The sequence below is a fragment of the Strix aluco genome, chromosome 6 (genome assembly GCF_031877795.1).
Source record: "Strix aluco isolate bStrAlu1 chromosome 6, bStrAlu1.hap1, whole genome shotgun sequence".
NCBI classification, from domain to species: Eukaryota; Metazoa; Chordata; class Aves; order Strigiformes; family Strigidae; genus Strix; species Strix aluco.
In genome coordinates, this window is record NC_133936.1 from 10,510,681 (window position 1) to 10,654,859 (window position 144,179).

The 144,179-nt window shown below is 39.8% G+C and overlaps 4 protein-coding genes and 1 long non-coding RNA gene across 8 annotated transcripts; 3 read left to right on the forward strand and 2 right to left on the reverse strand.

Moving 5' to 3' along the window:
* The first annotated feature begins 1,039 nt into the window (after positions 1–1,039).
* On the forward strand, positions 1,040–12,462 carry DDX18 (DEAD-box helicase 18). Its single transcript, XM_074828631.1, has 14 exons — positions 1,040–1,222; positions 1,349–1,528; positions 2,537–2,680; positions 3,195–3,330; positions 3,810–3,910; positions 4,028–4,227; positions 4,316–4,430; positions 5,584–5,723; positions 6,579–6,740; positions 7,725–7,877; positions 8,579–8,692; positions 9,362–9,418; positions 10,732–10,909; positions 11,540–12,462. The coding sequence occupies exons 1-14, from the start codon at positions 1,105–1,107 to the stop codon at positions 11,680–11,682; spliced, it is 1,941 nt and encodes a 646-aa protein (XP_074684732.1). The 5' UTR covers positions 1,040–1,104; the 3' UTR covers positions 11,683–12,462.
* Positions 12,463–21,721: 9,259 nt separating this feature from the next.
* LOC141924917 (5-hydroxytryptamine receptor 5A-like) lies at positions 21,722–32,328 on the forward strand. The gene is made up of 2 exons (XM_074828229.1): positions 21,722–22,504; positions 31,500–32,328. Exons 1-2 carry the CDS (start codon positions 21,722–21,724, stop codon positions 31,830–31,832), a joined length of 1,116 nt encoding a protein of 371 aa, XP_074684330.1. The 3' UTR covers positions 31,833–32,328.
* Positions 32,329–39,553: 7,225 nt separating this feature from the next.
* Positions 39,554–89,900, reverse strand: CCDC93 (CCC complex scaffolding subunit CCDC93). The gene is made up of 23 exons (XM_074828633.1): positions 89,371–89,900; positions 88,103–88,216; positions 86,293–86,387; positions 83,627–83,738; positions 79,446–79,544; positions 78,113–78,169; positions 73,289–73,389; positions 71,573–71,612; positions 70,054–70,146; positions 69,526–69,576; positions 68,373–68,459; positions 63,663–63,779; positions 59,226–59,288; positions 58,949–59,022; positions 58,311–58,392; positions 56,905–56,976; positions 55,733–55,804; positions 55,363–55,471; positions 52,015–52,097; positions 47,305–47,342; positions 45,828–45,912; positions 41,929–42,042; positions 39,554–40,721 (listed from the first exon to the last, which is right to left on the reverse strand). Exons 1-23 carry the CDS (start codon positions 89,410–89,412, stop codon positions 40,668–40,670), a joined length of 1,854 nt encoding a protein of 617 aa, XP_074684734.1. The 5' UTR covers positions 89,413–89,900; the 3' UTR covers positions 39,554–40,667.
* Positions 89,901–92,998: 3,098 nt separating this feature from the next.
* On the reverse strand, positions 92,999–127,945 carry LOC141924918 (uncharacterized). 2 transcript variants are annotated; one of them, XR_012623703.1, is made up of 5 exons: positions 127,469–127,945; positions 114,108–114,202; positions 94,272–94,460; positions 93,706–93,775; positions 92,999–93,405 (listed from the first exon to the last, which is right to left on the reverse strand). It is a non-coding gene; the product is annotated as an uncharacterized LOC141924918 (long non-coding RNA). The 2 variants fall into 2 exon arrangements; XR_012623702.1 differs by lacking the exons at positions 114,108–114,202; positions 127,469–127,945 and adding an exon at positions 99,860–100,025.
* A 29-nt stretch (positions 127,946–127,974) lies between these two features.
* Positions 127,975–143,510, forward strand: INSIG2 (insulin induced gene 2). Of its 3 annotated transcripts, none has more exons than XM_074828634.1 (6): positions 127,975–128,053; positions 132,330–132,671; positions 135,556–135,680; positions 137,960–138,126; positions 138,545–138,644; positions 139,111–143,510. In XM_074828634.1, the coding sequence occupies exons 2-6, from the start codon at positions 132,428–132,430 to the stop codon at positions 139,150–139,152; spliced, it is 678 nt and encodes a 225-aa protein (XP_074684735.1). In that variant the 5' UTR covers positions 127,975–128,053; positions 132,330–132,427; the 3' UTR covers positions 139,153–143,510. The 3 variants fall into 3 exon arrangements, with proteins under 3 accessions (XP_074684735.1, XP_074684736.1, XP_074684737.1); XM_074828635.1 differs by lacking the exon at positions 127,975–128,053 and adding an exon at positions 128,776–128,847; XM_074828636.1 differs by lacking the exon at positions 127,975–128,053 and having other exon boundaries at positions 132,331–132,511.
* The last annotated feature ends 669 nt before the right edge of the window (positions 143,511–144,179 follow it).

A 144,179-nucleotide genomic window follows, 5' to 3' on the forward strand; every position in this document is an offset into this window, starting at 1 on the left:
AGATACATCCTGTCAGAAATGCACAAAGAAAAAAGTGGCTAAGAAAGAACAGCTTGGCCGGACAAGAGTTGGGAAACATCCAAGGAGAAGAAATTGTCCTCAAAAGACTCGTGACCATAAAAGGGAAAAAGGAGCAGGGGGCTAACTCCCCAAACTACCACCAACGACCACCCGACACCCCCACACAAGCGTAGTGCAGTTTTCCAACACGAGCATTATGTAAACATAATAGATAGGCAGAAAGGTGGAGACTTCTTGGAAAATGTATGAATATTCGTGTCTTTAAGGTATATAAAGGATGAAATTTTTAGTGTATGCACGTTAGGTGGAATGATCCCCCGTGCATCCCGCACTGCAATAAAGAACGCTTGCTTTCTAAAACTCCAAAAGGAGTCTTAAAAGTTCCTCTACCGGCTTTTACGGGAACAGTTTCACCAGCTTTAGTGCTGGAAGTCGGCACGAAAGCCTGCACGGCCGCGCGGTGCCTGCCCCGGGGGTGCCCTCGGAGCGCACAGCCGGCGGGAAGCCCCAGTTTCGGCCGCTGCTGGGGGGCACCCAGCCGTGCCTCTCGCCCCCCGGCCTGCAACGAGAGGAGGGCACGCAGGGTGTCCCCAGAGCCACCTCTCCCGCAGGTGCTAAATTTGAACCACACGGGTGGATGCCCGGGATCGTTCCTTCCTCCCGTTGGAGTTAGAACACCTGTGACCGTGAGGGGAGGCACCACCACCGGGCAAACGGGCGCTGTGGGGCAGCGGGTGTCTGTGGTGGAGATAGCGGCTCCCTTCCTCAGGGCAAAAGGGGGCGTTTTCCACCCGCGCTGGCTGAGCTACAGGGGCCGGGCGGGGGGGACAACGTCCCACGGCAGGACAGGCGGTGCGGGCCCCCCGCCGTGTCCGGGGTCCCCGCCATGAGGGACGAGGAGACCCCACCGCTGCCGCCAAGGCGCCGCTCCCGCCCGAGCGCGCGGCGCTGCCTCCGCCGGGCCGCCAGGGGCCGCTGCGGGCCTCCCGTCAGGCCTTGCGGCGGCGAGGGGGCCCGGTGGTGCCCGGATGTGCCGCTCCTGTTCCCCACGTGTGGCGGCGAGAGCGGAGCCGGGCGGCGGAGATGTCGGTGTCGGTGGCCGCGGGCAACTTGCCTATGCGGCTGCTCCGCAGGAAGATCCACAAGCGCAACCTGAAGCTGCGGGAGCGCAACCTGAAGCTGCGGGCGGCCGAGGCGGCAGGTACGGCCGGACCGGGAGGGAGGGCCTGCGGAGCGTCTCCTCGGCTGGGCGGTTGCGGAGCTGTCGCTGACTTTGTGGGGTTTTTTCCTTCTCTCTCTCTCCGAAACGTGGCTCCGCGCCGTGCAGTGCCTGCGCCCGACGAGGCGGCGTCGCAGGGTCCCCCGGAGGAGGAGGCGGCGGAGGCGGCGGCGGCCCCCGAGGTAGACGCGGCCTCGGAGGGCGCGAATGGTGCCGGCCCCCGCGGCGGGGAGGTGAAGAGGAGGAAGAAGAAGAAGAAGAGGAAAGCGGCGGCTGATGCGGGAGGTGGTACGTTGTCTTAACAAATACAGCCTGTCTCCCGGGGCTGAGTTGTTATTGGAGACCCCAAAAAGCGCCTACTTTCGGTTTGCGCCCTGTCGGCGGGAATTTGTGGGCTGGACTCAGAGAAGTAGCAGGGGTTGGCCTGGGGTACGTTTTAACGCCCTGGAGGTTTTCAGTCTTACCCGTTTTCTTATTCCAGCGGTAACATTTGAATTCTAATATGTACTAAACCTCTAGCAACCAATTTAATTGTTACATAGGATACTGCTTTGTAACATTGTTTAGATGTTTTGCTTGTTCTTTGTGCAGATTATATCTACTATTTTTCAAAGTAGAGCTTTGACAGATGGATGGTTTCTGTCCCTGCATGTCCAGGCAGTGTGTCTTGTTAGTAACACATCCAGCCTTTAGCAACATCTGTATATTATGAAACAAAAGTATACTGGGAAACTACCTCCGAAAATTGCATCCTGCAAATATTGCTGGATTTTTGTATATTTTCATACATTATATATACACACGCATATATATTTCTATGTATTTGAAACTTCTACCTCTTACATGTTTGATCTCTGTGACTTATCGCATGGTTATGCAAAAAACCACATGTTTTCATGCAGTTCTCTGAGGATTCAGGTACTTGGAACAGAACAAACGTTACATTTCACATGACCTGAGTGCAAACCATGTTGGAAACTTGATGTCTACATTAGAGATAGGAAAGAATTTTGTAAATTCTTCCTCATTTCAACAGAAAATCTCATATCCTGTACATTAAGCTTCATTGTTCTACTGTGCAAAGTGGATGGTGTACAAGGAACTTCAGAGTTTTTTGCTCCCTGCCTCAGAAAGTTCCATAGAAACCTTGCCTGCCCTTCTTTCACCCCATGAAAAAAGCATGACATTTGTGAGTGGTTTACAGAGTAAAGGAATTCACTCTCTGCAACAGCTTTTAGTGGTGAACATGTCCTTCATGTCCCTAACTGACTTGTCTTCTGTAAAATAACACTCTAGATACAGAAACTAAAAAAGCAAAAACTGAAGAAGATGAATCTGTGGAGGTAGAAGATGAAGCAAAGCAGGATTCTGGAGAGAAAGAAGTAGAAGAGGAGGAGGGGGAGGAGGATGAAGTGCCCAGTTTACCACTAGGTGTAACAGGTACCTCGTGTTCTCTTTCTCATATGTGTGCAAAAATCCAAGGTCTAACGCTTTCTTCCAGAGCAAGTTGCAGTTTTCAAATTAGCTTTATAACTCAGGTGTGTGAATATAGGTGGCATGAAGCTGGCAGCTGTACAGCTATTACTGAGTTACTGTTCTCTGAAATTGTCATTATGTACATGGTCCTACTAGTCTTAAAATTACTAGTGAAAATCCGTTTTAAAATATATACACACACGTTTATCTGTAGAGGAAGAAGCCAACGAAGAGCAAGATGGAGGTATATGACTAGTAAATTTGGCAGGAGAAGCAGTGCATTTTTAACAGCTCTGTGTAGAACTGTTAGGAACACATTAATAGAGAATATTTTGTTGGTGTCTTCAGATTTTATGGTAGCAAGGAATAAGAAAAAGTTCTTTGATTATTTTTTCATCTAGGTCTGGGTAATCTCAGAGAACAGATGGAATTGAAGACATAAGTTTCAATATTTTTTTATTTTCCCCCCTCACTTCAGGTGCTTTTGAAGACAATTCATTTACTTCCCTGGCTGGTCTTGTCAGTGAGAATACACTGAAAGGCATAAATGACATGGGTTTTACACACATGACCGAAATTCAGCATAAAAGTATTAAGCCGCTTCTGGAAGGCAGGTAAGAAATACATCTTTTTAATCCCTATATTGACCCCAAATGTAAATTTTGCTAGCAAGCTAAATACATGAGATGTGACTTTGTGCAGCTAAATGGGTTTTTTTAAAATTGTTCTTATATATGTTTTATATATTTTGTTTATAGGCATTAATACAAGTTAATAAAGTATATCTGTGTTGCATGCAAACAGATGCTTAGGGTAAGCTCATGGAAGCTGTTTTGCATTTGGCTATGAAAGCAGGGAAGTCTGTTTTCACTGATCTTGTCAGTGTGTCTCAAAGACAGTGTCTCACAGTCACTGGAGACACAGTGACCGATTGCTGTGGACCCCATCTGCCACCGAGCTCTTAATACCGACTCTAGTGTTTTCCTTTAAGCCGTGTTAATGTTTTTACATTGTTGATGTTGTTCAAAATAGGATTGCTCTTTTCTCCATATGATCAACTAAATCCTCCTTTTTCTAACTTTGCTGCATACAGGGATATTTTAGCAGCTGCAAAAACAGGCAGTGGCAAAACACTTGCGTTTCTTATTCCTGCAGTAGAGCTCATCTACAAGCTGAAATTCATGCCTAGAAATGGTAAGGCTCTTCATTTCACAGTTGAATTTTACTGTGGTGCAGCCATTTAGGGATCTGGCTAGGAGGGGGATTGGATGCGTTGTAACTTACTCCTGTCTGATTGATGTATTTTTTTAGGAACGGGTGTTATTATTCTTTCTCCTACTCGAGAGCTTGCTATGCAAACCTATGGAGTTCTGAAAGAACTTATGAATCATCATGTTCACACCTATGGGCTGATAATGGGAGGCAGTAACAGATCAGCAGAAGCACAGAAACTTGGAAATGGAATCAACATTATTGTAGCCACACCAGGAAGACTGCTGGATCATATGCAGGTAGATAAAATATTGATGTCTAATCTGCATTATTAAAACATAATAAAACTCCTGTCCCTGTCTGACTCTGAATTTGTTAATCTTCTAGAACACTCCAGGTTTCATGTATAAGAACTTGCAGTGTTTGGTAATTGATGAGGCGGATCGTATCTTGGAGGTTGGATTTGAAGAAGAAATGAAACAGATCATAAAACTTCTACCAAGTAAGAAAAAAAAAAAAGTCTTTTCTGGAAATCACTTGACTAACATTATGTCTTCTTTATGACTCAATTATTATAAGAGAAGTCATTAATTTTTATAGTTCTGTAAATGCACTTCAGAGGGATTGTCTTACTCTGTCCTTTTTTGTGATAGCTAGTATATATTACTTTATTTAACATCATTTATCTGAAAGACAGGGTTTTCATATGCACTTTCGGAATATAATTCGGTTCATATAAGATCCTTCTAGTTTAACATCTGTGTTCTCTCATTCATCTTCCTCTGCTCGTTTATTTCCTACAATTCATTATTTCCTAATAAGGCTTAAATATAAAGGAAAAAGTCTTCTGACTTACAGTTCGAATTTTCTTCATACCTCCAAGAACAGTATCTTAAGGAATTTTAAGTATTTACCTTAAAATTTTCTTTTCCTAGTTTTTCATTTAGTTATTCCTTGTAATTGATGTATTAAACACATTCTCAGAGTCAGTGAGGCTCTGCCTTTAACTTCCAACATGCAGAAACCTCTCCTCCATGGAAATAGTATGTAAAAACTCAGTGATAAATATTTTGAGGTTCCCCATCTTAAATATTCAGATCTGCATGTTTAGATTTGTATATTTGCATTTTAATAAATGACATCCTGTGAAGAGTGTTAATGACCAGTGCTAAAACCTGAAGGGGAAGGAAGAGTGGGAAAATGACATGTTCATTGTGAAGTGGAAAATTATAGATAAAAGAAATTTTTGCACAATCTCTAGCATGATTCTTTTTTTTTCTAAACAAAAACATTTTAATATTCATGGGATTGAAATCAATTTATAGTTAGAATTACAAGGTCAGTCTCTATTTAAATCATTGTTTTGTGTCTAAATTGGAGTGCAAATGATTACTAACATTTTCCCAGGGAGAAAGAATACTGTGTTTTGATAGCTGCAAGGACTTTGTGGGTGGAGGCAGCCTAAATAAACATCCTGTACAATCCCTAATACAAATACACCTGTCTTTGTCAGTAGCAGTATGTTTGAATTAGAATTTAATTGAAAACAGTAGAAGACTTGCTCAGGGAAGTTTGCAGCTAGAGATTTTATGGACTTGCTATTTGAATTCCCCTTTAAAAGAAGAGGTGGTCTTTCAAAATAAATACTTTTTCAGAGCGCAGACAGACGATGCTTTTTTCTGCTACACAAACCAGAAAGGTTGAAGATCTGGCAAAGATCTCTCTGAAGAAAGAGCCACTATACGTTGGGGTTGATGATAACAAGGAGACAGCAACAGTAGACGGTCTTGAACAGGTAAAACGCAAATGTTATTGGAAGGACACACCAAGTCCTATGTGTTTTTAACTGGGTTGTACAAACACTGTCTTAAAGGGTGTCTACCATCCTAATGGACAAAAGCTATCAGTTGCTTAAAGGGCTTTTTTCAGTCTGCTAACTACAGTAAGTTACAAGCATCTACTCAATGTTTGCTGGACAGATGAAATAAAAGCTTATTAAATAGTAATATAGTTACTTACAGTTGTCTATTTCTACCTGTATTACATACCTAAGCTCCAATCTATACTACATACGTAAGCTCCAGTTGTCTTTCTAACTGTATTCTCCACATTACTGACTAGGTATATACTTCAGATAGATTTCATTGTTGCTGCTTCAGACAATAGCTAAATCAGTTTCCGTGTTTGTACAGTTGACATGATGAGTCTTGTTTCAAAATTACTAGTAGCTGTATATTACCTAAAAAGAGTAAACCAGTAGCAAGATCTGCATAAAGTTCTTGAAATCATAAAAAATTTTAAGAACCCTATGCAGTTTTTTTCATGACTAATGTCAGTAATTCAGAGTTCTTGAAATGAATTTTTACTGTATAAACTAATCACTTTTCACTGAACATAAAGTAGTTTGGAGACTTAAAAATTGCTTCTTCGGGTTAGTATAAGTTTCTTGCTAAGATCATAATCTTTAGGAGTTTCATATACCAAGGTGAGGTACAGATGATAAATCAAATAGTTAATTTTTCCAGCCGTATTGGGCCAAACCATCTGGCATATTTGTTTCACAACATAACACTTCCCTGATTTAATTGTATTGCTGAAAGAAAAGTTGATTCCATACTACTCTATTTAACATTATTTAAAAATTTTCCAGGGGTATGTAGTGTGTCCGTCTGAAAAAAGATTCCTGTTGCTCTTCACATTCCTCAAGAAGAACCGGAAGAAGAAACTAATGGTATTTTTTTCTTCGTGTATGTCAGTGAAGTACCACTATGAATTACTCAACTATATTGATCTGCCTGTTTTGGCCATTCATGTAAGTATTTTATTCATTGATTTATTTTTAATTAATCCGATAGTACCTGTAAGTTGTTACCGACCTTACATTTGCTGTGTTTATTTAAGTCCAGTTTCTAATAAACAGACACCCTACTCACAAATTGATGGTGATCTTGATTAGTCTGTAGAGGAAGGAGACAAAGCAAAGAGCTAATAACAACACTTCAGTATTGTTAATCTTGGTAGTTTCCAAACCAGGGCAGAACACTGATATTAGTTTATGTTCTGTGTGTAGAAAACTTTCTGTTTTCTTCCAAGGGGTTGCCTTTCACAAGCAAAAAAACTCGAGTTGTGGATCAAATATTGCCAGAGGAATCCAAGCACTCTGATTCCTGAAGTGGTGGGTGCTTTTTCTAAGGCCAGGGTGATCTTTGGTTTTATGCCAATTCTTAACCATTCAGATGAGTATTTTAATTTTTTTGTCAAAACCACAAAATGCATAGTTTAAGAGAAAAAATTGACTGAAAAATGTATAAAAGAGAACTGACTGCAAATGTCCTTTTTTGTTTTATTCTTTGGGGAATTTTTTTGCTATATTTTGATAGAACTGTTACAAGTGTGGTGTTGATTGTATTTTTTTAACTTGTAATCTATCTAACATATTGCTAGACTCGCAAATGTCCTTTTTCTGAATGTCAGGCATTTTTGCAGCCCTCCTGAAAATAATGCTTATGCAACCAAATTTTTAATGCTTTGGAAAGTACAGCATAACCTCTGAGAGATCCCACTTCAGGTAGCCCTGTGCTGTTGACTGTGGTGGCATTGTTTCTTCACTGCAGAATGGTCCTGCTTGGTCTGTACAAGTCTATGATATGGAAAGATGCCCCAAATTATTTTGTATTTTTGGCAGTGATATAATATGTGAAATGGGAAATTAGATTTAAGCTTACAAATTGGCAGATTTTTTAAAGTGGGGTTTTTTTTAGTTATTTCATTCTTAATGTGTTTGTTTTCCTTTTAGGGCAAACAGAAACAAACCAAACGTACTACAACATTTTTTCAGTTCTGTAATGCAGAATCTGGAATACTCTTGTGCACTGATGTAGCTGCCAGAGGATTGGATATTCCTGAAGTTGACTGGATTGTCCAGTATGACCCTCCAGATGATCCAAAAGTAAGTTAGGAAAATAAAGAAACTTCACAGCAACAAATCGAATCCTATCTATAAACATAGTTGCAAAGAAAAGCTGAAGCTGCTGCTTGACAGCAGTCAGGATTCAGCCATGTTCATATCTAGCCACTGATTTCTTCCACTTCTCTTCACCAGCTCCTAGGACTTGCTGCACATAGCTGAGACCTTCTGCTTTTTAAAATGTTACTCTTTGTGCTGTTAATTTAAAATCTAATCAGCTAACCAACAAAACACTTCTCGGGAGGAGTATGAGTTTATATATGCATCCCTGTGTCTCCTAACACCTTTTCCAGTGGAAGTTTGATTTTTATTTAAAACACGGTATTCTTATTTGAATAAGTGTCCAGTGTAAACAATCGAAACTCAAAAAACTCAGAAATATGCACAGCAAATATACCAAAAGCAAAGTTTAATTTTCAGTTACAGCAGACTAGGAATATTTTCCTTCAGTAGAAGATAAAATACTTTTAGTCAGGGGTTCTGTCTCATCTAATTATCCATTGCATCTTCAGCACTTGGCTTCCCTCATCTATTTGTCAGTGCTAAGAAAAAGTCTTAAAAAATCATGGATGATGCATTACACTACATTAATGTTAGATTTGGGGGGGGAGGGTGTGGAGCTGTTTGATTATTACATGTTTGAAAGACTGATTGGACTTGCTGTTTCTTATTCTTCTGAAAAGGAATATATTCATCGTGTTGGTAGAACTGCCAGAGGCATAAATGGTAGAGGACATGCTCTGCTCATTTTACGACCAGAAGAATTGGGCTTTCTTCGTTACCTAAAACAAGCCAGGGTAAACTTACATTTAGATACTTTTTTTTTTTTTTTTACTGTGCAACAGGTTTATAGACACAAAAACTGTACTCATTAATCACTTGTAATTTTTTAGCAAAACTGAACATCTGACTTTAAAGTCAGCATCACGAAAGTAAATATTGAGTGTAATTACAATTGTTCTGCAACTGTGCAACTTGTGTTACTGAAAAATAAATAATTTCCTGTGACCTCCCTGTGGAAGGATACTGAGAGTTTGACCATCCAGAGAAAATTAAAACCTGTTGCTTGTGCAGTTTTTATTTTTTCTGTGCAAAGAGTCAATTGCATTTTGTTCAATTCCAAAAGAAGGGTACATTCTGCTAAATGTAATCATTTTAATATGATAGGACTGCACATAGTTTCTTGGTTGCTTTCCTTATGGGCTTGTTCACGCTCCAGAGTTTTGTCACTTGTAACTAAAGTGGGGTAGCTTCTAAAGCAAAAGCTAAAGTGGTGTCATATTGAGCATCTTTATTACTCAAGCTTACTGACGTATTGATTTAAAGGCACTTTACAGATACACCTGCGGTATTAAAACAAAAAAACCTGTTATCTAGCAGGTCTTTTTCTATTTGTCTTAGGAAACACATTCACTATTTACACAGTGTAAACAATTTTGGTATTTTCTTTCTTTTTTTTTTTTAAGGTTCCATTAAGTGAATTTGAATTTTCTTGGTCAAAAATTTCAGACATCCAGTCTCAGGTATGAAATGACTACATACTACAGCTACTCAGAATATCCATATAATAATTTACATGGAGAATGTGAGTCTATAACAACTGCAGTTTAAAAATATATATGCTTGTTTGGGAAAGTTCCTGTAGATCAGTACTGTGCAGTAAATTCTCCTGTCATGTTGTTCCTTGATGACAGTAAATCGATAAAATGTTTAGAAGCTAAAGATTAATTTTAATATCTAGTACTAAGTTGTCATCATTATATGATACAAATTTGCTTGTAAGAATTTTTTGGCATTGCATCGCAAAACCACACTGGTGTAAACCTGCTCTCAGCTTTTGAACAGAATGTTCTGTCTGGCATAGTAAGCGGAGTTTCAGTAGCTTTTAATGAATAGTTACGTACGTTCAGATTCATTGTGAGTAACATATGTCTTGTAAGGTGATTTACTTAGACTTCAGTGTGCAGAAAGAGATGTTAGTCCAGGTGTATTTTTAACTAGCTGGTGTTAATAAAGCCCAGAATTGGCTAAACCTGTTTTGTGCTCGAGTGCTACAAAAATAGCCATGGAGCACAAAGTTGAACAGAATAGCACAGGTAGTTCTGTAAATGTGAATTTCTGTTACTTAGTTCTGTGAATCATTCTTTTGATAAGAGCTCTATAAAGCTTCTTTGCAGTAACAAATTTGAAGTAGCAAGTACAAGAAGCAATGAAGACAGTCTTTACAGAAAGAGATTCCTAGTTAAGAATAATTCGGAAGTAATGATACCTAATGTAACTTACCTTTAGTATGCTGATGTTAAACATCAAATGAGACACTTGGATCTAAAGAGCATTGGAAAGTTAGCCCACAACACATAAAATGTGCATCTGCATTTTTGTCTTAGAATTAGTACTGTTTATTTTACAATGCATTTGCACCATAATAGATAAGACTATGTATAGAATTACATGGAATAGTACAGTTTAGATGTCTGACTTTAAAAGTATAAGGTCATTGTCCATTAATTTTCAATGCACGTAGTTTCAGGGTGTGGCTGCAGTTGTATACTCCTTCTTGATTAACTTGTTTGGGACAACCCAATTTAATAGTTTTGTAAATTTTCGTATTGCTGAGGATTTGTACTGTAATTCAGCTTCAGGCTCTTTTTGTCCCCCTGTTTATAAAAGCACTCCGATATATGTATGTGCACTCTACTGTCACGGGGCAATTTTGCTGAAATTAATAGTGAATGTCACTGCAACTCACACGTAAATAATCTGCTTCAATATAATTTATACACTTGTTCCAGCTATAATTGTTTTGTGTTTTTTTTATTTTATATTCCTTCACCAGCTGGAAAAACTGATTGAGAAGAACTACTTCCTTCACAAGTCGGCCCAGGAAGCATACAAAGCTTACATTAGAGCTTATGACTCCCATTCTCTGAAGCAGATCTATAATGTCAATAACTTGGATCTTCCCAAAGTCAGCCTTTCCTTTGGTTTTAAAGTTCCTCCATTTGTTGACCTCAGTATCCTTTTACTGCAGTGTTTCAAAGCTGAATTTCTGTGTTACAAATGTTAAATGAAGCTTACTGAAACTCCTATGCTACTTCAAATTCTGATTTTTTTTTTTTTTGGCTATTAGTCACATAAATACATCATGCTCCAACAATAGTTTATCAAAGAAAATGTTAAAAGTAAATATTAAAACTGCAGAAATTGCCTGCAAACAGCTATGTTTTAGTGCCCGTACATGCTGTATGTGGTTCTGTTGCTGGAATGCATATATGCATACATGTTCTAGAGTACTGTTCTCCATGCAAAATTATTTTCATTGAAAGGTACGTGCTTAAGTTAATAATCATGGAATACTGAAATAGAGGGGCAAGAGATGAAACAGAAGACTACCTAGATTACTGCCAAACCTGCCAGTGGATGGAATTTGAAGCGGTAGTACTTTGGCCACCTTAGTTGGACAACTGCAGGAATAAAAGCATTATTTAGAACCACAGGCACAAAGTTCTAGTTTTGTCTGTAGTTAGCAACTCAACTTTTTGTATAATGCTGCTATTTTTTCTCACATTCATAACCCTTACAACACTTAAAAAGCAACATTTCATATTATTCTTTTTTGAGTTCTTTAACCAATAAAATTTCAGATGTGAACAGCAACCATGGCAGAAGACTACAGAAAAGAGGTGGAGGTGGGGGATTTGGTTACCAGAAATCAAAGAACGTCCACAAAGCTAAAATCTTCAAACATATTAGCAAGAAATCGGACAGTCGGCAGTTTTCTCGTTAATCATACATTCATTAAAATGGCTTGTGGCATTGGAATAGACTACCTTGATCAAAGCCATCTGGCAGTTACTTCCAATTTAAACTGCTCTATTCACATTTTTTCAGGGTCTTTATGGTTTTGTTTCTAGGAGCATCTTTTATCTTTCAATTCAGGAAGACTCTGGAAGGGAGACTGAAGATAGAAAAGGAGAATATGGCCAGCTAGTTTTACCATACTTGTAAGGAAGAAGATAGTTGAATATCTTAAGTCAATACTATGGAGCTTTTTATTAAAGACAAAATACTTACTGGTTTTATAGGATAATTTGCTTTACATTTACCCTATTTTTCTATGCACACCTCTGCAGACTGTAGGAGTAGACAACGCAAGGACAGATTACAGTGTGAGATAAAAAAAATTCTGCTCACATGAATCATTGCAAGGGTCTTTAGTGCTGCAGAACTCTGGTTTGTCCATCAGATATGCTGAAGAACATAGGAAGATTTCTTTAGAACAGAACGTATCTGTGAATAATTAAGGCTGTATGAGCTTGTGATTAATTTCAGTCATGGTATCTGTATAACAAGTACAGTGTCCAAGATTAAAAAAAATCTCTTATGCCACATCTGGGATATATTTAATACTGTTTCTTGTAATGTGATAAAATGGTAACATGCTAGTGAAATGTTTGGGTTTTCTTCATGTTCTCTTTGAATTTATCCATCTGGTAATGTCTAGTGTACCGTTATGAATATGTAAAGAAAATTAACAAAAGCAGATTACATAAATTGAAGCACTCAGCCCAGATAATGTTTTTTAAAATATTCCATAACCTCAATGCCGTGAGAATTTTTGCAGTTGTATCTTGTAAATTACAGAAGTGAATTGCTTTTTAGTCTTAATTTATCAGATCAGTGATGGGCAAAGTCAAAAATACTACCACAGGATTGAGGGGGTGGAGAGACTTGATAAGTGAAAAAGTAAAATGGGATATAAATATACTAGAAGGATATTTTAAGGGAGAAATATAAAAGCCCGAAATAGAAGAGGGTGGAATACATATAGCAAACAGAACAAACACAGAGACTAAGTACGAAAAGAATACACAAGTTGGGAAAAGTAGAATAACTATGTATATTAGTTTCATATCTCTACCATTGTAGCAGGTAACTATTCTTATGAGGCAACAATGGTGGTGGGCAATAGTATTTCAAAAATGTACATCCATCAATGCAGGGAAAGACTAAAATGTCACAGAATCCAGAAATCTGGGCCCTGTGTGATTACAGTTAGACAGCTTTTAATTTACATCTGAAACGTAACCCAGGACCAACTATGAATCCAAAAGCATATGTAGTTATTCCGATATAAAATGGACTGTTATTCCTTAGGTCCTTTGAAGTGACATGTCAGATTTAAAACTATGATACCTGCACTGAAGTATTGCAGAAAAACATTAGCAAACTTCCTTTTCACCCTTAGAGAAACAAGATCAGTTTTTTGGGAAAATAGTATGACCATTCTGTTGCTAATGCTTCCACCATTCAGAACTGAGAGTTGCCTTTTTTCTCCTTTTTTGTGAAACAGCTGACTTTGAGCCCTAATGGGCTCTTCAAGATTCTTAATTAACATTGGTCAGATATTAAGAACTATTGATATGTCAAAATATTTAGGTAGATTAATTTTGTTACTAGGATTTGAATGTCTCATGCTTCCAGGGTTGCAATGAAAAAGCAAAATCTTCTCTGAAGGGTAAGCAGTGCTAAGTACGTGATGCCTGGCTCATTGAGTTCTAATCTTTGATTCTGGGTTTGTCTATATATTTATAAATAATGGATATCAAAATAGTTCTCATGTCCATTAATAGCACATTTTAAGAATTCTGAGATAACAGCATCATATAGTTGAAGGGTTCTGTCTACACCTGCAGGCTGTGCAGTTACTTAAACAGGAATTAACTTACATTATAGTGACATTAACTCTGAGACTCATTAGATGAACTGCAAATGTGATTACTTGTAAAGAGATGTAAGCAAAGCTGCAGTAAACCACTGTAAAGATTAGAGCATGGTTATGTGGGCACAAGCAGCGTGAATGAAGTAGTGTGGAGTATTTGTTTGGAACAGGACAAAAGCCAAGGTGATGGGCGCAGTCAGTCAGCACAGGTCTGACCGTGTGCTGTGTAGCCAGAACCGGTTGGGCTTAAAAGTGCCTCAGAATTCCTGCCACTTCTCGAGGTAGGCAAAAATATGCTTCACAGAGAACTGCTTTTTCTGTTGCCCCTCCTCGTGGGACCAGGCGGCTGACTGATTTCCAGGCAGCTAGACAACCTCCAGCTCCACACAGTTTTTTTCTTTGGAAGAGGTGAGGCACTGTCCATTTCTGAAGTCTGATATGAGGACAACTGAAAAATGGGTTTGGCACAAGGCTGCACAGGTCCTTCCTGGTGTATTTGGTTTGCATTTTCTTATGTACACTAATACAAAGAAATCTTTGAACTATCATCTATGAAAGATTAAAAGACCAGATGGTATTGCTCTAGAGTAGTACTAGGTTACCATAAAAAAAAGAGTTAACACTGTTACTTAAACGTTCTAGATGTATAATGGCTGCACAATCTGTAATAATTACAGAGTCTGCTATTGCGCAGTAATTTCCTGATTAAGCAGAAGAGAAATTCCTAAGATGAGACTAAGTGGGAATTGAAAGAGAAGGGCTTCAGCTTCCTGGCTTGTTCAGATGCAGTTACCTTTCTGTTTATGGAATCATAAATGAAAAATAGTTTCTGATGAAATACCTGTGTGTATTGGGCAGCATCTATTCTACTATGGTATTGCAAGAAGTTTAAAAGATTGTCAGACTGATTGGAAATCTAACGTTTCCTTTGCAACTTACCCTGCTATCAATCTTGTGAGCAGTTAATAGACCTCAGCCATCAGACTCTCAAGGCTTGTCTCATAACAGTGACTGATAGGTTGGGGACCAATATTGTGTGCCTTGAGAAATTGCCTTCTTTCTCTGAGAACCTTGACAAAGAAATTGGACTCTTTAAACCACTTAAGGGGGTGATCAAAACTGTCCTGCTTGAACTGGAAGATTTTTTTGACAGTTCTTGGAACAGACCCATAAAGGAGAATTCCATTGCTGAGCTACTGCTCATAATCATGAAAAATCTTGTCATGAGTTTCCTGTGCCATAACGCTCCCGAGTTATAGACAAGCACAAGACTAGTCAGAAAGTGTTGCCATCAAATTTTTCAGGGTGAATGTCACAGATAGAGGGCTTGTTTATTGACAGTGTAGAGCAGGAATACTGTCTACTTAGGTCTGCTGTAAGGAAGCATGTTTGTATTTGACAGTAATTAGACTTTTTGTCTCACATATGAGTTGACTCAAAGTAAGCTACCAACGCTTTAGATAACGCTAATGATTTGCTTTCAAGCCAGTAATCTAAGGCTCAGGGGAAGCAAGCTCTCACAGGAAGCATGAAAAGGACTATATGATTAAAAATAAATAACATTTTAGTAGAGGCCTCCAATTTCTTCCCCCTGTGAAAGAAGGCAGAGTACTGACAGGATACAGCACAGGTCTCTTTGTTTTTAGTTCTACCACTGTTCTGTTAAGAAGATAGTTCTCCAGTTACTTCAACCTGCCAAAAGTTAGAAGGGACTTTACAGAGATCTAAAAACCTAACAACTAAAAAAGCCAGTTATTAGCCCTTAAAAGGTAGGTTTTTTCAGGGTGGGGTTTTTTTTTTCAAACTAAAATAGTGATGCTGAAAGAAGCCTAGAATCAACTGGCCAAGCATGCAGAATAAAATGTCTCTGCTCTTGACTTTTGCTCTACTAGCTTGATTTCCCCTCAGGATTTTAGCTGCTTGGTTTGACAGGAGAATTCATGCCACTGTTTCCGATGCTTTTGTTTGCTCTAGATTTATAGAAGATGTTGAGCTGTGAAAATAAGAATCCAGCCTCTTGAACTGGAATGCTCTTTACTTCTAAAAAATTTGCTGGCTTGCATCAAAGTCATAAATACTATAATGCTGCTTGTGTCAAATCTCTTTATTGCACAGCCACGTGGGGAAGAAATTACATTTTTTTTCCTCCTCTAAGCCACCACAATAAACTTTTGATACGGAATTGTGAGGAGAGGTAGAGGAAGGATGCCGTTAAGAGACTGGAAGACAAATGGAAAATTGGGGTGCTGTCTAGACACACATTCACTTTGTTATATTGGTGTCATCCAGCTTAAGAACTGCATTCACCTTTCAAAAAAATATCTGAGCATACTCTACAATAGCAGTCCATCTTCCCAAACACTTCTGTAAACTACAACACTGAAAAACATAACCACCTACTATTTTTTCCCAGTTGGTCAGAATTAAAAAGGAGAAAATCATAGGCTCTGCAAAGTCTTGTATAACAGTTCCAAAACTACTTACGATGCTCCTCTATATTGGCTGTCATCTGAAGATATTTAGCCACTCAGGGCTTTCTGAACTCCTCACCTATGAATGTTGAGAATTAGAAGAATATTAAATGTGTTACTCTACATAACTAAACCTAGATGTTTGCTCATAGGGGTTGACAGACCATGTGAATTTGTAGGAGCTATTGAGTCTTCCTTACAAGCTCTGGATAAGTGTTCCTGATATATTGTCACTTCTAATCAATAAAACTCTCTCTGTATGGGAAGAGAAAACAGACTTGAGTAGGACGTAAGTTCTGCCCAGCACCTTTCTCTAATTGTTATTCAGAGACCTGAGAATGAATTTATGAAGGACATAGTAACACTAATACCTACAAAATGTAACTTGAGAGCATAAATGTAACCCTAAAATGACATTGCTTTAAAAAAAAAAAAAAAAGGCCAAACAAAAAAAGTAAAGCAACTTCATCTTTCCACAGAAATTGTATTCACTGATACCTTTACATTCCTCTCTTAATTGTGGTAGAAGAAAAGCCAGCCAAATGGCTTGTAGTAGTAAAAGAGGTTCTTTCATACTAGGAAAAGAATCCTTGACCTGTACTAAGCCCTAGCTGCAGATGGCCTGTAGCAAAACTATGTGAAGTGCTAAATGGGTATTTGAGTATTGTATTTTGCACTTCATTTCAAAATTTCATGAATCTTTTTCTGGTGCTTTGCAAGTACATGCTACTGTAACTTTATGTAAATTCTCCATAATTTTTTGTCCCACTTTCTACATAAATTCATCGGGGGATTATTTGTAAATAGGGATACTTAATAGCACCAATGCTATTGCAGATGCAAACAAATCAATAAGGTATACAGGTTTTAATTAATGTTAATCTCATTCAAAGAATTCTTTCTATGAGTATGAAACTTGTCTATTCAAAAGTATTGCACAGAGAAATAAACCACACACATACACATTCCAAACTTGTACTCATGGTAAATTCATACAAAGGCCTTGCTTTATGTTAGTAGTAATAGGTGGCCCATATAGGGAAGGTTTTTTGAACACTGTCCAAGGAAAGAAGGATGTTTCTACCAAACTTAAGTGTAAAAACAGTTGCTGCACAGGTTTGAAGTGAGCTGGAACAAGAGTCGGAGGCATTTGGGCACCGCAACTTTCTTGGACACCAATCAATGGATGTGGATTCCTAAATAACTTTAAATCTGACACTTTAAAATATTAAAATCCACAAGTGGAAAACCCATGTCTTGTCAAGATAATAATTAAAAAAAAAATAAAATCTGACTCCTCCTCAACATCATTGGCGGTAGCAGAAGCCAATAGTCAAGATCAAACAAATCAGATTTACTCAATTATACACTATTAGTTGAGGGATTTTTTTATGTGGCCACTCTAACAGGAGGAAAGCCTAATGTTAGCAAATCTGCTGCTGTATAATTCATTTTGTATTCATGTGTTGGCCTTAGCTGTACTAGGACTCATTATCTGTTAACATACATGCACACGCCCCTGTGGCAAACCTAATTCATGCAGGTATACTGATCTCTGCTGACTTCCCCTTGTGTTTGAAAACCTTGCGCTTAGTGGCTCACATCCTCATAGGTTACATAAAACTGATACTTGAATGGAAATTATCCTGTCAAAGATTTGCTCATTAATAAAATCAGTACTAGCTAGTATTTATGTGACATCTAGATGCTCCATCACATTTTCAATCATAAAAATATGGAACCAGCTGACAAAGGGCTTTTGAGGGCTTGTTCTTCCCTTGAGCTGAATTTTTTTTTAGATATTTATCAAATTGCAGGATTTTTATAACTGATTTTTATGAAAAATACTTTATAGAGGAGGCTGATGTTCTATTAAAGAGCTAGCAGAGATGAGAGGATGGAATAAAACTGCAGCCACTAGAAGCTCTCATAGGACTTTTGTATCTAAAAAACTGGAAAATGAGTCAAAACAGTCAAGTTCAGTGTAGTTCCTTTATAACGGTCTGAAAATAATCTGTCTCTATCTCCAACAGATAAAAGCAAACTTTTGAAAAACGTAAACTATATTTAAATGTTATATATTTGCTATAAAAAATACAGCATCACTTCACATAATGAGCTGAAATTCTGTTATCTGGATGAATCATCATGCTCCAAAGCTGTTCCTAAGCAGCATACTGTCCTTGAAAGTGCTTGAAAACAGAGAGCTCTAATGAAGCTGGCCTGGGTAGCTGCTGTCTGGTGAAGACAGTCACTTCTTTAGCACAGCTGTACAAAGGGGAGCTTGGACAGGAATTGTAAGGATGTGGGGAGGGTTAAGCTAAGATAAGAACTTTCAGACTGACAGAAAAAATTAAAATTATGACAAGACTGAGTCTGAGGAGATTCATTTCAACGTCTGCAGCCAGAAGAGTGAGTTTTGCAGGTGGTATTTGGAAAGGTGGTAAGGACTAGGAAAAACGTTTTGCAGTTCCTCCCCTCTGTCACAAGTCCTTTTCTTAGCAATTCGCAGGTCACGAGGGAGAAGTGAGAACAGGTGCAAGGGAAGATGTAAAGTATTTCTACTCTTAGACTTATAAGCAGATTACTATTTTCCAACCTTTTGTGTTTTGCATCCCTCAGACTTCTCAGCCCACAAAGCTCCAAACATCCAGATGGAAAGATGATATTTTGTACTTACTGTTAATCCTATCATCTAGCTCCAAGTCCTTAGTCACATATTTATTTACCTATTTTAAGAGCAATGAAGCAGTTGGTGATATCAGTTATCTTTTGAGGATACACGCTGCCATACCTCGTTGAAAAAAGAAACTATGAAGATGCAGACTGGAGTTTCTGAAGTCATTGAAAAGTATCAGTGAATGAAACAAAGGATTTTCAGTGTTTTCATTGCACTTTGACATGAGAGCAATTTGTAATACTCTAACTGTACTTAAAGTAAACTAGGTCCTCCTTTAGTTTCAGTAGAAGAAGAAAAGTGTGTTTTAGTTTTGTCTTTTTTTTTTTTTTATCATTTCATGCAATATTTATTTGCTTTTATGTTATTTAGAATATGTGAATATATGCAAGTCTCCTCATTTTTTAAAATTCCCTCTTCTCTTTTTCAAAGTGTACCCTGGTTTCTGAGACATTGTAATCTGTTGCCATAGCAATCTTTGAGGAGCACTAAGCCTTTGCATTCACAGGACAAGACAGCAGTGGGGTAATTATCAAGAAAAAATAAATCCCTTTGAGACTTTATTCATGCTTCTGTACTATAGGACTAGTTTATTTCAGCCAAGCAGGAAGAAAAAGTGGGAGATTTCAATGCATTTGATGTGTGAACTGCAATGTAACTATCCAGATGTGGGACATAATGTACACATAATAAATAGCGGGAGTAGAGGGATGGCACATACGGCTTCCAGGAAAGGAGGATTTTGAGATCATCTGGGCTGCTTTAATGGTGGCCTACGCATAGTCTGCAACCCACAAATGAAGTACCCTCACACAAGAAAAAGAAAATTTCCTGCAGGAGCAGGAACAAATGGATCATATCCTGGCCCATTTGGGCCCCTAAACATGAAACTTTTGCAGTTAGTCTGAGTTGTGTCTGTTGTTTGCAGTCTTTAATACCTGAGTTATTCAAATAGTGACAAGATTACTTTATTCCTTTATTAAGTTCACAGAATTGGACTGACAATTGTTGAAACATGTAGAAGTGAAAGGGCTTTTTTATCTCTTTCCCTTACTGCTTTTAGGTCCGGGTGCCTTTTAAAGGAATAAAGTGTTGTTCAGTAATTCTTTAGCTGGCATTTAGAAGTGGCATTAACTAACAAAATGAACCACAAATTAGAAAGGAGCAATATGAAGACAAGCATGCGAAGCTGCTTGTGAAGCAGTCACATGCTATCTGCCAACACTGACAAATTTTTACCAATGTGTAATTGTTTCAGATGCTGCTTTAGGTTTAACCTGCAGCAGTATAATGAATATATTTATTTGCTTTATTGTACATCTGGTGAGTGAGGCGGCATCCAAAAGTTAACCGTAAAGCAGCCTGGTTATTCTGATTGCAGCCACTGTCTTTAATTTCAGTAATATTGTTCCAGCATTTGAAGTTGGGTTCCCTGAGTAAGGCAAGCTGGACCCTGCTTGCTGTGGGTAACAGTGGTGCTGTAAGAAGTTTGTGTTTTGTCAGATAGTGCTGTTTCTTCAGTGAATGTGAATGCAAGTGGAGAACATTGATTTGAGCAGTATTCATTTAGACAGGAGTATTCTGGCCCAGAAAATACTCCTTCTATACCTCAAAAATGAGCAACAAACCTCCTGTCCCCAAACTCTGCCCCATTACATTCTGTGACTGTACGTGTGCTATTTGCAGGGAAACAAACTTCACTGACCTTCTTTGATCTTATTTGATGACCCTCAACAACTTCAAACCCCTTTGGAGGTTTCTCAGCAGCAGCATATGACCTGGTAAGGTAAAAGAGCCTGTGTTTTGTCCAGTAACTCCCACTGAAATAGTACTGGTAATGGACTAAAAGGAAAAAAATGGGGTGGAAATGCTGGGGTAAACGCGTTGTAAAGGACCCCAGGAATGAAAGCAGGCTGGGATAAAGGATACCTCCCAAAGACCTTAAATAGAATAACTTAAACAAACCTTAAATATAATACCCAGCTTGCTATATGATCCTGTCACCCTTTATCACTCAGGAAGTGAAAAAGCTCATTGCTGTGTCTCCTTTATGTGTACCACCCTGTTAACATCTATTACAGATTTAAAAGATGTTGTGTAACAGGTTTAAAATCATTTTTGAAACATCTTGATTTTGAGAGTAGTTACTGGAAAGGGCCAGGAGAAAGGCGCGTTTTCAGAGGCTGGGCACATGCCCTTAAGTAAAGAAATTGTGCCATAAACCGACCTAAAGTTGGAGATGTTCCCGGCCACTTAAAAATTAAAGAGAATTACAGAGATTTTTGTTGTTGTTGTTTAACTGGAAAAATTCCCATTTGAACGCTGCAGCCTAGAAATAACTTGTGCTCAGCACTAAAGTCGTCACCGACCTTTGCAGGCTGCGCCCGGCGGCGGCGGGAAGGGGCCGCTTGCTCGAGGTGAGGCGACGCTCTGGCAGGAGCGCTGAGGGGATATGGCGGGAGGGGCCGTGGGGAGAGGGGGTGTCCCGCCGCCTCACGGGGGCCGTGAGGTGAAAGGGGCGTCCCGTCCCCTCAGCGGGGCTGTGGGGAGAAGCCGGCGGAGGCGGCGCCTCCCGCCACACCGGAGCGGGCCGCCTGCCGCGGAGGGGCTCCGCCACCGCCCCCGAGGCGGCCGCTGGGGCGGGGCGGGAGCGGCGGTGCCGCCCTCCCCGTGCCGGCCCCTCGCCGCGGTCCCGGCGAGCCTCCTCGCCGGCGCCGCAGCCGCCCGGTATGGGCGTGAGGAGCGGCGGGCGCGGGCGGCAGCGGGTGCCCGGCGGCGCCGCGGGGGGATGCGCGGGCTGCGTTGAGGCGGCGGCACATGGCGGGCGGCCGCTGAGGGGAGGCCCGGTGTGGGCGCCCGCTCGCCGGCAGCAACGGTGCCGGGGCTGCAGGCGGCCTGGGAAGGGGGAGAGTGTTCGTGTGCGGGAGTAGTGAGAGGCTGAGCCCCAGTCCCGGGCATGGCGGAGACCGTGAGCCCCTGCACCCCACGGGGCCAGTGTCAGGCCAACATGGGCGCCAACACCTCGTCGGGCAGTGTGGATGCCAACGGCTCCTTGGCTGCCTCCGCGCTGGTGGGTGGCAGCGCGTGGAAAGGCCGGGAGCCCTTCTCCATCTTCACCATCCTCATCCTGACCCTGCTGGTGCTCCTGACCGTGGCCACCTTCCTCTGGAACCTGCTGGTGCTGGCAACCATCCTGCGAGTGAAGGCTTTCCACCGGGTGCCCCACAACCTCGTGGCCTCCACAGCAGTGTCGGATGTGCTGGTGGCGGCCCTGGTGATGCCGCTGAGCTTGGTGAAGGAGCTGTCGGCTGGGCGGCGGTGGCGGCTGGGCCGGGAGCTGTGCCTCGTGTGGGTCTGCTTCGATGTACTGTGCTGCACAGCCAGCATCTGGAACGTGACCGCCATCGCCCTGGACCGCTACTGGTCCATCACCCGCCACCTGGAGTACACGCTGCTCACCCGCCGCCGCATCTCCAACGTCATGATCGCTCTCACCTGGGCGCTCTCCGCCGCCATCTCCCTCGCCCCCCTCTTCGGTTGGGGGGAGACCTACAGCCCCGAGCAGGAGCGCTGCCAGGTCAGCCAGGAGCCTTCCTACACCATCGTCTCCACTGGCGGGGCTTTCTACCTGCCCCTCTGCGTGGTGCTCTTTGTCTACTGGAAGATCTACAAGGCGGCCAAGTTCCGCATGGGGGGCCGCAGGAGGAACGCCGTGGTGCCCCTGCCCGAGGCTCCCCAGGTAAGGAGAACCCCCACTGCCTCCCCCAGGCACCTGCGCTCCTGCTTCTCATCTGCTCCCAGCCATCACCCCTGTGTCGGTGGTTTCGGCACAGCAAGAAGATTGAGATGTACCCTTGGGCTCTTGTGTGAATTTGGCTCTGGTACAGACTGGATGGGAGTGGTAATTAGCCAGTCAAAAAGCACCACTCTTGGACAATAGTTTTATTCACATTTGTTTCTTAGGTGTGCCATAAGAGCAAGTGACAGGTGCATTCACTGCCAGTCTGGAGAGCCATTTAAAAATGTCTCTTTAGCCTGAATTTGCCATTCCTTGGGTTTTTTTCCTCTTTATTTTTTTACAGTGTTGATGGGGTAAACAGACAGAAGCAGACCCTAGGTCATGTACAGAGTAAATGCATGCACACTCATCTACCAGCACGGACTTCGTGTGGGATCTATCAGTGTCTAAATAGATTTTAATAAGCAAATTATACACTTTATTTATGTGCTTGGGCTATTTTATCTTGACCTTACTGGGAACATACTGCTCACTGGATAGTATTGAAGCAATGAACAATTCATTGTTTCTATTTTAAAATTACCAGCTGTCTTAAAAACCACATCCTCCTCCTTCTTTACCCCAAATATTGCCTGTAATCCTGCAAAGCCCTAGTCATGTGGGAGCTCTCATTCATTTTGGGGATACGCCTAGCTGACAGGAAAGCTGTGTCCCTGCGGATGGGTTGGGGTTGGCCCCTTGTGTCCCATTAAGTCAGGCTCTTTGCATAACAATGCTGTCACCCATGCCATGTCACCAGGGTGTTTGGTAGTGCTCTCTGTAAACTCTCTCCACTTTCTGTCACATACTCTTACTCTCACACCTACCCGTGGAAATGATTCATTACTGTACATTGTTGTGATTGCATGTTGTACTTGGTGAAGTCCAGTCCTTCCCCAATAACAAAAGATGAGCTGTATGGATGTTAGAGATACCTGAAGAGACATGGAATATTTCTGTTCAACTGGGGCTAATCCTGCAGAGCCTCACTCCTCTGCTAAATCCCTCTAACTTTGATTTGGAGTCACAGTAGCAAACATGTTATTTTGGTCACAGATAGGATGTGTCCCCTGATTCTAGGAAGAGGTGACAGCACTGGCAATTATATGCAGTCAGACTTGCAGGTTTGGATCATAATGTCTTGAAGATGTTTTTAATATCAATTGATTTAGGAAGCTGTCTTCTATGCAAAAGCATAAAATATGTTAGAAAAGATGAGAATGTTTTCTCTACTGGCTTTCTTGTTTTTTTCTCCTATGGCCTTCATCCCTGGTTTGCACCAAATTTCTTTCCAAGCTGTTCTAAGTATGATGAATGTGTTGCTGGGAGTTAATGTATAATCATTCCAAGCACACAAGCTAACAATATTTGGAGTGGTTTTGCATGCTTTATCTTTTACATACACACATACAGGACTAGTTGTTTGAAATCTAAAATTCTGGGATGCTAAATGAGCTGAGGCATTGCTGCTTAAGTTTTAGCTTATACAGAGACACATTGTTGATATGTCAGTTTTAACATGAAGAAAGTCTGGCTCCTAATTGTCACAGTTCTGTCTGCAAAAGCCCTTGCGTGGGCACAGCTAGGCTGGCAGGTAAGTGCTTTTTGCTGATGCAGTGTCTGGGAGATGGTCTAGGCTATACTGACAAAAGAGCTCCTGTCAGTGTGAGCTGAATACCCATTTTGGAGGGGTTGCCAGTATAGCTGTTATTGGAATAGCAGCAAATCCTCAAGCCAGCCATTCTTCATCTTTCTTATATTTGCAGTGATTGACATATTGCCTTCTCCTTTTATAACAGTGATTCTTGATCTGCAGTTGATATATAGTGGCAACCATTGTCCCAGCAGCTTTGTTTGCTGGCTTAAAAAAAAAGACTTTTGTGACTTTGCACGTGCAAACCCTTTACTCATCATCTAAAGGAAGAGCTGATGCCCAGCTGCACATGTGTATGTTAAATGAACCTGTGGATCAAGGAAGCTGGCATTTGGGATGTGTTTCTCCTTAGTTTTCTTTCTAAGTTAAGAGACTGAGACTTGCTCATAGAGTTTTAGCCTGATCTCATTTAAGCTTATAGGAGCAACACCTCTAACCAGTATAAACCATGACATTGGTCCATCATGTCCCCAGGAACAGTAGCAGTTCCCCAGTGAATTCTGGAGAGGAATCTTCAAACACATCATTACTGTTCCTTTGGCAAAACCTATTTTTCTTTTAACATGCAAACACAAAGATAATGTTACCAGGGTATGTGGCAAACCTGGTGAGGTGATCCAGCTTTGCTTCTCCATATCCAGGAGTAATTAAGGTGTCAGTGTCATCACTGTCCTCTTTGATGGGGCAAATTCTGTTCCACTTACCTTGTTCTGCTCATCTACTTGCTCTAATTCTCCATTTCTTTCTCATCTAATGTCTCTCCTACCTTTACTTTCTTTCAGCCCTTCCTTCTCTGAGAATGTCCACCTGTCAGTCTCACCCTTGCAACATTTTTCTTTTGTCACTGTTACTCTGGGTGTGAAGTGCATCCTGCATCTCTGTCAGTTCTCACCGCGGGTGCCCTGCACCGGTTGTTCTGAGTAACGTTAGAGGGGCTTTTGGCAGCCGATGTCAAAGGCTGGCAGTGCTTCCCAGGCTGGAGGTGGGTAGTCACAGCAGTGATCCCTGCTGGGAGAGACGTCCGTGTTGTGCTCGGGAATTAGCTGTCAGGTAGCGCTGGATTGGAACTGCGTGCCAAGGCTGCAGTGTATAGCCTGAGGTATACCCAGCGGTGCAGCTGGTTAATTCTAGCAAGTTAATTTAAGGAGAAAAACTTTTGAGGTCATAGTACTCATATGCCAGTAGAAATGCCTTGAAGAAACCGATGCACCAAGTGGAACAATTATGATGGTACCTTGATGTTTTTGTACAGTGCTTTTCAGGCAACAGAGCCAGGTGCCAAAGTGCTTTGCAGGTTGTCACTGTGTATATATATATATGTATACACATACACACTGTGTATATATATGTGTCTGTGTATATATATATACACACACACACACACAGAGAAAGGGCAGTTGTTTCCAAGCTGAGAGTTGGCATACATATGTTATGTTTCTATACTCTTAAAGAGGTGTAGAATAGAATAGTTACAAAATAACTATTCTGAGTCATTTTTGGTTAAAATTTTATTTGTGTTTTTGAAAAACACTTTTTGAAGTGTTCAGGTGAGGGAGATGGACATGAAACATCTGAGGTGCTTCTAGTTTCAATAAGAGTTTGTTTCTTACTTTCCCTTGAAACAAAAAAATTGCAGAATTGGGACCCTAAATTAGGCCGGTGCTTTTATAATTATTTGTTTCCTAATAATGAAACTCCTTAAAACATGGATTCTCCAGTCAATACTGATGTGAGTGGCCTTCGTAAAAAAACTAGTGACATACCATCACTGACAGAGCGCTAGACTCTGTCACACCTTGTTGACAGTAAGTAATAATTCTCTCTGTAAATAATCCAATTGAAATAAATGGGGCTGCTTGGAAAATGGCAGATACTGCTGGATAGTGCCCTTTTAAATCAATGAAGTCACTTGTAGCATAGGCTTTGCCCAGCAAAACCAAGCATGGCAGAATCTGAATGTCAGGATTACTTACATGTAGCAATTGCAGAGTTGGGATTAAATTTCCATGTAAGGAGTTAAAAATCAAGTTCTGTTGATGGTTGGGTTTTTTTTTCCTTCTCCCCTCTCAAAGTACCTTGTATAGTGTATGAGTAATTAGGTCTGATCCAAACCTTATCAGTTTTGTGAGAGTCCTTCCCGCTTTAGATCGTATCAGGCCCCAGAGCTCCAACAGTGCAGTGTTGTTCTGCACCTTGGCCTGTTCAGCCTCTGCAACCCACGTAACCAGTCAGGACAATATGGGAGAGAAAACAGATTCTCCTTCTCTGAAGGAGACACAGGCTTTTTATTTCTTATTTCTGCCTCTGACTCCACAAGTAGAAGAGATGGGTCAGGAAGCAAAGTGCAACTGTCCAAAAGAGTGGCAGCAGATGTCAGATAGGAGAAAGGTGAGGCAGGAAACAAAGCGGAGTGGCTAGTGATTTCCTAGGAGAAATGCAGAGCTATTCCTGCTCACAGCAGAAGAAAATCCTGTGAGAGAAAGCAGCTGTTCTTTTCCCTATCAAATGTACTGTTTGTCATATTGGTGGAGCATCCCAGAAAGTCTAGACATTCCCATGTTTTGATCCTTCATTGTGCTTTTCAGTTTCTTGTGTTCTTGTTCAAAGAGCAAGAAGTATGCCAGAGCTGCGCTGGGGCAGTAATGATCTGTGCTGAACCACACTGTAATAGACGAAACTCTGAATTTGTGGTAGTAAGCCAGATTTGATTAATATTTATCATCTTTACTGTTGTTTTGTTATCGCAGACCCTGGAGGTACAGTACAAACACATACACAGTACCTGCCATGAAGGACCAGTAATAACAATCATTAAAACTATAAGGAACATTTTAAATCAAGTGATTTCATCAGAAGCTCCTTGGGGGCTTGTTTTTTATAACACTGCTAGGAGCACAGGAATTGGGAACATACAGCTCTAGGAATGTACAGCCATTCAGTAGAAGTAATTTACTGGGGACAGACAAACAACAGAAGTGGCATTGAACTGTAACTGCTGATCAAGAAGATCAGAAGAATGAATTCTGAAACTAAAACCAAACTCCTTTCTGTCTGTAGAAGAATTTGTACTTGAGAGCTCTTTTACTTCATTTAACTCTCTTTATAATATTCTTTGGAAAGCAGTCATGTCTGCACTTCTCAGAGCCTGTTGTCCTGGAAAGAGCTGATTTCATGAATTCAGAACCTAATTCTGGCCTCAGAGTAGCAGTCCTTTCATATCAGCTTTTTTCCCCACTGCTCCTAATGTGCAGGTCCTGGAGCAGAGCCTGGGCAAAGGGAAGGAAATCTGTGCCTGGGGCGTAGTGTGCTGCTAGCCACCGAGTGAGACAGTGTGCAGAGATGCTCTCATATGAGAGGTGTTCCCAGTATAAACTAAGACATCCTCATGGATTGCTTTAATTTACAGTCTGTGACCACCTTTTTCCCTGTCACAGCCTGCTCACTAGAGCTCATCAGTAGGCCTAAAATGGGAGGAAAGGTTTTATACTGGGCTTGTCCTTTGTTCCATGTGGCACAGGGATAACAGTCAGGTATTGTGACTTACATTAGAAATCAGAGTCATGCAAAGCCTCCAGGATTGGCACCAAAAACTGCAGATTTGGTATGGTCAGAGCTGTGTTTAGTTCAAGAAAATCACAACTGGCAAGGCTGGAAAGCAGCTACATAATCTTTTTGGCCTGTGCTCTTCTTCAGACAACGCCAAATTACGGTGGATTACCCCATGCCTGCGTAAGGGGGAATCCTTTAGCATGGTTCCCCTGCCAGCACTGTGTACCGCAACAGCGTGTGGTACTACTTTGTGTGGGTTGGCTTATAACAAACAGCCTTGACAACATAGTCTTGGGGGCTGATAGTTGTAGCAAGGATAATCTGGCACCAACCAGGCCAGGGAGATGAGTCAGGTCTGCAGCAAATCACAGAGAGAGCAATAGAAATCAAAAAATTTGAAATTATAATGAAAAGTTGGACTTTCTCAGTTTTGAAATCTGTACTGATACATATTTTCTGATATGAATGGCACTTCAGATTACATCTGTGTTTAACTTTAAAAATCTAGTGGGTTTGTCCCCTGATGAATCAGTCCCCACAGCGGGGATGAGGTGCTGGCAGTCCTGTAGTAGGTGTATGTGGTGACCAGGCAGGGAGGGAGCACAGTGCCGCAAAGCTGACGCACGTGCAGGGGCGTTGAGCACAGGGGCGTTGAGCACAGGGCCTCGCTAGAAACCCTCTGTAAAGTCTGGTCCCCTTTGCAACAGTGGGAGCCAGGAGCAGCTGGCCAGTGGCTCGCAGGTCTGCCAAGTGGCAGCGCACGCGCTGGGGGTTGGCACCTGGAATGGTACCCCATGCTGGGAGTGCCCGAGAGGCAGGTGTTGTGGCGGGCGAGCCTGATGGAGAGCCAGCTGAGCGAGTGTCGCTCACAGCGTGTGCGGCTGGTCAGCTGGAACGAGCGTACGAGGTGAGCATTGGACACTGATGATCATGGAAAGCTGAGCTTTCATACAGCTTCCAAGGTTTAAATGCTTCGGGAAGTCCTGCTGAAGGCACAGGCTGAAGGACCTTGCTGAGCAGGGGTACTGGTTACCTTTTCAAGATCGTTTTGTACATCCTTTTCAAAGGATTTCTTATGGAAAATTGAAGCAAAATATCTCCAGTCTGCCAGCGATATTTACACAGTTTACTTAATGGAAGTTTCCATGAGAGATCCCATTATTTTTCCTAAAGCATCAGGCTGCTATTTGCACTTTTATTATTATTATTATTGTTATTACAATATTATACAGAAGTCCCAGGCAGAACTAGTCAAAAAATAATTGAAAAAATACCCGTGACAACAGAGAAAGTAGAAATCATGTAGCTAGGAAAACAACTGCTGTCCTGTAATTTACAAAAAATACCATGATCTATTTTCACTTGCTGTTTAGTATTCAGAGGCCTGATCTAACAACCATTGGAGTTCGTGGAAACTCCTCTGATTTCAGCAGGAGCTTGACCAGGCTGTAAATGCATGCTTCATTAGGGAAAACACCTGAGGACTGTGATATCTTCTATCTAAATAAATTAAATAACTTCTTCTCACAACATGAAATTAAGTGATAAAAGAGTCGCTACTAGTAAGTTCTGTGGTTCAGTCATAAACCTAAAACCTGAAGTACTGAAAACAAAAGGCTCTGATTTGGTGATGGCACACTGGAAGCTCTGCCTTCTGAGTAAGAGTTGAAGGTTAAATACAGTACCCAACTATGCCCGATGCTAGTGACAGAGTCCTTTGTATGACTCTTCCCAAGAGGCATACTTATGTAGCTATTCCTCAGGGCTAAGACGTAATCTTTCAGGGTTGCTTGTCACAAATTTGTCCTTATGTCATACATTCATTCCTTTTTGCAGAGTGTGATTAAGGATGTGCAGAGTAAGTCCTTCTGCAGACAAATGGTGTGATCCTTGCTACGTGAGGGGTGTCCCATTTTAATTGTCAGGACAGATGTGATTTTCATTTTCCTCCATTATTTGCCTGTGCCCATAATCTGCTGCCTTTCCATTCTGCAGCCATGGCTCGTGTCTGAGGATGAAGACAGGGATATCCATCTTGAAGAGTGATTGTCTGGCCATTGCCAGTGCTTCCTTCTCTGAGTTGCTGTGCTCATTGAATAGAGGCCCTCCATCTATTATAAAGCTTGCACAAAGGTGGCACATATATGTGGAATATGTAGCTAATTCAGCAACAAGCCATCTTTGGAGTGGTGTCAAAGTCTTGCAGTGCCTGTGAATTATCGCTTAGGCAAATTTTAGAGCCTCAGGTTGCATCCTCAAACTGTTTATTTTATTCCACTCTCTTCATAACTGTAGTGCCTAGAAGAACTTTACACTCACAGATAACTTTAATCTTCCGATTAAAATTGCAAGGGAGTATGTTCTTCTGATCAGACTCTAAGCACATTAATAGCTTGTGCCCAGAACCTATTTGCCACAGTCTCACTGCCACCCAGAGCACTGTGCTGTTCTCACTGCACAGATGAATGTCTTGCCCTTAGAGAGAGAGGAGGAGACAAGAAGCACCATCTTGCCTGGAGCAGCTGACGTTTTCCACTCTTTTGTGTAACTTCTGCTGAACCCAGAGTTTGAACTGAAGGCTGAATGAAATGGTGTTTTGCTGGCAATGGAGTACTTTTTGTGAGAACAACAAGTAGATCTGAGTGAAATAAGAGACAGGTGACAGAAGAGAGAAAGTGAGGACCAGGAAATGCTGCTTCTCCATCAAAGCTTTTTTTCGATTACTACCAGAGTATTTCATAAGTCAATTCAAACTGGTGGCACAGTGCCTGAGGATACATCATTCAGGTGCATCCTCATGCACCCATTGTCATATAGTGTGTTGGCAGAGTGACCAGGCCGCAGCTGGTGTGATACACTGCTCAGTCCCTCTCCAGCAGGAAGAAGTGCCTGGGGTGAGACAGCCTCTGTCAAGGAGGAGCAGAAGGCACCTGAGTGCTGTCTTTCATAAGGGACTCTTCTTGTTGGGTTTACTTCCCACTGAAATATTTCAAAAGTATTCAATTTTATTTCAGGCATTTATGATTTTTGGTGGTAATGAAATATCAGCATTTTCCAAAGATCAAACGTCTTAAAACTTTCCTTTAATTTAAATCCTGTTATTTCATTAAGATGGAAAATTTTTCCTGCAAATTTAGCTGGTTTTTTTGCAGTATGCTCTGTCCCTTCTGCAGAACAAGTGGTAGTGCCAAGCTCCTGCACCCACCAGAGATGGGATTTTGAGCTCTGTGTTCAGGCAGTTAGGCTGAAGAAAGTAGCTTTATCTCATAGTCGACGAGCAGGTATTTGTTGCAAGTCCCTTCCTAATACCATAGGGAAATCACCCACAGGGCCTGCAATGGAATGAAATTCATTCACGATGCAGGTCTGAAAAACCCTAACGGTCACGTAGCCATGTAGGAGAGTCTGGTTTAGGATAGGCAGTGGGCATGTGCCTTTGTTAGCCTTCCTTAACAACCTGATTTCCCACTAGGTATCAAGGCATCCAGTAAAATAAACTGAAAAAGAATGCCCACAACACACATGGCATCAGTTACTCTTTATTTAGCTTTGTTTGTCAGTCACAGCAGCTTTTCCAACATAATGAGAAGTCTGGTAATTTTGGCACTCTGGGGCATTTTTGTTCTTTTAGCATGGAAGGAATGGAGTTGGGCCTTTTGTGGTAGGTGCACAGATGTCGTGCTGTCATGTAAAAGTAATACTTCACTCAAACAAATTGTCTTGGTAAGAATCCGTGTTTGCTTTTGTTTTGAGGTGAAGGAAGCTTCGCATGAACCACAGATGGTGTTTACAGCTCGTCATGCAGCTATCACTTTCCAGACAGATGGAGAAACATGGAGAGAACAGAAAGAGAAAAAGGCAGCTCTGATGGTTGGCATCTTAATTGGAGTTTTTGTACTGTGCTGGATCCCTTTCTTCATCACAGAATTAATAAGTCCCCTCTGTTCCTGCAACATCCCACCCGTCTGGAAAAGCATCTTTCTTTGGCTTGGCTACTCCAATTCTTTCTTTAATCCTCTCATTTATACAGCATTTAACAAAAATTACAACAATGCCTTCAAGAACCTTTTTGTAAAGCAGAGATAAAAGGGGACACAGAGGAGAAAATGATTCCTTTATTGCATAATACAGAGATTTCTTGAGGGAAACATGCCTGTGATATGTACAGTTTTCATGCACAAGAGCTACTTGAGGGGATTTAGGAACAATGAAAAAGAAGATGGAAGATGTTTGTCTATAAACCTACTGACAATTTATAGTTCCCCCTTGGAAATACATATATGCTACACCAGGGTTAGGCAAAGAAGATTGAAGCAGTGAAAAACTCCCGTCTGCTCTTTGAATCAACATGTGTTAAGGTCTGCAAGTGAAGCACTGTACGTGCATAATACCATGACTCTCAAATCTAACTGGACTGATCTTTAACCAGCTACAGGTGCCATTCTGTAGCACTCTCATCATTAGCAAAGGCACCAGTGGGAACTGCTGATTGAACAACACTGAAATGTTTGTGATATGGGCAGGATGCCAGCTTCATTTTTGAGGTTTATGTGGAAGGGAATAAACATGCTGGATTCAATCAGTTGTTGAATTGATGTGAAATTAAAATGGATGACTAAGCAGCTCAAAAACACGCCCTAGTGTGATTGAAGGGCTGCGTGTTTCCAGCAAGGAGCTAGAGCCTGGTGGGAAGTCTTGGTGAAATACAGGTCAGTTATGTCCCATGGGGTTAAGTGACATTTTAGAGCCAAGTGCAAGATAATTCAGAGCTACTGAGAACATGCTTGCATGCTTGCACAGGGGGAGGATCTAGCATGGAGTTTTCACCTGCATTGTACTCCCTTACTCTGCAGGGCTCAGGCTCTCCCTGTTTTCTGAAACCCAGGTGAGCTCAAGATACCTCCAAGTGCAGGGGGACCGTATGCATTGTTACTTCACGTTACCATAAAACTAAGCATGCATTTGTGTTACAAACACCAAACATGTTGTATTCAATCGCCGGGTTTGCTGGCAGCAGCATGTGGCTGCTTAGCAGTGGTAGGTGAGTATCTGCACTGCGCTCTCTGGGGTCCTCGCTCCATAAATGTTGTGCCCATCACCCTACCTGAGTGAAGCCCACAATCTGCCAGCTTGCATCAACTTCCTCCTACTGTAAGAAGGGTATTGATGCCATCATCTAAGCGACTCCAGAAACTCCAAAGTGACTCAAAACCAGGCCTTAAATTGTTTTTCCAAGATCTATCAAACACCCCTGTCCCAAAAATATATACACACATAAATTAAAAGATAAGTATTTCCATGCATACTGCCAAGTCTCTCTCTCTGTATTTGTTCCTCCACTGGGTTTTATTTCCTCCCCTTCCCTGAGGGGGGATGCTCACAGCATCTCTGAGTATTTCTAGCGTGGCAGCTGTTTACTGACACAGAGTCCCAGCACCCTCTCCCATCTCTTCCTAAAGCTCCTTTAGGTACTGTAAGGGCAAAATGTCATAGCTCTGATGGAGCTGGGCCACATCACAACTCCTTTTGAAGCTGAGGTTTGACCTTCTACACTGCCTTTCTCTGCCAGTTTTGTGTTTTCTGCTGCTTAAGCAACCCTTTGATTCAAAGCGTACCCTCAGGCAAACAGTGCAAAACTGCACAGAATGACTAAAAGTCATGGCTTTCAGCTCCAGCAATATACACCACTGGCATCTTGATTTCACCGCAGCGTATCGCACTCAGCCTCATCTCTGACTGTTACCAAGCTAACGGGCATCGCATCGACGCCAGTGCTGACCACGAAGCTCCTACCAAAGCCCTGGTATCCCGGCAGTCTCTCACAGGCCCTGGCAGCTAGGTGTATTTCTGTCAGGTGGGGACTGATGGACCCAACAGCCGTGTCAGAGGGGTATTATCAAGCTTGTGTATTCTGAAAAACAAATGATGCAGCCTTTACTTGCTTAACTTTAAAGCGGAGTTTAGTGCATAAAGTGATTCATGCACCTGCTGATGTCAAATTGAGCTTAATGCCAGGTGTATGGGCAACTTAGACAGAGGCAAGTTCCAGCTCCTTTCTAAATAAGTGATTTAAACAAATGCCATCAAAGCACATGTTCCTCTAGTTGTTTAAGGGAACCACCTGGCCTCACTTCACTAGCAGTGTATGGTGAGACAGGCGCTGCTGTACTTCACACCCTGCAGTACTGTGACATTCCAGTGTGACCTGCTGTGTCTGCAGCCACTGCCACCGGTGTATCTTAGGTACCTGCAGAGGATGCTTCTCCTCTCAATCTCAGTGGGAATTAAGAAATTTTAATTATCTAGGATTTCAAAGAGCTGTTAGATCGTGGCTCAGACTTTTAAATGCCAACTTAAATAACTTTTTCCCTTGTGAATCTCAATTTGCTCACATATAGAATAGCTGCCAGTTCAAACTAGAGTTTGGAGGCTTAATTAAACCGGAAGGAAGACACATATGTAAGTCTAAAAGTTACTAAAACATGCAGGCCTTATTCAGAACCGTCGATGAATTTTTCAAGTGAGTTGGATTTTTCATGTAAGACAGCCACTGCTCTCAGAACCTTAAAATCTGAACAGATGACATGGAAGGAGAAAATGAAACAGTCATCTTAAGCTGATTGTTTTAAAGCATACAAATCTCCTGTGTGTGGCCACTCCTGAAGTTTCCAATAATCATGTTTTGGCCAAATTTTAGTGCCTGTGCCACATCTGCCTGGTAAGACAAGCCATTACTAGCATGGAATCTAATACCAACCCCGCTGCACTGAAGTTAAGCAGCAGCAGCTGAGATATTTGTGCCAACTGTATGTGCCAGCAGACTGGAGAAACACCAGGCTCCTGTTCTGGTGCAGGAAACCTTCCAAGAAATGACACAGATTTTGGGGTACATTTTACCACGGCTAGGCATCTGAATCTTGAGAAAACACCTTAAAGCCAGAGGAGTACTGTGCAGCTCAGTGTAGCTGTGCCCTGCGCCGGTATTACTGGCAGTGCTGAAGCTGCCCAGGGCTGTCTGCAGCTAGCTTGAGAACTGGGAGCAGGGCTACTGATGTAGCATACAATGTAGCTCTCCACCTCCTCAAAGATGAATTTAGCTTCCTTAGGAGGTGAATCTGAGCCTCTGTAATTTTACTGGGAGAAGTTCTCAAGATAACTAGCTTAGTGCTCTGCCCACCCAAGCATCTGTGACAGCAGTGAGTTGTTACAGAATGACAGGCTTCCACTGAAAGCAGCCTGCCTTCATACTCACCCAGAGGCGACGAGAAACAAGCGGAGCTCTCATTTTGCTACAGTGCAGTTTTAGAAAGCTCTTCACAAAATCGGCTTCCCACACTGGCTCTGTGCATGTCTGCCTTTAGAAGAGCCGCAGCACCTATTCAGGATTTAAAATGCTGGATTTTAATCACATGGAATCTGATCTTACTGTGGGGGAAAGAAATACGTTATCTGGGGTTATGGCCTAACCTGATGGATGCTGCTTCCCCCTTGAAGCCAGAAAAGACATTGCCAAGCCCTGGCCTTCTGCACAGCAAGCAGAGCTTTACCCATGGATTTCTGTGCCAAACCCAGGCACTTGGTGCAGTGGGAGCATAACTATTGGATAGTCATCAACCGTGATTAAAAATAGTTGGAACTGTGGATAATTGTCTACCTCCCTTGGTACTTTATTTCTTTGATTAATTACTCTAATTATTAAAACTTGCAACTTTATTTTAATTGAAAAAAAGAGGAAAGAGTAAAATCAAGCATGCAAGCATTCCTCTTCCTGGCACTTCATGCATTAGAGTTTAGCTCTTACATTATTGCTGTGTTATCCTTGGCTTCAAGACAGACCAAAGAAAATACAGAAAATACAACTCCCATGTGAACTAAGATAAATGATATTGTATCTTCATCTATATAGATGATATAATATCCAAATAGAAAAAAAAATAATCTGCTATTCTAAAGAAACGTCATTTGGCAGTGCTTAGATGTATGGTCATTTATTTCCTCAAATAGAAGTTGCCAGTTTGGATTACACCAGTCACCTCTGCTTGTACACCATGGACTACTAGTTTTAGTTTTATTTCCTGACACTGAATCTGCTCTTAGAAAAACTCACTGGAGACTGTTGCTGAGCAGAAAGGCATTGCTGTATCCTGCAGCAAGGCTCTGAGAAGCCTGCAGCTATATTGAAATTGAAGCCTCAGTTTGTTGTGCTGTTGGAATCCAGATTGTGCAGAAATCAAGGAGCTTTGAAAGATGAATGTGAACAGAAAATGCTAATAGCTTTCTATGCTCCTCTCTCAAAGAGACCCACATCCATGCTACAGCCTCCTCCATGAAAGCTCTTCAGTAATTTATTATTGTACCCAGGAGTTCCTGATCTTTCAACCGTACTTCAGTCTCTCCTTCTAAATAGCTGTTTTTCATGAGAATTCCCAAGCCCTTCCTACATGAAGATTGATGCAAAAAGAGGTGAGGGGTTTGGCCCTGAGAATACACACTTACAATCGATCCCCTGTGAGCAGTACCTCATCAGCTGGCCTACACCACAGTCACCAGGTATGAGGAGCAGCTGATTGCGGGAAGGTGCCACTGGGTGTGACGTGGCCACCAGCGCTGCCTGACGGGGGTGACAATGCAGCGCCTGCTGCCAGCTCCAGGGCCCAGAGCCTCAGCAGCTCGGGCACTGGCTGGCCGAGTTCCCCCAGGCTGCAGCCGTGGCTGTGTAGATACTGCAGGAGTAGACAGGCTTGTGTTCATACATTTTTTTAGATAAAAGACTACCCGAAGAGTCTGTCATCCACCACCCAAACGAGTCAGATTTGCATATCACCTTGCACGTGTGCCCTGCTTACATGCGGAATTTAGCAACACTGGCTCTGAGGAGGTGGGTGTACCAGCAAAGCACAATTCCCCAGCTGTCTGGTTTGCATAAGTACCAGCAGCTATACAACGTGGGACCTAAAGCAAGTAACACCCCTTCTCTCATGCAAGCAATTTTATGCTTCTAAAGAAATTTCAGCAAAGTTTTGCTATGTCCTATATGGCTGGGTATACCTGTACCATAGCGTCTCTGGAGAATAAAGAGTACAACCTGCTACTTTGTCACACAGTAAAATGCTTTTGCACGTCATACGTGAAATACTGTTTGGTTCAGGAACCTACACACTAAAGTCACACTTCAATAAGCAGATTTTTCATGAAATGTAGAGGAAGAAGGGAAGAAACCTTAAAAAAAAACATTGGTCACATTTTAACTTGCCTTCAAAGATTTTCTTTTACTCAAATCAGTAGTGACTTGGTACAGTACTCCATTCGTTTTGATATACTGTAACAAAAAGATTGTCTGGATTTTGTCATGCTTGGATTAAGCGTATGTCACCAATTTCACTCTCAAAAGGTATTTTACAAGTGCACTTGTGGAACTGCATTTAAAAAAAGCTGTCACGGTCTAAAAGGTGTGTGCCTTAGGTTCAGAGACTGTATCAGCTTCTGAAACAAAGAGCAGACTTACTTGACAGCATTGAGTATTCATCAGCATATCAAAATAATTAAATTTATTGAAATGCAAATTAAAGCTCTGAGCAGGCTCTATCAAATAAAAAAAGAAAAGTTTTACTACAAGTCCTGTAAATGTTATTTTACAAACCTGGTAACACCAAATGAATTCAGGGCAAGATTTCTTTAACCAGTCGAAGAAATCCAGCAATGCTGAGGTGAAATTCTGGGAAACTCTTAGCTCCCCTCTTGCAGCCAGCTGAAATAGAGAATTAAAGAGATTCTGCTTGCTATACGTTTGTATAGTCCTTTGCATGCACACATCTACACTCTCAGAATTTAATACCTCAGCTGCATAGCTCCAATCACCAAACTCTGGGCATTAAAAATATTTTTAATTCTGTACATAAAAAATTAATGTAATAATTATGCAAAAAGACCTTAAATCTCCAGCAAAGACATAGCATATATTGAAGCTTATTCACTTAAAGAAAATAACCACTTTAAAGCACTGCCCTCCTTTGAAAACCCTACTTAGAAGTTACCTCCTGACACTGCTCTTCACTTTGACAAACAGCTGTCATCATTTTACTGAAAGCCAAAATTAACTGAGTTGTTTCTGTTTAGCAGGATTGTCATGTTTGTAGTGTCAAAGCATCTTGGGTACAGTTCCCCAAAATCACCTTCCCACGAGTAGCCATAGCATGGTCCTTGTTCCTCCACACTAAACCTGACCGGGGCCAGCCTGATCTAGTGGTTAAGCCTAGCAGTCAGCAAGTTAAGCAGGAGGAGGAAGGAAGTTGGCACTGCAGAAGTGCCTCTTTCATTTTGGTTCCTCCCCAGGTATTAAAAGAAATAGTTCCCCCAACATATACAGCCTGCAACCAAGCAAGGAACAGCTGATGTAACTTTTTTCGTACCTCTCCAGCCTTTTTCCTCTTTTTCACACTGGGATCTGAAAGGAAAGATAGTGTCCGTCTACCCTGGATTTCAATCTAGTGTAGAAAGAAACTGACTCCTTACAGTAAGTTATAATCTGGACTCTAATTTATTTTCTATGAGCAATAACTGGATCTTCACAAACCTCAGTTTTGTATCTTAGTCAAAATCACTAGCTCTAGCCAGAGCAATTGATCTGATGTTTTTATATTCCATGTTGAAGTTTCCAGGTTACTGTGTAACAGGTAAGCATAAAGCTTAATGTTATACTGAACAAATAATCACTTTGTTTATTTTACATTTAAGTTCATTATTTACCCTACCTACGAAATCTTGCTTGTTACTAAAGCAATTTTGATGCAAATTGTAAGTCCCAAATTGAAATGTCCATTCAAGTTATTTTTTTAGAAGTGCATGGTATGCAAATACATCACAGCTTGAATTCACAAACAAGTTATCTTGGTGCCAAAGTTAAATTATTTGATTTACAAATTAGAAAGAGAATTACCGTTTTTATAGAGGGCAAAGTTTTTAGACATAAATAATGCCTCCTAATATCAAAGCTGACTACAGAAAGCCTGCAAGTAGCACTAAGTGCAAATCTCCTTGTTTGAAGGAATTCTGAATGCAATTTTTTCCTTCTTTGAAGGTACTCAGCATGTAGTTCTGCCTTCATTATTTCACTAGCTTTAGGAAAACTGACTTCTTGAATGGGCACAAGAGGAGCAGCCTCTATATATTCAGTCACTAAGTAGTGTGGGGGAGTAAGGTACAAGCTGGCTCAGTAGAAAGGTTTTCTTTCTGTTTGCAGTGAAGGAACAGGAAGAGCATTTCAGGTTGTTACAAGAACAGTCTCATTTATGGGAAGGTACATCACATTGAACCTGGTTTACCACAGTTGTAGCAGTTCACTGCATTTTACCTAGATGGAACGTCAACAATCTCCTCATGGAAGGCTTAACAAATGCCTATGCTTCTCCATTTTCAGTGCTACAGAGTTTGAATAAATTCACATGCTAATAATCAAACCTTCCATTTTAGTAACAAGGAGTGGAATCAGGTATTGTAGCATGATGAACTTGTGCCATCTCCACTGAGAATTCTGTTCCTTCAGAGGATGCTTATGGAAGACAAATACAAGCTTCCATGGACCTCCTCTGCATACACCAGGTGTGATAGTTTATGCCAAATAGCAGAACACCCAAGCTTACCAAAAGCAGCAAGAGAAAACAAAATGTTACCATTTGCTCTGTGACACATGAAAACATCCTTATGAGCGAATAATGACACAATTCATCTTTTAACACACTTGTAATTCAAAAGCATATTAAGGGTTCTAAAGCAAGTTGCACCTTAAAAACACAATCGCAGAAGGTCACTGGATTCCAAACATTCTTTATTTTATATTCGCTGCCATAGAAAGTAATCGAACAGCACTATCATCAGTGTTATTGGGAAAAAAGAACATGGTTTTTCTTCTCCTGAAGATGTGACATACATTAAGAAGTCAGTCCAAAACCCTGATGTTAAGTACAAAAAGCAACTGTTTGAATTATAAAATACTGTATATACAGATATAAAAATGTTTCAGAAAGTGTTCCACAAAGTTTCTAAACTTTCAAGGGCGAATCTTCAGTAGGGTGGATAGGTGGTTGTCTTCAAAGGTGAGCATCAGTTCATTTGAGCAGAATGTCTGAGTATTTATCTTCCTATGTTACAGGTGACACGGACTTTGATTTTCATCCCAGCCAGGGATAACATGATGGTCCTAGTGATTAAGGTGTTTTTTCCTGGAGCTATTAATTTAACAAGCACACTCTCTATATATAAAAATGAAATTTCAAATAAATTTATACAACAGCTAGACTTTATAAAAATATAGATCTATAATTTTACACCAGGAATTATCCAAGGTAAATTTCCATTTTCTTATGTCTTAACCATTAGAAATTAATTTTTATCCTTTGGAATCTTATCTATGGCTAGAGTATAAATGAAAATAATGTGGAGTTATTAGCTGGTGAAGACAGTTTCAAGAATCTCATTCTGTGGGTTTCTTTTTGGCCAAAATTAACAAAGCACTGCATTCTGCAGTGCTCATCTTGTGGTACTGGACATATTACACAGTACATATCTACTTATTCCAGAATCTTGACTTAATTCAGTGTTAAAACCCAAATAAAAAACATCCCCATTGTGTTACTGTGGAAAAAAACCCAAACCCAAATAAATAAAATTAGACAATATTTCTATTTTGCTGTACTGCATTAACTCTTTACTGTGTAGTGGAGGCAATAATGAATAATACAGCCATGTGATGAAGGAATGCAAAACTGAATACATACTGGAAAAAAAACAGACTTTTACAGCTGTGTGTATATATTTTTATATATATATCTCTATATATATCTACATTGCAGTTATAACTGTCACCTCACAAAAGAGATTCAATGGACTGAACAATCATTTATAAACTTCACCAGCTGGAGTTCTTCAGGAAGAACTAGCTTTCAGCTTGGACAGCAGCATTTCATTCTTACGGCATTCCTGTTAACAGAAAGCAAACAGATAAGGAGGTAGTTGCTCTTAACTCTACTAGGTGTATCTTCACATCAGCAAAGCTAAGCCCTTTTAATTTGAAAGATCTCCAAAATCCAAAGCAGTCTGAGTGATGAGCTGAAGATAATTCGGATTCATCCATAATGTTATTCCAGTGGCAATATTTATTAAACTTTATGACATTCGAGCCAAAAGGTATGCTGCTTGAACATTCATCTAAAGTTCTCACAAGTAGCTAAAGCAAATCCACCTTTTTACTTATGAATTGATGTATCTGAAATTGAGATTACTTTTAGGTGATATGGAATTTCACAAGACTGTGCAAAAAAGTCAGTGTTCAGGGAACAACTCTAGGTCAAGAAATATATTTACAGAAGTACATTATCACCTATTTTCAATACCACAAGCATAACTTCATTTATTTTTAAGGATAGCAAGGTTGAGTACAAGTTCCCTCACAAGGCAGTGGAAGAAAAATGGCTTATTTATGCCTCCACAAAAAAAATAAGTTTCCACCTAACTTCTGCAACTAGGATGTAAAATTCCATATGTCAGAAAAGGAGCTGAACAGTGCTTGTCCTTCTCCCAGAGTACATTGTCTGAAACAGGAAGGAACTGTCTCAGAACAAAGCAGGACAGATTACAGGAAGATGTTTTTCCTCAACCATCTGAAGCCAAATGACAATTTTGCCTGGCAGCACTACTTTGTCATTCATTATCATGGAGTCAGTAATTAACAGAAACACATTATGATGAAAAGCTTGGGAAAGGCTAAACCAGTGAAGTGTTAAATAGTGCTTTCACAGTGGTTAGAAAACAAGGCTGGTTCCTAAAGGTATTTATGACTACTAAGACTCTGGATTCCTTCCATTATTCACATATGTTTCCACAACCCTCTTTGCTCCAATACCTAACTGCTCGTAGATCTTCAAGAGATTCCATTTGGAAACCCAAATGTACAGCTTGCTTGATAACAAACAGTCCTTCCTCTGTAACATGGAGGGGCTCTAGTCTATCAGTGAAAAAGGAATTTCCAGAATCAAATTCAGAGTCCAAGAATCACGTGGAGATTGGTGGTTACCAAGGGACATCGCGAACATGGTGTGATAATCATCGTATCAGGAAATCCTGCACATATATTAATGCACAAGTCAAGGCCAAAATGGGTCACTGAACACAGCAAAAATGTTCTTACCTCTTTAAATTCTTTCACTGTTTTAAAGTAAAGCCTCTGTTTCTCTAGAAGCTCTAAGTATTCATCATTCAACTGGTCTCTTCGCATTTTGTTTTCTTGCTTCTTCTTTTCCATCTGTTGGTGTAAGGAAGGATAAGAGATCATACACTGTATGAGGAATACACATGCACACACACATGTATACACTGCATAAGGAACAACTATCTATAATAGACAATGGGAGACAGATGCTTCATAAATGATACCCCTGGCTTGTGCTTTAAATGTAACATTTAGACCAGCTCTTAAAAAAAATTTAAAAGCTAACGCTGAAGCCTCAGGACCAGTGGCACTATAGGTAGCATTCCAAGTTAAAATAAGGCTCACATCTCTGCAAGCCAGGAATCCTGCTCACTGAAAAATCCTACCACAACGATGACACAGTGAAACTAATTAACAAATAAATAAATAAAAGAACAAAGTTTTTTGATGCAACACTGAGATCTTGTTTTGGTTGTTTGCTAGTTGTATCAAATGGAGATGGCAGGAGGCATCTTTGCTTTTTTATGCAATGCTGTAATTGCTCAAGACCCACACATAAGAAATCTCTTTTCTCCTTGTGCCTAAGTTGTGACAAACATAACAAGTCCCTAAATGTGAAGAAGATTGGTTCTTATTATAGAACAGACTTCCTTCCTCTCAGGGGTAGTTTTAATGAAGTTCTTCCATTGCAGCATCACAGAAAGTTTGCTGCTAGTATTGAGAGAAAGTTTCCCCCCCCGCCCCTCTGGTCCTAGGGCACAACCACATAAAAAAAGCCCTGTTGTATTCATCTCCCCCAAAATTATTTTTGCATTCTCTCTGACAGGCTTTTGCCTCCTAAATTCTGACAGGGAAAAAAGCAATTCTAAAAACTGCAAGAATGCCCTAAAGCCCAAACAAAACAGGTAATTCCACGGAAGTAGAACTTGCTCCATTTCTAGATTTACGTATCAACACTGATCTTACTGATTCTTAAGCCCAAAAGAAATGAGCAGATTCCAAACTTTCCCTGAGTATGAACCCTGCTAACAAGGTACATCTCCTTAACAAAGCCAGCTGCTGTCCAAAACATCTGGGAATCTCTCCTAATGTAACTTATCAGGGCCAGTAGGTTTTTAAAGTTATGCCTGAGAAAGAAAAAGCGACAAATGCGTTAATGCAGAAAAAAGCATTATTAAATGTGTCCTATTCCTTTAGGATGAGACTAAAACCAGCATTGCCACAACATCTAGGAACTAGACTCTTGTGAAGAGATAAGGCCCTATTACTGTCCTTTGATAAATTGCTTCCTTTATGACCATGACAAATCTCTCTACATACTCCTCTTAGCAGAAAGTGGCCTGCTCTGCCCTCGGGAAGTCTCATGGATACCTGTTATCACACTGAAATGCTTGTTTGCAAGTTACTCTTTCTTTGTAACAAGTATGTCTGATTTCTCCTTAGGCCTCTTCTACAATGCAGTTACAATATGATGGGCTTTGAAAACTGAAATTTCTCTCAGGTATAACGTCTTCAGAGTAGTACAGAAAACAAAAGTGGATGTACTTTAAGTGTGAATTGTGAAACTGACTGTGAGTCCTTCTAATGCACTGCAGACAGAAGTCGAATAGAAGACTAAACCATCACGGGGATGAATAACCCTTGCAGCATACAACTAGCCTGTCCGTTGAAAAAGTCATCCAACGGACGTTTCCTAGGTGAAGAATAAGAAAACCTTCCCTTTTGCTGCAGAGCTGTTCCCCAAGGAACCTTGTGAATTGTTAAAACTTTCTTAGCATCCATTTGTTGTCAGTATCTTCACTGGCACTGAGAAATCAACTATTAGAAGGTACCAAATGATTATCTACTCCATCACTAACAATCAATTTTTTTCTCTCAGTCGAGATAAGCTTAGCTTTTTCATTCAGAAACTCTTGTTTTTCTCCATTATTTGTAACTGCCACCTCCTGCTGATCCAGACACCTACACCTAGGAATGAAATGTCACTGTGAACTCTGTCACAATATGCCAGTGGCCAAATTGCCAGTGCAGGAATACAGCACAAGTGATGTGAGCTGCCATTGCTTTTGGCAACCATCGGAGATGCTGAAATTGTATTTTCCCCCAAAATAATGAGCCATCTGGCATGATCGCTCCCATTCACTTCCCTCTCCCTTATCTGTAACATGAAGCAGCTGAAACTTTTGATTCCATTTGAGAATATAGTGAGAGAGTCCAGAATGATTTTATGGACTTCAAAGATTTAAGAGTTCAATTGCAAGAACCTGAAGTAAGCCACAGCAGAGCTCTCAGTCTGCTTTCACTCCTTGCATTTGCTGTGCTGTTACCCGTTTCTGTGTGCGTAATGGAGGGCAAGACAGAAAACAAAATGCTGAACTTCTGGACAATTTCAATTTGGGGCAGTTGCCTGCTGCAGCAATTAAAATAATGTCATTCTTCCAAAAGAAAGAAACATAATTATCTTCAAGCTCATCTTCACTAGTTAGAATTGCGCTGTTCTAAAGTATTTGCATAATCTCGCTTTGACGCCAAGTAACTCATTATGTCAACAGCCTTGAAGAGAGAAAGATGATCCATACATACAACCACCAATATTCACTATTCTTTCTGCTGTCATTTTGTCCTCTCTGAAAATAAGAAGTCAAGCAAATAAAAGTAATTCATTGCAAAAAAAGCAATGAACTAGCCACCTCTTCAAAGACAGTGGTCTACAGTAAATGTCATATCTTTTTATAGTAGAGTTTATTAGTGCAAAAAACCTTTATTACAGCTTGAGTTGCATCCTGTTCTGGTTTTTCTATATACCCATGCTTATCATATTTTGTACTTGAAGTTTCTACTTAGCTATCAAGATAAAACAGCTCAATACCTGGACAGACTGCATTTTCAGTACACACTCTAGTATATATTGATCCATAGTCTATCATACTTCCATTTAAACTCAAATAAAGAACAGCTATAATCCACTACCAAGAGCTTCCTGGTTCTATAGAGAAAACAATCTCAGAGCCCCTTCATGGCACATAGGAAAATATGAATATGTTCACATATGAAACGAGTGAAACAACACAATAACTACAAGTTAGTAACTACCATTATCAAGAAGTACTTAAGCCTATCCATTGTATGCAAATACACCTGTGGGCAGCTTTACTTGGAGCTGCTGCTGCACCTCATGCTTGCATTGCCCCAAGACCACTTAACACAAGTCCACTGAGACTGTGCTTCTGCAAAACAGTCCCTAAACGTTACCAGCAGCAGTTCTTTCTTCTCTGAACGACCACTGGGGCTCTGCTAACCCACAAACCCTTTTCACTTGCTATGTGGACACAACACACCCATCAGCAGTGCTGAGCCTTTTCTAAATCAGGTTGAAAACAGTAAAAACAACAAAAAACCACCAGACTGGATTCAACAAGGTGTGAGGTGAGCGCTGCAACTGGGACAAGAGAAGCTGATGGTTGGGACTCTTGAGGTGCTGCTGCCCCTCTTCAGCAGCTTCACCCAGCTCCAGCGGCCCGAGGAACTGCCTGAGACTCCGGTCTGACTGTGCCCACACAATCCAGATGGAAGAATTCTCATGGACTTCAGTGACATGCAGCTGTTTCAAGCATCTAAATCACCACACTGCCTATAACAAAGTTAAGGGGTATAAGCTTCCTGTCAGGAGAGAGGTGTTATAATACCTCTGTTCTACTCCATTCATTAAACATTTTAGTGGTGAGAAGTCTCTTACGAATGCGAAAAGAAGTAATACTTGTTAGTTGCTTGCTTAATTTGCACCTCGCATAATGGATTTCGCCATGCACAGTTACTATCCAAGAGGCTTTTCTGAAATAATTCCCAGGTTCTAGCAAAGAAAGTGAGAAGTCTCAGACCTTCATTCGATTCTGTTTGATGCCTTCTACAATCTGCTCCATCTGTCGTAAAAACTGCTCACGAGAACCAGAAGATGCCATTGCTCTGGAAAGAAAAAAAAAGATAACAATTGTCAGGGATGTGGGACAACACGTCTCATCTACAGTTGTCTTGCATATTTACCCATGTCCAAGAATTCACATTGCTTAGTGTTCTTTGTAAAAATTAATCCTTTTAATCACTGATTTAAGGTAACAGTGAAGCTCTTCAGCTGGTATAAACTATCAAAGAGAGCTGGGAACAGAGACTATGGAGCTCATCACAAGTGTTCTCCCTGTCAGTTCAAGTCTGTTCCTTTCTCTCATGTGTTGTACAGAAATAAATTGCTATCAACTAACCAAAAGCACAAATTTTTAAAAAAAGCAACTGTTGTGAATATTAAGAAGGCAAGTAGAGGATTAGATCAGGAAACGTTCTAAGAAGTAATTTTACACCTTAATATGGAACGCCCAGAAGTAACTTTAGACTTGTAACATATCTTAAACAGATTAAGAAAAATAAACCAAAGAAAATAGAATCCCCACCCCTGCAACCAACAAAACAAACAATTCCAAACCCAGCTCAATTACAGTATTGGTTTCTACTGACTGGACAGAATCAAAAGGATCTCATCACTGAGCAAAACAGATCTACAATCCCTGCTGCAAAACATCTGAAATAATACTTAATTCCTGGGTTTTGTTGTAAGTAAAAGTTTTGGGTATCACAATAGGAAAAAAAACAAAAAACATAAAGAAAATTTGAAAATTTCTGACCCAACACAGAAGGACACAAGTGTATAGAAGCAAGTAAAGAGATAATTACTTTGAAAAAAAAAAAGGCAACTTAGAATTTCACAACAGAATTATAAAAAGATATAATAAAAAGAATTGTTTAAAACTATTAAATGGCCTTCTCCTCCCCCACGACTCTCTTGAACTGTACTGCTGTGACAAAAATTCACATTTTTCCAAAGTCAAAAACACAGAGAAAAATAAATGCCAGCTGCATCACAGACTGATATTTGACCTCAAACTTCCAAGAGAACCATGATTTTACCTAAAGACTTCATACTACATCAAAACCTTTAAATATAGTTAGTTTATACTCTATATGTATGACATGTCTGAAATATGTCCAAGTCTAATGTTTTGTACATAATGTAATAACCACAACTTCACAAAATAGAGAAAGATATTTAAATTAATGCCAGGAAAATTGTGACTGAATGTTTTCTTTCCACAACTACAACTGAAGAGCCAGATATTAAAAACATATGTTGACTATAAAAGTTAGGTAATTCCAAGTCTGTCATTCCCCAAACATTGGCTTAATTAATAAACTATTTTATAAAACAGTTTATGTTTATAAAAATTTCTAACAAATTTTTAGTCTCTATAATTTATGCCTACTGTACTACTCGTTGCAGCTATAAAGAGAAAAAGGACCATTACTTACTGATGAAAGTTGTCATGAATAGAATTCAGTAAGTTAACCTGTGAATTAGAAAAAGAAGAAAAAAAGAAAAATATACATTTGTCCTTTCTGGTATGAGTTTTCATGGACAATAAAGTGAAATTTAGTTTAAAAAATTGACTCTATAGATATTGCCCTACCAAGCAGCCAGTTGTGTGAAAATCACCATGAACTTTCTTTCAGAAGAGAAACCACGATCCTTTTGTATTAGTGAAATCTATCCCAGTGGAGAACCCACAGAAAGCAGAAGCAAGTCTTGGACCACAATTGAGATTTTTAATTTTACTAACACCCAGTTAATGTGATGACTTTCCAAACTAAAGTGATGAGATAAAATGGTTAAAACATGTGTTGAAACTTGACATACAAGAAACTTACAGGTACTCATTGAGTGTTCAACAGTGACAGCGCACAAGCACATGTTGTGGCTATGTTAGCTTTGTGTAATTAGTCTTACTTGTAGCGATAAAGCAGAACCGTTCCACTTAGGCATATCCCTGACTATACTTACAAGGATAGCAAATGAAGAAATATCTTTAAAAAAACACCCCAAACACAAACAAAACCCCCAAGCAATTAACTCCCCACTACCCAAACAGAAGAGACCCAGATTATATTAACAGTACTGAAGATGCTAGCTTTGAAGCTATTAGCACCATAGCTCTGTCAAGAAGCTGCAACTTAACTCATCAGCCTAAGCAAAGCATTGCATCAGGGGAAAAAAAAAAAAAAAAACAAAACCAAAACCCAGACAAACAGGAAAAAACCCACTATGGCTTCTGAGACTTGAACCAGTATCTCCACACAATACTGTAAAGACTCACCAAGCAGTGCAGGAACAGCAGGTGAATTTCTGCACTGCTTTCATTGTGCAGAGGAGTTTTACAGGTTTCCAAATGGCCATGCATCATTACTCACTTTGCTTACATGTATTTTACAGGCTGTTAAAAGATGAACTTCTAAAAAGTCCAGAATGGCATTTCACATGCATGGCTTCTCTTATAAGATACTAACATTGCACAGAATCAAGACAGAAATAGAAATTTGTAACAGCATCACAGGAATATTTTGTTGCTCTCAGTATAAACTCCTCCAACTAATTAAGTTATATATTGAGTATTTTCTATGTAACCACCCTTGATTTTTTTTTTTTTTTTTTTTTGCTTTCTACATATTGCTGAGAGCACTAAAATTCACCAAGTAGCAATTAACGTGATTCTCTCCTGGCTTTGAATGCTTTGTGCAAGTCTCCTGTGGTTAAATCTTCCAAGCAGTTTCTCCTTTTGATGAATATTTGAAAGTGTTCTCTACTAAACAAACCTAAACGTTGCAGACAGAATCACTTCCCCACTGCTATGGAAAGCTAAACTGATCTCTCTCAAATCTAGTATTTTCTGTCTGAATGAGACAGCGATGAGCACATGCATGGCAGAATCTGCAGTTGTTCCTGACCCTACTTTGAAAAATTCAAACAAATTCCAAACAGACTCCAAAGCAGCTGCTTAAGAATTCCTGTTACTCAGAGGAAAGAAATTATTGCCAAGTCCACATCCCTGCCTCAAGATATTTCCAATAAGCCTGTGTTTAAGATTGTAATTACAGTTTATACTGCAAAACATTCAAGTCATGAAAAGTAACACTGCACAACTATTGCATAGTAAGAGTGCTGACATGTTACATTACAAATAGTACAATCAGTGTATAAACCCCCAAAGTCAAAGACTTTATGAAAAAAATTAGTTTAAAAGCATTTTTAAAAAGAATCTTTCACAAAATATGGTTAAAATATGAACCATATTCACAGAGACCTTTCATGTCAGAACTATAACCTTTATAGCCAAAATTTTACTGTATAACAATTCCTGCTATTGTTATTTTAAAGCAATTATACTCAGTGTATTTTATGAAAGGGTTGGTTTTGGGAGGAGAAAATAAAAGAAAAAAAGAAGGAGGATAAGAAAAAGCACAAGCACATTCCAGAAATCTTTGTGAGGCACAGATGCCAAAGGCATCTTTAGTACATTACTAGACAATATTTACTTGCTGAAACCTTAGTTGTAGTATTAAAAGCAACACAAGGAAACCTCAACTATATTACACATTTAACAAAGTTAAGACTGCACCAGAAGACATTCAGACCTCTCTCTTGTGATTGACATCAAGCTAAAAGAAACTCTTGATCAATTTATTTGTCTTTTGAAATTATATCCATGTAAGTGAAGTTTAGAACTGAAAGAGAAAAAACCTCAAATCAAAAACCAACCAAAAGCCCCCCAAGAGGCATTGAATTATACTGGCAAGAGAGCTACCAATTTGAACAACTATGAGATACATCTGTTCTGTATTCTGCCAGCTGTTTTTTATGTGCCCATTTCAGAAACAATCTCTGTATGCTTTTTGAATTTGCAGGCTTGCCCTCAAAATAATAATAATAAAAAAATATCTGTATTAAATTCTAACCTAGGGGAAAAGTTAAAGTAGAATGAATTCTATAGCTGCTAATTAACATAGTATTTTAGACCTGGTATATTGTTATCTGCAATCTGCTGTATTATACATTATGAATACATTTCACCATTTGGAATAAGAAAACAAAACCAATGAAAGACCACAGAAGAACAATGGATGTGATAATGTTCTTACAGACTTAGATAAGGCATTTGCCAGGACCCCTGAGAGCCACTACACCAGCCACTCTTGTCCAGGGATGCAAGTTTTACAGCGAGGGCTCCTGAACAGTCAGCACATAACTGACATTACATGGTACCATCATTGTTGGTTTGTAAGAAGTTGACGTTTGAAAAACTTTCAAGGAAAATTCTTAATGGTATTTTCAGGAGAGGAAAAGGTAAGTTACACCACTAATTACAAGATAATTTATTTGAGGATCTTAGTGATCATCAGGTAGAATAATTTTTAGCAACAGAATTGTCTCATGCTAAACTGAAACCTCCCCCAGAAATTAGGTCCTTCCAGAGCACATGAGAATAATCACCACAGGTTAAACTTTATTAAGATCCTGTTTTGTACTGATCACTGACCTACTCAAAATATAGATACACATTGAGCCATAAGGCTCAACTCAGTGCAGAACTTGAGATGTTTTTACATATATTATTTACATGTGTTGTTAAACCACCTAGTCACAGAAGTTACTTTTAAATTTATTGTGATGTAGTTTGGATTCTGACAACATTCACAGAGTGGCTAATACTTTTCTGCAAAAGAAAAGGGTTAGATCTACCCTGACACTGCAGTCACACCTTAAAATACTTCTATCGGGGTAAACTGAGGAAAGTTAACGTTTATAATGGTAGTGTGAAAACACTATTCTGGGTTGTGGGGTTTTTTTTCCCATCATCCTGATCTCCAGAAAATCTGTCAGAAGCCCAGTCTTGTATGTTTGCCAAAGGAAAAAGATATCTCTTAAGTATCTCTTAAGTTCTGCCCAGAAGTAGAACATCTGTGAGCTTTCCAGCAGGCTCACATGGAGCACTTTTTAATGTTATCAAAACAAAAGCAAGTAAACTGTACTCAGTTACTGTAGAACTAAGCAGCAAAATCAGGAAAGGATGAAGTCAGTTTTTTCTCCACAGTTAATGTGCTCTTGTACGTGCCTAACATTCTATCCTGACGGGCTGCTGTTTGCCGAAAGTTCCCCCCTGCTCCACTCCCCACGCCCCAACTACTACCTCTCCTCACAGTTTTACCACAGGCACAGTACACGCAGCATAGGTTAATTGTTAAAGAATATTTCTGTATTTAAACCTATTTCTTCAGCAAGCAACTGTCAGGATCACACACCCTCTGAAGAAGCTACACAATGACTTATCTGAATTGAAAACCTGAAAACTATCTAGCACATGTATTAGAATCAGCTGCTTAAGGGAAGGAAATGGTTGCTCATGATCTTCAAAAACAGGAGATAAAATGTCTTTACAGTCAGAAATTTGACTACTGCTTCTCTCACAAACTAAACAAATATATCTAAGTAATGCAGAACTAAGCAGTTCTTATTAGAATAAACAGAGAAGCCTGAAGTACCAAAACATGATATATTTTAAAAGTAATGTCATAATTTTTATCAAGTCTTGACTACTCTTATTTCTCTACCTTTACTGAAGTCACATGCTTGTTATTGCAAAAAAGAAAATGGAAATCATTTGATTAAGTCATCCCCAAGAAGGAAGTGAACTATATATAGTAAGGAGAAAGGGGAGGGGAAAAAAACAAGTTGCTTTCATGAAAACTACTCTTCTGATCCTGATCCAGTAAAATCACCAGGCTCAGACCCTGAGAACTAATGCTGATGCTGCTGAAATCAGCTGGAATTTGCTCTTCAAAGTTACTGACTTAAGCATTGGTTCATAATAAAAGATAATGACCCAGAAGAGAAAAAGAGGGTAATTTGGTCTTGTGATACCAAGACAGAGATATTTGCTAATCAAATGTTATTCATGTTTTGTGAACACAGTGAGTAGTTTAAACATGCTGTACTAACAGCACTTCTTTTACAACACAGACCATTACCCCCCTCAACATCAGAAATATTCTTATGAATCAGCTGTTTCATTTTTACGTACAAAGACTGTTAACTCTGCTGACATGACTGAATATGGAAGGCCACGTAAATCTCTTTATCTCCTTGTCCACAGAATGAATATTTAGAAAACAGTAATAACATTTTCTTACCTCCTTTTCCAAATATACTTTCTTATCATCCAGTGTATTATAAAGAGTAAAGAACTGCTTCGTTTCTTTGTGAGTTGCTGAGACTGCAAACAAAGGGTAGAATAATAAAAGAGCATGAGGTGAAATAGAATCTGTAAAAATACTCCATAGGCTTTATATAATATACTTTCCACTATCAATAACGGAACACACTCTTCAATACATTCTGGAAGAATATTCCCTCTGCATGTAAACCTCCAGCAGGGTTTGCGGCTATCAGATTTTATGAGAACAACACAGCTCAGTGTTTAAATTAAGCCTCAACTGCTGACAGTCCTCTATGTGAACATATGTTGGCACTACCAGCTGTGCTTCCTCACCACTGTCTGTTCATCCTTCCTTCACCAGCTTTACCCTCACACCATGCAGCCTGCTGTGCTGCTAACAGTTGCCCTCGCATAGCTTGCCCACGGCGGCGGAGAGGCACAGGCTCAGCAGAGACAGATAGGAAACATCATCTGATAGTACTCTGTGGGAAAACACTGCATTGTACTATATATTTCAAGCTATCCATGTGCAAGATGCCCAAGAAAGCTTTTACTGTTTTAAAGCCTTTTTTGCAATTTACTCATGCTGACAGAATTAAATAATACTTTCTTTTCAAATAATACTTTCTAGTTTAGGTGATTATAGCAGATGTTGGTCACAGCTCGGTGGGGAAGAAGGCAAGGCTCAGACATGCATTCCCTTTGGGCCTAGAAGATGATGACTGATACTCAAATCTGCTAAGTGTTAACCTATTCTTTAGCCCTTCAATGCCTAACGAAACCTAAGATATTTGTGATTCCCAAGGGAAGAGTTCAACAGAGAAGGACAGCTGGCAAAAATTATTATGGTTAATATATTAAGCACTGTCTAGAACCCTGAACCTGGAAAAAATGTACAGGTTAAAAAAGATAAGCCTGAGTGAAATCATGCTCATTACATGAAACTTACATTAACCTTAACAAGTTGCCATCTTTAAATAAAACCTTTACTGAACTGATAAGCTGGACTAAGCTTTTGAATGGAACCATCTACAGTCAGCATGACCTCCCTCCCACATAACGTCACCACTGAACATGCAAATTTTAAAGAAATTCCAACTTTAGATTTGTACGATTCTGTTCTCCAGCTGAAGCCCAACAGCAACCCACAGCTCAAAGTTGAATGTTCTTGTGCCAGAAAACCAGCAGTGGCTATTCCTGCAGTAGTGAGATGTTTGGGACCAAGGAGCTTTCTCATTGCCACAGTATGACTGTGACACATGTTCTGCACATGCTGCAGTCTCGAGAAACATACTGAGTACTCGGAGCCTGAAAGCACTGAGGAATTCAGGAAAGCCTGGGATAGGTTGACAAATTAGTAGGGCTGTTCAGCATGTTTCACAAAGATTTTCGAAATGCTGAAATCAGGCTGCTTCTTGAAAAACTGCACGAACACAAGGATCATCAACAGGTTTACTTCAGGTGTGCTCTCTCAATTAGTTTGGTTTTTGCAGGACTGCTGCCAAACAGAAGAGGCCTTTCCCAAACCATAGCCTTTGTGCAGCTCTTCCCTTTCTTGCAACAGCTCTGGTCATCACAGATCTTTTATGAATCAATTCCACATACCAACTCAGAAGAAAACTTTTCAGGATTTCTACTGGGTTAGAAGGTTGTACCAGCTTATGAAGACTTACGGGCCCACACAAGAGCCTGTGTAAGGTAAGACAAATAAAGAAGAGGAAGAAGGAGCCAACTGATTCACTGATTCTCTTGAAATCACAGCTTAATGTTTTCAAGGGAAGAGATTCAGTTAGGCCAAAAACAAAGCACAGAATACTGGAATTTAAAAGCATTCTAGTACAGAATCACTGAGGTTGGAAGGCATCACTGGAGTTTATCTTGTCCAACACCCTTTGGATCAAAGTTCAAAAAAACAGGTTTTGGCAATTTTGAAGATCACCTGAATTTGGCTAAATGAAAAGTCTCTAAAAAATACCACAATTCACAGAAAGACTTGCTAGAGATTTTCAGCTCATTTTTCCAAAAGCTTAGCCTGTACCACGTAGGTTCCTGGCCACAACTGAGCTGCATGTTATCCTAAGTTACCACACATATTTTCTACTATAGAAAACAAAGTCCCATAATATTCAAAGCATCTTAAATCTAAACCCAAAGCTGCACAAGTCTCTTTGACCTTAACCTTTCTCTACTTCATATATAAATGAAGATCCATCTTCTGAGCAGGTAGATGCTCTGACCACAGACTATTTATCTGAATTCACTTAGACATGACAGAGAAAACAATCTGCAGAAAACCTGATGCAAGACAACAACGTTGTCTTTATAGCTGGACTTGATTAAATAAGCCGCATGGCACATAAGCAGCAAAGCAGAGGGAAGGAAGCACTGGATTTGCACGCACTAAAGAAGTACATCTATTCCGTGCACCGAGATAGATATCACACATGGAAGGCAGCACATGAATACATCACTAGAGATGCCTCATAAGGGCAACGGATTTGAATCAAAGTTAGATAACAATTTTAGAACTGCTCAACCTTCAAGAGCTTGGTTCACAAACATTCAGTAAGTGCAGAATATCTTTAAAACATTAACTAGTTCTTCTTGGTAGAAACTTATTTTAGCTTATGCTAATACACAAACTACATTAAATATACACCACTAAGTATACTGGTCCGTTACCAGTTTAATGGAACAACTTTAACATTTTATTCAGCTTGCATGTTCCATACCATCCAAGCATAGCAAACACATACCTACCTGAAGAGTCAACACAGCACATTTCCCCATTTTATAACTTCTTATAAAAAAAAAGTTGAAGACAATTTGTATTCTGATCCTACCAAGATATTGCAGGATATTTATAAATCAAAAATAAAAGAAAACAATCCCTTCAAGAAATTGCCTTTACTTTGTAGTTCTTGACATAGTTTGGTTCAGAACCAGGTATCTCACATCAATGAAAACAATGAAAGCAATCTTATGATAAGAACAATTAATTAAACATGACTCAAATTTACAGCAACCTCATTTGTAAATGGTGAATTAAGGACTTTCTGAACACACTGGTCATTAAATGACTGATTCTGTTGCAGACAAAATTTACTCCAGAGATCTTGTGCATCAAGTTTCACCCTCAGAAAGATTCTTATAGCCAGCTTATAAAACCTTGAAAATAGGGTGTATAACATGAATACCAAAAGACCCTTAAAATACCACAAAATTAGCAAGTGCTGTTGTTACACACCATATGCTTAAAATGCGATTGCCCTTCTTTCAGGGCTTTAGCCTTCAGCAGGATGTTCCTGCTTGATATACATACCCTGACTGTAAAGTTCAATAAATCTCTTCTGATATTGTGTTAGCTCAGCTCGGCTGGGTACTTCATCAATCTTGCGTTGTAAAATGGCTATTTCTCTGTTTCTTCGTGCCTGAATAGAAAGTTAGGAGGGGAGAAAACAAAGCCTCTTCTTGTTCTCTTCTTAAAATGGATGAAGCCCCCCCCAGTAATATTTTGTTACTAAATAATTAATTTAAAAAGAAAAGCGTTAGCTGAGGCTCAACTTTTTTTTGTGATTGATTTGTGACAGAAAATCTTTTTAAAATTAGAAGAACAAAAAGAAGTATTAGAAGTTACAAGATAAGAAAACGTCAATAATTTTGTACAAGTAAATTTTCAAAGAGTTACTCACCAATAATAGCCGTATCTTTTGAAGCTTATCTTTCTCAGTTTTGTACTGCTGTTCTATAATCTTATTCGGCTCCTAGAATTTGAGAACCCAACACAATTGTGTATTACAGTAGCACATGAGAGCTGCAGAGCAAAAATGTGCAGACTGGGTTTGTTTTCTGCATTTGTCTATCTTCCATTTAATGGCTCCCACAATAACACCACCATCAGCTGTTATTTTTTTAACAATGATTCATAATCTGCATTAAAAAAATGACATCTTTTACTGTAAACAAGTGCATTTTGCTAGCTTTTAAGCCTTTGCTATTTTAGTTAAGATTTGTCAATAGTTCTTCCACTGCTTTACAACAGTCACACTTCATATGAAGATAGGTATCGGAAGATTGTCTGTACTACTTGTCTGAATGTTTATACTTTGATTCAGTGGCGGGGTTCAGGACAGAACATAAGCCCTCTGACACGTATTCTAGATTTCCTGGATTGTGGACTTTAAGATAATTTTTTCTTGTTTAAAAATTTAAAATTTAGGTTTACATTTTAATTTTTTCATGTTGTGTTCAGGACAGCAGCATAATGGAACCTGTAATCTACCTCATTTCAGAGGCATAAATGTATCAAATGTTTACCCACTGAAAATACAAGTCATTCAAGCTTTTCCTTTTCTGTTCATTCATTATTCATTGCCATCAGCCTGGATGCACTTGTGTTAAAGCCTAACTTCTGACAGCTGCTCATGACATGCAATGTACTGAGCCACTGAAAACTTGTGCTTTCATCCTTCAAATAAATCCACTTTTAAGAAAAAAATAACCAAAACAAACATGCTTTCTGAGGAAGTCTTGTTTTTGTCAGAGGTATGCACTGCTCTTAACACAACATCCAGAGATTCTTCTCTGATACTACAAAGAAAGAAGTGAAAGGCACAAAAGATTCTATGAGTTAGCCCCATAGATTCTGCAAGAATAATGAAGAATGCCCCAGCTATTTTCAGTCTACTGTATTCCTATGAACATTAGCCTGAACTGTGCCTTTAACAGTGGGGGAAGAACAGAATTTTTTCAGATATTGCAACAGATACTTTAATGCTTGCAAGAATGTCCCAAAAGTCAGAAGGACCTAAACCAACATCTTAAAACACAAATTGAAAATAAGAACTTAGATATTTGCTATTACCTGTTCCTCCCCATTTTCCACTGCCTCAGCTTTCAAATTCTCAATATTTTGTTGAAGTCTCTCCATTTCTTCCTTTAAAAAAAAAAAAAAAAAAAAAGAAAAATTATGTTGCTTTTAACTGAAACCTATCCTCTTAAGAGGGGAGAGCAGGAAGCTTGACAACATACAACTCCAACAAAATTGTGGGGCTGACCACACACTTTAAATTTAAATTTGCAAGATTAAACAGCATTGCCTGCTTAAGGGTAAGGCATCCATTATTACTCACTACAAAAAACTGTCTGCTTTTCTCAAACACAGGAACAGATTTATTTCTTATTTGCAAATATACTAGAACCAGCTAAGACAACTAATAAGTGACACAGAAAATGAAACTGAGGAAGCAAAGGAATAATACAATGGCAACAGCATGACACAGGACTGCAACATACAGCATTTGTAAAAACGAACAAACCTAAAGTTACTTGCAAGGTAGTTTCCATTACAATCCTTTAGAGCTTTCCAAAGGACTACGTATGGGAAAATGAGGTTCCTATGCTCAGTCTGTGCCTCAGGGCACTATTTCTTTTTACTTCTTTTCATTCTATTAAATCCCATCCACTATTGTTTAAATAGAAGAAAATGAAAACAATTCTCTCCGGTCGTATTTCTAGGCAGTCCATAAACACAGCAGTATACAGGACAGCAAAGCATAGCAATTAAGCAGTAAAACTGAAACATGCTCTGAAAACTGCAGTAGCTTCATCTCAGTCTTGTCTCTTTTGGTGGGTTGCTCCAAAGCTAGGGGCCTTCATGAAGCCCTCCTCTTTGGCCCCGTACCTCTCCTCAGGTGGCTGTTGGCTGCATTATCCGAGAAGAGACAATCCATTTCAGGTTGTGAATACCACAGGTGAGTATCTAGACCAGCCCAATCTCAAAGTTACGTTTTAGTGCTCCCTGTCAACCCACCCCAAGTTGCTCTCAGCAGAGCGGTAATGGGAACGAGAAGAGCACCAGTACTAGGCTGATCTGGCACTGTATGTCTAGGAACTGCCCTTGTATTAGAGAGTCCCAGGCACGACAGAACATGCAAGGCCACACTAATCCAGATGCCTTGGCAGCCTTCCTTACACCTCCCCTCCTCAGGGCAGGGGGCAAGTCCTTCTGGTTAATCCAGTTCCAACCTTCTTGGTCATCAGCCTTGTTGCAGCTATGATACACTGCAGAACTGGGCAACTGTCCAATAATTCTGTCGCAAATCAAGCTGGTGGCAACAGTCAATATAAACCTGGAAAAACCAGTAAATTGGGCAGGGGAGGGGAACAGATGACTGACAGGGACATACAACACAACAACAAATCAGGAAGAAGAATAATGCTTATTTACCAAGTTTTAAATGAATCCTTATAAAAGAAACTAGAACTTACCCTACAGTGTGCTTTGAACTCTTGCTCCTGGCTTTTTAGGTTTTCATTCATGGCCACCAATGCTCGCAGACTCTGTAATATGCTAAATTTGAAGATCCAGCAAACCACATTAGATTTTTAGTTTCTAATTTAAACAGATGGAGAACTAAAAGACATTAGAACAAGCTTAGTTCTAAATAAATTTCCAGTAAAATCTATGGAAATTAAAAACCAAATATCACCACCGATATACTAAGGTCAAAATAAAAACGTCGTGTTACACTCAGTATTTTGATGGTTTTGCTGTGTTCTCACCTCATTATTGTGGAATTTTTGAGAGAGACTCCTATTTAATGTATGTGAGATGAAGGCTTCAAATATGAAGAAAATAAATCAGGAAGGGCTCATCTACTTGTCAAATGTGTCTAGGGTTCTTCTGCTTTAAACACCTACAATTATTTTCAACTACAGATTGACACTTTTCATTTTGACTGAATACTATGGTAATATTTTTCTATCTTTGAAAAGCAAGCTGAAATATTATTTAATTTTAAAAATTTTAGTTATTTGTTTACACTGACAAAGCAAGAGACATTGAATGATTCATTTTAAACCTATCATTTTTCAGAATTTCTAAGGTCACAAAGGAAGAAACTTACCTAGAATCTGCTTGGGATTCTATTGTTTCTAAGGCTGCCAATTCCTTGTCCAGCTTTTCACTGTAACTCTTAACCTAATGGTTGCAATTAATAAAAAACTGAAATATGCTTCTACATATAAATAGAGCCATGGTACTTAGCTTTCCCACCCCATGCGATCAGTGAGTTAAGTTGTCAAACATTTTCACCATTTAATACATCCCTCTACACACAGAACTTCTCAAAAATTATTCAGCTAGAAACACAGCTAGTACACAGAAAAACAAAGAAAGATTACCTCAGTTAACGTCTTTTTTGCTTCGGTACATTTTGCCTGCAGATCAGTACATTTAGCTTGCAACTATTATGAAAGAGAAAGAAAAGAGTTTGATTCTATATTCACACTAATTATACCTGTAATGGAGCATAGCAATATTTAAGCTGTTAGTAATAGTTGTCTATTAAACAATAGGCCAACCATCACAAACACTGTCTTTTCTTGTCATCTACTCTGAGAGCATTTCATTGCAAGAATTCTGATTGAATATTTAATTAATAACAGCAAACATTATCTACCTGACCTTCTAGACGTATTAGGTCCCAGAAGAAACAGCAGCTTTTACAGAACAGACGCCAACAGAATGGCAACTTATTGGATAGAATCTCTGCTAAATTGCTCAAAGTTATTTAGCTTGGTTATACTGACCTAGTTTCACACCAGGTTAAGAAGAGAGTCCCTTTTCATACTTCTCCAAAGAAGTTAGGATGATTCAAGACTTGCATAAAAGTGCCATGGCACCATACCATAGACATGTCCATACCAAATAAGCAAGCTGGTTTATGACTTTCTTTTGTGCAACTATAGAAAATCTAATAAGGCAGTCAGCAAAACACCACTGGGCATTTCACTCGTCAAATAATTTACAGAGGCTAATTTCAGAAGAACATCCTTCTTTAAAATCCTTATGATTTAAGATAACATTGCAAATAGTAACAACAAAAATGGGCCATGGGTTACAAAAGTGGAGCAGTAGTGTTGCAAACAAAGATAGGCACATTTGGCTTCCTGTTCCACTTCTTTTCATGCTAGTTTAGTTTGCTGTTCACAAAACGGAGCTGTGACTCAACACTCCACTCATCCCTTTCCACATCTGAATTTATAAAAATAAAGCTTTTTCATTGGTTTTCATGTTTTTCACCAATAATTCACCAACAGACTGAATTCTAACTAGCTGGAAAAAAAAAAAAAAAAAATTTAAGCCCGCAGTTCACATCTCATGAAAACTGACATAAAGATTCAAGAACTACGTGATGAGAACTCTTGCTGAAACTTACTGCAGTATTGAAGCCAGAACTTCACAAACATTTTTTTAAAAGGGGGGTCTTGACTGTCACTGATTTCAAAAGCTGTCTTTGGCAAGTGGTAAAAAAAAATTCAGCCAGGAATTTTTTACTTTAGTAAAGTGATAAAAGGATTATATTTGGCTTACAGCTGTCAGTACTTTTTTCCCCATATAAAAACATAGCACTGAGACTGTTATGTACTGGAAATAAGCAAAACAGAATTAAAGGGCCCTCAAATCTTAAAATCACAAATAGCACAATAACAGATTTAGAAAATACTCTAAGTCTTCCTGTGGATTATGAAGTTTGTTTGGCAGTTAAAAGTAGATCTGTAATGAAGTACGGCCTCTACCAATTTTGTGTTGTTTACAACCACGTTTCTTCCCCATCCCAAATTGCTTTCTTCATCTCAGCAGTATGTGGAAAGTAAGCAAATCCATTCATTCATATGCCAGGGAAACTGGTAAAGGAAATTACTTGCACTGGGCATGAAAATGTGATCCACTCAACACATACCAAGTTATTCTTCAAGGTATATTCTGCATTGCTAATTCAGTAGCCACACTATGCTACAATTCTCTAGAATGTAAGAGCCATCTGCTACAGAAAAAATGCTTTTGAACATTTCAATCATTGAGACTGCATACAGACATTGGCAGAGCCTTTCTGCTTTCCAGATCATAACGGCACAACACAGAATAGCTGCAAAAGCCACCCACAACTGCTAAGCTCATTTACCAGCCTCTTACTGCTCAACTAGGCAAGAAAGATCAAGGAAACAGCATGGCTGGAGAACTGTGCTAGTGCACATTTTAATTTTTTGAAATCTGAGCTATCTATTGCAGTTTCCTAATGTCACTTTTGCTACACAATCGTACCTAGGTTGACCTCCCCAAAATTAAGCTTGAGTCTACTGCCTCCAAGAACACAAACTGTTCTCACAACGCAGGGGCTGTGGTGCAGTGTTCTAGTACATGCATTCAAACCGAGCAAGCCTCCAGTATGTCTGTGTACTGCCTGCAGAAAAACTGTAGATGGATGTGAGCTGGTGGACACAACCTAAATCTGTTCAAAATCTGTAGAACTGTACTAGAACACTCTTAAACCTGGGCAAACGTGCCCCCTTTTATAACAGGGCAGTGCTAAACCATTGCCAGTCATGAAAACAAAACTTCTTATCTGGAACAGATTTGCAACCCACTAGCTCAGAGTGGATGCTGAGAGAGCCTGCATCGATCTCCATTCTACAACACGCACACAGCACTTCTTCTAAAGCACAAAAGCTGTAAGACAAATACATACAAAGGGAAATACAGAAGAGTTAAAGCGTGACAGAAACATACTGCAGTGACGTAGACACTGAACATCTTTTCCCCCACTTCTGAACTTCCAAAAGATCTCATTCTGTAATTTGTGTTTCTACTTCAGGAAAACAACTGAAAACAACATGGGAGTTCACACAGGATTTAACTGTCTGTAAACCCATATTATGAGTATGAAAGCCTGACACTTCAGCCTGCATTTAAATGGTATGTATTGTCAATATTTTTTTACTAACAGTCATCATCTTGACAGGGCACCAAAGTTACGTTTGACATAAACAGACATGGAAAATTCGTATTACCAAAGTGTTAAAAGAATACAGACTTAAGTAAAAAAAAAAAAAATCTAATTTCAATATATCATAATTATGGTATATCATACTTTATAATATTTCACTCTAGAATGGAGAGGAATTATAACAGACATGGTTTACATTCAACATACAGTACAAATAATAATTGTAGCTGTACTGACTATGAAAAAATGCTATTTTTAACAGAGGGGGCATGCCAGAGGATAACACAAACAGAAATGCATCGGTTTAAGAAGAACAAAACTAGCTCAGCATGTTCCAAAGGACATGCATTCTAATACTCACCAGTTAAACCACTGTCATACTCTACTCTTTGAAAGTCTTTTTTTATGCAAAACAAATTAAGAAAAACCTGCACCGGTTTTTCATAAAGCTTTTTATTAAAGTTGGAAAAAAAGAAGAGGGAAACAAAGAACAGGATAGGCAATTAGTCCTTCCAATTTTTGTGCATGAGTTTTATTTCTATAGCTTTATTTAAACTTAGTATTATTTGAACTTGAACCAAAAAATGGTTCACCGCATATGCTTTACTGAAAGGAGATTTAAGTTTTGAAGGGATAAATATCCTTTAAATAAAAGACTTCATTGCACTGTTAGAGATTATTTTATTCTAATTTTAAAAACAGATTTTAAAACAGTTAGGTCTAGTAAGTGGCTGAGCAGGAAGGTTTAAAATCTAGTGCTCCCATAGTTATACGACAGTAAGGCTTTCAAAGCTACCATTCTTTTATGTCTGTTGTTGTAATACTGAACACGTCACTGTCTCATAAAATGTGCCATACAGACACCTATCTTCTGGGGCCCTTGTACCCCCAACATTTAATAGGTAAAACCAGTTAAGATGTAAGGTGTTAAGAAGTTACTGACAATAGCAGAGCAAAACAAAAAAAAAAAAAAACAGATGAAGGCTGCTGGTGCAGTGCTGTACTTGACAGAGCATCAACCACAGAAGTCATCAGCAACAGTTCTTCCTCGAGTACTATTTGTTTTTTGACAAGCTCTTCCAATTACTGACTCTGATGCAGTATGTTTTCATCAGATTCTGCAAGCTAGAGATGGCATGGTGCCGATTACAGCAGTATGCATAATTAAAAGCAGCATTTCATTAATGGCATAGCTTTTCCACTTATACATTTCTGGGTTTAAATGGTAACAGGTTGAAATACAGGAATGGTGGTTCTTGCTCTTACTTATAGATATGAACAGAACATGAGTCACAAATTGAAGAGCCTTTCTCCCCTAAAACAAATGTGAAGATGTGAACCAAGCAGTGACTTTATAAAAACACCCCCAAACAAACAAAGAAGCAAAAAACCCATCTTAGTCGGTGAGACAAGCTGGCTCATATAAAGGACAGGAAGTGATAAGAAGTTATTTGTAGCATGTTTTAGAGCAACTTCCTAAATTGTTTCTTGAAACTGTGAGAACAGCCCATTCAACACTATAGCTAACAAGTCAAATGGAGATACTCTGTTTTTCTTCAAGAGAGGTATGCAAAAAAAAGAAAAAGCATGTTTAGATTAGCTAGCTCCCTCCTCATGGACAGGGCTATATAATTTTTTAATATAAAACCAGCCACATTGTCTTAGTAATAAATGTGCAAGCAAGACATCCAGAGATGCTGAAATGAATGTTCAGCATGACAAATTGCTGGTACAGAAGATACCTTGCAAATCTTTCCTGGATGGCAAAAACTTCGTGATCGACCACATATATCAATGTTTTCTTCTTTATTATTACACTCACAATACTTACCTCTTCCAGGAGTTTGTTTTTTTGCAAAATCTGCTTATTCAGAGATGCCACCTTCCTTCTATGTTGTTGGGCAGCTCCAAGCCTTTCTGGTCGCTCCTCAGTGGAAAGCTCAGATTGCTAAAATAAACAATAACAGCAGCCTGTCGGACCTCATGCCATTACTTTTTGCTTCTTCAGTAGCTCAGAAAATGCCAAAGTGGGACACACGTGTGATATTCCTTATCAAGAACCATCCAACAGAAAGAATGCTTACTAATTTATCTTGCATCAAGATAAAGAAGCAGCTGAGCAACTGAATTCTATCCCAAAGTTAACACCTAAAAATAAAGTCAGCTGCCCTGGAAGAGATGGAAAATACTATAGTATACTAGAAAAAAAAAAATTTTTTTGTATCATCATTACAGTTAAACCTGGTAGAGTTCTTAAATGGAAAAAATACAAACATGCTAAAAAATACCTTAAGCAGTGGCATTTACTGAACTTGTTGAATCAGCAATGTTCCACACCCCAATAAGTAGATTCAGAACTTTCAAAAGCCTTGAATAGTTGTGTATTTAGATTCTGAAATATTGGGCTTGGATTCATCTTTATCCTGAACAACAATAACATACTCAGTGTGGTAGATACATTTACCACTCTAAACGTTTTTGTGTGTGTGCGTGCGTACTGTGGACACCAGTCTTTGAAGACTACTTAATCCAGCATGCATTGCCAAGAGAGTGACTTATAAATACACAAGACAGCAATCTGGATTAAGTCTCCTGATCTCTCTGAATTGTGAAAGGAAAGCTGCCAGAAACATTCTTTACCAGGAATAACATTTATAACAGAAATTGTATATTTGCAGAATGATTAAGAAGTCAGTGATAGCTAGATGTCTAAGTGATTGTTTGCCTAAACATTATCTGTACCTTTTGAAAGTCCTCACTTTAACACTTACAAGCATCTGTTTTGGTAATTTGCTTCATGCACTCAGACTTCTTTTTCCAGCTAATCCATTTTCCAATATTTTGTTAGAAAAACAGTTGATTTTCAAGTACTTCAGGTGCTAATTTGCAGAGTCTGTCAAAGACTTCAATAAGTGCTTTTTGAATAATTACCAAATGTTGACAACCACTACAATGTATAATCAGCAAAAACGTTACAGGCAGTATGAAATACTCCTCGCTCATATTTGCTCCTGGTAGCCACTCTAGGCAGATGGGTAGGCAGGTCTTCATTAACAGCTTAATTTTAAACGAAAATAAGAGGCAAAACCTGTCTTCCTCTTCTCCATTTTCTACGTTATTCATATTGAAGAGCAGCCTAATGATTTGTTATAATTTTACACCCACAGCAAGAAAAGACCAATTCTGACATCTTAACCCAACAATTCATGTACTTTCTTTCTATTTGTTAGGAAAGGAAAAATGCCTCCAAGCAACACCTGTAACACTAAATTATTCAAATGCACACCCAGATTTACTTTTTCCTCTCCTTATCTAGCCAAATCACATCTCCTCATCATGTCATGCATTCTAAGACCCCATCCTATCTAGTATGCTTAACATGTAAATCAAGAAAAGTAGAAATGCAAGAGAAACATGAGCTAAAGCAGTCTGAGACTGATCTTGCAAAAATAGTACAAATCCATACAGTACAGCTTTAGCACAAAGAAAATGTCATGTGACAAGGACTATTAAAGCTTGCTTTTTGAAAATGGGAAATAACCATCACTATAATACAGAGGTTGCTTCAGAAAAATCCTTCTGGCCTGCAAATAAAAAAGCTATAGCCTTGTGCAGCCAAAGTGGGCTAAGGGTTTGCTCTGCAGCAACACTATAGCTTTAAAGTTACTGAGGAACTGGGTTCCAATTTCTGGGGAAAAATGCATCTTTCATCATAGAAGGAAGAAAGCACAAATTACAGAAGCTACTTTGCTTTTGACACTATTGTTGTTACCTGGTCTCTTACTAGACTGAAACAGCAGTTGCCTTTTGAACATAATTTAAGAAAGCTGTATCTGAGCCCTAGTGTCTCTGACTGTATCAATTTGCTACTCTATCTCAAAACAAGAACTTCAATTATATGTGACAAAAAGGGATACGCGGACACATCTTTCAACTTTTCTGCTAACACACGTTATCTCCACCACTGACAGGTATAGACTCGCTTCTCCATTCTTCCCCATTCCCTACAACTGCTCAATTGCCCTAAAAAGATTTAGCCAGTTCAAATAAACAAGTTAAACAAAAAGTGTTAGTAGTCTCATTTTCTATGACAGAATTTAAGTTAAAACACCGTATTAATCATGCATGAGGATCACTCCTCTATGGCAACTCAGAAACTGCTAGCCAAAATAAATGGCTGATTATAGACTTTAAGAGCCTGACTCCCACTGTTCACATGTAAAAGTTTTAAATGGGAAGGAGGAAGGAAATATATGCCATCAATGTTATTCTTTGTAATGAGATTCTCTCACACACATTAGTGCTATAAACTTAGCCATAATTAAAGATAACTCAATCATTACAGAACTTCACATTCTTAAAAACAGTCTCTGTACAGAACCACAAACTTCATAACAGTAAATCATTTTGTTTATCTCTTCATGTTCAACCATCTCCTGCTGGCAAATAGACTCCAGATGTTTAGATCTGTGACTAACTCCATCATAGCTGCCTCAATTTGAAGTCCACTGTCGTAAGCCCACTGGGAAAAAAAACCCCAAACAACAGTCTCCACCCCATAACAGTTCAAATCTGATTTAATCAGTCAAGTTCCATGTAGATCTTCAGCAGTCATTTCAATCTAATTTGCCATCATTTTTGTGGACACTTTCCCAAGGCTCAGGAACATAAAGATAAAAATCACTGCATCTCACTTTATCTTTGAGTGTTTCCTCAAACCAAAAAATATAAAAACATCCAATTCAGTATCTTCCATGAATGACAACCCCTAACCATAGTAAATAGTTGAAATGCTTATTGTATACTACTTTAACTGACTGTGCAGGGTGCCTAGTAATCACTGACAAAGGATTCTATAAGTCCAAAAATATTATGAGTCAACTTCTCAAGATAAAAGCAACTCGCAAATAGCATTTAAGACTGCTGAAGAGGATCCCCCTTTAGGCATTTTGGAAGGGGGTAGTTTTGAGACAGCATTTCTCTAGTTTTAGTCATTCTCTCATTTTACCAGGGAACAAGCTTTTCCTCCTATTCTACTCCTAGCAAAACCACTTGTTACAAATGACTATATTTGTAAATTGAGTCTCAGAGGAAGAATCCTTCTAACACAGTAAAATCAAAGCTACTTTGAGTAACTGGCCTTAGAAAGCTGGTGATGAATAGACAGATAAAAGCCACATTAATAATTTTCTGCCAGGATTTTTAAAAAGTGAGGAACGACACTAGAATCTTCCTTCCAGTTTACCCAGCAAGTTAGCACAGCAGCAGAAAGGAGGGGCAAATACAGAAAACTCTATGCATTGATCATCCACAAAAATTCCATCTTCTAAGAAAGATCCTGGCGCATGGCAACATCAAATCTAGAATTTTGTTTGCCAGCTACCTTCACCAGGCCTGTGGATTCTATTAAGACTCTGGTAAACAAATAAGCACTTCTGTGTTCTTCAGACTATATATAGATACAAGGGGTTAAAATTATTAGAACTATATCCAAACACTGCTGATGCTTCAGTAAACTGTTTGATAACATCCTTAATTCTCTTTTCCTGGTGCATGCATGCATACACAGAAGTTTTTTTTGGTCACATACCAAAATTTGAGAAGCGATATATTTTTTGTTTGACTTGAATCAGTTCTTACTTTCCAGAGTATTAATCATTGTTCTACTATAATAGTCAAGGTCCTGCTGCCTTCTTTCAGAACAGAAGAAATGTAACATTGAAATATGACCCTTGGGCTTCTGTTCTTGCAATCCTTTATAATAAAGAAAGGGCAAGAATTTACTATAGACTCTGTTGAGTTATAGGATTTATCTCCCAAATGGGAGAGCTCCATACCTCATATGTGTCAACAAAAAGGAAAAAATATGAGAAGACTATTGGACAAATAAGAGCGACCTATAACTCATATCTGGCAGTGATGCATTGTATGTATTAATTGCTTGAAGAGCCAGATTTTCTTTTCACATTACTGTAAAAACAATCACAGTTGAACACAATAAATAGAGCTAATATGCACAATTAATTGCCTTGACTTTTAAAAGCAACAGAGGTTTGGTTTTCATGATAGTAGATTCAAAACTAGAGATCCAGGGCATGACTGAGAATTGGAGACCAGTGCAAGAAGATCCCAGTGTCTGAAAATCTGAGTGGAGGCCACCTAGGTTCTTCTCTGAGCAGGCCCACACAACTGTATTTCTGTGCTTTACACTGAACATTTTAAAATGCATTAAGAGTTTAGGACTCTAGTTTGAGGAGATACCAACTCAGGCCCTTCTTTGTTCATGAAAACATTTAAGCAGGTGCTTAACCCCAAACTACTGGTGAATGCAATTCAGGAATATATACTATCATGCCAAAAGCTTGTGCATGTTTAAATCTCATTAAAATACTTTCTTGGATCCTGACTGTGCTCCTATCCACAGCATATATGAGACAGTGTTGTTTCAAGAGAATCATGGCAATTAAGTTGGAAGCTTAAGGCCTGAATTAATAAGCTATCAAGCACAACTTGGTAAAACACAATTAGGCAACACACTTACCTTTTCAGCATATTCTGACACTATTTGCTTGATCTCAGCTGACTGGAGTCCAACAATCTGGCCAACTGTGCTTGCTGTCAATTTGCCCTGCAATTGTGTCAAGAAAACATTTGGAGTTTTGGAACTGCCTGTGCTTTTTACATGGCAATTTCTCCAAGCTCTAATTTTAGCAGAAATGTGCAAAACCTTTACACTGCGTAAAAACCTCTAATCATAAAAAAAGATCAAGAAATAGTCCACCCCCAAAAAAACTTCGCCACTAGAAATTTCTCACTTAAAACCTTTTAGCAAATTTGAGCTCAGATTTTCAAAAACTTACTTCTAATTGTATTCTGCATACTGAATTTTGCATGCGCAGTAATAAAACTCACTATTAGACCACATTTTGAGCCAAACTATAACAATGCAGATGTGTGAAAGAACGCACCTTTCAAATTGGATGTGTGTACAAAGATGATCTTCAAGTAGAACTGAATTCTACAGTGGATTTCAGTAGAAAGCATGTCAATCAGCTTTGAGACTAGACTGATTACTACCTTCTCTTCTGTGATTTCAGCATAAACAGAAACAATGTTTAACAACTGAATTTCTTACCAGTCCTCTCACCCAGAAATCAAAATGTAAGAATTTTCAAAATTACAACAGCCTACAAGTTCCATTATATCACTAACTGCAACTAATTAAGAGAACAATATACATATCCAGTATTTTCAGTGTCTTAGACTAATGGTGTTGTTTATAAATATTTATCAGTGCTTTGAAAAACATCTTGAAACCCATACAATTTTCCTCCACTCTCACCAGTAAAATAATTACTCCTCTGGATATCTTCACAAGATGAATAAAGTAAGATCATACTGCATCTTGGGTAGCTGCACTGTGATGTCTTTCCCCTGAAATTCTCATTGTAGAAACCATTTGAAAGAGGCACTTATTTATATTGCTTTTATCATTTCAAGGCAAATTATTAAGTCATCAGCCTCATAAAAATTACTGTCTTCCTAATTCAACCATCTTTTCTTGCACTCCCTTCATGAAAATTTAAACACTGTCATTCCAAGAGTTCAGACTCACCATTAACCTAATTTTAGGAATAATTGCCATAATCAACCATAATTTAAACAAAGCTGTATGAGTTTTAAATGCTGCTTACCTCTTCTGTTGCCATTGCAGCCATTCCAGTCATCAGAGTTTTAATGCGAAGCTAGGGCAAAAGATGAGGAATTACACATAACAATTTATCTTTCATTATTTAACTCGGTTCTGCCTAGTGACAGGGACACATCTATACAATTAGTATCATATAATGTATTTTAATGCATGTAATGGGACAGTAAGTCTATGAAAGTTAAAGAAGAGGTGGCTAAAGTTACCAAATTTAAGGAGAATTCCTTGTAACAGTACAGGTTCAATCAGAGTATCCAGCTCCCACTGTCAGTTGAACACCAGCCTTTTAAAAATGCTTGGAGTCCAAAACAAAAGTTGAATTTTTTGATATTAAACATCAACAAATATTTAATTTTGTGCATCAATTTCAGGTACCATATTCTCCTGTGGGAAGCAACTCTCACTTTAGCTATGCATGGAGATTTTCCTTCTCACAGAGAAGGACTGGGCAGAGAAAATGGCTGCCCTCCCCCCCCGGTCAGTAACATCCATGCCTACTACGTATGTGGCACACCTCTTCGGCAGCCTGAAGATCATCTTCATCACAAGGCTCAGCTTTTCCTGCTCCTGCAAGCCCTGGAGGTAGCGCAATTTTTTTATCTTCAGCCTTTTAAAGAAAAATTAATATTATATTTAGTTCCAATATTAAGAAAGACAGCAAGAAGAAAATTGGAATATAGCTGTTCTGTTTCTATGAATACATTTCAGCTACTGGAACTTCCTCACACTCCAGTTCATGCCAACTGAAATGTAATCCTCGCTGATTTCGTAAGTATTCCACCTGTTTAAGACAGTGTCTCCGGCTTTCTACGGACACATGTGGGTCAAAGATCTCTTACTCCACAGCCTTCTGAGAACTACCAACCTCACAGGACAAACTAGCTACCCCAGAATATGATGTCTGCTATATATAAAAAAGCTGAAATTTTTTTAACATCATTTTTTATAACTTAATATTGGTGTAACAAACATACAACAGGAAAAAAAAGTATAAAATTGCCTAGTTCAGTCAGAAGAACACATACCACTAAACTAATGTGAACTGATGACAGACTCACTCAATTTCTAGGTCATTCTATTGAATGGTCATTCTATTGACACTAACCTGACTATTTAATCTTCCACTTTGACCTTACTGGAGACTCAGTTCATACAACAAACATGATGACTGTCTAATATACAATATTCTGAAGTCAGTAATATTTTTGAAGAAACCAAATGAACTCTATAAACATGACCGCAGTCTGGCAGTTACTTTGAGGGAAAAAGAGGTATACCTAGACTGGGAAACATCTCCATTTATAAAATTTAAATGCTAAATTTGTATGCAGAATATTGAGATAATGAAGAGCAGCAACCTTAATATACTCAATGCATTGCTGTGTCCATGACATTGCTTAGTGCATTTCTTCATTATCTTTGTCTGCAGTAAAAACTTGTAGCTAAAGTAACATCTGCACTGAAATAATAAAACTGCAAAACTCCAACAAGGACATTTTATGATTCCATAATCACCAAAAGCACAGCCAGGATGCTACTTTTCAACAGGCATTATGATTTATTTTTGGCACTGTATCATGTTTCTCTATCACATTAAATAACCTGTTATGTAATAAATGCCTACCACATTTGTTACCAAGCTGAATGGTTCTTTAAAAAGAAAAGGAGAACCTCTTTAACAATCACATCATGGAACACTTAGTTAAAAGATTAAACAGACAGGATATGTCATTACCTCACATTAAAAAAACAAAACAAACACCCAAACTCCCCTTTATTCTAAGAGCAAACCCTTTGCAAAATGTGATCTTTGATGAAGGAAACCCTTTAAAAAAGGAGACAGCAATCAATTGCATCTTTCATGGCATGCAGATTTTTAGTTCCAGTTAGCCATTTTTAAGAGATGGTAATAATAGAAGTTGTAGATGTTTATTCTGTTGTATTCCTTTAAGATCTTACAGTAACCAACACTTCAGTAAAAACAACGTAATTCTTCCCACAATTGAAGTATTTAAAATTAGTATATTTTTTACCTGTTCTGTTTTTTCCGCTTGTCTGCTAAATCCATATCTCCTAAAAGAAAACAGTAACATGAAATAAATACATTGTTGTCTACAACTTTCACAAATACATTAAGTTTCTGTCAGTTTTCAACATAACAAATACATTAAAAAGAGAATTGTTTAACAAAGCCAACAGCCAGGTTCCAGTTAGTTTTGGAATGCTTCAAATAAACTAAATAAATAGGAACCGCAGCATATTTACAGACTAATTTCAGCTCCATCTAGTCCTTCCATCATGATTTGCAAATCTAGACTGTTCATAAAATACTGTCGTGTAAAGTTCATGAAAGGAAAAAGCAATGCTCTCTTTCCATTTGGAAGTTAATCCTGAGCCATTAGCTATATACTAGTGAATTCTGGAAAGACCTCAAGAAATTGTCAGTGCAATCTCTACTCCCAGAAAACCATTCATGCTTGTGTGCTTTGATGAATCTGCAATTTCTTTCTGAAGCATGTCGTTCAGAGCTTTAGATACGTGCTCAAATGAACTTTTTTACATCTGTTTTTTGAGGGAGAGGAAAAATTGACATGAGTTATGTTGTTACTTTGGAAATATTATCTTAAAGAAAAAACAGGTAGAAAGAAATTTTAGATATCATCAAGCAATTATCTTCAGTATTATGAAGCACTAAACCCAGCACATACACAGATACAAAGAGAAGTGGTGTTCCTGATTAACTTACAACTACAACTGTTTAATTCCTTAACTACTGCAGAAGCAGGACTATTTATAAGTCTTTTATGGCTAAAAGTGATCCTCAGTAGCAGTATCAATTGTCACCAGTTCTCCATTTATTCAACACTCATACTTAATGAGTAAATTCAGTCATACTTAACTAGAGCATAACTTCAAGTATTGACAAGAGGGAGAACACTTGCTGATTTCAACTGTGTGTCAAGAGAAATGCACAAAAAGGGTAAGAGGAAGGTACTCAAAATACTGAGACCAAAAGAAAAGAAATCTATGGCTTTGGGGAAGAAGCCACCACAGAAGATACAAAAAATGAATTCAAATGTCATTTGTACTCCTTAAGTATTAAGAGCTCAGACAGCAGACAAGCTGTACATATCACTAAACTATGAAAACTGGAAGTAGAAACTAGAAACTCTGTAACCTTATTTTTATGTGTTTGGAGAGGTCTCATTAAACCAGAGGGACTTCCAAAGGTAATGGATAAGTGCAAACCTTGCTAACTTGGTCTCTATATTGAAGTTGGCAGAAAATAAGAAGACAAAGCACTAAAGCATGATTCAGCTTCCTGATGTAGCAACCACATTAGAACTATAGAAAGAAGCAACAACTTCAGCTCCTCTTTGCCCCACTTTCAGGGGACTGATTGCAAAGAGGCAATATTGGTTGACAGACACTACCTAGAAGCATCATGAAATTAAGCCATTTTTATGAAGCAAAGAACAAGTATGTTAAATAAACATACCCTACTAGCAGCATAAAGTCAGAACTTGGGCTCCTATTGTACAAAACATTGTTCACACATGAGGACTATTCAGTCCCCAGAGAATTTACAGGTTAAACAAACAAAATCTGAAACCAAACAAGGGTAAATCTGAAAAAGTTTGATTCTGAAGTAGCAGAAAAAACCCTCTGCAATCCAAATTTTATATAGAATGAATGCTTCTAAATACACACAAACCAAAACCCCCAGACAATTAAATGAAGCCTTTCACCTGCCATATTCCAGAAGTGTAGCATGAACCTTTGATTCCTCGTCTAGCAGTTCTTCAGCTCCCTTCTGACGTTTATATTTTCTCTGGGGTTTGTAAACCTCCTGTAAGACAGTGAATGAATTCAGAGCTTGTAAAAGGCTTTTCTAAAATAAATGATGAATTGTTATCTAGAGTGATATATACCACTGTTTGCTTTCCAACTCAATATGCTTACCCAAATAAATATCCTTCACTTTCTCTTTGGAATTACATGATAAAATCTTACTGAATTTACTTCTAAAAAATTTGCTATAGGACCTGTCTTTCCAGGTTTTAAAAGAATTATAAATGGTCATTTAACAACAAATACGATTTCTTCAACCATCTCCTCTATAACATTTGAAAGAAGAGTCAAAAATAGCACAACCAACATCTATTAAAAAAAACATCCTATGATTTAGCTGATAATGCCAGCGTCTAGAAATGTTACCTCCTTTGCAAGTCCATTCTATTTTTAATCTCTTATTAGATAACTAAATGTAATTATTATCTATTCAATGGTCACAGGTTGCAATGGAATTAAAAGATTTTATTGCAATTTAAAGAACAAAAGTATCTTAAGAAGTTCGGTACTAAAATCATTTGATCTTATGCTATCCCAATGTGATCCTATAGCTGGACAACAGCCCACCAAATAAAACAAGGATTCACAAGTAGTATTTTGTGCTGATAGAGCTACTTCCAATTTAAAAACAAAATGGAAACAAAAGGACAGAGCCACTATCCTGACTGTTAATGCAGGCACAACTGTCACAGCGCTGTAAATATGGCCTATACTAAACTACCTTTTTTCATCCTCCTTCCATATAGATCAACTATACCACTATAAAAGACTATATAGCAAGATTAGAAAAATTATTCTACTTCAACCACAAACAAAATAAAACCAAAAGCCAAACAAAAAAATAATCATGAGATGCTCAGCTTTCCCCAAATTAGAAGCTGGAACCAAGATAACATTTACTGGAATTATTTTTGCTGTTTGGTGAAAGATTAGCACACAGGCAGTCTGTAATGAAATATTGTTGTTGCTGGAATAAAGATTTTGAAGTTAACTGAAGTCTAGTATTTATTGCTATCCTGCTAGTAAGGATACTGAAAAAAACTAACCAAGAACCTGTGATCTCAAAGATTTTTTTTCCTCCAATTGATATTTTTTAAAAGTGTCCCCCTCAATCAATTAGATGACAGTTTTTTGTCTCCTTTTTCTGAAATTAAATTCCAGCCCTCATCCCAGCAGAGAAAAACTTCATCATCACTCCCAAATAATCAGCATCAAAAAGGAACAGCCCCCTCTCTTCTGGTCTGTTTTAAATTCATATATTTTGAATCCTTTGAGGGCCAGGCTCAGAATGCTTAGAACAAATACATTACAAAAAACAAAAGTTGAAATCAAAACTCGGGCTTTCCACATACACATTTAACTTCAGAAAATCCTATTCACATGGGACAAGATTAATGCAAGAAGTTGCAAAGATTCTAAAAGAAAATAAAAAAAGATTTTTTTTGTTTGATCTGACCTTGTACAACACAAACTATTATTTTCAACAACCAATTCCTGCACCATAACATTGCCAATATAGCTTTCAATCTTTTTCAGACATGTAAGCCCAAAGTAGAGATTTCAAACAAGTGAAAATAGACAGTATTCTGGCGAGTTTCTCCTGAATTTGTCAGCTGCCCTTTGCAATTTTTACTTCATTTCTAATCTCAATTTCTGTCATCTTTGTTTCCAGCTATCAAATCTTGCTACATTTTTGACTGTCATATGAAAAAGCTTTTTAAGATCAAGAATCTCCCACAAAATGTACTTTCACACCTACAGAAAAGCAATGTAAGTCATAAAAGTAATTATAGCTCTATATTATACCTGTGCTATATAAAGTAGGCATCATACCATAAACATTAGTCTTGGCATCAGATAATCGAGCAGTTGAACAAAACCACTGCAAGATAATCTCAATTCACTAGACAGTCACCTTTCAGCACCAGTAGTTCCTATTCCAATAACCATTGCTGATATTTAGTATTTCCTTTTCTAACCTTTAGGCCTGATTGTGACCATAAATCTCACTGTATTGTCCCCTTGGGAAGAGAAGGGTAGGTCCTTAGATCAGAATTATAATAATGAATTCAGACAACAGACTAATCTTTCACACTTGCTGGTCCTCTTAGGAAAGTGGATTTCTCTTCCAATTCCAATGCATAACGATTTAAAGGTGACCTGCAAAAGAGCCTTCATTTAACAGCCGCCACCTTCTTCCAGTTCCTATGGATAGATAGGAAAGCTTGTGCACTTTCTCCCCTGAAAATTCACTGTGTGTTCTTCTAGACTGCGCTCGTGCCTTGATGCCTTAAGAGGCACTAATAAACTAATCTTCCATTAAGAAAATCAGGTTCCAGCTGTCGATCATATAATCCTGACATAGCTCATACATTTAAGGAAGAGGTGTTTGTCTAATGATACCCTGAGCAGTGATGAACAAATGTCAAAACTTTATCTACCATGAAGATGCACCTAAAAACTAGAGATTTGTGATCCAGAGAAGACAGAATACACCTTTATCAACCCTGCAGATAGATCCAAACTGGGGAGAGCAGCCAGCACACCTAAAGGCAGGAGAGCTATTCAGAGATATTTAGACAGGCTAGCTGAATGGTGCAAAATGCTATCAAACTTTTAAGACTGTACCTTGTTTTCCTTACTTTCATTCTTGGACCCTGAATACAGATATCTCTTTCATTCTTGGACCCTGAACACAGAACTATTCCCTTAGCTGCAGAAGTAGACACATGCATATCCGATTCCAGGATCATGACCTATGAAGTTTAAAGTAACAGCCCCTAATATACTGGGCAGGTGAAAATCAATTCACTGGCTTCAACCAGCAAAGAAACACCTGATCTGGCCTACATGTACCTGCTCCATCTTCACCATGTCATTCTCTTTGAGCTCTAAAAAGCAATTTCAGAACACATGCAGGTAGATATGTAAAGCACCATGGGACTTTGGACAAGCCACTTGACACATACTAGGATCCCTTCAAAGGGATGCCTTATTCACTGCTAATCAAATATCTTCTGTATTTTTTAAAATGACACTAAAAATTCTAGGTACTAGTGCCTCCTAACAGCATTGTGATTACTTTGTTTCTGTCTCTTCCCTGACAAGGTTGGTATCAGCCACTTGGATACAGAATCTTCAGCACTATTTAAAGACAATGCAGGTAGAAAATGGACACATTTGAAACACTTGAAAAATTAGGACAATTACTCTGAAAATTGAAAATAAGCAGAAGCTCACTGAATATCAAGCACTAACTGATACAACACACATTTGCCATTTGCTTTCTTACACAGGTTTGCATTCTCTCTCAATTTAAAGGGTTATACAGGTGCACAAACAAAACAGTAATACCCATTTACTTGGGGAGCTCACTTGTAAAACAGAAAACAGATCTCACTGGAAAGACAAGTATCACTGGTTGGAGTAAGAGACTCATTGTAAGTCTGCTAATAATTAAAAAAACCCAACCAAACCACTGGGAACAACAGTTAGGGACTGTAATTGAAATTTTCAAAGCAAGAGTAATTATTCAAATAGATTAACAAGAGATTTGCATTGGTCATCACCTGGAGACTTTCACAGCAATGTTTTTCTATAAACTTACACCGTAATTCAACCACATATATTAGGCCCAGCAGCACTTAGGTCATTAATAGGGAAAAACTACTCCAAAACATGACAAAAGAGTAACATGACTTGTCCAGTCCGTTATGCAAGCTATCATATAGCTCATTATGCTGGCACTTAACACCTCTATCCATGGGTGAAGAGTTTAGGGTGTCTGGCTAGAGCTACCTGAAATAGCATTTATTTTCTCCAAAGAGTGGGGTTTCACCATCTATTGAGGAGCCTTGGAAGCATCCCATTCAAAGCATACCCAGATTTCTCATCCCTTCTCAAATGCTGACCTCTGAATTTATCTTATCAAGATGGTCCAAGAAGACAAAAAAAAAAAAAAAAGAAAAAGGTAGCAAACTGTTGGGAGTCAGAAATGGTGAATTGACAGATTGACAGTCACAAGCAAACAGGGAAATTAAAGAGAAAGCAAGGACAGAAACTCAAGTTGCTAGCTAGGCATCTAAATTCAGGTATGAGACAGTGATATAGCCAACGTATTTTACACGTCACTCTTGATAGCATTCATAAACAAGCTTTCAAAAAACATAAACAAACAATTTATTCAAGAGGTAGATGATCTGCATCTGAAGAGGGAGAACACAAGTGATACCACCTTTCCCAACCAACATTTGCTACTTAAAGAAAACGTTTCCCAATTAGGGTGTGTATTTTCACTGCTAATTACAAGAAGTAAACCAGACAAGTTCTGAAATGCAGATATTTAAATTGAGGAGATCATCGCCATTTTGATTAATTTCAAAATAAATAGCCCAGTTGCTGATACCTTCTAACAAAATTAGTGTGCTGAGGGTTTAATAGCCTGCAAGCTACCTTGTGACTTCTGTTTGACAGCGTGGAACTCCACACTCTCTGTGCAGGCAGTTGATATGGTTTATCTACTCATACAGCGCACACCTAAAAGGTTTGCAAGCTGGTATGTTGGTATTTGAGACGTGGTCTAAGAATGAAGCTTGACGTGTGACTTAATTGGGACCTTCTTATAAGAAAATCCAAGATTGGCTGCATTACACAGAATTAACCACCACCATTTCATTACTAAAACCACTTGCTTCCTGATCATAGAAATCTAACATACTTACAAAGATATCAGTAACAGTTTTGATAGCCTTCTCTCTTCTTTGCATGAATTCATCATCCTGCAAGACATTAACAGAGGTGATTAAAAATACCAGGAATGGAGATTAAATCTCAACCATTGCAATAAGTTTAGCAAACAAAGTTGTCAAATAGTTTCTAATTGAGCTGCCCAATTAGCTGGTGAAATGGTAGTGATTTCCTGTAACACATAAAAGTATTTGCTCCTCTCATCAGACAGGTAGGTAGGTCTTTAAAACTGTATCCAGATCAACAGTCTTTCTGCTCTCTGCTTAGACAGTACCTGACACAAATGCAATCCCAGCCCACTACCAGGATCTCCAATCATTAATAATTAAGAAGAAATAAAGTTGGGATGGGCTTAATGTGGAAAAGAGAAGTTTCTAAGCATTAAAAACAATCAAAAAAAAAAATCAAAACAAAATTCAAACCACCCCAAGCTAATAAAATCCAGCTGTCTTTCCTAATAGTAGGGACATCTACCTTTAATGCTGTTACTGAATTAAGAGACAAAACTTGGGTTCTAGGTTTTAAATATGGAATTGCCTTGGGTATGCATGAACAGAACCAATGGCTCTGCACTACAGGCACAAATCCAAGCCCGGTCCAGCTCTCCTCCTACACCAAGGAAACTTTATATCATTACTGCAGAATAGGAAGAAGAGAGGATCACAACACTGTTCTAAGCACGTAGCTTCAAAGTGGGCAGCATTTGACTATTATAAGAAGGAGGAGGCAGGTGATCAAGGTATCTCAAACAGTGCAAAATTATTCTTACCACTACACTTCTGGAGAAAACTGCACCTCTCACTCCTCTGGCAATCATATTTTACAGAAACAAATGTATTTCTTTTTAACCCAAACCTGTCTGTCTCTGTCTTTCCCCAAGTTCAGTTTCTGAATGAAGTTTTTTAGGAATCTAGTTTTCAAGAACAAATTTTGAGGTTTGGATACAGGGAGACAAGAGATGACTCTGAGCACTCTAAAACAAAACCCAGTTACCCTGGATACGCTGCACAGAGCTCTATATCCACTCCACAAGGGACCTACCTGGCAAGCCAGACTGACGGTACCAAATACTGCAGAAAAACTAAGGCAACCAGAAAGCAAAAGTTAACCAGTATCCATGAACTCTCTGTCATCATAACATTTTAATTTTTTTTCCCAGCTGAATTTGTACGTGGATTCCTCTAGGACCACTTAACAAAATGATAGCAAAGGCAATTCTGGTATATTGTGCTAATTTCAGAGCTGTGAAGCTGATACTGCACCTGAGCATTTGACATATAATAGAAATAAGAACTGTCTTGATCTTACCTCTGGTAGTCTATGAGTTTTTTGAAACTGTGATATAGAGTAAGAACGGATATAGTCTCCCATTTCTTCCCTTGTTTCTATTGCACGTTTCACCAGCCACTGAAAAAAACAAAAGTGGAAAGGGGAAGAATAACAGCAGCAAACACCAAACTACTGCATAATTATTTTTAATACATGATAAAAGCTACAAGCACATTTTAAGCACACAAGCACATTTATTTTTAAACATGGTAACTCAGGGACCTACTCCTAACAAAATGATACAGTATTAGCTATTTTATAAACTTCACGTTTGCTCTTCTACATACTAAGAAGCTCAGTAGAGCAATCAGGTAACACATAAGCTAAGAAACCACATGGATCTCCTTAAAATCAAAGTTTTACATATAAAAACCTTAATATTTTTCATCCTGTTCAACTATATTGAACCATACAAACCTCAATGAGCCATACTGTTCATGCTACAGCAGGATTCAATAATTCAAAGATCAAATGGCCTTCCCTTATAAGTTCCTTGGAGCAGAGCCTGGTATACCAAAAAACCACTCTTATGAAGGTTATTTGTAAATACCGTATTGCAAAATTAGTTATTTTGTTGCACGACTTTCCCTTCAGCTTGCACTGTAACTTCTCATGTACTGAATTGCTTGTACATTTGAATTAATTTCTTATAGTAAGTCTGGCAAGAAAATTTTATTGCAAATTTCAACTATTAGGAATTCTTAGTTGACAAATTCATTTATAAACAAAAACATATGAAATTTTCACAAGCATAAGCAAAGCTCATTGGAATTTTCCCAAATGAATTCCTGTAATCCAAATATTTGTATCTTCAATAAAATCGTTCCAAAAAGGAAAATTAAGAGCATCTGTGGAACAGTAATGGATGTGGGCCACTTTGAATATTTTTTTAGCTTGCATCTTTAAGGAATTAAAAAAGAAGAATTACCCCCCCCCCCAAAAAAAAAACCCCAACAAACCCTCCTAAAGCGTCCTTGCAAAAACCTGAGTTACATAAACCCTACATCCTAGCAGAAGAAATCTACTACTTAAGCTAAAAATATGTTTTAACAAAGTACATCTCACCACACTAAGTAGTTATGTAATCTACAGTATTCATTGTTACTACTTGTTAAACACTAATAACATTATGTTATCAAAATACAGAAGAATACATAATACAGAAAAATACACATCAGCAGTTCACAAAACAAAGGAATGTTAATTTTCTGCCTTTTTGTTTTCATCTACAGCATGGAATTGCCAGCACACCTCACAACTCACCAGACCAAGAGCTCAGTTGTACCAGCCTGCACAACATATATCCTGTTCTATCTTCAAAAAACTCAACACTCTACCGTACTCTGAAAGCTATCAAAGTTGTCCTTCTACTGAGCAGGCTATACTGAATAAGTAATAAATCCCTCAGTTCTAGGAAGCATTGATTTACAGCACGGATACAAAAATATACTCTGCATGCATACAGGTTTGTCCCTCTCTACTCCCAAGAAGCCCAGGCAGCATACTTTAAAACAGACAGTCCAGGTGGCTTTTATACAGTCTGTGGGCTATGGTATGGTCATCCTTCTACAAAGCATGCTTGAATTGTTCACAGCACCCATCTCTATCAGTCTGTGTGGGAGGAGATAGGCTGGATCTCTGATGGAATTTGAAGCAATTAGAAGTTGAACAGAAAATGTTCTGGGCTCTCAGTGCCAGGAACCAACCAGCTGAACCTGTCTTGTATCATTAGTCCATTATACTCTGACAGAAGACCACTCGGAACACAACCCAGTTTCATTAATCTTGGCTGTACCTGAGGTAAAAGCCATTACAGCGAGGTTATATGCATTTCTATCAAATTTTCCTACTATAGATCAGTTACTGTTTTCAAAAACTACAGCTCCACTGTGAAAAGACTTATCTTCGAGCCTTCTTCAAGAAGAACCACATGCCCCTATGAGAAAAGAGACTTTCTTCTGACATTTATAAGACCACACAAAAAGCCACAAAAGATTGAAGTACATTTTAAATAACATTGGAGAAGATAAATCCTGTGGGCTGTTGACAGCCCACATAGGAGATCACGTAAGAGATCAGATCAATCCTGGGATCCAAGTTTGAACCAGCAACTGTTTTCTGTGCTATAACCATGAACCCCTGGAAAGTGAGGGTAAGATGATGACAACAAATGCAGACTATTAATTACAAAGCACATCTCAACACAAGATTGTCTACATATTTTTCTCTGTGAACATAAGCAGAATTTACTAGGAACAGCAGCACCATTTCTGCTCACTGGAATCTTTATTTTTTTTTTTATTTATTTTTTTTTAAGGTTCTGCTACAGTCTATGGCAGCAAGCCAACTCAATCTAATTTCTTCCTGCAGGGAGAGACTCATCAAAATTCCTCCCATCGAGTTCACCAGACTAGCCTGCACAGTGCAAGAGCTATTGGGACACAATGCCAGGTGGAGGGAAGAGCTTCTGTATTATTTGGGAACTGATCTGAGATTTACAGACGGCAAGTGAAATCTTGAACTGAATGGGGCATTGAGCAAAGTGTCATTATCAAATACACAATTCCTACATGCTATGGTCTGGTGAGCCTAATATAGCTCTTGCATGGCCTTCTTCAGAACACAATATACTGGTGAGACCAACAGAAATTTTCTTGAAAGCCTGTCTTGGTCGGGATGAAATGAGGAACCAACAGTATCTGGAGCAGGTAGAACTTCACAGGGACCTGAGAGAAAGCCACAATTTCTAAAAAAGATCCTCTACATGCAAAAAAACTAAGCTCATCAGGAAGGACTTCTGCACCAAGTATGGATTAGATATACCACCTACTGGCCAGCTACTAATACTGAGAATCACTGCTCTCAGAGAAATCTAGAAGCTGATTGCCTCCCTGCATAGAATTAATGTTTCTCCTTTCCAGAGGTAATATCCCAAATCAGGACTTTGGATAAAGCAGGACAGAGAAAAGAACACCTAGTGCTATAGTTTTTACAGCAGGAGTTACAGTTCATGTTCTCACTTTAGGAGAGGAATTGCTTTTCCTGTGAGAGAAGTCTTATATTTGATAAATGTAATCATTCATTATCATCATCATTATCATCAAGTGACCCGGGCAAGAAATTAACCTGGGTTGGGATTTTTTTTTTTTTTTTTTGGTAGGAAAATAAAAGTTTAGAAGTAAAAACCTCACATTAACAAGACACAAACTTTACACCTTAGGCAGCATCAGCACAGCTTGAAAGCTGTGTAACAGTAGTACACATCACGTAACTTTTTGTGGGGAGTGCAGTTAAGCGTGGTTTTCTCCGGAGCCTACTAGAAGATAACAAAAAAGAGACAACAAGATGTTTTCCCCACTTCTTACAAACTGGAATTTAGATTAAACTCTTACTTGCTAAATGCTTTCACAGGCAGGAGGTAAGGAGATATTTAATGAAAAGAAGCTTGCTTAACAGTCTTCATTTTCCCTATTTGTCAAAGATACATTTCTGTGTGCAGATGAAAGTAAAATAAAAAAAATGATAACGACACACCAAGGATTCTCAAGATACCACACATAATTGGAACACATCACGTGTTAGCTTAAACCTTAAGAAAATGGAGAACTATGAGCATGCACGTGGTCAGTTAGCGGTGCTCAACAAGTACACAGTAATAGGATCACGTCGGAGCAATTTCTTTTTCCACCCATACAGTTTTTAAGTGATACGAACGAAGGATGAATTACGCTTAAAGAAACAACACCAACTGGTTAAAGCCTTATTCATACCCTTTTGATTGAATGACTGTGTAACTTCTCCATAAACTTAAACATAGACTGTAAGACATCTATTTCCTAGTCTGACAAAGTAGATTATCAGATTCCGAAACAAGCTTAAAACTAGTTTTTTTAAGCAGACATTCCACAAAAGGCAGAATTTGACTCTATTTCAAAGAATTTAAAGAGTTTGTTTTGTGTTTTTCTTAAATGTGGATTAAGAATGTTATCATCTACAATGTCACCCAATTCTTTAAAAACATTCGTTTAAATCACTTCCCTGTGATTATTCATTCCAAAGTTAAATACAGAGCCAAACGATAATACAGATCTTTGTTAAAATTTTTATGCAAGTTTTATGGCCTTTTTCAGCAAAGTATTGATACATCACAAAATTATTACCTGTACAACAGGAAATATATGAATGAAATCCAGTCCCTGGATCTGATGTGGTTCCAAACGATGAGGACACTTCATTTTTGGTAATACTGACACAATTTTTTCAGTTAAGGCACTATTATAAAACAACAAAAACACACATGTATATACGCTACTACAGTTTTCTTTGGTAAATCACAAATTATTTTTGCAAACACAGTTAGTAGTTAGAAAGTTCCCTCTAGTGGCTTCCACTGCATACAGCTGTGAAAAGCAATCAAACTTTCATTTACAAAATAGCTTTTACACTATACTATATATATTATTAGTCTGTGAAGAGGTGGTTAAATCCCTCTTGCAGGCTTCTAGCTTGTGATTTCATCTATAGTATTACACACAAAATTTTAAGATCTGCATGCCTGGTCAGATGAAAACGCCCACGTAAGATATATCTCCAAACACCTCTGCGTATTATAATATATGCACACATGAAGAAACACTAGCTTTAAGAACAGTTCTACTAAGTAAAAGATACACACTCCAAGAAAGTCCAGAATCAAATATAAGGACTTAAAAATTTGTTTTAGCAGAACTCCCAAAATATATCTTGACATTACTACTGAAACTTTATGAGTTTAAATATATATTACACCTAAAAGCTAAATACACAGTATACTCCACATGGTTTTGAAGTGAGTAAAACTGAATTTGCTGGCAATCATCCCATTCTACAGCTCAGGTACAAGCTGGTAAAGTGAATAGATTATCCTCTACAAGAACATCATCCTGCTTCCACTGAATCCGTTCTTCTAGGGCAAGGTATTTTTTGCTGCCAATGTTGTCAAGCACATTTTTAAAGCAGGTGTCAGCACTGAGGATGAACACTGTACAGCAAAAACTAAAACTGTTTTTCCGTGAAGGAAAAAAATTAACTGGTCCAGTACTGACCTCAATGGTATTCATCAGTATTGCCCAAACGGACAACTGATATTCTGGAAGAACAAAAGGGGAGCAAGAGATATGAGACAGAGATCGAAGTCTGGGAACAGAGCCTGGAAAGTTATACTGCCTGAGAGAAGTGAAAACTCTGACATAATTCTTATAAGGCAGTTTCCGCTATGGCACCATGCTAATATTCTACAACATGAAAACAGCAAGTCCCTCTCAGCACAATCAAAGCAAATGCAATTAAAAAAATAAAAAGTTATTTATCCAACAGATGCAGGATCCTCTCCTAATGCACATTTCCATGTTTATTTCAACCCAGCAATTAAATAATAGGACACCACAATACTGAGAAAACACAGCTTAACTTTTCCTTATCTTGAGAGCATCACAGAAGCACAGAGCCACCACTAATATAAACATTACATGGACATCAAAACAGCCTATGCTTGTGTGACTCTAAACACTTTAGTTTTACAAATAATTCATTGTTGCTGTTTTGGGAGAGGAGCCTAGTTTTTGTTTTGCATCCAGTCAGCTGGAAAAATAACAGAACATTTTGAGAACAACTTAACTATTTCCTATCCTGCTGTTCTTAAGGATAACAAAGATGGTAGTGGTAGTTGTTAGAAGTGTTGTCTTCGTTCCTACTCTCTACTTAATTCTGTGCATTTAACAATGCTTTTTGTCATTATATATAACTATATATAACTATCTATGGCGATTTGAGTGTCACCAAGTCTAATGGCAATAACCACAAATCTTTATTTCTAAATGTGTTACAGTCTTGCCAATGCCAAATGACTTTCAAGAAACAGCACAGAAAGATGTTCTTTTCAACCACATTGAACAAACAAATCTCTTCATGCAACTGTTACTTCCTGCAAATTTTAATTACGGCTCTTATCACAGAAATGCATAAAGTAATAATGTAGTTTAGAATGTATTCCCTTTCTCAGCATAAACAATTTTTACAACCTCCTTAATGCAGGAATTAGCTGGCTTGTGAACAAATTCCATGCATAAGAAATGATCACTCCAAAATGGTCTCACTGGGTCACTATCAAGAAGGAACTCCTCCTCCTCAGAATGGGGCAGGTAACTTCCAGCAACAGTGTCACGCTTTAAATTCTGTTTGTTGACACCTACAATTCCAACCCAGAACCATAAAGGAGAATCAGAGGCTATCTACACAGCAAAACTGCAGACATAGAGAACTCAAGGAAGGCCTTCTAACATTGCACTCCACTCTCCAGCAGCGTGGTCCCCCTCTGCCCTTTGTTTTGGCGTCTGCATCATCCTCTTGTGCCAGCACAAGCATCTGTGCAGCTGCATAGAGAACTGGATCCAGGAACTGATTCATGTTAAAACTATTTTCCTTTCTTTTTCTTTTTTTTTTTTTTTTGATAGGTTTTAATCTGGATCAGTTCCCAATCCAGTTTGATGTGGAGCCACATAAATGCTTTCACTGCTTAGTGGGGACGTAAGAACATGGTAGTTCAGAGGGGAATAGCACTGCCTTTTCTGGAATAAGCTTATTTCTGGTTTGAGAGTCTGTGGAACTAGAATCTAAGAAACCCAGAAACCAGTGCAGTGTTTTGCAAACAGGTGGTCTTGAAAAGCAGGAAACCTGGACTAAAAATCTTTCTTATAAACAAGCAAACATCAGGTAACTTCAATCCCCCGCCCACTTCTTCTTTTCTAAGAAGAAGAAAATTTCCACACTTGCCATTTAATCAACTTACATTTTTTGACCAATAGTAGAGTTCTCCTGAAACAATAAATCAACATCGATATCAAAGCTGCAAGTAGTGATACACCACGTCATGCCGCCTACCACCTAGCAAAGGAGCAACAGCATGGTTAGTTCCATTTTAATTTGAAGAGGTAAAACCAAATACATCGTAAAGGCTTTATTTATTTTATTTAGAAACTGCAGCTTAGTATTTTCTCCATCCTCAGTATTCTTATATTAAGACTGAAATACATTTAGCTAGTGTACATATATCAACTTCTACACACAATACACATTCACAAGACAGAAAAAACCCAGCAGTTAGTGACATTCTAAATTTTTCTCTTAGCTTTATTAGAAACAGCTCTCAGATTAAAAAAAAAAATAGATAAAACACAACAGTATGTTAAATGTCATGATCTTTAAAAAGTGACCATATCAAAATTTTATCAAGGATCATAATTTCTGTATTCATATATTTACCTTTATAGGTACCTTTGCTACTATTATTCTTCGCTTGCTGACATATGCAACACCAAGTGCTAGGCACAGCATCAACATAGTAATGAAAACTCCCAGCTCTATAGAAGTCTCTATCTCAGGCCTTATTCCTACAAATACTTAGGCATATTTAAACTCCTGAGCTATTTCATCAACTTTACATAAATTACATTAAATATTTAAAGACAACCTTCCATAAACATATGCAAGATAACCTAAATGTGTGCAAAGGGAAAGAACAGAAAAAGGGATTAAAATGTGGAATAATTTACCAACACCACACAGCAAATTAGGGTGTTCTATACAAGGTCTTCTAGAACACTACCCCTCTCACACTCCCCTCTGAAACAGTTAACCAGTGTCCATCCCTTTTATACTAGCAGCTAGATCATTTTCAATACCAGTGCTCATTTTTGCAAAGGTTGGGCATTGTCATGAAATGGTAACTTTGCAATGGTATTTAGGCAAGTATAAACCTGAAGCATCTATTTCTACACATAAACGCAACAATGTGACATCCTAAGGCGGTCTCCTTGAAACTTACTTTGTGTCTGTGTGCACAGCCTCCTGAGCAGCTAAGGTCAGTAATGCCAAGCAGTTTTAAGAAACTAAAATTGCATTGCAAAGTAAGGCTGTGCTATGATCAAAGAAAGAGCAGAAAACAGAAGAGTCCATTTCAAAGCTGCTGTAGTTGTGTTTTCAAACCGTAGTTTGGGAATTTCTCAAGGAGTCAGCACTAAAACAATTCAGAAGTCTCTTTTCAGCCTGAACTTTGCTCACTGTCAGTATCACATACTTCCTGTCTAGGACAATGAAAGGTTAACATACATGACATTCTAAAGATATGTAAAAACAGGCCCAAAATAATCTCACTAGGGTGTTTCATTCCTATGCAGAGCCTCTCAAGACAAATATTTCCTCATTTCTTATTAATAAATACTTCTTTTTAAAATTACCATGGTATCTCCAAGTATCAAGTCTTCCAGCTATTCTAAGTGCAGCTGGGAGAGTGGAAAAATTTCCCATATATGAGACTATAACTTAGGCCATAACACCCACAAAAAAGCACACCAGCAATTAGCTTGCATCCAATTGTCTCCTTCAGAACAGGCCTTGCTGCACAAAATAATTTTTCAAGACTGACGAGGTCCTACCTGTCTGAAACTGGGTCATTTGCAGAATGATTTACATAGGAAAGCCTCAAGTGTTGCAGGTATCTTATTTTTTTTAAAGTCACCTAGAACTGCAACTAACTAGCAAAAAATATGTAATCCTCATATACTTGAAAAAGGTTTTTAAAAATATTGCATTGGTCTCACCTTGTCAAAGGGTGATAACCCCTTGATTCTTGCTCGAAAATACCCAGCAGCCACCAACAATTCCAAAATTTCAGTCAACTTGATGTTCTGTTCCTCATCTTCTCTTGTTTCAACCTGACAAATGAACATTGCAATGGTAATTCAGTTTTTCTCTTCCATTCTTCAAATTAACATTTTCCAAACTTCGTCTTAACATAGACCACGTATCAGGGAAAACCTTGACTTCCGTTAGCAACTTAGTTCTTAATTTGAAAGTCATTGAGGCAATAGGTAATGCATTTCTACATGGGGTTTTTTTCACCTAAATACTTTAATCTGCTTTTACTGTCCAAACTCCTAGACCACTGCTTGCCTCCAGCTAGACAGATTGCTCCTACTGTTGTAAGACAGTTAATTTAGTCTCCATTTTGCACATTTCTTTCAATTTCAGGGTTCACAAAATCATACACCTCAATTTAACGTTTCTATAATCCTTTTACAAAAAACAGGAGGAGAAATTCACGTGGAATTCCACTGTTTGGATAATGCAATTTTAAGCTAACCCAAAGTATGGCAGTAACAAAAAGTAAACTCTGACGGGCAGCCTGGACAGCTTCAGCGCTCTAAAGCCTCATCAGCACAGCAACCCTGTGCTTTTGTCCCCACGCTGCAGGATGGAACCCCACAGCTCGGGGATATACGTGATGCACTGGAGGCACAGAGCACCCCAACACCTCAGCCCTAGGCCGGCGAGACAGCTAACAGGGCTTCAGGTCTCCCCTCAGGGGCTGCAGGGACCCACCTACCCGCCCTCCCCGCCACCCCTGCCCCAAAATCTTTCCGACAGCCTCCTCCCCTCCCCTCCCTCCCACGGAAACCTGAAAAGCCTCGCAAGCAGAGGGCACAGGGAAACGCAGTGGTGCACAGAAGGTGATCTACACAGGCGCTGCCTGCAGCCCCACAGGGCCTCCCCCCGGAGTGGGGCCCGGCTCCCCACGTCCCGAGGGACTCCCCTCACGGGGCCGCGGGCCGCAGGCGGGGAGGGGCGCAGGGCCGAGCCGCCGTCCAGCGGTGACCCCCGGGCTGCCGGCGCAGCCCCAGCGCGGCGGCGAGGGCCAGTCAGCGCCCCGGCCCGCGGGGAGGGGACGGAGCGGGGAGGGGACGGAGCGGGCAGGGCGCCCGGGGACGCCAGTGCAGCGGGGCCGGGGGAACGGCGGGCGGCCGCGCCTCGCCAACGCCGCTCTGCCCGCGGAGGGGAGGGGGGGCTGACAGAGACGCCGCTACGGTACCTCCTGGGGTGCCTGGTACTCCTGTCCCCTGGGGACGACCATCGCCCTCCGTCTCCGGCAGCCTGCGCTCAGCCTGTCACGTCCTCTCTCTCCCCCCCGCCCCGCCGCAACGCCCGGGCGAAGGGATGTTCCCAGCCGGCGGCTGCCGGGTTCCCCCGCCCCCGCTCAATGGTTCGCCCGCACCCTCCTTGCGTACAAGCGCATCCGGGCCGTGCCATTCACGGCCAAAGGGGTGCGGGGGAAGGAGGGCGGGGGCTGCGCGGCTCCCCGGCGGCTCATGTGACTGACTGCATGGAGCGCAACCGCCGTCCCGCCCCCCCCGCCCGCGGGCGGCGCCCCTCGGGCCCCCCCGGTGCCCCCGTGCCCGCGGGGGCGGCCCCTCACGGCCCCTCCCCGCCTGCTCGCAGCCGCGGGGCGCGGGCACTTCCCCTCCGTTTTACTGGCGTTCGCCCGTCTCTTTCTTTTTTTTTTTTTTTTTTTTCCCCTTTCGCAAGGGGACCGGAGGCCTCTCCCCAGCATGGAGGACAAGTTAGGGAGTGCTGTGTAACCCGAGGGATGCCTCGCGGCCTCTCCTGCCCCACAGGGCGCTGACGCTCCTCGTGAACCACTGGGGTTCATCTAGTGACCTAACAGCAGCGGGGAATTGAACTGTGTTTTTAACGCCCTATTCCCAGGAACCTTTGCACTCCCTTAACCTCTGGCTCCTGGCAGCGGGTGCGTCGTGGGGCCCGGGTGTACGCGCAGCCCTGTCGGGGAGGCTGGCGGGGACCGGGGATGCTGCAGCCTGGCCCCCCATCCCACGTTCGCCAGCACTGGGGCAGGCCCTGCGGCGCGATGGATGTGCGTTGGCAGGGCCCGGGGCTGGAAGGCTGTGCCCAGACACCGGCTGGTCACTAACACGCTTTGGACTCATTAATAAAATTACACCGATGCACAAGGATTTACTGGGCGATAACAGCCTGGTAGTAAACAAACCCACAGCTTGCAGGCAGGGTAGCCTTTCTTGTTGACCACGGCTTCGGAAATACCTGACAGTGATCCCTTTTCAAGTCTACCCCAGGCGTTCAGTTTCTAGGCTCTTCGCCATACGCGAAGCATTATAAAAATGCTAGGCTGTATTAGGCTGTGACTAGAAACATCTCAGGGAGGTGAAGGAGCAAGAAAAGCCACGCGAGCACGTTGCTTCCATCCGTTGGAGGGCAGCAGTGCATACACGAGCCAGTCCGTACCGATTGCTGCACTGACAGAGGGATCAAAACAATCATAATAAACGCAAAAATATGCCAGACTGGCTCAGGCTGCGTATTGGTGTAACCACAGGCCACGTCTTAATTAGAGTTGCAGAAAAGTGTTATGCAGCCCCAGAGGCTAACATGCTCACCAGAGCAATAGTGGCTTTCTGCTTTTTGTCTGCCTTCTGCTCACAGAGAACTGTATACATCTCAGATTTGATTGTCAGGGAGAGGAAGACTGAAACAAACAAAAAACAGGGACAAGAAGGGTTGAAACAGAAGAGTGTTAGGAAGGGATGTATGTGACCTTAAGACACAGTGGCCAGCGCAGGTTTTAAGATAACTACCAAAAAGAAACATCAGCTTGGAAAAAAGCTTCCTGAGCCATGATAAGGCCATAAAATTCCTTTTCAAAGAAACACGTTAAAGAAAAAGGATAAATAAAAAGTCAAGGGTAGTATAAACTTAAGTAGTAACTGGGTATCAGACAAGGGAGGGATCAAACCTACCCTGGAGAACTTAACTATTTCTCTGGCTTTTTAAAACATAGGAAAGGAGGGAGACAGGGCTAATTAACTCCTATGGACTTTAAAACACATGGAACTGGCACCCAGAATGACAAAGCTATCTTGAAATGTTATACTTACACACATGCAGTAGGTTCTTTTAATTTGCTTCATGTCTATGTGACCATAAGGACTGGAAACATTTTTCTCCTTTACAGCGAAGGCTGGAATTTTCCTTCACCTTCACCAAATGAAAAGGAAAGGCATGAAAATACAAAAATGTATCTCTGTTGTCATTACAACTCATCTTTGCTGACTTGAACCTCAATAAAATACTGCACAAAGGCATTGCTTCCCAATACCTAATTGTGATGCAAATTCACCCAGTTATCCAGACAGAGCCGTTCTCCCCTATGACATTCGGATAATCAATCTTCTAAATACCAATTAGGTTTAAAAAAAGTCCCAAGAGGGGTACCATCTAAAAAGAAAAACCTCGCTTCCTTCAGATCTTTAGATTTTCTGCTTGCAAATCTCTAGCAGGTTCAGCTTTAGTCTTCGTTTTCTCTTTCCCTGCTCTATTTTGATCTATGAAGGTAAGCAAGCTCTGGCTCTTGGTGCAGCTGCTTTGAGCAATCCTGTCTTGGTTTTTCAACTTCATTAACCTTGACCCCATGAAGCTGAGCTACAGAGCTTCCTCCCCTTTTTTAACCATGTTATTTATTTCACTGTTCAGCCTAGACTTCTGACATCAGAATTGGTCATCACTGAAAATGTAGCAATAGTTATCTTTTAGCACATATTTGTTTTTTTCTCATAATAAGAATTAGGACATGAGATGGGGTTGTAACAGCAACAGCGAGGGATTCACTCTTTGTTGGGCAGGCACAGTTAGATAAATAAATAGATAGACGTAAGTAATTTTCTATACTAAGGAGGCCTAAAAGATTTACTTCCATAAATTCTGCATGATAGATAAAGTAAGTGTAACTCCCTGTGCAGTGGTCCTTTGTACAGTGTCTTTGTTAGGGTGAAATGTTCTTTTATGTATGCCATAAAACAAAGTGTCGTGGACAGATCTTGGAGTAAAAGGAAAGGATCCCATTGATTGCGTTGGACTATGGACCTCAGTCATGCCATGACTGCATCTGCTGAGTTGTATTCCTAGCTACAGGAGAAGCTGAAGCCATCTGTAGGGGACTGAACCCAAGCCTTCCAAAGTCAGTATCAATTTTTGCATTGTTTTCTGTGGCTCATATCTTGGATGAGCTCTGTTTTCAACCCATTTTGTTGCCTGGCAGCTCCAGCACAGCAATCACTTCCATCCTGTTCCCTAATGAAATAATTCCTGCCGTGAAGGTTTTCATCTAGATTTCTGGAATTAGCAATACTGCCAGGCACAGCAGCAGTATCTTCCTCTGTGCACATTTACTCTTCTTTTTCATTTCTTGTCTTGGAAGTATCCCATGTCTTTATAGTTATTCAGCTCACCTTCATCTATTGCTTGAGATGTAGTAGGCATAAGGAACCATTCAGTAGGCAATTGCAAACTCCCAATTATCATCAGTGGAAGTGAGACTGTGCACTGTGAAATGAAAAAGTAAAAGTAACAGGCGCCTGTTACAGTAGCCATTGTGTTAGAGGCTGCAGCAGACCATTGCATCTCATCAAACAGGCTAGTATGTTTTGCAAGGCATAGTGCCCTTTCAGCAATCACATACAACATTAAATAGTGATGTTTTAAACATGCCCATGATCCCATCCATTGATGACATTTTCAAGGTACAGTCCAGACAAGATCCTATTCAGTCTCTCCTCTGAATGATTCCTATTCTCAGCGTTTAATAGCTTAAAACATAGAGGGAGACAGGAAGACATTTTCCTTGAAAATGATGTTTATGTAATTTTTAATACTGTTTTATTAAGATTGGCATTATTAACACAAACATTTTTAGCTCACTTACCAAGCTGTTAGTTCACCCCAACCAAACCCAAGGCAAACACAGATAAAACAGGTGGGAGTAATAGATGAGAAGAAGCTCCTGTTCATGGCCACCTTCTCAGTGATGTAGTTAGCAAAGGGCCACGCAATAGTTCCTCTGTTAAGCACAAGGAAGAGGAAAGACTTTATGGCCTGTGGAATTTGTAGAGCACAAGACAGTCCAATAGTGAAAATGCTGATGTGCTGGTAAGAAAAAATCACAGCTCCCTTGTGGTCTACATGACAGAAGTTGACAAAATTGGTGGCTGGTCCTCTCTACAATTTCATCCATGCAAGCTCTCCCATAGCAGTCTGTCTGGAGAATAAGAGAATATTATAACTATCTGATTAATACTGAAGTTTTTACCAGACTTCTCTTTTGTGGTGTCATGATTTTGGTCACATCACTCAAAGACTATGGTCGGAATATTCAGGTAACTAGCCATTGTGGGTACTTTGATTTTTGAGAAACTTTATGAGAGGCTTGATTTTCAGAGTGCCTACTGTGCCCTCTTTGAAAATCAGGCTACTAAGGAGTTTCTTAGTTTCTACATGGGTACACATTGCAAAGTTCAGGCAAGGACAGGCACAGTACACCCTGACACAGAGTAATTACCCATAGTGAAGTTTGTTCGGGCCAGTGCCATTACACATCTTCTCTTCGGAAAGTCTCTGGGCATCTGTGGCTGTTACAGTAAAGAGAAATTAATCAATGGGAGAATGAAGTGGGCTTTTCTGACTCACATATCATCCATGGAACAACTAATTAAGTCTGAGTCATTGAGCCTTTACCTGAGAAGGTACAAAGAAAATGAGAACAATTGCACTGTAAGTGTGTCACCCAGTCCTCGATTTGGACCAGGATATTAAGTTTCAGATCGTGGCTGTGTCTGTGATGCTAGCACCAGGAAGAAAGGTTTTGTTTCATTTTTGTATTTAGACTGAGCAAATCTGATTTGGAATTGTTGGAAAACAAACAGCCCAGGAATATATAATATACTTTTAAAAGGTAAAACTTTTCCAAAGAGAATCACACTTTAAGATGTTTTTGATGTTCAAAGAACAAAAGAATATAGGTTGTTGGATTACTGGCTGTTTTGGAACAGATCCTTACAAAGGGGCAGAGAGGTATCTATTTTCAGTGCGTCTTTTTTAGGCAACATATATGGATTTAGACTTTACCTTCTACATGTCATAATAGTGTGGCACATCCTTCACTTAAAATAGTTGTAAGAATGAACAGTTAAGTTCTCCGATGGAGTCAGATAATCTGAAACAGTAATAGAGTTCTCACAGGTACACCTCACTCCCAAGAGAAAGACGATCTAAGGCGGAGGAGTTTCTTTGGCTTTTCTTCTTCCATGTCAATTTCTGTGAAAGAGAATTGAAAAGGCAGAGAAGGAGTAAGAGGATCAAGAGAAAATAGCAGTGATGTAGAGGCAGAAAAGACAGAAAGGGAGAGCTACAAGGTGAGCACTTGAAGTGTAACCTTGAACAGAGCTAAGCAAAAAGGAAGATAGGCTGACGACTGAGTGGAAAGGCATGTGAAGTACTGAACAAAGACATTCCCACTTATCTGATGCCTATTTTATTCAAGTAAATAGGACTTTGCCTTTTCTGTGAATGACAAACACTGCATCAACAATTATTTAATTTCATTAGCTTTAAAATAATCTACAGCCTTCTTCAATGAAAAAATCTGGATGAAAAATGTTAACTTTTATAAATCCTCCATCTTCTTATACTAATGTCTCATCATGATGCTAATAACACACCTTTAAGATATCCAGCACCACTTACAAGCTGCTTTACATTGCAGTTTGCCTGCAGAAAAAAATTAGCTGTATACTGTCTGGGTAGACATCAAGTTTAACTTGAGTAATTTATACATGTATGTGTTCTGAAATGAGACAGTCCCACAGAGCAATATTTTTTAGGAATTTTAGCCTGACCGCAACGTAACCCTAAATGAAAAGCAAACTTTGCTACTGTTCACTCTACTCCCTCAATCTTCAGACTACTCGTAAGCATTGGATTCCGGCATAATCCAAAACTGCCATTAGAACAACATAATCTTTTTAAGAATCAAATCTTGCTTACACGAAGGCAAACACTTTGACAAATGGTAGAAGAGCACCATCTGGTGACACCAGGCACATCACTATATTCTGCTGCCATTAGAAAATATATTCATGGTGTACAGCCTGTATTTTGGAAAGCCTGTCTCAATGTGTTTTAATTCATTATTCAGTTATGCATAAGGAATACAAGAGTGAACTTCCTGAAAACAAATCTGAGCTAACAGTGACCCTATCTCTACTGTCCCTTAAATCACTGAGAAGTTCTTGTAATACAAATCAAACATTTTCCAAATTGTTCTGAGCCATTTTTTTAGGAGGCTTTGGAGCAGATTTTATGGGCACCATGAAATGCAGCCCCAAGTTTTATTGCTCTGGACATTTCAAGGTTTTTCTGTGTGTGATCCAAGTATTTTCTTACAGTGTTCGAGAAACTTGGCTTAGCTGTCTTTTCAAAGATTTTCTTTTTCCACAGAAGCAATTATTAAGAAAAATGAATTACCTTTTGCCATTCTAGCTATTCAGAGGTAAGGAAAAAGCATGGATCTTAACCTGACTATTATTTGCAAATCATAGCTAATTTCAGCACAAATTGAACCTGAATATGCTAACAAATAAAATACTTGATTTTTCTGAATAGGTTCTTTTTCACAATGATGATGGCACCCATTTCATTAAAGTTTAAGGGCAAGTTAATGTGAATTTATTTAGGAATTAATAAAAGCAGTTAGTAATTATAATAAGCTTAGAAAACATTTTCTGGAATCTTAGTTTGCGAAGAACTAGTTTTCCAAGGCTGTGGTTTGTGCAGATTAACTCTCTCAAACTTCAAAAGCTGTGCAAACCCCCTAAACCTCAGGGAACCTTGCCAAAAATTAGATAAAGGTCAAGAATGTGGGAACCATGGAAGTTCTTAACTGTTACGTGGGACTCAAGTATATAATTCATGAAAAACATGGTCATATAATTACCAAGTTATTTTTTATTTTATCATATGAACCTGGTCCACATAATACTGATTTAATCTTTTATTTAATAAGATAATAAAGCATTATATCTCCAAAGTGTAAAGATAATCATCAGAGTCATCATCATCATCAACCCCCATCACTTCAGTGGGGGTTCTTGCTTTTAGAATCAGGTGTCTGCAATTCAGTCTTGCCAAAGATGTCACATACCAGAAGGATAAGATTTCTTTTTGGCAGATTTACATGTACCAGACAAGATTATTTCCTTTTCTGTGTGCTACAGAGTGATACTATTGCCATTATCTCGTGCATCTAATGTCGGTCATGTGGTAACTCAGTTTGGAAACAGCCATGGATGCATGCTCTATCTTTATACTGCACATCCTGCTTAGTTGCAGTCATACAGGTAACATTGGCTATCAGTGCTACCTGCTTTTTTTTCCTTCACAAGTGCTATCACAAAGGAATCAACTGACTTGAGCTTGGATCTCTTGGAAGCTGTTTTGTTGCTAATTAAAGGATGGGTCATTTAAAAAAGAAACCTCCTCTTGGGTTTAGCATCAGTAATGTTACTAAACAATGAACATTAAAAATTCAGTCTCCGTAAGTAGTGTAATCAACTTAAATCAGGTGATTTAATATATCTAAATCATATATCAATATGAAGGTTTTTCTATCTGCTTTTTTTTTGGATTTTGCACCCTTGGAGATTTTCTTTTTCCAGAAACCACAAAATGAAGAAAACCTTTCTTGTTTGTTTCTTAATTAAAACAGAGACTTTCACCTAATCTCTTGATTCTGGGAGCTGGTCTTTAAACAAACATTGAATATTGCGAGGCCTATAATAAAAACAGGGAGAACTGGCAATGCGTTATTACACAGCTTCACATCCTTTATGCAGAGCCACCTAGGACAAAGATTTACCTCTAAGATTGTTAGCATTTTTCTTATCAGTCAACTCAAAAGCAGCCGTTTGGCTGACTCCAGTGACTGTGTTGGATTTTTCTACAGTTCAAGGCTAATGAGGTCTTTTTGTTGTAGAATTCTCCTAGCAATTTATCCACTGTCTCCAGTAGTTCATATTTGTGTGAGTTTGAAAGGCTGGAAGTAATATGTTTGGAGTTATACTGCATATCCCCAAAGCATGCCCTCTTATCAGTGACTCTGCCTTTTAGAAACCGAAGACAGAAAAGGATGCCTTGTAACTTCCACGACTTTTGAAATTAGGAAGAAAGTTCCTTCAGGTACACAGACACCTGGGCTATGCTGTATGCTGTCCAGTCTATTTTGTTCGCAATGGCTATTAAAATTGCAGCTCATTCACAAAGCAATCATTAAAAGCTCCAGCAAGCTCTGCTTGTCATTGCTGTTGCCTTCTGTCTCGGGATCCATGTTACTTTTGCTTAGTATAAAAAGTAAGTGTGCAACTACCTCTTCTCTCCTAAATCTGCCTCTGTGTAGGGAATATAACCTCTTCTAGCTTCCTATCTCTTGGCTCTTAGAACTTACTGGTACTCCTTTAGCACCGTACCCCTGGCTGTGATGACCTGTGATTGCAGAGACATGTTCTTTCTCTTATTCAGACCTTTGGTAAATTAAAATGCCATCCTATAAAACCATCCTTTCCCTGCAGATGGACTTAGCAGAAATTACTTCCTTTCACTTTGGGAAGCCTAGGGCTGGTGGGAAGCTGAGCAGTGAGCACTGAGCAATGCTATAAATTGGTGGTTCAGCACAGTCCATGTGGAGCAGAAATGACCGAATCCAGTAACTGCTTCTAGGAGGAAGATGCAGTTGCCCCCTTTAATTCAGAGACTATAACTTCCACAGAGAGAATAATTAACCTTTTACTTTGACTATTGTTCTACTGAGCTTAAAGCCACTTCTCTGTCTTCCTCTTTTCTCGCTAGACTCTCTCCCAGCTCCCTTTCTACTGCAGATTTAAAGAAAAATCTGACAATACATTTTCTTTTTTGTCAGTCTCTGCTTCCCTAGCTGTCTGCCTTGTAGTCAATCCTGCTATAATTCCCCCTTTGTATAGCAGAAAAAAATCCTCCAATTTTCTGATTTAGAAAGTAGGATGAAATGAGCTGCATATGCTGTATCAGAACATCACATCAGGATTCACCTGGCTTTATTTCTGGAAGTGTATATGAAGTGAAGCAGCATGCTTCACAGTTGCTCAGAGAAAACAGGTCTGTGCTGATCTGTGAGACAGAGAAAAGTCAAGTCTGCCTTCAGTAAGATGAAGTGAACTGGGGGTTCCAAAGTGAGATGGCAAGCAGCAGCTCTCATGCTATGCAGTAAATCAGAAGTACCAGTGAATTCCCATAAACTTGCCAGCAGAGGCAGAATTTCAAATGTTGAGCCAGTTCTGAAGAGAGACTGGTTTATGAAAGTCTGCCAGAATATATGCTGGATGGTTGTGCAAAAAAGTCTCCTGTTTCACAAGAGAAACCAAAGAAAAGAAGCAATGCATGGTGAAAGGGTTAGAGTCAGAACAATTATTTTAAGTACTTTATTGAGAAACAAAACATAAAGAAAAAAACTCCACATCTCTGGCCTTTGACCTTGGTCAGCTCTAGACCAACCTCTTTCCAAAGTGTTTTACTTAACTCTTTCATTTTAGGAGTATTTTGTTCCATGTCTCATACAGAGGTTTTTCAGGCAATCTGGACTTGAGTCTGACTGTTAGTATATTCTGTCCACCAGAACGTGCTCTGGTGCTAACAGGTAACCCCAATGCTGGGTAATACTTTTTCATACAAATCTGATTGCCTCAAGAGATGTTGTTCTGCTTGGGAACTGGCATGTTGATGAAGCATCCATTCTGATGCTTTTTCACTGAATTCCATATCAAATTCACTCCATTTATAAGGCAAAATAAGATTTGTCTAACTGCCAGGTCTGCACTTAATAGAGTATCTGAAAATTTAGCTACATTTTTTTCTGCCATGTAGTTTGTAATTTATCTTTCATAGGAACAGATATTCTGAGATCAGGACTGAACTGTAATTTTATTGCTAAAGCATAAGGGGAGATAGACTGTATCTTGCTTTTTCTATAGCCGTATTGATTATCAAAACTTTAAGTAATTTAAAAAAAAAATCAGAGAAGCAAGGAGATAGTAGGTGTTGCCATGGGGAAAGAGTTAATACTAGAGCACTAATCTGCTTCTGTGAAAAGCCTATCCTTGACACCGCAGAGGAAAACTAAACTACTAGTAAAAATGTGTATAACTGTGTAAGACCATCATTTACCTTTCAAGGCCAACAGATTAACTGTCTAAACACAGTATTTAGATTAATCTTCAAATATCACTTTAGCATGTGCAGTAGTTTTAATGACAGTCTTATCCAAAGCCTACTAAGGTCAAAGCAAAGTTTTCTGTTGCTTTATATTGAAATTAGGCCAAAGAATTAAGTCATTGAGTCAAAGCTGGATAAGTGTATGTAGGAAGTAATAGAGAATGTCATACTTTCACAGACTTCCTATCTCTAACTGCACCCATCAGTGGTAGAATATTTTCCACTTTTTACATCTTTTCCATAATCAAACTCTATTTTTTGAATTCATAATCTTTATATATGGCCTTGTTTGGTTTTGGTTTGGTTTGTTTTTTTTTTTTTTTTCTGGATGCAACCCCTTACCCCTAGTAAGTGTACTTCTATTTGTTAAATAAAGTGAAAACGTCACATCAAGTAATTAGACTGGAAAGAACTACCTGATATACTGAATGACAGGAGCTTATGATCCGTCTGGTCCGGTCCTCTCTGCGTAATAAATTGCTGGTGCTTCCATTGCACAGAATGAGACATAATTACTGATCATATTCCAAGCTGTTCTTCTAGGTTCTTTTAAGTTAGGTGGAAAAGATGGGATTTTCCAGGACCTGTTTGAAGGAACATAGGGGAATAGTGCTGTGAAAAGGGATACAAGGAAGGCTTTCTCTCTAGAGCAAAAGGGAGGGGAAGATGCAGAAGGGGAAACATGCACAAGGAATGATGGTATTACTTAGGTTGGTATTGTTGGAGCTTTCAAAAGATGTGATGGTGATAAAATGCTCCCGTGGGTGAGGTATAAGCATGCACAGGATGGCATCAAGCAGCAATCTGTACTAGGGGCCAGGCTTGCTCTGGATTTAGTCAGTGGCCATTATAACACTTCTTTTAGTAGTAACCCAGCATCTCCTAGTCTATCAGAACTCCTGGCAATGGTAGCTGTATCACAGTGTCCCCTGAGACACGAGCCTTATGGGCAAATATGTCTCTCCTGTCCTTTACAGCACATTACAATGTGGAAGAGTCAGAAGTGCTATGGCATTCAATACCGGGGCACATCACAGGTATTTCCCGGGCCTGAGGTACAGTTTCCCTTCTTTAACAGCAGATGGCAGTGAAGTTAAACAAATGGGTGGAAAGAACCCAGAAAATGTGTTTTGCCTGCTGGATGGTGTTGCTGCAGATAATTCATAAGAGCTCCGTGCATATTCAGACAGTGCTGGGTTCATTTCCAGTACACAGATCACCCATGGCACATTCAGGTAGCAGAAAATATTAATTCATCCATAGCTGTTTGTAATTCAAGTCATGTTTATTTTGTTTGTCATGTGTTTGGTTGTAGAAACAGTAGAACAGATAAAATCTGTTATTATTTCCATCTTACATCCGTATTTAAAAACCTATGAATAGCTGAACAGATGAGGATGAAGCTCAGTTTCAAGTGAGTAAACTTTTATTCTTTATTACGTATCTTGTGCTACATCTGAGAGAACAAAGATATATCACCATGGGTTGTTTTAAAACTTTTATGATGCCAGGTTTTTTACCACCAAAAAAGCTGTATGAAAGGGTTAGTAAGATATCAGTTTAAAGCCACGAGAACAAAGAGATTGAGAGTAAACTTTTACAGTCCTGTCTTACACTTTACATTAATCTCACTTCTGGTGGAAGGATGGGAGAGGGGGATGTTTGTTTTCCAACTTTCAGCAGGCAAATGATGGAGATGTCAGCATAGATATTTGATTGCAGCTTTTAAGTTCCCTGCCTAAAGTGAAAAAGGGATGAAAAGATATTACGGATATCTACTTAATGTCATTAATATCTTAGTTCCATAGCAGTGTCATGAAAAAATACATGCTTGCAGGGTTTGTGATTTCCAATCAGATGCTAGACCATCAAATACGGTATCTATTTCCCTTATTTACTGATCAGCACTTGATCCACCTGAGGAAACCCAGCATGCCTCTCCTTCCATCACACACCAAGTTAATTACTCAGCCCTGTATGATTATTCAAAGCACTTGAAGAGTGCCTTTCATACAGCACTCAAGGCCCAGATCTTCATTTCAAAACCTGCTCAAGACATTAGCAAGCTCTGGCTGAAGTCCTCAGCTGTTAACAGTGCTGATCTGAACGTCAATACTGTGACAGCAGAAGGAGAGGAACCTTTCTTGTCCTGCTCTTTTGGAGCATTAATGCTCTGTAACACAGATGTGGACTCTGCAGCTCTGTTCCTAAGAGAGGTATCAAGCCAGTGGGACTGCTCAGAGAAGAGAGGGCTTCAAGGCTGCTCTCAAGAGTTTGATTGCCCTTATCATAGCATACATATTGTCTTTCAAAGCTCCTATTTACACGTACTATAGCCTGAGCATGCTTTTAATCTTCCAGGTATATTAGAATTTTTGCTTAAAAAATGTGCATGACACCCCAGCAGACATATTTATAACAAGGAAGGGCACAAGTCTCAATCATTTGTGAAGAAGCAGCCCTTGTAAATCTGTCAATCAGTCCATGCACAAAATGCACAGAGCATCAATTGCTTTTTAGGTTATTTACTGTGACTTATGTATCTGCCAATAAATCTAAAATACAGGTCAAAGAATATGCAGCTCAAGTAAATCCATAAAGCTTTACTAACTACCTCAGATTGCCAAAGCTGAGGTCATTTCCTTGTTGTGAAAAATACTGAGGTCCATAAATTATTTTTATCACCTCTGGGGCAATGCAAACAGTTTCCCACAGATGCTGAAAGTATGATATGTTTTTTATTTAATATCAGAACACCACTTTTACACAGGTCTTAAAATATGAGGTCCAAGATTCTGCTTGTGCATTAAGTCCCTGATTCAGCAACATATTAAAACAGATGCTCCAGGTCCTGACATTAAACACGTGCCAAAGTGCTTTGTTGCATAGTCAGAGATTGCTGAATTGGAGCCTAAAGACTAAATCTTTTCCCATGAAACTCAGAATTTACCTTTCATTTTCCTTCAAGGAAAACAAGGCATTTATTAAAAAATAATATAAATAAACATTTAAAAACATTCAAAAAGGCTTCTCTTTCAGAGATCACTGGGTGAGCAATACCCCTGGAGGTAAACCTTGGGCAAAAGTTGATGTACCATTTTTTGCAAGTGGTGTTTATTTAAGATTTAGTTATCATTGTTTCCATGAGGAAAATAAAAACACCTTGAACATGTAAAGAACATAAGGATGAATGGTGAACATCCTACAGAGAACTTTGTTGAAAACACCACTGAATTAACTTACAGTACATTTGTTAAACATGAGCAGCTCTAATAATGACATTTCATTTAACAATGCCCTTTGTCTTTTCAGTTCATCAGTTACCTATTTCAGTAATGAACTGCAGTCATACCATTCTGATTTTCTCCTAATGTAAAGGCTGAGATCACTTCACTTGCAGTGGAGCGTGATGCTATTATTCTGTTTGTTGCTTAGGAAAGAAGCTATAGAATATATCACAACTGTAATTGGCTAACAAATATTAAAGTCCATAATTGGTAAGGATACCAATAATTTAATTTAGCTTTTAATGAAAACAAGTAAAATTAAAAAAAAAAAAAAAGAAAAAAAAAGGCAGAAATGGTTGAAAATGCTCAGCATATCTATTTCCTGAGCAGAGCAGTAAGTATTCAACTGGGAAAAAAAATGATCCACGCATTAAACGTTATTTTAATTTTTTATCAACAGTCCATGCATAGAACTTAACAGCAACGTTTTCAGTTAGGATGAATAATCTCAGTCACAAAAATAAAATGGAGTTGTCTGCCCTATTTAAGGAGGATTTTCTAAAGAACTAGTGGAAGTCAGATTAAGTGGGTAATATCCTACTTTGCACTATGTAAACACGAGACAGATAAAAAATATCATAGGTCTACTTGATATGATCCATAAGTCTTACAAGGGGTAATGGAGCCTATTTTCACTCATTTGCCTACTTCTTTTTTGGGTTTCTTAAATTTCAAAAGCTTTTTCATTGCCTTTCTAGCTGCAAGAGACATATTTTAACCAAGGCTGCTGTTTTCACTTTTCTATTCACCATGATCCATTCAAAATATTTTCAGAGCTCACCAAAAACATTTAATTAGCCGAGACTGGTGTCCACCACTTCATAATCTTTTCCCAACTGAACCAAATCTGCACAATTTACAATAGATCTTTGGAAAACCGCTTTTTACCGTGTGCTGCATCTATAGATCTCTCTCAATTACCCACAGTAAATTTAGGCATTGTACAAGAGCAAATTTTACAGTCCATGAAGAGATGAAGTGAAATCTAGATGAAATTCATTGTGACAGATCCTCAGTTAGTGCCCTGATGTGTCTGTATTACAGAAGATAGACATTCTATTAGCATGGAAGCTCCCATAATGGACTGTGAATCATTTCAGGTAATAGAGATGCCAACTGGAATGACTGAAAAGCACTATTGAATTCCATTAGAGCTCTTTGTTTTTAAATCAGTCATTTCTTTGTGAATATCCAACTATATACTTCTTGACCCTAGCTGAGAGTAATAATTGTGAACTAATATTACAAAACATTAATCTGAGTTACTGTTCAATTAATGTTTCTGTTCGAGAGTTATTTTTATGCTGCAAATGTGAAGGAGACTGTGGCTTGTATTACAAATATGTATTTGGACTTGAGCTAGTGCAGAATGCAATTTTCAGTTATATTTCTGTCTCCACTGTATTCAGTCTCATCTCATTAGCTGTAAAAAGACTCAGGTATTGGCTTTTCTTTTTCCAAAGTCATCCTACCAGAATAAAATAACTATAATCAACAAATCTATAAAGATAAACATTTTTATAAGGGATGCCACAAATAGTCTTCTTTCATTTAGGTGCTTGGTTAATTATCAGCAAAATAACTAACACCATATCCTGTTACCCAAACAGCCCCACCTTATCTATCAATCATGTATGATTTATCAGACTTGATAATTGCTTGGATAATTAACACAGAATTTAGATTTACTCTGTGTGCTGAAACCTCAGAAATGCCTGCATAATTGCCATTTGTGTAGTAGATGAAGTTATGAATAATTCTTTTTCACATAAATATGAAGGCTGGATTGCACGCAGCACATATTTCCTCGCCCATTGCCATTAATGCAGATATCACGTCATACAAGTGCTATGGCATTGTCACATGTTAACTGTATGCATATAGCTAAAGTAATTAAAATACATATCTATAAAAATAAGGGAAAAAGCTTTCCCTTTGTAACTACTGCATGCTTCTTTCATGAGGAAGTACAGAAAGAAGACTGAAGGAAAATTAGTCTACTCAGAACAGTGGCAACTGGATTTGAATCTCTGTAATATTCGCACATAAATCCTTTGGGAAGACTTTAAAAAGAGTAGGCTCTATATCTTCTGTCTACGATCATCTATTTTCACATCAGAATGAGCAACATTATCCTTATATGCTAGAGTATCTGTCTACAGCTTGAAAATGAGACTCTCCTTAATGTTGTAATGACAGGTGTAAGATTAACTTTGTTAGGTGTCTAGCCACTCATGCAAACTAAATTAAATTAATGGAACAAATTTCTCTCATAATTAAGATAAAAATTCATGTCAGCTGTAACCTTGCTGTACACTAATTATATACAAATGATTTATCATCTGCTTCGCCCAGAATATTAATCCTCAACTCATTGATAACTGCAGCCAGTGTTAAGAGATGAGAGTTGATTAACTATGACAGATTGGGCGACCACAGTACCAAGTGCCTGAACAACCAGTGAAACCAATGATATTCAAATAGCACTTCTTATTTAAAAATGCATTCCCATGGAAACAGATGCATGTTTAATGAGGGATATGGAGATTATTTCAATAACGACTGATACTGGAACAGTGGGCAGAACTAATCAATAATAATTAAGCCCTTAGCCTTGTTAAGATATGGTTCTATAAAGCAGGTTATATACACATTAGTGAGATACTAGTTCAGGCCATGTTGCATATAATGTCTTCATGTATTGCTGTTATTTATTTTTCCTACTGCAGAAGGTATTCCATAGTTTACAGATGTTAAAACTCCAATAATCTAGTCTTGGCTCCCACCAGCTCTACTAAAAAGAAGAAGAAACTGATGCCACCAACAGTTCGTTGCAAGTCCAAATGGAAACTCCTGTGATAATTATGCTGTGGGAAATTTCTTTATGAAAATGTCATTCTACAAAAAAACCCCAACCAACACAAACAAAAAACAACAGCTCTTGAAGCATCATCTGTTAAACAGGACACTCTTTGATCTTTTGGAATATGATGTTACATTTTACTTTAAATGAAAATTATTAAGATTAACTTGTAAGAAAAAGCTGTTAGTCTTTTTTTTTTTTAATAGCTGATACGTATTTTAGGGAAGATTGTTAGTTAATAATGTATCCTTCAATGAATAAAAAATTATGCAAAATTCTAGACATGTTGAAGACTTACAGGTTTGGGCTTGGGTTTTTTTAGTATGAATTCTGTCTCCCTGGGACAGCTTTTTTAAACTAATTGCTCACTGAGACTCAAAGAATCCCTGTCAGAATGAAGAAAAAACCCAGTCTTGTACCTTGGCATTAATAAGGCACAGCCAGGAAGCTGAATGAACTAAGTAATATTGCTGTAAATTAATTATTTTCCTGAGAAGTTGGTGTGTCTGAAGACGAGTTATGTGTGAAAAGGAAACCTAATTGGTAATATAAAACTGAAGACAATTATGAAGTTAACACAGAGTGCAAACCTGTTACTCACACTGGTAAACTGGGACGAGCCATGTGAAATACTGCTTGGTTTGGGGCATAGAGGTGTACAGCCTGGTCTTCAGTGAATAGATCGATGGTGAAGAGAGCTGGAGAGAAGTTCCCAGAGCTTCCTTCCTAACCAGGCACTGCAGTTAAAACTCAAGCTTTCCTCTTGACCAAAGAGGTGTGATTCTGACGTAAAGGAACAAAATCCTAGAAATTGGCTCCTATTTTATGTTGGCTTGGTGACTGGATTTTAAGAGAGCCAACTTTTTTCAGTCTGCTATCTTAGTGTGAGGACACCTACTCCTTTGGAACTGGCACGGCTTATTTCACATAGGCTACACCAAGATTATGTTTTAAATGTGAATTTGCGGCCTTTCTTGAGCTCACATGTTCCTTAATATCCACTCAGGACCTGGCTGAACACAGGTGCTCCTGTATAGGTAGCTCCAAAGATCGGCTCTGATGAAAATTTGAGTTCCTACTACTGACTTTAGAGCCAGCTGAATGCCAGCTCACCGCAGGGACAGGCTGGACACAACAGATGGTGCGATGCAGGTTTGTCAGTGCTTTGTAGTGACATTGCAGGCTGGTATCGAGCAGATAGACCAGACTACCCTCTAGAAATACTCAGCATTGCATGCAGCCTGAGCTTCAGCTGCCAAGAGAAAAAGAAGAACAGAAATACCAGACCCCAGCCATCCCAGCCCTGGCAGTCTCAACATGTGGATGACAAACCAGGGGCTGCTGGTTTGAGACTATACCTGCCAGTATAGTCTCAGCCTCTCAAAAAATATTTGAGTCACTAGCCCAGGAAATAAATATTCTGTTTCATGATAATGGTCCTTTTCAGGCTCCGGTCCCATGAGGGACTTTCTTTTCTTTTTTTAAAACATTTGTCTTCAGTTCTTCAAAAGAAATTAAAGTCCCACTTAAATGAAAAAGAAAATATGAACTTTATGGGAAATAAAAATTCAAACATTTCTTTCTCTACATTTCTCGCTATTTCAGGGCTAATTGCCTTTGAATTTGTAAATGCAGTTAATGAGAAGAATCATATGTGTATGGAATTGAAGAGAATACATGCAGAGCAAGTCAAGTACTTGATATCCAATTTAACTTGGAGTTGGATATCAACTTTAAATAAGCAAAAAGGCCATAAGCTTTTTTCATCATCTTATCCTTAGGGGATACATTTCTGCTACGAACCTAATCAACTACAGTACATCACTGATCTTCTACACCAGTGCTAATGAATGAACATTTACATGGCAGAGCAGAGATGGATCATCAGCACAGCAGGTCTGATGTGGCGACCAGACATTGCCCTACACATTTCTATCAAGATTCACTGGGTGCAAAAGTTTATGTGTAAACTGCCTTTCAGGTCTTTGGGATCACGGTACAGAAGCAATCATCAGTAGAAATACATTATAATGAAAGCATAAAATGACTTCTCTGAGAAATGTTATATGTAGTGTGACATGCAAACTTTCACCTACCAATGCTAACAACATCTAGTAAGCAGGTGAGCTAGACTATGTCCACACCAAACTGGTGCACCAGTGGACTGCACCAAAGCAAGCATCTAACAGCCACAGCAGATTAGGCTGTACTGCAGTTTTCAGACGCACCTTTTCCAGCAAAGCAAGGAGCAGTTCCTGTCAATACAATGGTCCCATTCAACACCGCGGCCCTACTGCAAACAGAATTATGTCACTGCTGTGATGGCTGGAGTATGTTGCAGCTCAACAGTAGCTACTATTGCTACTATTCCTCTTTTTTTTTTTTTTTTTCTGTCTTCAAATCAAGAAATCCAGGCATGAAAATAGCTACTCGCCTTTCTAGAGCATATAAGAGTTAATGGACCAATTTCAGGGGAAATGCCAACGTGGAAGGCAGTGGCGCTCTTTGCTTAGAAAAATAAATGAATTAAAAAGACAGTAGCACTAGTTAAAGAGAAGGCATGCAGTCATTTATCACATCTCTTCTAGCAGAAACTCAGCATGGACATTTGGCAGTGACAGTGTCTAAATCCAGCCTTCTAGGAGTGGCTAAAATGGGTCTATATTGATTAGTGCTACTTTGGGTGACTGCTCGAGGTAGGAATTAGGAACACGCTGGTAGCCCTCATTGCTACCAGTTAGAGCTATAGCTGATAGATGTCAATTTGCTCATACTGACACACGAAAGAAAATACACCACCTTCGATTGAGCTCCTCCTGTTTAACAGGCACAAGGAGAAGCAGATGCCAAAAATGGATAGTGTTCTTGTCCTAAACCTCTTTTGCACAATGAATTAGTCTTACCTCGAGCATCTTCTGCTCCCTCCACTCAGAGTAAGAAGTAAGATTATGCACTGCCACCTGACTTCCCCAGCAGTTACACTTCATTCCATTGATCAGGCTCTGCAAACAATGCAATTATTTCATAGGAGAGTGCAGTGAGCTCTAGTTTTGCTACTTCCACTTATTACTGAGGAGCATCAAACTACCCAGCCATTTTCCTGCAGCCATCTTTAAAAAAGGCAATGATCTCAATGTGCTGCTAACCTAATGAGGGCTGTGTGTGACAGAGTTGTAGATACATTTTCTCACTAGCCTAATGAGGAAAGTGACAGACAGTGAAACAGTTCACACTTGAGTAACTTTCTAGTCATCAGCAACTGCAGTGTCCATGGTAGCAGAAGCCAGAGAAGGGACAGAGAGATATACAATAAATACACACTGGCTCCATTGGCCAGAATAAGTTATCACTAGGATAGAGGTCTTGGGGCAAACTCCCTTAGGAAATTCAAACAAAAAGAGTCAATTTAAGGCATCTCTAGCAGTGCATTCAATTAAAATTAAATTCAAAAACTAGGATCAGCTGTTGGGCTGTTAGGCCACCTGCCCAAAGGAAGAAAAAAAATTAGAGATGTAACGAACCTTTACTCCTGATGTCTGCAAGCTGCTTGCAAATCACTGAATAGTACCAGCTTCCCACAACCATCCATTCAGCACGAAGTCCAGTTCTTTGCCTCTCGCCCCAAGAAGAAGGAAACTAGCACAGATAGCTCATTATCCACATTGACAGAAAATGTTTGCATGAAAAATGCTGTCCTTCTTACATTTTTAACATACTGGCAACTTCTTCCAGTGAAATCGTTATTTCTCAAGGGAACGTGACTATGAGCCAAGCCTTGGAACATCCACTGGCACAGGCTCCAGGATTGATACCACAAGGAAATAGCAAAAGCTGTGCAGAGCTATGCAGTCCTCCAGGCAGTATGTTGTTGCACCCCAGCACCTCCCATGCCCTGACAGTCAGGTATAGGAGTGGAGAAGAGACATGGTCCAAGTGCAAGTGAAGGGGCCCTTCCCAAAGATGGGAAAACCAATTGGTCCAAGGAGTGTTTCACTTGTCAATGGTGTGATCCAGGTCTTGAAAGGAAGAGATGCCCCATCAGACCTTATCCCTTCTTGATCCCTCTCCTTGGATATCGCAGTTTTTAGGTGACAAAATATCGTGCCTGCCTCCCTTCCTTCTTCTCTCAGACAAAGAGAGAAGACGCTTGATGCTGCTGGGACGAATAAAGCAGCAGCTGCACACAGACCACCCACCTAACCCCAAAGCTGTCCCCCTGTGAACTGGCCTGAATCTTTAAGCAGAAGGGACATTAGGAAATGAACAGTCTTGTCGTTCCCAACCTGGATCCTTCTGCTGTGGTCCTTCCTGCCACACGTGGGAACCAGCACGTGGGCAGAGGGACAAGCCCTGTTAGCTTTCTAGCTGTGCTGGAATCACTTCATGGAGAGCTGTGGACATGCTTTAGAGGTGCAGCAATTAGGTATGGCAGAGCTCATGCTGCCCTTCCAGATCTGGTGCCTCTCTGCAGGCAGCAATGATCTCCTCTGCTGTTTCAGCAGAGCTCTACATAGCCCCTTCTTTGAGCAGCTCTCTGGGAGCTGGAGGGTGTCCAAAATGCCTAAACTCACCTCCTGCTGCACCAGTCACAGCTTCATTGAGCTTTGCTCAATGGGGCTGCTGGGGCAAGTACACAGACTAGAGAGTGGGTCAAAATACCTCCCAACGATCACAGCAGCAACAGATGAACCCTTGTGCAATTAAATCCTACCCTGCAAGAGTAGTCTACAACCCCTGGACAGAGCACACATCACAGTCTTTTCCACTGAGGGCAGAGCAGCCAGCTCTCTGGCAGAGCTTTTGCTTAGTGTTAATTAGCTAATTCTCACAATCACTCCATAAGTCATTTCTGCCCCAGCTTTGCAGGCTGGTGGGGAAGTGAAGAACTTGCAGGAGTCGCCAGAGGCACAGATACAGTTAGCCAGCATCTGAACTCAAACTTCTGAGCTCTGGTCCTCAGCTCTGGCTCCTCAACAAAAACATATTTATCCAAGCTCACTATGAGGTTGGATGAACTGTTGCTTCCTCTGACATTTCTTCTTGTGTGTGTGAAAGCATTCCCTTTGCCCGCGGTTCAGAAGGTGACTGGGCTCTGAGTCAGGTGCCTCTGTTCTGCTACCGCATCTGCCACTGCTTCCCTGTGTGACCTAAGGCAAGGCATTTAAAGTCATTGCACCACACGTGTCATTTTGGAGGAACCCAAAATTGCTTCTAAAATGCTGTTGTGTCAGCACATCACAGTGCAGGGCAGTGCAGTTCAGGGCTATGCTTATTCATTCCTGGCTGGCTCTGGACCTGGATCCCTCGGTCTGGGCTTCGCACTACTTCTGGCCAGAGTCAGGCCACATCCCACACACAGAGCAGCCACACACCACCTGTGCATGCTCTATTTTCTTCTTTTTTAAAACACAAAAGCATGCAGACAATGTAAATCCAAACAACCCGGGGGGCATCTTCCTTCGAGTCGCCTAATAGAGAGGACTGAAGACTAGCACTGTGGCACAACTGGTGCAGCATTTGGGCTTGTCTTACAGCTGGGGGTAAGCCAATAAACACTGGGATTTTCTAAAAGGCGTAAGCAAATTAGGTGCTTATCTCTCCCTGACTTTCACTGAGGCTCAGCATTCAGTTCCTTTAGGCTATTTTAAAGACCCATGTCTAGAAAAAGAAACTGGCTTTTATGGATGCAGCACAAACATTAAACTACTTTGAATAACTCTCCATGTGGAACTGCTCATGTGCAATAAAAATGGCAGCATTTTCCAGGATAAATTATCATTCGTTTCTTGAAATCATAAATCATTCACTTCTTGAGTTATTTGGGTGTCAGGGGATAAACTGTTAAATCTATATTTAGTATCTAACTCAAAGCCTTGCTTGATTTTCGTACGTACTGCACACTCTTCAGCTGGGAGAACTTGTACGTCAGATCCCTTGGATAAAAGTGCTTAAATTCGAACTTCCATGCTTACATTTAAAAAATCCACCCAACACTTAAGGGTAATCCGCAAAGGAGACTGAAAATTAGTTAAAAACTATTCTGAGCGTTTTCATAAAAATTGCGTGGAAGGCGTTCCAGCTGGAAATGCATTTAAACTAATTTTTCATAAATGTCTTCCTTCTTGTAAAATTCTGTCTTGCTCATCACAGATATCCTGGAACGTGACAGCTCTGGCCCCAACAGCCGTGCGCTGGATCACCCAACAGAGACAGCGAGTGAAGAACCAGTCGTGTAGGGGAAACCGGCCGGTTGTGTCAGGCAAATGGGGCATCAGGACGGGAGAGAGCCCGTGGTGCTGTGCTGCAAAGGAGAGATATACTGCCCTTGTGATGGGAGATGGGAGATGGCAGCACACTGTGCGATCCTCACCATCAACATACTGCATTTGACACGTCTGTATACCAGTAATCTAACTGCAGGTGATTTTAATGCCCTGAACCATTCTGAGTGTCTGCACAAGTTTGTCCAGGTCTAGGTATGGTGCAGCATTTTTAGATGGGCCTTAGTGAAACTGTTCCACTCCCTGCGTATAGATGGACACACAGAATCTGCCAAAAAAATGTTCAGCCAACCAGGAAGTGTCAAGAGGATTTTATACAGGAAAAAAGATTTGAAGAAACTCAGTGGTTAAGTCAATGTTCATTTTACTTTGTAATTCACCTTAACTGATCCTGTATGTGAGCCAAATCCCCCGAGACAAGAAATGTGTGCAAAAGATATAAACCTGTGAAATGGTGGGACAAATAGTTTCTCCTCCTCTAGTAAAATGAAACAGCAGCTACTTGTCAAAAGAATCCACGTGCCAAATCTGTAAATACGCTCTACCTCTTTTTATGCTGCTGCTATAATTAATGTAAGAACCTTTAAAATTCCTATCTGATACTTACACTTGTTATAGCAACATATTTAATTCCAGAGCTACATCTTTTAGCAGATTCTTTTACTTCATTCAAATTACTAATCGTTTAGATTCTCTCTGAAAGTCTTTCCTCCCTCGCTCCCCATGCATGCTTAACCTAATTAACTATAAATGAGAAAAAATGCTATTCACATAAAAAGAAAATGTTAACCTATAAATTATCCAGTGCTCCCTCCTGAGGCTGGCAACGCCTCTCACAGAAAAGCTCAAATGTTGGTGCAGTATTCTTGGCTTCCTATCCAGTTTCTGCCACCCAAGATCATTTTATACAACACATTACTCTGCCATTTTGTACATCTGGCAACATTTGCTGATACTAAGTCCTCTCCCGTGTTTTCAAGATTACACGAAGGAGGATTTCTAGGATGATTAATTGGAGAGAGAAAATCATTCCTTTACATTTCAAGGAACATTTGCAGAAGACTAATGGTCATTTATGGAAATATGGCCTCTTTATACCCATTAATGTCTTCCAGTGCTCCCTGTGGGTCACACAATTAACCACCCATTTGTGTTTCTTTGCTGCTGTCTTCCCAAGTCCTCTCAGTTGTCATCATCAGTTGAAAATCTTCTGCTTTGCCACGGCCAGATCAAAAGCCCACTCAGGTCTGTGGGACTGAGCCATCTAAGGGACAGGGTCCTTGCTCTATATGTTTCTCCTCAAAATCTAATTTTTTCCAGAGGTTCTCAACTGCACTTTGCCAAATTTCACCCTGACAACCTTTTCCAAATGTATTTGGAAATCCAAATAAAAAGTAGAGAAATACAATCCTTTACTTCGTCATTCTATTCCCTCACTTTTGTGACTTTATTCATCTCACTCTCCAGTGGTCATGGAAAGGACTTTGCTCTACCTAGCACAATATTGTTCTGATCCAAAGCTAGAGCTCCAGAGTACTCTAGTATCTTATTGTTATTATCATTATTATTCATAATTATAACATTAATTTCCAGTGAAACCTGACGTAACAGATCCCTGTCCAGCAACATGACAAACATGTGTCCAGGCACCAGGTCACATCATGGGCACCACCAGGGACGCTGGGGCCCAAGGGAAGACTGGCACCAGGCATTTCTGGGGGAAATGACCTTTCCATCACATTTTCCACAGTTCCCTGCTGTCTGCCCCTATTTCCCTGCCACTGCAGGACTTTGTGTCAGGGCCCTGAGGGCACTCATAGGCCTTAATGGCCGAGGGATTAGTGTGACAGGTTATGTTGCCCCTTTTTTCCCCTTTTGCCGATGAAAGGAGACTGCCCTGGCAATAGCCTCTTACCAAGACATTTGTATGCACTCTTTCTTGGAATTGGCACCTAACAAGGTCTTGGTTTAACTTAACCACCAGTTCTATTGCACAGCTCAATGGTTACCCCATGTGCTGTCTGTGATCTCCAAAACAGCTGTATGTTAAACTGGGAAGGCCAAGGTGCTTACAAATGAGCTAGGAAGTATGGGCTATCACACGTGATGGGAAATCTTTTCTTTCCTTACCCTTTCATTATCCTTTCTCATTTTAACAGAAGATTTAAAAAGTACATATATGTTGAATAAAAGGCATGGTGTTATCAAACTATTCATACATAAGTTGTATTACCTTTGATATTACCATCTATGTAACGATCCTGGAGTCAGGAAATGAGTTCTCATCTGTTCCACATCTGTACGACATGAAGATTTCTCTGTGGTGACCTGAAAATGAGAAAGATGGTTCTAAGGACCGAAGCAGACATCATCTCTGCTCCCTGCCACAGGGCTGCTGCCACATCCCTCGATATCTCCCGTATCCAGAGTTGAGACACCACAAGGAAGCTGATGTTGTTTCAGACAATGTCTGAGTCATTCACAGAGTGCTGGTCCCAAGCACATGTGGTGGTGTCACCTTCTAGTGGAGATGGCTGACACCTAGAACAACCTCTCTTTCCAGAGAGGGAGAAGAGTTATGGCAGTCAGCCAACACCAGGGATGGGTATCTGTTGACATCTGTGGTTTGCTACAGTTTCCTTTGCTATCCATGTAACTTGTTCCAAGTATTTTATGAAGCACAAAATACCAACACTAGGGTTTTTCGCCCTTGATATCAAAGGAGCCATACCCAAGCACAGAAGAAATGAAGAGAGAAAAAGGAGAAATGAGGAGAACACTGATAAAAACAGGGAGGAATGCTATATCAAAACACAGTAAGTCAAAGAAGAGACAAACTGCTTATCTGTCCATTCCCAACTCCCTGAAATTTTCCCCATTTTAATGGTGCTTGATCACAAGCTGAGAAGAGATAGACCCTCCAGCTGTGCGGAGACAGCCTTATACCAAAACAGGAGAGAGAAGTATAACCTACTTGCCATTCCTGAACACAGTAAAAAGAAATGGGGAGAGAAAAACTCAGGAACAAACTGCTGGCATTTTGCTTTAGCTTTCTACATAGCAAAATCATCAAGACATGTATTTAATGAGTGTGTGTGCATTATATGCCTCAGGAAACACTGCTGCCATTACACAAGTTAGTTGAAATTTTTATAACTACACAAGTCTGATAAAATACCCTTATTAAAGGGGTATATATAAAGTTAAGGAGAAGATAATGCCATCTAACATTTTCTTATTTTAACATTGCTTCAGGGTGATTTACAGCACTTTAGCAGAAGATGCAAAAGCCGTTCCATGTACATTCACTCAGATTTTTACCTTGATTCTCCTGCAGGAAGCCCTGTGCTCTTTTCTGTGGTCACTCAGAAGACTGAATCAGGACCACAGCACCTTGCAGACAGACCCCCATCAAACTCATCCACACCATTCTCTCCCCACAACCTCCCTCACAGTTAATACCTGCATTTTGTGTTCCCTGGTTTCCTCTGGTGCTGTATCCATTTCCTCTCTCCCATTTCCCTGCAGAGATGGAGCCCATTCCTGCAACCCTTCACCAAGGGAGCACCAGTCAGTCCTGCAATTTTCCATGAAACTCCCGCTTCCAATGCCCCCACAAATCCTAACCGCCTACCTCTCTGTTCGCTCCTGAGAGCCCCTTTCATCAATAGGTTTGCAGAAATACAACCACTAAGAATTTTAGTCAATTGGTACTAATTATAGTTAACTGTAATTAGGGGCACATTCACAGGGGGGAGGTAGGGCTGAAGGAGAAGAAATATAATTCAGTACGCTTTCAACTCTGTACACACACTTAGCTGAGCAGGGTTAATAAGAGCATCAGTCTGGTTCCCAAGCACACAAGAGGTAAATAGAAGCCATTTTTCATGTTTTATTCTGCAGAGTACAGTTTTACCATGGCCCATTTTACAAGTGAGGTAAATGAGTCATAGAAAAAGCAAGTAGCTTGACCAAGGCTTTGCAGTAAGACGTCGGCAACATAGAGCACTGGAGTAACTGCTTTCCAGCCCACTTCATCCTCACGAGAACAAAATCTTGCATTATTTTTATTATTATTATTGCTGTGTAATACCTACCCTCATCTCCAGAACCAGAAATTTTAGACTAAACTGTGGCACAGCTGCGCAACTGAATTTAAATGAATCAATCCCTAATCCCTGATTAGGGGTGCACAGCAAGAAGAAAATATCTGAGAGAAAATAAACTTGTCAGAAACAAAAATATTATTTGCGAGGCTAACATCCTGCATCAACTTACAATTGATAAGATTCAGTAAGCAGCAGTAGAAAAATATTAGAAAGTCTATTAGGAGACACTTAGGTGAATACTGTGTTCCAACCTTTGAAATCCAAGCTGTGCTTTAAGATTGTAACTATCTTTTTGCTCCAGAACAAAAAAATTGAAAGGCACAACTATTAAGCAAGGATAAAGGTTGAGTCATAAGCAAATGTCATGTTATAGATTTACCTACCAACAAGAAGCCAGCAGGGTTCAGGTCACAGGTTAATGAAAGACATCCAAAGGTCATTCAGTGATTATGTGAGAGCATGAGTTTTATAGGGCACGGGGACGACAGACACTGACAGAAGATTTATACCAGAGGTGATGACACTGCTACGAATACTGCTGATAAAAAGAGCCCCAATATCAGACTGAACAGAATGATGAATGGCGCACATGTCTACTCACACTTCTCATTATAAGCTCCTTCACTCATGGTGGCACTTAGCAGCATTTATTTACTGTGGTTTGATGGTACTGAGCAGAAGCACAGTATATCTTATACTTTAAATGTAGACTTGCCATATAAAAATGAAACAAGAGATAAGATTAGACCATTGAATAATTGCCCAGCTTGCCTGCAGAGATTATGTTCACTAGTGCTAACATTATTTTTTCCCTAATGTTCTAGTGTATGAACAGTCCAAGTGAATTAATTTTCTAAGGCAGAAGGTCAAAGGAAAATAACTGATAAGCGTTGTGCCTGCTATAGAATATCACTTTACAATATTCTCGCCTCCTCATTTGTCAGATAGAGAATAAGAGGTAATATAATAAAGGTATATAAACATATTTTTCGTCATGCCATATTTAGTTTTACTTGTCCCAGGTGCTATTTTTCCTTGGGGCTATTGGTAGGAAAAGGATCGGAGAAGTCAGCCAAAAATGTCAAATAAAAAAAAAAAAAAGAATAAACCTTAGGACCAAAACCAAGAAAAACTGAGACCTGATGAATAACATGCACTGCACCAAGAAACTCCTTTTCAGACTGTTATATATTTATCAAACCACTGGAGTGTGAATTTATGAATAAGTCTTATCATCTTTCAGGCAGCAGGCACAATAAAAATTAGAACTACAGAAAATTGTGGGTATTACAAAAGGTTATTTCTATCAATTCATAGGTATCTGTAGATGGGAATGTCACAGAACAAAGTTCTGTATGTCTTTCCACTTGTACCTTCACCCAGAGATGGAGCAGTATTGCATGACGTCATATTTAACATTTAGTTGGACATGGAGCAACATAAATAAATCCCTACTCAACCAAGAGGTGTTGTAAATAGTGTACATAATTTTAAGAGGTGGAGACATGTAACATTCTGAGCATACACTATCATCATTCTCCAAGATAGTTCATTTAGTTACCTTGTGTGTACTGCCATTATTACTACTTCCAAATACAATACAGCTATATTTTATGCTATATCCATCTTGTAGTACCTGAATGTCTCCCATGTAATAGAAAAGGGAGGCAGCCACAGAAATGTATTGTTATTATTATTTCTGTCATTATTATTATGGTCCACATTGCAAGCACCAGTTTCACAGAGGTCATTTGGGTAAGCAAAGGTTTGTTACAACAGAGATTCACAGTCTGGTCCTGGAAATGTTGCAGTGGCTTCTAGATGTCACAATTATGCTATGTCTTGCACTCGCACATAATGAAAAGATGCTGCCTCTCCCAAAGGGCTTCCTATCCCATAGATCTTACCTCCACGAGGTAAAGGCTGGGGTCTGCACAGCTGCACACAAGGTAGGACATCACTTAGAGTGCGAGGCATTTATTCACTGGAGCACTGTGTGTTTCTGTAATAATGCTGTGGTAGGTCTTCCATCTTAAAAAAAGCACACATGAAAGCCCTCCTAGCTGATTGTTGTGGCCAAGTTTTCAAAAAACAATTTCTTGAAAGAAAGCCAGTGCATCCAAGTTACAGCCTCTAGCCACTCTCTAATTAAGGAACAAAATGTTAGCATCTAGAAAGGGGGAGAGTATTTGGAATACTCCTTCCCCAGAGAAGAAATAAGTAATAAATGGGAAAAAAACCCACAACCTACCTGCATTTCAGAAAGAAAGAAATATTTCCTGGGTTACCTTGAAAATCACATATTGATATCTAATATCTGAAGAGCTTCTGAAGGTCCAATTGACCCCCGAGGATAAGGGGCCTCTGATGGACTCCAGAAAACTAGATGTATTTCAGGCAGAAGTTGCTGAAGTGTCATATCTAGTTAATAGAGAGAAGAATTACAGTCGCTTACACTTCTGCTTGACTAGGAGGACTAAGAAGAAATGTAAATGTAAATGTAAATAATACCTCATCCCTGTGCAGCACATGAGACCTATGCACTGTGTAAGCCAAACAGAAACATAAGTGGTGCTGGCTTTGTACCAGGCTTCTGCAACATGGTAAACTCCAACCTGAGTAAAAGAAATGTCTTTTGTTACTATAACAGATAACCTACCAATTCACACCCCTAATATGAGTCACAGACTAGCCATTTTTAGCACTGATTCTCTGTCATCTCTTCCACCTATGCCCAGAGCAGAGGGACATATCTATACTTTTGTTTAAAGGACCTCTCAATTTTCCAATGTTTTTCAAGTACTGCAGAATAATTTACCAAAAATACATTTAACCAGTATTTCCTAACAGCAGGATACTTACTAATCTTTGAGATCTTGGTACCCACTTTCCCCTTTGCAAAAAACAATGTGATCAGTTTTATCTGACAAGGCTTTACACTGGGCTAATCACTAAAAATTAATAGAAATATAACCAGGCCATACCTCCATTAAAATACAGGGCGGGGGGGTACACTCAGACATAGGAAAACCAATGAAAAGGCAGGAGGCAGAATGGTTTTTCTTTAAAGCTCTGTAGTCATCAGTGACATGCTGTCATTCAGCATGTTTTATTGTCCACTTGAATCAAATGAATAGAACGGTCTAATGGAAGCCACAGTGTTTCTGGATAGACAGCATATTTGTTACTGAGGCAGACAATAAAATGTTAGTAAGGCATCTGAAGCGTCTCTGCACCAAATGAGAATGAGATTTCTTATTTATGAATAGGAAAAATAAAACTTGAACAACATTTCATATTTATTATGCAGCAAAAGAGATAGCCAGGGCAACTGAAATTCTGCTTATAGAGCAAATAGAAAATGTATCACTTTTCTAGCATGGCCACAAGAGACCAAGTTTCATCTGAAGATATAAGATGTAAGACCATTGCTGGTTATGACGGTAAGATCACTTTTTCTGAAGCAGCAGAAATTCACTGATGACAAAACATTACTCATTTTGGCCCATGTTCTAGTTACAAGCATGTCAAACTACTTCTGAAGTCTCTAATAATATATAGCTAAAATTTCATAACTAGAATAAAACATGATCTTTATTCTGCTGCACCACAAATGCTGGAAAATATTGAGCTAAGAGTCAAGAAACTGTATAAGTAGATTACTCTCAAAAAGACTGGTGCATGAAATTCCCTTATTTCTTATAATGTCTTTGGCAACTGACACATGGCTTTGAATTTATTTGGAATGGAAGATCTTCATATGACTCTGAAGAAGCACATTTGAGAAAATGGCAGTGAACTGCTGAGAAGCTGGTGCCCTTTCCCAAACTAATTATGTTATTTAGAGTCCAGTGTCTACCCTGGAGATCCAAACTCAAAACAAAGTAATTATCAGATAATCTAATCTGCTGGATTTAGATCAAATCCTGTAAGAACTGATTGCTAATTATATGTATATGCATGTATATATGTATGCATCTGTATGGACAATATTTTTACTTTAACACACTCTATAAATTCAATTAATTTAGTTCTTGAAAAAGCTTTCTTCCAAAAAAAGCCAGAGAAAAAAGTATTGTGACAACAGCCATAAATCCACAGCAGAAGGTCCGCTGGGTACATAGCACAGGGCACAAGTCGTAATATTTTTCTGTATTTAAAGTATTTGCGTTCACTTTGGGTACGTGTGTTTATCTTTATGCAAGTCCTGGCCTGCTCAGAGTACTTCAATTCCTGGGTAATGGAAATACCATCAGAAGCCTGAATCTCATCATCTTTTTTCATAAATGAATCACTGGAGCAAAAAGAAGAAATAAAAAACACCTACAAAAACCCACTAGGAACAATCCAAACACAAACACAATACTGAGATTTTATTTGTCTCTCTGCAATGTGAAGGCCAAATTCTTCACTGGGGTAAATTTACAATGCCAGCAGAAATTCAGGTCCAAAATGTATAGCCTAGGAGTAAAGGGGTATGACAAAATTCAGGAGCCGGTTTAGGCTGGTTGTAGTTCAGTGATCCATATCAGCAATGCAGCTGGGTACATATTTTTCAGGACATGTAAAATCCTATGTACCTTAGTTCAACCTGTGTGTAATAATTCTACTAAGAGAGGTAAGAATTAAAAAATCTTCTTCATTAAACCTTAAAAAAAAATGAAGAATAAAAGATAACTAATTCTGTTAACAGATCCATTTGCCGTCACATTAAAACGTTCTGGTTATAACATCACATCTTAGACAACATGGCTAAACCTCCGCTTTCATCAGAAAAGGACAAGTTGAATCAGTAGCCCAGAAACCCAGGACAGCCCAACAACTCTTTGCTGACACTAACTGGTGGGCCACTATAGAAAATTCTTTAGGCAATTCTTTGTATTTTCACAAAGATTATAGCCAAAGCAGTAAAGTAATAAGGAAAGAGGAGAAGGGTTTCAATCTTCAAGGCTTGAAAACTCAACAATACAAATTCCATTTATGTTATTTCCTATTATGTTCTGTCTTCTTTCCTTCTCCAGCATATGGCTCTCCAGCATTTCCTCTATGATTCTGTGACTCAAGAAAAGATAGTAGTGCTGACTCAGACAAGTATTAATCCTTCTTGTCTTTTTATAGCTTCAGGGAAGGTTACGTGGAGTTGGTTGCTAGTGATAGCTCCATTTATCCTCTTGTTCCTTGCACAAACAGGTTGCCAAACACCAGCCTTCACTTTTTTCTTGCCAAGCTTGCTGAGGCTGCATGTCATGTGCTAGGAGGGTTCCCAGGAGAGCACTGGTTCTTGCTGCAGGTGCCTGGATTTGGGTCACAACAACTCCATGCAATGCTACAGGCTTGAGGAAGTGTGGCTGGAAAGCTGCCCAGTGGAAAAGGACCTGTGGGTGCTGGTCAACAACCGGCTCAGTATGAGCCAGCAGTGTGCCCAGGTGGCTAAGAAGGTCAGTAGCATCCTGGCTTGTATCGGAAATAGTGTGGCCATCAGGGACAGGGAAGGGATTGTCCCCCTGTACTCAGCACTGGTGAGGCTGCACCTCGAATACTGTGTTCAGGTTTGGGCCCCTCACTAAGAGAAAGACTCTGAGATGCTGGAGTGTGTCCAGAGAAGGGCAACGAAGCTGGTGCAGGGTCTGGAGCACATGTCATACGAGGAACAGCTGAGGGAACTGGGGGGGGTTTAGTCTGGAGAAGAGGAGGCTCAGGGGACACCTCATCGCCCTCTACAGCTACCTGAAAGGACGGGGTAGCGAGGTGGGCGTCAGTCTCTTCTCCCAAGTAACAAGCCATAGGAAAAGAAATGGCTTCAAGTTGCACCAGGGGAGGTTTAGACTGGGTATTAGGAAAAATATCTTTACTGAAAGTGTTGTCAAGCACTGGAACAGGCTGCCCAGGGAAGTGGCTGAGTCACCATCCCTGGAGGTATTTAAAAGACATGTATATGTGGTGCTTAGGGACATGGCTTAGTGGTGGGCTTGGCAGTGCTGGGTTAACAGCTGGATTTGATGATCTTAAAGGTTTTTTCCAACCTAAAAGATTCTGTGATTCTATGATTGCAACCTGCCTCTTGCTCTAGGACTTGGCATTGCAGGCAGTGGGTGAGCCACCTACCTGGTGCTCAGCACTTGCTGGAGATCATGGCATGGAGCTGCCAGCACAGGGATTTCTGGCTGCTCTGGTGTAAAATAACCAGGATGGGCTAAAAGAGTGTCATGAATATAGGGTGAGACTCAAGAGCACTACGCCACTGACCTCTCTCCTTTCTCAGGCTCTGACAGCCCATTAAGACCAGTATCAGATGGGATGTTTAATTGTTTGAAATTGTAGAGATTCAGAGACTAATTGGCTAACCCAGGGTGTGTAATGCTGTTCTAGATGCCCTGGAGTGTCCCTCCCCAGCCTCAGCTGCAGGCTCAGGAAGGTAAGGGTCTTACACGTGGCTGTCACATCCCCAGCTCCAGGCAGGTGCCCTGGGTGCCTTAAAGTGTTTCTAAGATAGATGCTGAATCCTATGTTTAGGCACCTGAATCACTTACTGACTGTCAAAAGCAACTAAGGCTGATGGAATATATTTCATTAAAACTGCTTTTAATGGAAAATTGTGTTTCTAAGTGAGCTCTTGGTTTCTTTATTTTTGTATTTTGCACTGTGTGCTTTCTTAGGGAAAGGTCAAATTTGAGAGGAAGTTGAATGCTGCAAAATGGAAATATTTGTTGGAAACGAGAACTTCTGGTATTTGAATTGTCACTGTAAATTTGCAGATTTCCGTTGCCTAAGAGAAATAGACGTTTTTCAAACTGCTCTGTAATATGTCCTTCCCAGCAATGTCAATGCCAGCAGTGATTGCTGTTCGACACAGCCATGCCTGAGACTCACTGCAACACAAACATTCCAACGCTGACCCAGATAACCTGTGCTGTTGAACAAATTACACAGGGTAACATCGTTATCTCCTTATTCTGAGGCCTAAAAGTTAGTTGTCTATGAAGTTTGGCATCTTTTCCATCTGCAACAGGTGAAGAAACAGCCTTCTCCAGAAGACAATTTTTTAAACTTAACATAGATACATCAAGTGATCAGAAGGATCACTCCGTATGTGCTATTTCTCTCTACCACCTGAAGAGGAATCTGCTACTCTCTCTAGACTGTAAACTCTACAGGAGTAGAGCGGTTTGCACTCTGTATTTGTACAGTGAATAGCAAAAGAGGGGTGTGTTATTGCCCTATCTCAAAATAAGCTAAAATGAGTTGCTGACATTTTTTTTTAGGCATAAATGTAAGGTCTGTATCTCTACAAATATAATGCCAACTGGAGTAAGTTCAGTCAACAGTATTGCCAAATGCAATTGGCATTCCAATTGCTTGCTGATGACTACATGGCAAGCCTTGTGATACTGGGTAGAAGCTTTTCAAATGCAGTTGCTAGAATTTTTTCCTTCCTTGTGGATCTGAGATGCCACAAATGGAATGAAAGAGAGAGAGGGGAAGGAGGAAGGAAGGGAGGGAGGGAGGGAGGGAGGGAGGGAGGGAGGGAGGGAGGGAGGAAGGAAGGAAGGAAGGAAGGAAGGAAGGAAGGAAGGAAGGAAGGAAGGAAGGAAGGAAGGAAGGAAGGAAGGAAGGAAGGAAGGAAGGAAGGAAGGAAGGAAGGAAGGAAGGAAGGAAGGAAGGAAGGAAGGAAGGAAATAAATCTGAATTTCATGGCTGCAGAGAAATTGTGAACCTCCAAACCTTACATATATTAATAAACCACTTCCTTCTATCTTCAAAGACACATATATTTAAAATATTTTCAATTGAGTTCAGAAAATATTTTGACTTCTTGTGCAAGGCTACTTTCCTTCTCAGACACTGCAGTTTTTCTGTTTGCATTTCTTATGCCATTCTTCTCATCTACTCAGCCATCTATTTTTAGCTTGATTTCACATGAATTTCCTTCCTGCCCTTTTTGCATATACTTGTTCATCTGCACTGACCTTATTTTGACTCTTAGCAAGTGACACACTTATGACACATGCACACACACCTAGGACTGGAATGCATTCATATCATTCTCTGTGTACCTTCAGGCTCCATACTGTCCTTGCTTCCCACCAGAAGTTATCACAGAAAAAAATATGCCCCAATGAAGCTCAGTGTCCCAGCTATTTAGTCTGGCTACTGAATCTAGATGTTGTATGGAGCTATAAAAATACGGTAGGAAGACTTTAATTTCTAAATCCCATATTTGGATGTATTCTAACATGATGCTGATTACCTTGCATTTCCAATATCTTAGTTAAATGTCATGGTCCTTCAGTACTACAGCTGTTTGTGGCTCTTTGGCATGTGATGCAACAAGGTTATCTTGGCAAACTTCTGACTGGGCTGGACTCCATATCTCAGAAACCACGACCATGGTTGGCAGTGTTTACTCCCTAGGTAACTATTTTAGCAAGTACTGAATGAGTATGGAAACTAGATCAGGGCTGAGCCACACTGGCAGAGTGATATAGGGAAAGTCATGCTGCATCTGTCTATGCAGCACCTTTCAGTAAATAAATAAAGGACTTTAGCCTCTGGAGCTGACAACCCAGCATCTTTTGCAGCTGGCTAAATAAATAAACAAAAATGCCTTTATATCAGCCCTAGAATTGTGTATCCTGTTGCTAACCTGAGATAAGCACAAGCCCTTTTCATATGTAAGAATGCATGTGATCTGACGGTTTCACATTGCTACTGTCTCTTTTGCCTTTCCCCTCTAAAATGCCAACCCTATTGGAAAATCAATTTTACAGAACTTATCCAGTGCACACTATGCTCTTGCCAAGACCCCAGACTTGTTCACAATACGCTGCCTCTTTGTGCCTAACAAGCTTCCCATATGTTGCAGGACTGGTCAGCCATGCTGATCTTTGCCTGTGACCCAGATGTGTGCTAACTAGGATGGTTACTATGCCTTCTTTTGCAGATAATAAAAGAGACAAGACAGCAGCCTCAGCTGGTGCAATAAAAGGCATTTGTGGAAAATGTGCCCAGTTCTATAATTCTTCATTTCTGAAGACCTTCCAGAAGCCTTCTGTATGTGTGGAAGCGTTCCAAGAGGGCTTTGAAGGAGATTTATATTCCTGAAGAATATGTTGATAAAGAAAATTCTGTAATTTACAATTTTTTTTTTACAATACTAGCTAAAAGCCCCAAATAACAGCAGTACTTGATGTAGTTGTCTGGAATGTGGAATGAGGAAAGGACAGGCACTCCCTGTTGCGAAAGTGCTGTTGGTCATCAGCCACCGTTCAGCACAGTTCACAAACAGGTTTCTTCAGAACTCCTGCTAAAGTATGCCGTAAATCTTCAGGATCTGTAGACTGTGCTTGAAGAGCTCTGCTGACATTCAATCATACACCTAACAGAAAGCCAACTTGGCCTAATCCCCAAGAACCAGGCTCCTACCCAGATGGTCTTCTTACACTGGATGCACTCTGTGGTTGCCCCGCTACTCCACGCAGTAAAGGCATGCTTAGGGAAAGAACAGTAACTTTGGCTTGATATTGTCCTTATCTGTAAAAACTCCGGAAATCCTATCAGGAATCAGCTCCAGACTTCGACATAAGGTTTTTTTCTTGTCATAGGTATAGGCTTTTCCCAAGGGACACATGCATATAGTTTCAGAAACACCTGGTCATTTTATTATGGATCACCTCAGAAAGACTCAGGTTAGGTTTTTCTACCTACTCTCTTACTGTCTCTCTCTTTTTCTTATCCATCCACCCACTCATTGTCTTCTCACCCTTCCTTTATTGTCCTGATATGGACACACCTTCAGCTATGCTGACGAGCCTTGGCTCATTAAACCCCTGTATCGGGCAGCTATGAAGGCCTTTACTAAATACAACTTTTAAAAAGCAACTGTTACGGACATGAGAGCAATTCCACTTTTTCTATAAGTATGTGGCTGCTCTAGGCTCCTTTGCTTTGTATGAAAATTGATGAGTTTTTCATTGCCAGATTTATCATATCCAGAGCAATATTTATGTCCCAAAACTAAATCCAGAATATTCTGTATTGTCTTGTTCTGCAGCCAGTGCAATGAAACAACTCCGTGTTGCTTTCCAAAAAAAGATGCTTCATAGCAATTCCAGTCAAAGCTGGAGCAAGTGACATTTCTCTGCAGGTCATATGTCTGTCTCCTTTGTCTGCAAAACTATTTGCTGATGTATTTATTTTGGCAATTTCCAATTCAGATATGTTTTTGTACACTCTTTCTTCATGCTCCTCCCATGTTTGTGCAACAGGACATTGTACCCTCTAGGATAACGAGATGGGTGTAAGGACCAAGTCTTAGGCTGGTGTAAATTGGCAATGCCAATAAAGTCCTTGGAGTTGCACTGATTTACACCAACACTGGATATTTATTTTCTCAGATACTAGCCTTAATACCCCTCTACTAATATAGCTGATATTTCTCATATGAGCTGTTTATTTCTCATATGAGCAGTTTGTTGTTAATTTTATAGTACCAAACACAGCAACAGACCTGATTATAACTAATCCAAATTTATTTATAGGCAAATCATTACCTGACTATATAGATACGTGTCTAGAGAAGGAAAGATCCAGCAATCATTTAGCATCTCCATCTACTTATGCCACACTTCCCTCTAATGCACACACTATATGTTCACAAAGTTTCTGCTTTCAGGCTTTCTGATGGTCCTGGTCTTTAAGGCATAAAGAGATACAGTACTTTGCCTCATGCATGTGGTTGGCCAAAGGCATTTATCTGACATAAGGGAAAGCTATTTTATTTGATTAAAAACCTCTTTTTTTCTTCTTTCTCAATCCAAAATTTGGGGTTCAAGTACAGCAAAGTAACTATCTAAACCACAGACAGGGCAAGCAGCTCAGTAGGAATTACTGAGAATGAAAAGACTTAGTTTCTCCATGACGAAAACCAAAGTGGAATGATTTGAAAATTCATTTATTGCTTATCTAAACCACAATGGGTTTCTGCTGCTGTAAATCTCTCCCTTTTCCATTCTTAGTATGTCTATTATAGACCCATATACTCTCCTCCGAGTTTATACATGTGACACTGTTGTTCACAACATACCAGCACAAAGAAACCACAGTTATCACTAAAGATACCACTATAGTAAATACAGTTACAAATTCCATCCTATCCAATTGCTGTTCTGGGAACTGTAATAGGAGCAGCACTGAATCACTGCAGACCTCGTAATATGGAAAGCTCTATCAAAGATTTTGCAATGAAATACTGACGGGGGAATGCAATGTGCAAATATTTTAAATAAATTGTATTCATTATCAGTGAAATAAGGAAAAATTCATTAATAATGTTATAGTGAATATAGGATATATAAATGAATATAACAGCATTATTCTCCTATACCACTCCCCACATATATACAATAAATAGTATTTTTTTTATTATGATGCCTTTACTACTCGTTAAGACAGGTTAAAGCAAATTGTTTTCTGCTTCACATTGTACCTTCTCCCAGAGCGGCCCCAGACTGGTGATGAAAACGTGGCTTCTGGAGTAATGAGCTGTGTCATTTTTCCCCAATCAATAAAGTTAAGCACATGTGGAAGTCCTTGCAGAATCAGGTGCTCAGGAAAGCCGGAGCCAGGCTGTCAGTTTGAGCTGGGAAAGAGATATTTCTCATCTTCCCGTTTTCTCTGGCTGAAACGTGTACCGTCACACAGCTCTCCATCGCTAAACCCGACTCAGCTGGAAGCCTAAGCACGGTCCAGAAAGCCTAACGGCCTATGTATTAATTTTTTATTATTTTGGTAACAAACCCCTTTCCAAAGGGCGACCTCCTGCTGAAGTTTCTGTGAGTGACTCCATCTACTCCGCACGCACGGCGGTTCCGACCAGCGCGTTTCCCGGCTCCCGCGGGCCGGGCCGCCCTCAGGGGACGCGGGCCGGCCCTCCCGGCGGGCCAGGGCAGGCCCCGCTCCGCTCCGCGCCCGGCCCGCCCCGCCGCCGCCCCCGTCAGCAGCTCGGCGGGGCGCTGCGGAGGCTGCGCGGGGCGGGGACTGGCGCGGGGAGGGAGAAGATGGCGGAGGCCGAGTGAGTCCCGGGGCTGCGGCGGCTCCCGCGCGGAGGGGACGGGGGGGACGGCGCAGGGCGGGGGCTGGGGCCGTGCGAGGCGCGGGGGACGAGCCGCGCCGGGTCGGACGGGCAGCGGCGCCCCCGGCCCCCTCCTCCCCGCAGGCGGCCGAGCCGCTGGCAGCGCCGCAGCCCTGCCTCGGGGCGGGGGTGGTGCCGGGCCCCGCCGCGGCCGGGCTGCCGGGGGCGCGGTGCGAGCCGGGCTGCCTGTGCCGGCGGGGGGGGAGGCGAGGAGCGGCGGCTGGCCGCCGTGCCCGGAGAGACGACACGGCGGGAGCCGTTCACCCGGCAGCGGTGAAACCTTCTGCTTGGCGAGGCCTCCCCCGGGCAGGCGCGGCCGGGCCCGCGGCCCCTCCGCCGGCCTTGCTTAGCGGGCCCGGCCTGGGCTGGAGGCGCGAACGCTGCCCTGGAGCGGCCGGCTTGGGGCCCGGGCCGGTGGGAGTCCCCGCAGCCGGGGGGGCCGGGGCAGACCAGCCGGGAGAGCCGCCTCGCCTGGTGCCCAGAGAAGGGGGGTGGTTTGCCTTTGGCGTTGCCTCGCAGAAGACAGATGGTTTCTCGTCATTTCACCGTTTTTGCCATCTCCTGCACGGTGTTGCTTAAATAAATCTTCTCTTTCTTGGCCCCCACTACACTGCGTTGTTCCTAATGTGTCTGTACCGTGTCAGAAGTTGTGAATCGCACGCAGCAGAAGGCTTTTCATGAACATGAAGAGCACTGGGGAGCACTTGCAGGACAGATCTTCTAATTAGAAGACAGTTAAGTGACTAAGTGTTTTGAAAATGTCTAGGGTGATAATTTACTTGTAACTTTTTGCGCAATGCCAGACATCGCGTGGTTGCCTCGCGAATCATATATAATGCTCTTGCATGGTATATTAAAAAGCTTGGGTTGAAGCCGTGTGCCACGGAGGAGGGGAAGTGCAGCTGAGGCTTTGTGGCGCTGCCAAGCCTGTAGTTTTCAGTGTGGTGTTACAGTTTTGAATATGCATTCCCAAGAGATGAAGGCTCAGAAGTAGTGTTGGTTCAATACGTGAGCTACTCCCATCTGAGTGGAAATCCTCAGTAAATACAAGGCTTAAAAGGAGAGAGGCATCATCTGCTCTCTTTGCAGGCACACTGGCCTCCCAGTCCAGAAGAAGGAGGCAATGTCTTCTTTAGAGATCTTGATTTCCATTTTCATGAAAGGTGACGATAGTAAATACCTTTGCCGTGCCTGAGCATCGTGAATCCAGGCTGTCTGAGGCACTGAAGAATCATTCCATAAGTGCTGGTCACCTTGCTCTGTTCCCCCATTGCTCTGTTTGTGGCATGTCAGAAGGTCTCGGAGCCAATGAGTGGAGAAAACTTGGAAAGTGGGATAAAACAAATAGGAACAATATGCGTAGGGTGAGAAACCAGGATGGAAATTACTGCATCATGCTAATTTGGGACCCTACTTGTTATATTATTACTTGCTATAGACATTCACTGATGTGTACCCACCCAAGTGCCCTTGCTGTGGTCAGGCAGTTTACCTTGTAGTACAGATCTGTTGCTGGTGCCTTGAATGACTTGCAGCTGCAATGGTTGTATAAAAGCAGTAAGTGATTTCCTTGCATAGCAAAGTTGTGTTAGATTTTGATAAGCCTTCACAATTAAATATATTTGCCAAATGACATATATAATAAATAGAAATCAGGTAAATGCAGGTTTTACATTTGGAAACTGCTTTATGCTAGAATAAAATTGGACTTTGATCATCAACATTTCTAGGGAAAAAAAAAAAAAGGTCCGATCAGTGTTTACATCAGTCTTGCCGAGTGGGACAGTTGATGATTCTTAATTAAGTTGGAGATTACTGTATTTGAAGAATTACAAGAAATAGAATCTTGTTAGAGGGACATACCAAGAGATAGTATAAAATGGGGAAATAATGACTGCAGTGAAATTATTGATAGATTTTATCAAAGACAGGGACTTGGCCTGATCTCGCTCAGCGTTTTAGTTGATGACCTTGCTGCACAAAATAGGATGCAGTAATGGTATTTGCTGATGACCCAAGCTGGGAACCGTTTGCAGAGCCAAAAAGGACTGAGAAATCCTACAGGAAAAATGAAGTGACACTGAGTGTCAGAGTAAATAATACCTGTGGGCTGAAATTCAACATGCAAGGTTTGGGGCTGGTATGAGGAGTTCAGTAACAGGACAGAAGAGAGACTTCAATGTAGTAATGGATCACAGGGTGTGAGCAACCACTTTATGACAATGAAAAAAGAAATTGTGATCCTTGGTGTGCAGCAGAAGAGCTCATTTAAAGAGACATAAAAGTGTGAAATTTTTTTGTATAAGGCTGTGAGAGCCAAACTTGAGCTTGTAAACATCAGCTCTGGTCATGCATTAAAAGAAAAGGGATGTGTAGGCTTCAGGAAGTGCCAAGAGCCATAGGGATGGTGAAGCAAGTGGAGAGTTTAGCTTGTTTTTCTTGGCAAGCTAAAGCTAAGAATGGATGTAACAGTTTAAAAGCTCCTATTATGTACAGTATGCCTGTGGAGTTTGTAATTGGGACCTACAGTCTCCAGTGCTGCATATTGAAAGGACTCCTGTAATTTCTGGGAATTCCTGCGATCACCTGGTGGGCAGAGTCCCCAGGGACTGGGGAGACTCTCAGCTGAAATAGTGATATATCTGTGACTCCATGCTTTCTTTCCTGGAGGCTAAATATATTATCCAAGTTCCACTACTATGCCGTCTGGAGGAGGGGAAAAAAAAAATCTGGAGCACGTCCTTTTTGCTTGAGGGAAGTGTGTTGCAGTGCCAGTGCCAGCCTTGGTGTGGACGTGTTCAGTGTGAGTCAGGAAGCTAAGAAGCCAGACACCATGGTTGCCCTCTTTCCCCCCAAGATGTGTTCATGATTACAAATAACGCAGAGAATCGACCGTGTAGAAGAGATCCTGCTTTCTTGGGAGGAGTCTGCTGCCTCCCTGAGTTACGTGTGATCAGAACTTTTGTTTTTTTCTTTTGTTTTGCCTCTTGGAACTTTTTCTGAGTGATGAAGGGATGCCATATGACATGGCATGGCATCGCATCTTCTGTGCAGTTACCTGTAGTATCTTAACTAGCCTGGATGTATTTAACTTCCCTTTTGACTTTCAATCAGCAAAAGTGAGTGCTGCATCCTCTGCATTGCTGCTGCATCTTCAGAGAGCTTCCCTGGGATTTGCTGAAGCTGGGGAGGAAGGGGGATGGATGTGCTGCTTTGGGTCCCCTAGTGCCCCAATGGCCATAAGTAAGAGTTAACAAAAGCCACCACCAGTTGGCAGTTTCAAATTTAAAAACAATGTCAGGGCTTTTTTTCTTAAGTTCCAGGTGGCTAAGCTGTCGATCAAAGTCGTTGTTATACATGAATGTGGCACTGGATCCATGTATAACAAGACTCTTGATAGACGGGTTTTTTTTTTAGAAAGAGTGATTGGGATGGGAACTCTGCCATTCCTGTAGTGCCGTCAGAGTTATTCATGTAGGATGCTACCCAGTGCACGAACAGGGGGATCTCCTTTTCTCTCTACTCTCAGGTTCTTTTGCATCTGATTACAATTGCAGTTTCTAATCATGTAGGTCAGTTTTCACCCGAAGTGTGTTACTTCGGTAAGTATTTCTCTGTATTGAGATTACTTCTCTGGTTCGCTGAGTTGTTTGCTCTTATCTGGGGTTATGAAAATGGGTGCGCTCCGGGATTGCTGAAATTCTGACTCCATCCTGAAAAATATTTCTCAGATTTCACTTTCCAGTTGAGAAATGTTTTCTGGCATCTTTTCAAGAAGAGAGACCTGTGAACTTCTGTGGCTGACTTGAAACTAAGGGCTGTGTTTCCTTGCTTCTGAATTACATAATCTGTAGTTGTTGCTTAAAGGACGGGAGAAAACCAATTTATTGTTACTGCAAAGTGAGCCTTTCCTCCATCTGATAGCGGTTTCATTTCTTCACCTCTTCTCTGTGGTTTCACATTCCTAGCTGTCCCATCACACATGTTTCTTCCTTCTCTGTCTTCTAGTAGACAAAGCTATTTGTAAAACCTGTTCTCTTTGTAAGGCATTTTTGCAGCTGTGGTTGGTTTGGCTCTCAAATGACTAATTGCCTCCTTAGACAATTCAGAAAAATATAATAGCCATATTTTTTAGCCCAATCTCCAATTTATTTAAGAGAACTACATTTAATGTTTCTTATATCTGCATTTTTCACCCTTGTTTATTATTTTTCAGGGTTTGGGTATCTCCTAATTGAGGAGAGTCAAAATACTGGATTGCAAGTGAATCCTCTTCAGTCAGCCTGTTGGATGTCTCTGAGGACATAAGAAGTCATGGCAGAAAATGATGCAATGCCAACCTTACCAAAAAAGTGTGGCCCGTACATTTCATCTGTAACCAGTCGTGGCATGAATTTGGTAATTCGTGGTATAGTGCTGTTTTTTATTGGCGTATTTCTTGCATTAGTATTAAACTTGCTTCAGATCCAGAGAAACGTTACTCTCTTCCCCCCTGATGTGATCACAAGCATCTTCTCCTCAGCTTGGTGGGTGCCACCTTGCTGTGGCACAGCGTCAGGTAAGTCCAGTCGTGTACGTATACCTGGAGTGGAGATGAGAGGGTAGATAGGCAGTTACATAGCTAGAAAAAACTATCTGAAAGGTGTGGAAGATAAAAATGTCTCTTCCAGCATCACTGCCATTTTCAAGCTATTGCTATCCTTCTGATTTCCCCATGTATATAGAAATAGGCATACCCATGTTTAGAAATTGTTGTTCTGCTAATTTACTGTAATATTGTTAGCAGAGCATAACCTTTGCTTTTTCTGCTGGGTTAGAGTACAAGTTTAACAGACTTTAAAAGGTGGTGCCACTTGTAACCTTGAGGCTGGATTACAGGAGCGTGCTCTACAGGCAGCCCTTGAAAATACCCTGGAAGTGTCAGATTGTGCAGCACCTCGTTTTGAGCACAGCAGACCACCCTGAGTAATGCTTCCTTTTGTGGTCGAGCTTTCCATTTGTTCCTTATTCCAGCTTGAGGTATTGCTTTAGCTCCATAAAGCTGGGAGACCTGACTGTGTTTCAGGGAGTTGAGGCCAGGCACGCAGTTTGCGGTTGTAGAGGCACGTTGCAGAACAGAGCACCTCAGATTCATGTACCAAGTTGGATGATGGTGAACGTGCTCCATTTTTCCCATGACCACGCAGGGAATTGAAGCTTTTGCATGTTTAGCAAGTTTAAGTGAGATGTCTGCCGTAGGTAGAAATATCCCTTTTTCCTCTTCTTTCATCTTCAAGTATCAAGGCATATTCCATGTTACAAGCCTGATGGAATTTGGCTTTCTGCTTGGCTCAGAAGATCACTGATCCCATGGGTCAGTTTTACACTTTACTAAGGGAATATTCTGAGCAGCCAGTACTAGAGGATTCTGCTTTATCAAACAGTATTTTACAGTAAAGGTGGTATCTTCCTAGAGGTCAGTTTTAATAAGATTGAGAAGCTCACGTTTCTGGGTATTAATATGAGTCAATAAACTAGCTTTTGAGTTGGCATCACTGTTTTGCTGATGATAATATTTGTCTATTTTTTTTTCCTAGTCGTCCAACTGCTTTCTTTTTGATACCTTGTTGAAATACTACACCCCAGCTGTCATAGAGGAACTTGATTTGAAAGGAAACCTTCCAAATACCTCTCTGAATGCGTCAGTTTTGTTCTCCTGTTGAAATGCATTTGGCATGTTATGGTGGCAGATACATACCTGCTTTATCTGCTAGTTGGTTTAGTCCTCTTTCTGTTGTCTTGCTGAGATTGTTGATTAGTTTTTGGTTTGTATCCTGCATGTGCTGCATTTTTCTTTTATACTTTAAACTCATTGTCTTGACAAACATGTCTGGTAAAGGTTTGATCCTTTATATATGGAGTAGTGGGGATTGAAATGACAGACTCTTAGCTTGCAGCAGCAACACATAAGCTCTGCAGTGATCGCTGTAATGTTTGCACTGTCAGCTGTTTGCATCAGGCTGCACCTTATGCTCTCTTGGGTCGTCTGACAACACTGTCTGCAGCTGCATATGGGGAAGTTGTGAAGGCTAGATCTCTTGTCATCATCTCAGAAGAAACTTGTAGGCCTTTCTGATTCTGATGGGTTGGTGGTTTTGATGGAAAGACTGGATGTTGCTTGTATAGTGTAGTCAGTCACCTGCTAAGCATTTGCACTACTTGATTTTAAGCAGCCTGATTTAAAGATATTCCTGCCTTAATTGGCTTTTCCCAGCAGGAGTGACCCCCGTTGAGGTGTTCGAGTTCTTTCTTTTTCATTATCAGTCTTTTCTTCTCCATTTTCTTTCCTTATCTTCTCTGCTAGCATACATACAGGGAACCTCTGTGGTAAATGCTGATAATTCACCCATTTTCTTACCATTCGTACTTGCATAGCCTTCCTGGAATTGACATGAACATTCCTCTGCAGTATGGTTTATTATTATGAGCAGAATAAAGGTATTTTGCGTATTTATAATCAGTGGTGATCGAGACTGCTTTCAGAGAAGTCCTTTCATCTGTCACTGTTACTAGTCATCAGTTTGGCCCAATGCCTTTGGCAAGAAAATTGCTCAGGGAGTTTTTTTTCCGCTTCAGCTTTACTGGTGATTTATTTTCCTGAATCCTGGAGATAGTTTCCTCTCTGGCAGAATAAAGACTATTTGCCATAACATACCTCTAACAGCATGGCAGACTCAGGGCACTGGAGTACCCGTGACTCAGGCTCTGCCCCACTTCTGCAGCACCAGTTTAACATTAAGCACCAGTGTTATTCCTCAGCGGTATTGGTAACAGTCTCTTTAACTGCAGTTGCAGTAGAGAACACATTTATGAAGAAATGTTCAAAGAGAGTAGCAGTTCCATGGGGTTGAAAGTCCTGTTTGCTTTCTGTATTCAACAGCTACCGTAGGCTCTTGGCTTTCCCTCCTCTGTGTGAGCCTTTATAGTAGCATTGAAGAAGAGAAGAACATTATACAAATAAAACCTGCTCGTAACAACAACAAAAGAAGACACAAAATACTGTGGTGTGTTTGTTTTGCAGTTATTTAAACGTGTATGTATGATATGTGGGATTTTCAAAAGTGCCAGCCTGCAAGCTATTACTACACTTCTTGAACTACAGGTTTTGGCAGGGTGCAGAGCTATTCCATCCTCTGCCCCTAGTTCAGATTTTCTCTGTTTTGCTACTTCTGCCAGGTCACTGCTGCAGTGGTTAAAGATGCTGCTGAACTTCTACAGAGCTTTTTTAAATAATGAAACTGTTTACAATTCCTCTTCTTTTACAATGTGTGTTTTGTACTATTTATCCTTAAAAGATCTGTTCTAGCAGTGACAGTAATTGTCAAAGTCTAGATAGTCTTTATTTTAGTTAAATATTGCCAGTGCTTCAACTTCTGGGCCTTTTTTCTTTCCTGTCTCCACAGCTGTGATTGGGTTATTGTACCCATGCATGGACAGACATCTGGGAGAGCCACATAAATTTAAGAGAGAATGGTCCAGTGTAATGCGATGTGTAGCAGTCTTTGTGGGAATAAATCATGCCAGCGCTGTATCCTGTATTCTAATGAAGTTGGTGATAACAAATGGGTTTCCACTAAAACAAAGCTCACATAGTCAGTCATGGTGAATTGTTGTTAAAGATATAATATGCAGCATTTTTGCAAGGGAAATGCAGAATATGTGTTAGTGTTAGACTGCTGTAGCAGTATTGGAGGTGATAAGTTTCACGTCTGTTCGTTCTGAAAAATCTTTTCATTAGAAATGTCTCAATATTGGGCTTTGTCTTATAGTCTTTATTTTCTTTGAAAAAGTAAATGCATAGAAATATTTATGTGGTAGGTATTACAGAAAAGTGCTTTAAGACACTGCAAGAGTTGATGTCCTTTTAACACCATAGTAAGAGGCTGAAGCCCAGTCTTGAGGTTATCAGTGAAGCCTGTGCACTTTGCAAAGAATGGGGAAAACTCAGGAGCAGGTAATACCCAGGACTACACAAAGCATGTAAGTGCTGCTACCACATTCTGCAAATGATGCCTTGATGCTGAGAGAGTAGTTACCATTCCTGTGGTCATTCAGTAAGAGTGCTTGGAAGTCAGTGTGTTGCAGTACATTATACTCCTCCTAATTTTGTAACTACTCAGATACGTCCTTGCACAAGCGTGTTCAAAACTCGCATCCCTTCCCTCTGAAGCAGCTGGGGTCATGCTGGGTGACAGGGTGCTTTTCATGTGGACTGACATGCCTTACTGGCAGTGCTGTGAGTCTTAGTTGTTTGTGTAGTCCTGCCTAGCGCCTCCTCTGTCAGGTAAAACCAGGATCTGTCTGTGAACACTGTGTTCTTGTAAACTAATTAGAACGGATCCCAGACCATCTCTGGAACTCTCATCTCCTTCAGTGTCAGCTCCAACACGGTTTGCAGAAACCATGCTAAGAAGTTCTGGTTGCGTGCTACTGAATCGCCTCATTTCCAGGAGAAGAGGGCAAGTTAAGTGAAAGATGTGAGAGCTGACTGAATTCTTACCGAGGTGACTTGGCCCTCGGATGGGTTTTGTTGTTGTTTGCTTTTGTTCCCACCAGCCATCCTATCCAGTAAGGCCAGATGAGCTGGAGCTGCCAAGGTTCAGAGTCGTTCCCACTGACCCTCACAAACCTTGCTCTCCTTGCCAAAGATGCATTAATCTGGTCCTGTGGTTCGCACTGACCTGGACCATACCTGTTGCATAAGCACAATGCTTTTAAGAAATAGAAGAGAATTGACAGCTTCCCTCTGCATGGGTCAGACTATTTACAGCAAACTGTCCCGCAGTTTTCTAACAGCTGTTACAGATATTCCAGGACATCATTAATGTACTGTCTGTATTTCCTGCTTGACAGCTCTCCAGACTTCTTTCTTTTCAGCTTATTACCAGTTCTGCACATTGCCATATTTGGTGTGGTTTTTTGGTTGTGTTTGACATTTTTTTTCATGCTATTGATTTTTATCCTGTAATTATTTATTTCAGTTAGTTGAACTTCTTTCTCATTTCCTCTAGGTCTCTCTCCAGGTCTTTGTGAGAAAGTAGGGCAGTGTTTTTATGTTGTCATCCCATAAATTTGCTTTCAGGCTTATGAAACTTGGCAGCCTCCTTTTTAATAATCTGTTTTGGACAGGAATAGTGAGGATGAGTTAGTATTTCCAAAGCATTTTGAAGAATGTGAAACACTACAAAGATATCTGGAATGACTTCATACTTTTATCACAGAGTTGACAAAACTGATTTTCAATGTAGGTTTACATGAATATTTTCACAGTAATCTTATTTACATTTTGTTTTATAGAAAACATTAACATTTTTAATGTTTAGCTGAATGTAAATTAGCATCTAAATTAAACAAAATTGCAGTTAAATAAGAGTGATAAATACCTTTTTTCAGTAAATCCCTGTCATTTGGACATGTCTGATGCTAGATTTGAGATTTCATGCTTAGTTTAATAAAAGACGAGGTAAGGATGAGATGTCCTTACTCTGAACAGTAACATGTGCATTGTATGTCTGCATAAAACACCTGCATTGTCTGGTAGGTGTATAGTCTCTTCGCTGTTGAACAGTGCTAATACCCTAAAAGTGTGAAGAAGTGTCATAAGTTTTTAGTTTCCTGTTACATTGGCAACACTTCAAGGCTTATTTCCTGATACCTGATAGCTCTGTGATAGCTGATACAGCTAGTGCTGTATTTTTTTTTACAGTATTTCTTTTCTGTTGTGCCAAAATATGATAAACAGAATGAAGAAAACTGCTTTACACTTGTATATGGTATTTCCAAACTTATCCTTAACAATCAACACAGAAAGTGAATTTTGCCAACAATATCCAGTTGTCCCTCACATTAGCAGCCCTGTCAATTGGACTCTGGTGGACGTTTGATAGGTCACGAAGTGGCTTTGGTCTTGGAATAGGAATTGCTTTTCTGGCCACATTGGTGTCACAACTTCTGGTCTACAATGGAGTTTATCAGTAAGTATTTATTTCCTTTAAGGTTAATTTATAGTCTCCTGAAGCTATAACACAAAAGTCAGAATAACTGAAAGGGTAGAATTTGACATGATTTCCAACAAATTTGAGTGTAACATAAATTGGATTGTTCATGAAAGGTTTTATGTGTTTGTAAGTGAGAATTTTAGTTGGAAGTTAGTTATTTCAGTAAAATTGCTACCTTACCAACAATGTAACATGTTTTTTTTTAGTTGAACAAATGGTATTATAATCAATAAGAAGCTTCCTTTGTTATTTGCTGCAATTAATTAAATTTCTATAACACAAGTCTTTTTGAGTTGAAATGTCCTAAAATTTAAATTTGTGGATTTTTGTCATGTGGTGGGAGGAATCTATGTATTGCTCAACGTTGAGCTCAAAAATGCGTGTTCTTTTCCAGATACACGTCTCCAGATTTCCTTTATGTTCGTTCCTGGTTGCCATGTATATTTTTTGCTGGTGGAATAACTATGGGCAATATCGGCAGGCAGCTGGCAATGGTAAGTTTGGAGCAGGGGGTCAGTTGCCTACTAGTAAAAGTTTTAATCTACATGTCATTCCTTCCTTCGTATATACCAACCAGCTATTTGAGTGGTGGATGTAGGTAAAAATCAGTTCTGGTTAGTGAGCCGTTAGTAGCATTATTCAGAGCACAGCCCATGACTTTGCTCTGTATGCTCTCAGTTGCATACTTTTAGTCCTTTCAGGACCAGGAGTTTAAGAGCTCCCATATTTGGGGAGAAGTCAGGCCATCCCCTAAGTCTGAACTGCTCTTTCTGCTGCTCAAGGAAACAGAAATTGCAGCCAACAGTGTGTGCACAGAACTTAGGGAGACCAAGCTTATCTGGCTGAAGTGTAAGATAAGCTGTTTTATCACCCTTTTTGTAGAAGAATTCCCTTCATAGTAGTCTTTTTCATTGGTTATGTAATCTAATATTATTAATTTTGTCAACTTCTGTTTTTCAGTATGAATGCAAAGTCATTGCAGAGAAGTCTCACGAGGACTGAGGAGAAACAATATGCACCTTTTAAACAGGAAAAATATCTGACAAATGACTGTTGGAGGAGCATAAGGAACACTTGACTATGAAATTGCCAAAATGCAATTTTTTTTCCCTTAAGTGGTATACTTTACTGCAATCTGTGATTGCTGCTTCTGTAGAAACCTTGATGTCTGATTTTGATTACTGTGAAGTTACAATAGTATGCAATACATTTGACAATATTGGTTCAATTATAGGATTCTTTTTTCCAAATCTAAACTCAGTTTACCATGAATTCTTGTCTGTCCATAATGTTGCAGTGCCAAACCGAACCTTTGCACTACGTTCCTGTAGCTGAAACTTCTGCTTCACTTTATCTTGAAAGTTTTGAGGAATTTGTTCTTAATAGCTCAGTGAAAGATGGGGGATTCAGATTTAGGAACGAAGATCTTACCTTTCCATGATGATAGCCTGTAGTATCTTTATGAAATTCATGGATTACAGGTGAGCTTTGATGCAGTAACTGATGGATTTCTGCCTCTAACACACTGTCATTCTTCTTGTATCACAGGTGAGGAGACTTAATACGGATTGTGTGGGTTATTGCCGTTTCATTTGTCTATGGTATGTGCCCATGTCACAGAATACAGAAATGGAAACCGAGGCTGGAAGATACTTGCTATTTTTTCCCCTGGTACAACCAGTATACGTGTTTATATATGAATTTATGTGGACCATCATCAGATGTGGACAGATTCTGAAACTACTTGTTGTGTTGAGTAACAGGATACAATTCGGGTCATTCTCGTACAATCCCTTAAGATGACTTGTCCCGATCCCTTATAAAAAAAATCTTAGAGGGGTTTTATTGTGAAACTTAATTCTGCTGAACTAAATCAGCCACTATCATATAGTGTCATAAAACCCTCTGTTACTAATGTTACTTTTGATAGTTCTTGTCTACTACTGGTTCTGTTCGCAGGATCGGTAGAAGGAGGCAAGGATGTATTTTAGGTACTGATGTAGCCCTTACTGCTGTGACTGTGGTCCAGGCAACCATAAATGCATTTGTTCTTATAGCAGTTTTCTGAGGCAGAGAAATACTGTTACCGTTGTTTTACAGGTGCCTGTGCACAGAAATTCTGATAGGACAGAGAGCTGAAATAGGCTGTGTGCTAATTGGTTCCCTTCTTAAGAAGAAGGATTTTAGTGTGTGACCCATATTTGGGGGCATACGTGGAATTTCCTCTTGGCTTTGCAGCTCCCTTTTAAGACCCTTTTAAGATAAAAGAACTTGTACAAGAAGGCAGAAAGCAGACTTCAAGAGGACACTGCTAACCTGTGCCAGCAGTGAATTTGGCATGGGATGTCTCTGCTTTTTTTTACCCCTTCTGTCTCTGTGTTGATGTTTTAATGGATTCTTTTTCCTTTTTTGTCTTGAAGTACTATTTTTTAAATCTTCCATGAAAGGTTTATAAGACATGTTACAGTCACCTAGGGAGGCTGGAGTTGGTCCAAAGAACAAATAGATGTTTAGAGAAGTTTTTACTAATAAATGTGTGTATGCAATGTACGCGAAGCTTGAAATAGGCGACTCTCAGTCTTGTATGCTTATCTCTAAGTCTGAAAAGTATGCAGTGGAGTGCTTCCAAAAGCGTTGTAACAAAAGAGGTGATCACAAAAGGAAAATTTCTTGAATGGGGAAGTGTAAAAATAATAAGCAAATGAAGTATAAAGAGCTTGTTTCTGCAGCCCCACAGAGTTTCATCAGCTTATCACATTTCCATGACAATTCAACACCTGAAGCACACTTTGATTGGGTAATGTTTCAGGAAAGCACTGACAGATGCGCTTTGCTTTAAGCAGAGGTACAACATGTTTAAGTAAATCCCAGACTAGACATCTTCTTTTAATCAAACCATATGGCAATAAGAAGCATTATATTAGTAAAACCAAGAAACTGTTAGGGCATGAACTAAGGGTGAGTTTCTTTAGGCAGGCTCTGGCATTTCACTGAAGAAGCCGTTGGGTCCCTTTCCGTACAGTATTTCGCCTCATCCGCCTTCTTAAGCGAATGGCTTCAGCTTGGTGGGCAGTGTGATGAGTCCCTCTTGAATTATCAGGGCATGGATGGCATAAAAATTCATATGTTTCTTACCCTGACTGTGGGGAACAACATGGTACCTCAGTAGCCAGTGTGCTGATTTGGTAAACAATTTCGTTTCATCATGACCACTAAGTGTATACAACTGGAGATGAGTAGTTTCTACTATTCACTTGGTGGTAGAACTGCTTTTACCTGCCAATCTAAATATTTACACAGAAGCCTTGTATATGTTAAAATGTGCAGTATGTGAGAAGTGGTTATTGTGCAGCTGTGGCACCCACTTTACAACACTTTGCACTCGGATTCATCTAAACCTGATCAGACTGTGTGGTCCACTAACTTTTAAATTTCATTTTGAAAATTTTGAGCATGTTGTGCAAAGGCAGCAATTGTCCAAAATAAATTTGGGTGGAGTCATTTATTATATGTGTTTTACTACTTTAGTTCTTATTTGACTAAGGTCAATACAGGATTCACATCTTGAATGTCGTGTTTTTTCCAAACTGCATTGTAATTTTATGGCTGATGTGTTCAAACCCTGAAAAAGGTTCATGATGAGAATGCTGACACGGCCTTAACTGTAGTGGTGTGAACATGCTGCTACTGTATAGCATGTAATTATAACATTAGCCTGTCTCTAAAATGTTGTTCAATAGAGAATGAATAAGGTATATTTTAGATACAACTTTATAAGCACTATAACCTCTTCACTAATTAAGCATTGTAAGGTCTATGCTGTTTCAACTGGCAAATTGCTGTTAAAAGCAAAATGTGCATTAAATACAATTACAACCATGTTTGATAGGTTTCTTCTTTCTTTAAGAAATGATACTGATTTTAAAATACGCTAAGTTGCCTTCTATCAGCAATCTCCTCATAATTTTGACCCTTGAGCTGGCATATTGGTTGCACAAAGCACCTGTCCAGAAATACTAAAAAAGAAGCAGGCAAGCTCAAATCGGCAGCTATTCTATCATAATTAGCATGCTGAGCAGCCTTTGAAAATTTGCCCTTTTGAATTTGCAATGGGAATATTTGAGCTGGAGGAAAATAAGGCAGATAACTTCAGTTGCAATACAGAAAATAGAGATTTAGATATAAATAGCCACTATGAATATGAAAAAAACCCATGGATGGCAGGGAATCCCTTAATATATTTGTATTTATTAATGTTCTGGTCTGCATAGGAACACAACATTATTCTGGTATTCACAGACAGTCTGTTCATAGTGCCCATCACTCTGTCTCAAAAAAGATGTAACAAATAGATGTTTAGAAGTGGGTAATGAAAAAGCCTCCAGGCAAAGGTGAAGAAAGGGTGGGAAGAGAGGTTCATCAGTATTTGAGATGCAGTGCCCACAGCAGGAAACACCACAAGTGAAAGTTGGAAAGAGCGCAGGGATGAACCAAAAAAATGCATGTTTGTGTTGGCAACCTGTGACCTGAAAATCTGAACTCTGATGGAAGAGTGCAGTGTACTGGGTATGCCAAGTGTCTGACCAGGCAAATTACAGCCAAGGATAGAAATAATGGTAATTTTACCTCGTCACAGCACTAAGATCAGTCAGAAGCATGCTGTCAAAGGTGCTTTTCTGGAGTCTTAACCTCTCCTTCATCTGTAGCCGCTCCATGAGAGCATTGCCCACGGGACTGGAAACTCCAGGTCCTTCCTGCCCAAGTTCAGCCTGAGGGTGTCAAATGAAAATTTGCCCACTTTGGAGAGGATATTCCAACCGCTGGGCTGCCAGACTCTCGTGAAATGCATCTTGTGCCTCCCTTTATAACGCGGCTGCTGTAAGCAGCTAGAGGGAGAATAAACAAAGAAACTTTTCCTCTGTAGCTTCTGTACTTCCCTTCTGCCATCTGTCTGGAAGCTGCCTCGGGGACCTACGGCGTACACCAGCCTTCATTTTTATCTCTCCCAGCATGTAAAGAAGGGACGTAATTTTACCAGCTGCGTCACCCTGGACATTTTGCATATGCTTTTTACATTTTGGAGCAGCGTTACCAATAATTCCTAATGGTAATGGATGAATATAACCTGTGGAAGTGATGTTAAATATCAAATACAGTGCTTATAAAAGTCTGTGCACAGCTGGGCAGAGGGAACGCATGTCTCGCCGTGGGAATAGCTATCTAATGCTGTTAGTTTTGATGCCAGTACTAAATGCAAAGCATGAGTAATTTTGCAGCTTAATGTTCAGTACTAAACAGTAAATGAAAGGTCAGTCCAACATGTTAACTGTCATGGAATAGTAAACACTACTTTAATTGCTTCATGCAGCCAGCTTGGATTTTTGGTGTGTCTGTTGTCATGTTTTGAGCAGTGTGGTCCAGAGCTTTGTCCTGATTACCTCCCCCGGTCAAGTGACAAAGCCTCAAACTAAAGGATAAACTTTATGCCTAGGCTTTTCAGGCAGCATACTGGGAGTGTGCTTTGAATGCTTAAAAGCCATGCTGGGGAAGAGGTAGGGGTCATTTCTTGATCTGAAATCCAGGTTGAAATGTAGTTTTCCATTTTCTTGAGGTTTTCCTTTCTTGCTCGTCATTTCTGAAGTGCAGAAGTTTAGCAGCTCCTGTTGCACTTTCACACTTTGTTTTTTAGCCTCCTCAGCACTATAGCAGATAGGAAACAACATACACAAATAAGAAAATATAAAGGGAAAGGGCTGCTACTAAGTTTCTCCAGGCCAAGCCCGTTGAGAGCTCAGGGGTGTCCAGTGTGCCATGTGCATCGGTGTCAGACACACCAACCTGCAGCGTCCCCAGATCACAGTTCATAGGATTCGCTTTCTGTACTTGCAGCAGTTCTGCCCTGACTTTTGCATTTAAAAACCCCTCTGCAGGGAGTGATCTGTTGTACTGTAGTTATGCAGCGATACACGCGCACGTTGCAGAGTATTCACAATGGCAACATCTGCAGGTATAGCTGGAAGGTCTGCTTT

Bases quoted from the DNA above. Each gene is read 5' to 3' on its own strand.
- DDX18 (XM_074828631.1), top strand. From the start codon at position 1,105: ATGTCGGTGTCGGTGGCCGCGGGCAACTTGCCTATGCGGCTGCTCCGC. The intron at 3,911-4,027 runs GTAAGGCTCTTC...GTATTTTTTTAG, and splicing joins GAAATTCATGCCTAGAAATG to GAACGGGTGTTATTATTCTT. The intron at 8,693-9,361 runs GTAAACTTACAT...TTTTTTTTTAAG, and splicing joins GTTACCTAAAACAAGCCAGG to GTTCCATTAAGTGAATTTGA.
- LOC141924917 (XM_074828229.1), top strand. From the start codon at position 21,722: ATGGCGGAGACCGTGAGCCCCTGCACCCCACGGGGCCAGTGTCAGGCC. The intron at 22,505-31,499 runs GTAAGGAGAACC...TTTTGTTTTGAG, and splicing joins CCCTGCCCGAGGCTCCCCAG to GTGAAGGAAGCTTCGCATGA.
- CCDC93 (XM_074828633.1), bottom strand. From the start codon at position 89,412: ATGGTCGTCCCCAGGGGACAGGAGTACCAGGCACCCCAGGAG. The intron at 42,043-45,827 runs GTCTGAGACTTC...TTACACCAACAG, and splicing joins TCAAACAGAATCGAATGAAG to ATGGAAAAGAAGAAGCAAGA. The intron at 40,722-41,928 runs GTAAGAACATTT...TTCTGTTAACAG, and splicing joins CAGTGAAAGAATTTAAAGAG to GAATGCCGTAAGAATGAAAT.
- INSIG2 (XM_074828634.1), top strand. From the start codon at position 132,428: ATGGCAGAAAATGATGCAATGCCAACCTTACCAAAAAAGTGTGGCCCG. The intron at 132,672-135,555 runs GTAAGTCCAGTC...CTGTCTCCACAG, and splicing joins TTGCTGTGGCACAGCGTCAG to CTGTGATTGGGTTATTGTAC. The intron at 138,645-139,110 runs GTAAGTTTGGAG...TCTGTTTTTCAG, and splicing joins TCGGCAGGCAGCTGGCAATG to TATGAATGCAAAGTCATTGC.